Source organism: Cygnus olor, chromosome 1 (genome assembly GCF_009769625.2).
Source record: "Cygnus olor isolate bCygOlo1 chromosome 1, bCygOlo1.pri.v2, whole genome shotgun sequence".
NCBI lineage: Eukaryota > Metazoa > Chordata > Aves > Anseriformes > Anatidae > Cygnus > Cygnus olor.
This window is the reverse complement of record NC_049169.1, coordinates 59,310,925-59,417,998: the sequence shown is the minus strand read 5'-3', so window position 1 is coordinate 59,417,998 and position 107,074 is coordinate 59,310,925. Positions and strand designations below refer to the sequence as shown.

General features: G+C 43.3%; 3 protein-coding genes and 1 long non-coding RNA gene across 6 annotated transcripts; 2 read left to right on the top strand and 2 right to left on the bottom strand.

The window, feature by feature from the left end:
• Window positions 1-5,816: 5,816 nt before the first annotated feature.
• On the bottom strand, window positions 5,817-38,874 carry LOC121071816 (tyrosine 3-monooxygenase-like). The gene is made up of 12 exons (XM_040560582.1): window positions 38,454-38,874; window positions 37,342-37,516; window positions 35,150-35,238; window positions 31,742-31,809; window positions 30,496-30,546; window positions 26,367-26,512; window positions 20,575-20,710; window positions 19,820-19,889; window positions 18,074-18,130; window positions 14,917-15,012; window positions 9,153-9,286; window positions 5,817-7,674 (listed from the first exon to the last, which is right to left on the bottom strand). Exons 1-12 carry the CDS (start codon window positions 38,649-38,651, stop codon window positions 7,515-7,517), a joined length of 1,380 nt encoding a protein of 459 aa, XP_040416516.1. The 5' UTR covers window positions 38,652-38,874; the 3' UTR covers window positions 5,817-7,514.
• LOC121071822 lies at window positions 18,340-64,148 on the top strand. 3 transcript variants are annotated; one of them, XR_005820808.1, is made up of 7 exons: window positions 18,346-18,451; window positions 21,705-21,937; window positions 26,580-26,700; window positions 55,372-55,588; window positions 57,235-57,292; window positions 60,469-60,583; window positions 61,631-64,148. It is a non-coding gene; the product is annotated as an uncharacterized LOC121071822 (long non-coding RNA). The 3 variants fall into 3 exon arrangements; XR_005820807.1 differs by lacking the exon at window positions 18,346-18,451 and adding an exon at window positions 21,147-21,302; XR_005820804.1 differs by lacking the exon at window positions 21,705-21,937 and having other exon boundaries at window positions 18,340-18,451.
• On the bottom strand, window positions 40,983-81,251 carry PAH (phenylalanine hydroxylase). Its single transcript, XM_040560571.1, has 13 exons — window positions 81,103-81,251; window positions 76,634-76,741; window positions 66,783-66,966; window positions 60,467-60,555; window positions 58,220-58,287; window positions 55,199-55,395; window positions 54,676-54,811; window positions 53,023-53,092; window positions 50,206-50,262; window positions 49,130-49,225; window positions 48,640-48,773; window positions 45,518-45,633; window positions 40,983-44,896 (listed from the first exon to the last, which is right to left on the bottom strand). The coding sequence occupies exons 1-13, from the start codon at window positions 81,142-81,144 to the stop codon at window positions 44,853-44,855; spliced, it is 1,341 nt and encodes a 446-aa protein (XP_040416505.1). The 5' UTR covers window positions 81,145-81,251; the 3' UTR covers window positions 40,983-44,852.
• Window positions 81,252-89,480: 8,229 nt separating this feature from the next.
• On the top strand, window positions 89,481-91,600 carry ASCL1 (achaete-scute family bHLH transcription factor 1). The gene is made up of 2 exons (XM_040560564.1): window positions 89,481-90,463; window positions 90,595-91,600. The coding sequence occupies exon 1, from the start codon at window positions 89,784-89,786 to the stop codon at window positions 90,426-90,428; it is 645 nt and encodes a 214-aa protein (XP_040416498.1). The 5' UTR covers window positions 89,481-89,783; the 3' UTR covers window positions 90,429-90,463; window positions 90,595-91,600.
• Window positions 91,601-107,074: the final 15,474 nt, after the last annotated feature.

Sequence of the window (107,074 nt, the reverse complement as noted above, 5' to 3'; positions counted from 1 at the left end):
CAGCTCTATGAGTATTGTCTGTTATTTCAGAATTAGATCCCGTTCCTCTCATTCTGCCTCAAGCACAGCAAAATTGTTGCACAAATGTACTATGAGTATAGGACTCTCTCCTGTTTAGGCCTCTCCTGTTTTTCCTTTTCTCCTCTCTTCCACTGAGAATGTCAGCTAGCTTAAAGTGCAGCAGGACAGACCAATAATGTGAAATGGCACAGGTGTCATGGAGAAATGGGTAATGTACCAAAGACCTTGCTCTTAAATACGTATTAATTTCATCTACTGAAATCTTGCTAGAGATAGATTTTCATGTTGTGCTGAAAATAAGTCTTTTACAGAGGGTTGAAGTCTGGTAATGTGATAAATGCTGAACCTGCTTTTCTCTGGAGACAAAATCATAGCAGAACACTCTGATGATGTTGGAAGAAGAATTCTGAGTTCCTGTTGGTCTTTGTTGGTGTCCCCAGCCATGGAACTACATTCTTGCTCACTTCTACAAGCTGGATTCCTATTGTAAAGAATAGTCTCCTTGCTTCATTTTTCTTAAATGACATAATTTATTTTCCCATCTTGCACACAAATATAAACAGGATTCCATTATTTCAAAATTGATATATTAGTGCAAAACCTGAGCTTTCTTTCATGAGTTATACTCAGCATACTGGACCATGATACTCCCTGTAGTATAGCCTAAGATAGCTCTACTGAAACTAGTGGAGTGATCCCATTTTATTTTATCTTATGATAGGGAACTAAACCATCAGGGAGAATCGTACTGGGCCAAGTCCTGTGAAATAACTTTAATTTTCTTCAGCTGTTAGTCAACACCTAAAGGCTTTAGTAGACTAGTGGAATGTGAAGAACTATTTGCAGAAATTAAACAAGAAGGTTTTCTTGTAGCCTGTCATTGTCATGTAAGCACTAAACAGTGAGGTGCTGTGTAGTTTTCTGTGTAATTAAATAATTGCTTCTTTGCTTCATGTTTTCAGTCTGGTTCCTGGACAAATGGAGATGTCAAGGCAATAGGAAAGTCAATTTTCTTCACACATTTTTTTTTACTTTTTATTTTTTATTCTTTCTTAAACACCATTAAGCCAAGCAAGACAGCATTGCAAAAACTAATGACATATCATAAATTACTGAGAAAATGTGCTTGGATGGTTTGCCCACAACCCAAGCAAGCTATACCATAAATCCATTACCACATCAGTGATGGGGTGAAATTGTTACCAAATTGTGTATGCACTTGATAGCCATATTAGATGATAGCTATCTAAATCAAAGCCCATTCTAGTAACTTTTGGCTTGCTTCTTGCTCACAGATGAAGACTGGTAATTGGAAAAAAGTTACAACAAACAATATTGACTAGCGAGTTTCTTTTAGGAAACTTCTTCCTCCTCAAGCTCCCTGCAGCTAACACAGTGTTGCATAGAGCTAAAATTCAGAATCGGTTACAAAGCTTGCCTTTGTAGGACACCAGAGACACAAGAGTTGAGTGAAATCATTTTGTTTACTGAGATTTAAACTGAGAAGTATGAACTAATGCAAGAGTCAGAACAAAATTGAAATATCTGAAGTGCAAGACTTAAACACTGTACAAAATTTGTATCATCATCCAACACACATTCCATTTCTAACCCATCAGTTTTGGGATTCATTCAGGAAATATTTAAAAACAGGCTTTTTTTTTTTTTTTTTTATGGGTTCTGTTGAGAATGTTTCTAGCACTTGTACAAAACCTAATGATGATCATCTGTGTCATCTTGTGAGGCATTCTTGAAACACAGCATTTGTTAATTAACAAATTAATAGGTATTTTCCTTCTGTGAGTTCATTTTAATTGGCTATTTATGGCAGAGTATTTAAGTGTGCCACTCTACCACTTCAAGGAATATTTCTATAGTGTTGATTTTTTTTTTTCCCCTCTGTCGGTAAATATAAGTGTATGAAATGCAACACAGCAATACAACTGTAAATTGATCCTTTATTTTTACTTCCGCATTAACTACTACTTTATTCAATAGGAATTTTGCTGTTTATTCAGAATTTATAACTGCCTTCACCAAAGTGAAAATCATATCCTATTTTATGGCATGCCAGCTTCAAACTCCATGACAGCAGAAGTAGGCCCAGTAGTTGAAAATGGTACCCAAAAATGCTACAACACAGATAATTCAGATATTGAAGTTCCAGACTGAAGGATTTTTCCAGTTACTTTACCTGACAGGTATTATGTGCACCATGTTTTATCGTTAGCAGTTTATGTTCGAAACTACCATGAGTAATTTTGTGAAAGATGTACTTTGAAGACAAACAGTATTAGTTGTAGGTGGAAGTAGAGATTTGTTTTGGATACGTTGGGTGACAGCTGTCACTCTTTTACCCAAATGTAACCATTTTGCCAGGTTAATTGTCTTCAGCAAGGGCCAAGTTGATGCTTAGGAGGGCCCATTTTTTCCTCAAGTTCTACCCAAAACCCAGGGAAAATAATAGTAAACTTTCTTGTGTTTGGTGGCATAATTTTCCCTGTTGGCAAGTGCAAGAAAAAGGGATTAGCAAACAGCATTTTAAATAAAGGGAGAAAAGAAAACTCATGAGAAAATAGTTAAGTGGACTGGAAGATAGTACTATATAGCTCTAGCAATAACAAATTTGCAGTCTTCTGCTGGGGAGGCACTGCTTTGCCAGCTGCTTTTTTTCCCCTTCTAAGGTAGCCTTCACTCAAAGTTTAGGATTCTTGAGTCTTGCAGGGCAGCAAGGCCAGGGCAACTTTGGCTTTCCCATGCACCATAGAAAAATACTCTTTTCCAAGACCCCTTTTCTACTTGCTAACCTTTGTACCCCATGCTGAAAGCAAACGCCTTAGATAAGGCTAACACTCCTCAGGCACAGTTAAAAAGGCATAACTGGCTTTGATTTCTCTATACTCTTGCAGCTACAAACTTTCCTCCTTTATGCTAAAACTCCCTTTATTTTTTTTTCTCAAACATTGAAACAACATATGCAAAACAAACATGTTTTGGGCCTGTCTACGAGTCCTTTCCATTTATTGCTCCTTTGCTCTCCCAGTTGTCAGCCAGACTCCTCTTCTAGTTTGGCTTTCTTTCCCCTGAGGAATTCTTGTGGTGGGAGAGAGTGCCAGAGATTTGCTTTCACTTTGGGCCTCAGCCACCAGTGTTACCCAAAGTTAATGTATATTTAATACGAGACAGACAGTAACCCTTTCTGCCAGCCTCTGACCATGCACCAGCTGGAGAATGCTGCAAAGTAATGTCCTCTAACTAAATCTAAAAGCCCATGTATCAACTCCTGATTAGGGGTAGGGTGAGATTACTAGGGATGTATGTCTATACCCCTCTGTTTCTTTGCCAGTTGGAATTTCTCCATGCTGTTGGATATCTACAGAAGCAGACTCCAGAGAACCTTCTGTTTTTGCAGTAAGGCAAAGCTACTGGAGGTTTTTTCCCAGTAGCTTTATTTCCTGCTTCAAACAGTCATGTAACACTTCTGTCTGTGATTAATTGATGGTCACGATTTACTGCGTATGAAGTTGTAGCTTTTCCTCAGTGGCTGTAAGATGATCTTCAGGTGTGTAGCCGTACATCGAATGATTTTGTGCTTTAAGTTTCTTTAGGAATACACCATCATTTTCATGGAAGTTTGATTTTTTATATTTCTTTATTTGTTTATTTGCTTCTTCCTTCATGGGTCAGCAGAGACCCGATGCAATATAGTGCTTTCTTTCTGGGAAGGTCTTTTGTGTTTTTTTTTGATTGATTTTGGGATTTCTTTAATCGGTTAAATACGGTTTTATGTTCATCAGGTAGTAAAAAGGTTGAAATACTAAAGGAGCCAGAGAGAAGTGATTGAGAAGGTCTTTTTGAGGATGACATTTCTGCCTTGTAACACAATACTGTTTCTCATGGGAGTGGGTGGGAGGCCTGCCTAAATTTCCTCTTCCTGTCCTGCCAAATTCCCCAAATTGCATAACTATGTATTCTCCTTACGCAGTGGTACCCTTGGCATCCCTAGTAAATCTGCAGGGAAGCAGGGAAGCAGCTGGAGGCTTGAGGGTGGACCAAAATTGGTAGAGGACAGACTTGGTTAGCCAAAGAACAAAACAAACCCAAACCCACGAACCGAATTTACTAACTCTCCCATGTATAACAGAACAACACAATACAGATTTAATAACATACACTATTTTGCTCTAAATGCACTCCATCTAGGAAAAATAAGTTTATCGGGATAAGGAAAGGACCCATGGGGAGTTCATCAGTTCAGTTTCAAGTCACAGGATGTGTTTTACTTGGCTTTGGAGCCTTCTTGTGCAAGATTAATGTGAAACTGCTGAAATGCAAACTGACAAAAAGACATATTTTTACTGGTTGGTGCTTTTTCCTTTGTGCCTTTATTTTCATTGGGAGGCCCGATCAGTGCCTTCCCATCACCCATGTCTTAGACCAACAAGAGTATGAGGTACTTCTTGGCTTCTGTGAGGAAATGAAAGAATGGCTGTTGGAAGAGCAGCCTGACCAGTGTACCTCATAAAGATGTAACCCTGTAGTCTTTTGCTTTGTAATATCACTGATTAAGAAGAGAAGAATTTGGACCTCATTAAAGAGGAGTGTCAGTCATAACTATCCAGGGGTAAGGTTTGCTTGAGTAAGAAAGGAAAGATTTGCCTCCTTTGGAAAAATATTTCTGGCTCTTAACAGTTCAAGTAGTGAAATTCATTACTTTTGAAGCTTTGCTAAGCTGTACTGGAGCCTACCCTAGCCATGTATGCAGACCGAATATCATTAAGACAATAAAAAAGCAAGTACACCCACAGAGGTTTTGATAATCCTGCTCTGACTTTCTGTATACAGCACCTTAATAGGCTCAGTACTGTCACTGGGATTATTCAAGAGATCAGGTACTACTCAGCATGTGTAATGGTTGGAGAATCTGGCTCCAAATGGTTTCTTTTTCTCTCATTGCTACAGGAACTGGAAAAGACAAGGGTGCGTGGGCGGGCCTGGAGTCCCTCCAAGGAAAGTGTGAGGCCTTGGGCAAAACAAATCCATCAGGTCTCTCATTTCTTCCAAATATAGGTCTGTTCTGAGCAATAGCCAAACTCAAGTATAAACTCCACATTCAACCATTTCAGAGGGAATACATGAAAAAGAACCTATGGCCTACAGAATCCATCTATAGAAAATATTTTGATAGCTCTTCCGCTCTGGCATTATCTTCCACTTAAAAAGAAAGAAAAAGAAAACACACAAAACTGGAGCACATGGTTCAATTTTCAGTGTAAAATAACTGGTTGATGAAAATAATATTTCTGAAAACAATCTGTTGTGAGCTATCAAGCATTTTTGCCTATGTACCATTTGGCAGGAAGTACACAGATAAATTATTACAATATGTAACAAAACAAATTGCTCTGAAGAGAAACAGTATTTGTGTGTGTGTATAAGTGGGATAAGTAGAATTAAATCCATAAAAGTATGTTGAGAGATCATCATCCATCACAGCAGAAATACCCTGGCAGCAAAAGGACTCACTTCAGCTCTGTTCCTGTCTGAATCTCTAGCAAAACAGGTTTTACAATATGCAAAATTTTTCCTGAAGTAAAACAGAAAAATCCTGTATTTCAATGAAAAAGAAAGAGCTCAGGATGTTTTTGCTGCTGAGAGAAAAGGGTCTCATAGCTATTTTGCCAAGATAGTTCCAAATTTGTCAGGCATCACCACATTTTAATAAAATGGAGCCATTGCAGCAGCTCCCCAGATCTTGAATACTCTATTAGTGCCCATGGGAGAATTTTCTGAAGTGCTTATGGACATGAAGATTTAAGAAACAAAATCCCATTAACTTCCAATAAGACAGTTTCTTTAGAGCCTGGCACATGTACAAATTACAGTGAGATAAGCTCTGTATGAAATAACAGCATGCAAATTGCTCTGTTGTGACTTTCTGTGTACAAGCTCTTATCCCACAGTGACCAGTTAAGGCAGAGTTGATGACTCCTTTTCCATCAAGAGCCAAACCACCTCACATTTACATCAGAGTTCAGGCCACGTATGCTGGCAGTTAGTGGATAGCAGTGGACAAGCTGCAAGCTTGCTCTCTGCCTTATCTTAAATACACTTTTGAAAATATGAGTAGGGTTTCTTAGCTGCACAGGATAAATCTACACTGACATCTGTGGATTACTGTCACCCAACTTCAGCCATGAGATCCACATTGCCCCTGCTTATGTCATACCCACAGCTTGCTTCAATGTTGTCTGTTTGTGCTGCTGCTAAGCAGAGAGGGAATCCTTCCAGGCATGAGCCTCCTTTTCTTTTCCCAGACTAGTTTCTATTTGTAGATAGTGGAGGAAGGAAGGATTCTAAATGAGCGTGAAAGTCTGGAAAAGGCAATTAAAGGATTGTTTCTGTAAAACATTACCTACAGTGTGGAGATAAATTTCAGGCATATCTGAGAAAGGGACTAGAGCAGGAAGCAAGATGAGTTGGATTACGTGACTGGTATTGTATCCATAGCAAGGCTATATGGGTACTTGTGTTTGATTTTAGGATTTGCTCCATCAATATTAAATATACTTGGATTTTTGGTTATTACTAAAAGTCATCATAATGCCAATGAAAAACAAAAATCTTTAAATGTGTTTAGGACTATCTACATCACATGATCTACATCTACATCTATATCAATGGGACTCTATTTCTTATAGGCTTCTTTGAAAATATTTCAATACATTCACCTTTTCTCTCTCCAGAATCCAAAATTCTTTTTTCAAATCAAGCAGGTATGCCACAGAGCCACAGCATCACAGACATCAGATTTTCTGCCCTTTTTGCCTTTTTTTTTTAATCCAAGAATACATATTCTGTGTTCTCAAATATGACAGGAAAATATTTTGCCACATTTGAAGGCTACTGAAAAAGAAGACTGTCTAAAAAATGAATAGCAAGCCGAAGTAAAAGGTCCCTCTTACAAACTCTTGCATTTGTACATTGTAAAGGAATCATTCATAGTTTGTGAACACAATAGCTGATAGTAATTGCTAGCAGAAATGAGCTAGCTGCAAGGACTGTAGGCAGCTGGCCAGCCTTAAAGATTGTGATCTTGTCATTTAAGCAAGAAGTAAAAAACTTTGTGACAGAAGAGTTACTGTGGTATTTTGTGACCAATAACTTCAAAAGGCAGCAGGTAAACAAAAAAACTGTAAAGGTCCAATAATAACAGATAAGTACACACCAAACAGCTGCAGCTTATATCACCTACCAAAAATTGGAGTAATTTGAGATTTTTTGTCATTGAAATATACTCAGTAGGAATGCATTAATGTGGCTAAGTCAGCAGCCTAAATTAGAGTGAAAAGATTAGCTTGACAGAGCTGTTTGTGGGTTAAAGATGCATGCAGCTGCATGTTTGCATGCATCTACAACTTCATCACTAAATCTTCAAGTGCTGCAACTGTCTACATATATATCAGTTCCAGGTGAGATGTACTGCTGCAGTTTTAAGAGAGATTTTCAAGGGCCAGGCAGAGATTTTTCAGGTCCTCTTTCATTTGACTGAGTACCCTCTTGACTTTCTGTGGTGTGTTCAGAACCTCTACGCTGCTGGTGAATGGATCGTAGTGCAAAGAAAAGGGCTTCTTGATCTTCATTGAGTAGTTTCTGTGGGGGAAGGAGACAGATCTGCTAGTTCAGAAGCCACTTCCCCACGTATAAAACCTGCAGGACCTAATTTATCCATACACAGGCATGGATTTATCAGGGTAGCCCTGGCTACTGTGACACCCTCATCACTGTCACTCCATAAGGTTTTCTGGCGAATTATATCCTTCCCACAGCTGAACTACTTGCAGCCCAAAAGATCTGCAGTGCCTGCCTCTCTGCATGGCTGGCTCAGATCCGTCTGTGCTCTTACAGCTCTACGTTAACACAATTCAGAGTTATTACAACCACAAGCTAGAGGAATGCAGAAACACAGCATGTCTGCTGCCTTCACTTCCAAGAAATAACCTGGAGTAGTTCTTTCTGCATAAAATCCTAAAAACCTATCCATACTAGGCATCCTGGACTATTTTGCCATCTCTCTTGAAAGGAAAAAAAAAAATTGCTTGCCATTTTTGACAATGTTTCCATTAAGTACATGCTGGTAGGAACCCCCTGTACTGATGTTGCTTTATGTTTTCCATTCTGACAGATTCTTGTGCCTTCAGTTATTTTGAGCAGCTTTGGCTGAGCAACTATCCTGAAAAAATGTACAAAAAAGCTTTAAGTTTGAGAATGGTGTATTCCTTGTCCTTTTAAGTTCTTTTCAGGTCTGCCTGAGTCAAAAGCTCTTGAAAGTCTCTCTTCTGCCAGTGAGTTCTCAGCTGCATTTTAGCACAGTGCCAAGATAATAGCTAAATCTGAACCCACAGATTTAAGATGAGGAGCCTAATTTGCTATTGTTATAACCCCAGCAGACAGTGTTTTGGGGCAGGAGGTGGGGGAGGTTGGGAAGAAATCTGGCCCAAGTTCTCCTCTTCTAATAAATTTCTCATTTCAGCTCCTGCATGCTCCCCAGTAGCTCCAGCTAGAATTGGTCTTGTTATTCTAACTGTTGGAGATTGAGGCCCAGAATTTTAAACCCTTTTTTAAAAACAACAACTTACTACATAACAGCCACAGAAATGCATTTAGAAACACCTCAAGCTAATTTGAAATAATATTATTTAGATTGCAGTCAACTACTTGGTAGAAATCAGTCTGCCTGTGAATGCTGATTCTGCATTCTTGTGCAGATATAATCAGAGGAGAAAGGCAATCTTGTTTTTAAGACCCCTGTTAATCCATGTTAATTCCCGAGTCTGCTATAAAATTTCTATGTGACCTTGGGTAAGTCAGTTCTTCACGACCTCCCATTTGTCTGGAACAGCACATAGGCACCCTATTTGTGGGATCGCACTGTTCAGTTACAGAATTTACCTCAGAAGTTGATAAGATGAAGTATTGCTGAGATGAAGCATTGGACAGGGTGTAGAAATACTTAGCTATGTTTTTTTATGAAGTTTTTCTCAGAGAAACAATCTCACATCTAAAAAAGCCACTGTGCAGCAGAAGTGTGGGTTCAAGCTGGTGTGCCCCCCCTCAGTGAAATTACTTACTGGAGCTTGGCCTTGGCGTCTTCAAAATTTTCTGCTATGAAATAGACAGGCTGGAAGGCTTGATCCTGATATGGGTGAACTGCAGTCACTTCTGGATCAAAAGGCTTGTACTCTGGCTTGTTTGATAAAGCGTACTTTGTAACAGGAACAACAAAGGTTAGAATAGGTAAATGAACATAGCAAGAATTAGTGTCTACTGGGCCATGAAATACTCATGGAATAGTTAAAGGCAGTATCAATTCCTGTTCTTTTACAGGTGAAAGCTGTTTTTCATAAATAGTAGTTAATATTAATAAGTTAAAAAAAAAAAAAAGAAAGAAAGAAGAAGAAGAAGAAGAGAGATTTCCTATATTACAGTGACGTATTATTGGGTTCCATAGACAATTCACAAACAGGAAGGGGGAAGTCTACGCTATGCCTCAAAATACAAATATCTATCAGAAAAAATAGTCTCAGCATCATGCTGCTTTCTCAGCCAATAGCACAGAAGAGTCATCGTGCTGCACAACACTATTTTGAAGTACCCAGACCATGTTACAAAGCTCACATTTCCTGCTGCACTGAAGAGCAAACAGAACGCTCTTGGTATTTTCTGCACAGCTCCCATGACATTTAAGCAGCATTAAAGTGTCCCTGAAAGCCAAGCTATAAATGTACACTATACTCTGCATGTGTATGTTTGTGATTTGGGCCCATGGAGTTTCTTCTATAAGTTCTGCTCAGGTTCTTCTAAATTTTACCCTCAGGCAGATGGGAGGATCATAGAAGCCAATTCTGTCCACACTGCAGTCTGCAGGCACCTTTGCCATTTATATAGACATACTGGAAATCCCTTTAAACCAGCCAGCAGCAGAGATGGTGGCAGTGTGATTTCATAGGTATTAGTATCGGTTGTTTAGTACCTGCGCAGGGTCCTAGGAAGGCAGCACAGCTCAGTTTCAGAGTAAGTTCCTGCCCAGTTTGTCTGCCTCTGCAACCTGAGTCAGATAGGTTAATGCTAGCTCAGTTCCAGTGCCATTTGAACTGCACTGTAGATGTGCCTAAAAGCTGGTCTGGCCTCCAGTTAGCCATGATGGTGAGTTATATGGCCACCGCAGTGAAATGTCCCGGATATAAACAAAACGGAAAAAGGCAACTCCTCTCAGGCAAAATCAAGTACAGTGTGCCCCCATCCACCTGCAGACGTCTGATATATCTTATAGTACCAGCCCATTTTTGTTATCTGCCTGTTTGTCTTTCTCTCTTCTTCCCCAGTCTTCAGAAGGCTCCTTTCACTAGTTCACAATGCAAATGCCAACTCTCATGGTATTTGTAAAGAGCTGGTAAAATTGGGTGACACTTTCCAAGACTTTGTTCAGACAGTACCCTTAAGCATATTTTTAGATGTTTTACTGAACTGAGCCTGAACTCTCCATCATTGGAGGCCTGCCTTAACCAGTAGGTCAATTTGCTGCAGAACTGGTGCAGAAATACATATACACTTTAAAATATATGTATATATATAAAATGCTAAAAGATGGTGTTTTCCCTGTTCTTCATTTGCAGTGTGTAGTTGAAGAATAAACCTTGGAGAGCACTCATACAGTCTAAGATGGATGGTATACACAAACATAAGGCTGCTCTTATAATCTAAGAAGCTCAGGGGACTAATGGGAAAAGATTTTAGAAACTTAAAACCTGACAGGGGTCCCGCTATGCTGTCAGTGCTGAAGCAGAGCTGAAATCCCATTGATTTTAGTGGAAGTTCTGCTTGAAACCGGATGGCCTGAAAGGCCTCTACAAGTTAAGTACTTGTTGTGCTGCAAGAAAAGCATATGTAGCACTGACTGCTGCCAGACGTGTGGTATGAGCCATAAGATTTTACAGTATGTAGGACAGAGTCCAGCTGAGTGTTAACAGGAGAAGCATTTTGGATAATGCAGAACAGCTGACAGAATATAGCGAAATAAACAGTGCAATACCAAGAGCTATTGGGGAGGAATTCTTACAGTTCAGAAGAGGCAAGGTTGGCCAGCAGTCAGACCCATTACAACTGTTCAGTTTAGACTTGGGTATGGTTATCCTGTCCTTTCCAATACCTAGTTGCTGTCTTTAAATGATTTTTTAGGCAACATGGATTCAAGTGCAAGTACCATGCAGAGGGTGTTTCATCTCTACCTCTCGTTATCTGTCTTTCCCTATGTTGTTCTCCAGGTTTGGGCAAGATCAGCTCATACACAGAAAATAACTACCCGAAGTTGACTTCAAACTGGTCAGAGGGGGTGCTGTGGAGAAAAGGAAAACATTTTGAAGACTTTGTAGTCAGGATGTGGTTCCTTGGGTTACAGTCATACACTCACCGACAGCCAGTCCAGGCTGCAGTTCAGGGATGTTCCTAGACTCCGTGCTGATTCTAAATTCTCAATAATATTAGCTTTATGTTACACCACTCACCCTTTCCAGCTGGTTAGATGTTATCTTCTTGCAGCCAACCATCTGGCCTTAATAACTCATGCCTTTATTGCCTCCCTAGTGCCCAAATCACCCTGCTATAACTGATCTGGAAGCCTCCAGTGATGAGGAAGACCCTCCTTTGCCCAGGTTACTGCAGTGTGTCTCCCTGATCACACAACCTGCAGTGAGCCTGCCTGTGCCACTTTTGCTGAGCCTCTAGATGATTAGAATTAAGTCTGGGGACTCCACCCATAAGCCCATGTCTGGTCTGATACTGAGAAGGCTGGCAGATAATTATCAGGAAGGACAATGGCTTTCTCCCAAGCAAGAGTGAAGCTTATCCAGAGCTTTCTCAAGAGCCAGTCTAAGACTGCAAAATGAGCTCTTTAAGGAACTAAAGGCTGTCATGAGCCTCACTGTCTTCCAGTTCAAGTTCAAGGAACATTTTGTATTTCATCTCTAACAAAACTGCCTAACCACTGTTGTATTTCTAAAACAAACAAACAAACAAAAAACAAACAACAACAACAAAAACCAAACCCAAACAAACAAACAACAACAACAAAGAAAACCACCCTTCTACTGAAATAGACACTGCATTACACATATTTCCTCTCTTCAGGTGTGAAAGAAACAGTTGCTATATTTTTTCAAGTTGCTAAAGAATAGGACCTCAGCACTTCACTGACACTGCCATGGATTCTATACTGAAGTTAGAATTAAACGCTTATAAAGACTAGAATGATTAAATGGAACCATTTCTGGTTTTCATTTTTGTTCCTAATAAAAATTCTTGAGGTGAATCAGCCAGCCCTCAAAGGAAACTTCAGCACTTAAGGCCATAGATACAAATAATTTGTGTGCATGAAGTTTCAGGTGCTCAAGGTGAATTGCACAGAAACTACTAATCTGCTGTCCAAAAAGGTACACAGATAAACTTCCAGAGCTCACATAAGGATTGTACATGGCACATAGCATTATTGCTGATCAGCTACTTGCCCATCTTAGGTGTTACATGAAAAGTGGATACACTTTTGGAAGGGGTTAGGAGGGAATCCTTCTTCATTACCTATTAAGTATAAATGCCATCACATCTGTATATAATTTCAGAAATAAGATGGATGAAGACCCAGGTGAACCCAGCTGTATCAAAAGCTTATCTTGCAGCATTACCCTTCAACTACTGATAATAAAAGTAAAGACAAGAATCAGACATTTATCAACTCAAGGACAATTATCACTCCTATACTCAGCCTTACAGGCAGGGAATCTGAGATGCAGTTCTACTTTTGTGTTATATGGCACAGTTTTGTGAACAAGCAATGCTTGCCTACTACTTTAATCCGAAGTAGAACAGCTTGGTGTCTGTTAAAGAAAAGGGCAGAAAGAGAGGAGGGAGAGCACAAGTCTGGTACATGCAATTCCAGACACCAAAGGTGAGTGTTTCTGACATGACTTTTACCTTCAATTGTGTCAAAAGAAAACAGAAAAGAAGGTCACTTGATGCAGATAGATTCTGTGGGCATATTACTATGAAAGCTGTGTAAATATAGGAGACATGATTACCAATGCCATTTAGTATCCTGTTTAACAAGTAAATGCATATGATTTAAAGCTATGATTTAAGGTATTCAGGCAGACAGACTAGAATAAATGTTGCCTTTACCTGTGCTTTGATATTGGACCTTCTTGGTCAAGATAAATAAAAGCAAATCTAGGTATCCTGCTTACTGGCTGTAAATGCAGTAAATACCAAGGGAGTCTCAGAAAAATAGTAGCTTCAGCCTTATCCTAGAACAGACAGATGCTCAAACTAAATGCTTTGCTCTGGAGCCTAATTTGTAGGTGAGCTGATTGATCAGTTTCAAGATAATATACATTCCACTATTTTACAGATGAGTGCTGCAATAGCGTTAGCATAGTTTTGCTAACATTCATGAACAGTCAGGCACAAGATCAGGTTGCTGTGCAGAAAGAAGGCATACTCACTTTTCTATAGGGGTAATGAGCATGCAGATCTCAGTTTTCCAATCCATAAAGCTCTGCAAATCTTATACAACTGAGTTTGCAAACAAAACTCTCCAAATTGCAAGTGTTGGAAGAAAACTGATGCTAAACTCACTGGTGGTAAAATGAGGCATGATGTCTGTGAGGGTTTCCCTTTCCATAGGTAGCTCTCAGCTGCACCTCTGTGACTCCTATTATAAATGCATTGAGATACACTAGTGGGTGGTTTCATCCTATTTCCTCCACTTGACTGAGAGCAGAACTGACCTGTATAGCTTTAGGAGAGTTTTATTATCTTTTTTTTAGTGTTATAACAATCTGTCTCCAGTCATGGAAGTCCAAGGTGTGCTAATCCAAAGCCATGGTTTCATATGAATATATCATGTAGCTGGGTGGTAGGCTGATGCATCAATATGTACATACACATGTCTATAGTCTGTGTGTATATATCTCCCATGAAAATTGTGATACCTAGTTTATAAATAGGCTTGAAAAGAGCACCGTCCACACCCCCACCTTTAGTCCTTACTACTACCAAAAATCATCCAGTATTTGCATAACTTGAAGCAATTGAGACCTAATGATATCAGTTCAGGGCTTTTGCACTTAGAAACTGATCATCTGCTTCAGTGTTCTGAAAAACTGAGGAGAAAAAATGTCCCTCCCACCAACGGTTTGTCTGAAGGAGGTGAAACCCATGAGCTTTCTGTAAAAGAGTACACTCTTTCCACAGTTTGTCTCTCCAGGCAGTACAGTATTCAACCCACATACAGATTTTCATCTATATAAAATTCAAGCTAGAATTAGTTTTGAAACGTATTTATGAATGTAAAATTCTAAAACATTTTCTTTTTGCCACTGTCAATCCTATTTATTGGTTTGGGGTTTTTTTGGTACTTAATTTGGTACAGTCAGTCAGTGCTTTTTGATGTATATGTGCATAAAGGTCAATGGTGTGGAGGAAGTTAGCAGTTCATAATAGGCATAATATTGCCCTCTAGTGAGTAATTCAGAAAAGTACAGAAAAGTTTTATGTTGAAGTCAACTGCATCACTACTGGATAGGAGCAGTAAGAAACAAATCTAATACTTTATAGGTTGAGTGCTTCATCAGATTTCATCTCTCTAGGTTGAAGACAGGTACAGTCCTACAGTATTTTGTACCCTACTCAGTAGCTTCCTGAGAGGAAGAACGAATTTCTTTGCAAAAGAAAAATCAGTATTTTAAATCACATTGCTTTATGTGAGGAAATATTTTGCTTTTACCAGAGAATTTAGAAAACTGGATTAAAGAAGTATTTTGATACCAAATACATGACACATACCATAAGCTCCCCATAAGATGAAAGCAGTCCTGCCCCATAAGCTCTGATGGATCCATTTTGCTTGCAGAGACCAAACTCCACAGTAAACCAATAAAGCTGATAACAAGAACAATTTGTGAAAATCACAGTCTCAATAGGCAATTCATTTTAAGCTTTTCCTTTTTCCTTCCTTCTAATTTATTTTATTCCTAGTCCTTAAGGTCTTTGTATCTTCAAATTTTACAGCTATATATTTTAAGTAAATTATCTTTTCTCTTCAACATATAACACACACAAAAAGCATAATACATATTTTTTCAAAACTTGCCATCCTTTCCATTCTCACTCTCCTCAAAAAGAAAAACAAAAACAAAAGCAAACAACAACTGCTAATGATAATATCTGTTTTTAAACAAATTAGCCTTGAGCTGCCTTATAGTCAGTGAAAGCTAACAGTTTTCAATACATACTCCCCAAAAGCACAGGTAGACACCCACAGAGGGTTCCAGACCCTTAGAAAGGTCTTTGAAAAGGCAGTTCCCTTCCTCCTTTCTCTATATGATAGTATTCATCAGAACAGAGGAATGACTTATTCCTTAACAGCAATGTACCTTTTAAGATTATACCAATTCCATTTTCATCTTGCTGCAATAGAAAATAAAGATGCATCTTTCTGTTTGTTTTTTGTTTGTTTGTTTGTTTGTTTGTTTTCTTGCAATAAAGCATGATTGGGACCATACTTCCTTTACCTGCTGGACAGTGATGGGATAAAAGCAATTCTTGGCTCTGGTAACCTGATAGCCCTTCCTTTATTATACTGTCTAAGGAAATGAACAGTGGAGGAACAATTCTGGACACAGCTTGACCCCTAAGCTGCTGGATAGGTGTTGTGCAAAACATGGAAAACAAAAGACATTTCAGGAATATGGCTTTGTGCTGCAACTCTTCAAGATTACTTCAGGGACATGTAGCTCTTTGCTGCCTCATTCGCAGGGTTCAATTTAGCATTCTCAGCACCCTTCTCAAAGAATTGCAAGCACTTCACAAAATAATGTGAAACTATATGTTATTCTGTCTATGTTGTCACTCTCTTTCTCTTTCTTTCCCCAACCTTCTTTGATATGCATCTTCTGATTTTGATGATTTTTGGGTTTAGCCTACAAATTTACAACTAAAGAAACAGCATGCCAAGATGTTTCTTTCTGCAAAACTCAGAGCTGCTTTCTCTTCCGTTCCAGTGATAATTCCCCATTATTCTTGTGTTAATAATCTTGATTCTTGCTATTTCCAGTGAAAAGCCTTTCAAGTATCTCATCATTTTGCAGAAAGTGACAGTGAGACATAGGACAATGCTCTAGGAGAAGGATTTTTTTATATATATATCAGTGGTTCCTTAGATATCACTTATTTGGTTCTTAGTGAGGTTCTTTTGGTTCTCAGTGTCTTAACAGGGTATGAGACATGGTACTAGTGGCCCACTGTGGAGAACATGACCACTGGTAACTTTCCATCTCTTGTGTATGGATTCACCTGCTTAGAAAACTCCTGGAGATAAAGGAAATAATGTCATTTCAACGTTTGCTGTGCATATGTTATAGACCATAACAACAAGTCAAGATTCTCTTAAGAAACTCTTAGGTAGCTTAGGTATTGCCATATTACCTAGGCTAGTTACCTCTTCATAATGAATGGAGAGAAACAAGAATTTATGGTAGACTTCTATGTCATGGTAGAGAAAGCATTAAAGGTTCTCTATCTTCACTTTCTGGTGAAGAAACATAAAAAATAAGCCTAGATTAGATGTCTGAACTTTTAAAAAAATTGAAGATTGAGTGGTTAATTCAGAATATGTTTACTGTTCTGAATACATGAATGGTACTTAGTAAATTGTATTCTCACAAATCCTGAACTGCAGGTAGCTCTTTAAAAAAGGTTCCCTCGTTCTACCTCACCAAACCCTAGATGACACTGTGAAAATTTCAGATCTAGCACCCATTGTTTTGCTAACAATGTTTTGCTAACAATTATTTTGCTTAACCCTATCTCTAATCTAGTCTTAAACAATCTGGAGTAAGGGAGAGGTCCTTGCAAAGGAATGCTGTGTAAACCACTGTCCTTCACCCAATCTCACCAAGACCTGGAAAATTACACAAAATGGCTTCCTAGGACCCATCACTCTTTTAACCTTAACCAAAACATAAATCTTAAAATTACTCTAGCCTCTTCAGACCCAGAGAAGGGTAAATGCAGAGGAACTGCGGACACGTCACTGCCTCTTCCCATACAGTCCCTTTACTTAATGAGACCAGGACCTGGATGGTGCTACAAACAATTCAGTAGTGGGACCTTTTATATTTAAAAATGCTGCTAGTGTTACCTAATCCTGACTCATAGACAGATGCATGCAGATAGATTTTAGTTGAGCTGTAATCTCTTTCAAATAGTGCCTCATTCCACTTCACCAAGAGTGGGCCTGTGAGCTGGGTGAGGAATTTCAGGAGTGACAGTCTCCTCCCATCCACACCCTTTCCTGAATGAGCCTCACCTTAGTGGGTGAGAGTAAGACTCCTTTCTTCCCGTGAAAAAATAATCATGACAGGGAAATAGCTGCCATTATCAGAAAAAAATAAATAAAATAAAAATAAAAAATCTGGCCTCCGGCGTATTTTCAGACCAAGATGGCAGTTACAGGTTGCATGAGTTGTTCTCACAGATTGTATACAGCCTAGAGATTCAGAACCAAGTGAGAGTACCTGCTGCCAAAGAGCTCACCTATTTCGTGAGATTAGCAAATAAAGGGCACCCTGAATTCTGATGGTCCCCTGAACTATCGAGTATACATATAATCACATCGAGTATACAGTCAATTAGCTGCATCTATAAAGTGAGGTGGAACCCTCCCGTTACTGAAACTATAGAGGCTCAGCTTCAGGAACATACTCTTATGGCAGCAAAAAGTATAAGTATTTCCTCAAAGTGGAATCACGTGCTTCTGGGACTCCAGCTCCTGCTCTGACACCTCCCTAACCTGTGGATGGGGAGAAGACAATTCTGCTGCTGCTCCTATTTTTGTGTAGCTAATCCGAGACACTAAAGAAGAGCCTTCCCTGAACAGTGAGGGATATGAAGTGAGTTCTTTGGTTTTTGCCTCTGATACTAAACTGCCGTCTGTACTTACTGTGGCTAGTTTCTCAATCTCTGTTTCAGATGATCCAAGAGAAGCCAGTCCAATATCCTAAAGCAAGTAAGCAAGCAGTCAGTGTTACACTAGTGTGATTATTCAGCCCAAGGGACAGAAAGAGGGGAATGGGGAGGACCACATCATTTCTAGCATGAATAGCATGAACTATTCATTGTTTTTGTCACCCAAAATGACCTTCCATGGCTTCCAGGATGCCTACCTCTCCCTGGCCCCCAGCTACATACCACTGGGAGCCACATTAGATGAGTGTTTAATCCTCAGAATTCTCTGTGTAAAGTTAACCATCTCTTGGCTTAATGCTGGACTATCTCAGGCACAGATTTGAAGGGAGGAATGAGAACTAAGGACTGGAAGGTGGGTTTTATTTTTTCCATACCTTTTAGTCTCTCATTCTCTTTCTGACAGCCCTTACTGGTATGTCAGATACATGCAGGGAGGATGCTGTTTACTCACAACTATGCTCTCTGTTAATTACTATTCTCACAATAATTTTCTGTAGGTGTCTCCTCTTAACTATCCTGGGAGCTGTATTGTGCAGAAAACAAAGCTATTCCCTATTCCCCATTCATCTTTTCACGTTGAATGGAATAAAAATGAATTTTTATGGGGTGAATTTCAGCTGTGAAAATACTTTTTGAAAATGTGAAATGCAAATTGTGAAAATTAATTTAATGTTATTCCATTTTGTATAGTCTGTGTTACAGGCAGAGAAAGAGTAAAGCTGAAAGTTTTGAAATTGCTATAATGTCATTTCTAAGGTGTCTTCAGTTCCGGTGTTGAACTGAACTGAAGAGAGTTCTTCCAAAGACAATTACAGACCATAAGGATACTTTAAGAATTACTAAATTGAGTCTGATAATAGCCCATATTTATGACCAGAATGGAAACTGGCATGTATCCAAGTTGATAAAATTGTAAACCACATACTGTGAGGTGAAGTGGCTTTCTTGTTCAGACATTCTATCAAGGATCAACATCATATAACCCCTCTGCACTTACTGTCAGTTTCCACACTGGCCACCAATTGATAAGCCCAGAATATGAGTTATCTTTATCCCTCTGCTATGGTTTTGAGGCACATCCATATTTCTGAAGTCTATAGTTACACAAGGTCATTGAGTTCACTTGGGTCTGACACTGACTGCTCATACCGAATGGTCTCTTTTGTACAAAGAAGCTCTGTTTGCTTTTTGGAGCCTCTTCACCAGTGTGAGCAATGTTGTGAGAGTCTGGTGAGTTGTAAAAGGAAAGACATCTCAAATGAATGACATGGTGATGGACACAATTGAAGTATCATGTGAGACAAAAAATGTACATCCACAGGCAGAGCCAGCCTAGGGGCTTGATGGCTGTTGGTGGTTGGGTTGGTGTGGCGTCAGACAGGAAGCCAGGGGAATAATGTAGTCTATACAGCTCAGACAAGCAGCACTGCAGAGGCTCCACCGGCATCCTGCTGCAGGCTGACTTGGCTCTCCCACAGAGATGACCCACAACCACTGCTTGCCCTTCCTTTTACAAAATGTCCACAGGGAGCAGTGCTATCACTCCCTTGGAGTATTTATCTCCTCGGGCACTGCTAGCCCACTACTGCTGGAGGTTGTGAGTCAGACACACCCAAGGCTTAAAATAACATTTCAAGCACGGTGAGCTGTGTGCCTTTGAGGCATGTCTGGCCTGCTACCCAGAGCAATTGGTTAACAGCTAGCAGTACAATCCTCTTACCTGTGAGAACTGGGCAAACTCCTTATTGGCTAGCATGGGAACATGACCCAGCAACTCATGGCAGCAGTCTCTGGAAAACAAGTGACCTTCACATTTAATTAAAGTGGTTTGTTTGTTTGTTTGTTTGTTGTCCCTGCTCTAAGTGAACATCCTGTGAAAGATTTTAGCCAACAGACCCCCCAAGGGAGCTAGTGTGAGGGTTGCAACTCTTTTAGTTACTCTGCAGTAGGTGCCTCCATACCTGGCCTAACTTTGCAGAGAGTTTGACAAAGCATTCCCTTCTGCCATGGGGATCCAGCTGCCCCCCACTACACTGGCTATTGTCTCACTTGGGATGGCATGGGCAATAGTCTCCTATGTCACAACATCTTTGAAAAGACCCTGTTTTGTCCCAGCATACAACAAAAACGTCTGTGTGAACTTGTAATTTCTCATGAAATGTAATTGCTGCTGTCTGGCCAGCACTTACTGGGACAGTTTCACAGCAGGGAATCAAACCCCAGCAGATGGTAAATGAAGACAGGATGAAAAGATTAAACCAGATATTCTCCAGTCTTTTCCTTCTCCAGACAACTTTGTAAGAGAAACAGAGACCCACACCCTTGCATGCATTACTTCCCCCTCTAAAACTCCAGCTATCAGTTTCTCAGATTATTTCATTCTGTGGAATACTGGATAGAGATCCAGAGTTGCTCCCAAGAGAATTATTTCCAACACATTCAAAGGATGGGATTGTGCCATGGTATCATACTTACGGTTCTGGGGAATGCATAGGAGAAGAGAAATGTCTTATATACTGTGTGCACTGGAAGACACGGAATGCCAGGCTGGCCAGGAAGTCACGAGCAGACAGCAGCCCTGCTGCTGGTCTCAGCTGGAAACCTGTTCTGTCTGCAAAGGAAAGTGAGACAGAATTTAAGACTTCCTACGCTTACTTGCTTTATACACTCACTGCAGGTAAGCAGTTTCAGTGGGCCTTCAGGTCCTGTTGCAGTAGCTCCTTCCACCGAAGGATAGTAGGAACATCCTGGCTTATCGTTATCAACATGTGCCTTTTGTCATTAGGGGTCCAGTTAGGGTAACATCAAAACACCCAACTGCTCATCCTATGCTTAGTCACACAGCGATGATGTGAGGTACAGAAGTCCTACTAACCCCAGTTTACATTTCTAACACGTTAACACACATTTGTCATGTCAATGATGTGTCTGAGGTCACACATGATCCCTATGATCAAGCAGGGAATAGAACCTGCATTTTCAGTCCCTGGCTAGTTTACTAGTCCTTGGATTCTCTCTCATTTCCTCCACAGCACATTTAAAAGATGATAAACAGGAGTTTGGCAAAGGAAACCTCCCAACCCTACCCTTGTCTGAGAGCACCTGGCTCCTCTGTGATGCTTGGTTACTGTTTAAGCCTGATCTATGGAATTTCTTATTCCCTACTATGAAATCTCTGGTACCTCACACACTTGAAGATAAGGGTAGGTAAACAATGAGTCTGACCCAGTCTAGGCAATTCTTCTATTTGTCAATGCACCTAGTTCAAAATAGCCCAGCAGTAGAATTGGAGCATACTATTAAACTTCTTCTCAATTTGTCAGTGCATGCTGATATAAACTGCATAAACTATCTCAACCCTGACAAGCCTCCCTGTCAATTTTAGCTTTCAATCTGAACTTCATTAGAACAGGAACACTCAGGAGAAAGAGCAAACGGGTCCTTGTTAGAGATAATGCTGGAATTTGGCCCTTAGCCATCTAATGTCAGAATTTTTATTAGCTATTCTCAGCTATTTTTCCCCTCTGATTTTTTCACCATTATATTTGCCTAGAACAGACTACATACCCTTCCAGTGATGTGATCATACACGTTTTGCTCCGCAGGTGTCCATAGAAGAGGTCAGAAGAACGCAACATTTTTCAATTGGATTTTACCTTGTGCTATCAATATTATCCCCGAACATCCTGCATTACTGTGAAAGGTCTTTGAGAGATGACTAGCAAAATAAACTGTCCTATGGTCAACTGAATGCATAATCTTCATTTCCATGGGAAACATGTTGGTGGTCTGCAAAGCTAAGAAAATTGAAAATCACTGCTTTTAAAGAGAGCCAATGGTAATCTTTTTGAAGTCCTATATTCGAAATCTGTGTTGTATTCTCAGCTCCCATAAATGACATTTCATCTGCTTTAAAGCATAAAACTGTATTTTAAAAAATTCAGAAATGTCTTTTTTCTCCCTTCCCTATCCATATCCTATTGTGTCATGAAGCCTGGAACCTAATTTATTTTATGTAAACAAACAAAAAAATCCCACCCAGAAACCAAGCCATTTACAAGATTTGTTTTGTTTAGTTTTTTAATGTTTCTTCCAACATTTCTTGTCTTGCTCTGTCTGGCTATTAGCACTTTTCTCAGAAAGAAAGAGACAGAGAGGGAGGGAGGGAGGGAGGGAGGGGAATAAAGACAGAAAGAAAGTGAGAGAGAAAGAGAGAGAAAGATAAAGAAAAGGAAAGAGAAGGAGAGGGAAAGAGGAAGAAAGAAAGAAAAGAGGGAAGGGAAGGGAAGGGAAGGGAAGGGAAGGGAAGGGAAGGGAAGGGAAGGGAAGGGAAGGGAAGGGAAGGGAAGGGAAGGGAAGGGAAGGGAAGGGAAGGGAAGGGAAGGGAAGGGAAGGGAAGGGAAGGGAAGGGAAGGGAAGGGAAGGGAAGGGAAGGGAAGGGAAGGGAAGGGAAGGGAAGGGAAGGGAAGGGAAGGGAAGGGAAGGGAAGGGAAGGGAAGGGAGCTAAAAAGGCCTTACTCGAAGATATAGAAGTGACAAAACATCTCAAACTATTCAGGACAAAAAAAAAAAAAAGAGTGGACAGTAAGGAATTTTTTCTACCTGAGAGTGTGAAGGACTAGGTGGTTAGTGTTTACCATGCTTATCTTCTATTGCTTGAAGGTACTGGGTACAAAACTGACAAAAAAGATGAACAGCAAATAAACCTATGGAGATTATGTCTTTTTCTATATGCTGACCAAAAGCATCAGAGTTAACCAGGGAACTGAAAGTGTTTGCAAAGATGCTTCCTGTTCTCCTCCCTCCCCAGTTAGGAAAGCAATGTGCTATGGGGAATAGAAGACCATCAAATAGGTCTCTATGTGGACTGTCCAGGAGCTAGAACAAAAAGGGTACTTCCTTACTGCTGAAAACATACTAAGCCAATCAGAAAGAACATGAAAAGCTCATAATCTGATAATCTTTGGGCTACATTCTGAGTCTGAGTGAAGTGATAACTACACCATCTGAAAAATACATCAAAACACTACCAAGCCTTGAAGTAACTCAGTTTTAAAAGGACTATGAGAAAGTCTAGGGAAATTTGTATTGTTTTAGCATCTATGTTCGAGGAGCAGAAAAGAAATGAAAATTACAGCTTATGTTCCCTGAGATGCCCTTTTAAATACAGGCCAGTGAATCAGACAGTCTGCTGATGGAAGAAGCTTGGCAATTGCCTTCAGAAGCCATAGAAAAAAAAAGTTATCTGCTGAAGGTATTATCTGCAAAATATGAACTTCTATTTCATTAGTGTACTATAAAACCAGAAATCAGCAGCGAACTGGGGGTGTGGCTGCTTGGACCCACTGCCCAAAGGTCTCTGAAACCAGAAAGAGTTGAAGAGAAGGTCTCCAGCAGTTGACCTAAAGTGATCTGTAAGGCTTAATTCTTGGCCTAGAAAAACTTGTGCATGCAGGCCTGCGTGTTGTAGTGTGAGCTTGCCTGAGTTCACTGGCTGTAATTTCTTCCAGCTGTGGAGGACAATGAATGTCTAAATCCAAACTTCTTTCCTAGAAAGAAAGAAGTGCTTAGGTTCCTCTAGTTAACACTTTAAGAAAAACTCTTGCCCTGTTAAACTGTCAAGTGCTTAACCTTTTAAATTCCCTTTAGGTAATTGCGGAATACTTATGATGTAGAGTTCATTTCTGTTTAAACCAACCTCACTACCAGACCAGTTAACACTTGACAGATCTTGTAATTCAACTTACATTAAATTGAAAGGGGATCGCTAAGCAGAGTTCACAGACACTGCTGCGTAAAAGAAAATGGAAGTTCATTTGGCTGTCTGGGCTGTCTATAGCATGATAATTCTCCCTGGAGTATATTCCTCTCTCTCTCTGCATTTCCATTTATTATATAGCTTATTATACAAGGGCTTATCATCTCTTATACTAAAGAATGGTCCAGTCCTTAGAGGCAGTGTTCAGTAAAGATGCATGCTGGGATTTACATCCTAACTGGGAGTGGGACAGTTCAGGGCTCATCCACAGCTAACCAGTGAAAGGACAAATTGCACAATGCATCTCCACACATGGAGATGGGGTGAAATTCATCCACTGTATGCCATGGTAGTAGGTGAAATTCATCCACTGAATGCCAAGGAACTTTGGGAGACCTCACAGCCTAGAGGTTGGTTGAAGTTTGGTTGGGTGAACACTGCACACCCATAGCACAGGAATAAGACTAAGCACACTGTTGATTCATGAGCTGTAGGTATAAAAATTCTGGCCTTGCTGAAGATCGTGGTAAAAGCCACCCAAATTAATAATAAATGATCTTATTAGAGGGAATCATCGAAGATAAGGAGGATATCAATTCCAAGCACCATATAATGGGTCTAAAATAGCTTACCAACTCTTAAATGTGTCTATCTTTAACATAGTTCTTTTGAACCAACTTTGTTCTGTCTATGCTTCATAAAGCCTCCATGCTGAACTACATATCATCTTGGTTTTATCTAAATTTTAAGGAGGGTAGGACTGGCACTTTAGGGAGTCATTCTATCCATTTCCTTGGACACTCATGCCAGGATGGAATAAAATGCCTCCGACATGCCTGATTCTCATTCCCAGTCAGAGAAGTAATTTGGACAATTAGCTTACAGTAGTCATGCCATGTTTGAAATAGTCGAGCTGAAACTCACTGTGAACATTTTCCCAACCACTGCTAGTGGAATTTTCAGAATGACTATTTTTACTGCTGCCTTTTTTTTTTTTTCCCTTAGGAAAATTTGTATAGCATAGAGAAAATTTAGAACCAGAGCCTACAAAAGAAGCAAGAAAACCCAGACTCAGGGTAATCAAATACTGTCAACCAACATGAGCAATAGGAATAATACTATGAGAGGATATTCTTACATTGTCCTAAACTTTCCCACTTTGAAATCATCTGATTCAGTCAAAGAGTATGAATATCTGTGGTAATCAGACCAGTATCATGTGATTTCTGGAGCTCCCTGCTGTCAGCTGCTGTGTAAATGAGATAAGATGAGATAAGCTACTTAATGAGAAAAATATTTATAAGCCCAAGTACTACAGGAGGGATGGCTGAATGGATAGGAAAATACATGAGAAAATACAGAAGAAAATACATAACACACATAGAAATTCCTGCAACTGGTTGGTGCTGGCATCTTCATGAGAGTCACATTTCATATTCCACCCCTCCATTCCCTCACACTAAAATATTTGTCATCAGTTTAATTTTCCCTAAAATTGGCAGTGTCTTGGAAACCTATTCAGCAATAGAAAGCTCAGTCAAGCTAACTAGCATCACGTACTGATATATGGAGCAGGTCATTTGATTTCCTGAATACTCTATTTAAATTGAATTTATTTAAAGTTAAGCCATAGTTTTTATTTATTTATTTTGGCATAGTGAGCAATTATTCTTCACTCTCTGGAATATTTCATTGTCACTCAAGAAGAGCAAGGAGGTTTCAAAGACAGACTTTCTTTAGTTATTCCTTATAGAGTGGCAAATCTGCTGGTTGACACAAAGTGTCTGGCCTTGAGAATGTGTTCAGCCTGTGGCTTCATAATAATAATAATTCAGGCTCTGTTTCTCTCCAGCCCTACACTAGCCTGCCCCCAACAGTGGGCCTTGCAATCTTATAGGTTCTTCTACCTGAGGCCAAATCTTCATGCATTTATAGACTAGCACCATGACTTTTCTGCTCTCCTACACACTAGGTGCCAAACAGTTTAGACTGGTATGTGGGGCCATAGGGACAGAAAGAAGCAGTGGTGTTGCAAGGAAGCTGTGTTTGTATTGACTAGTAGGACCTCCTGGAAATCGTGTTCCTCTAGCACACATTGGTATCCTGTCTCAAGCAACAGAAAACAAAAAAAGTGGACCTGAGAGGTATTTACCTGTACTTGTGTTTGGGTCTTACTGATAGCTTAGTTGTAGAAGTGTAAAATACAGCAAAACCCACAGAAAAACTATATGCTCAAGTCGTGCTAAGAAGTGTGCTACTATGGTATTGGAATTAGCTGTTTAGTGCTACACCAACTGTAGCCACTGACAGAACAAACAAACTCAGTCACACCTTGGTCCCTAGATATGCCTTGTATTAATGTCTTACTAACAGTCACCTTGCATGAAGGAAGTTCAACAGCTAACCAGCTCTGCTTGCCAGCTTATGTCCTATAACACAGCTTGTGTACATGTGGTGTACATAAATATCCAGGAAATCGTACAATAAGCCATAGTTCAAAATGACTGGCCTTTTAAAAATCTGGAGACATCCTGAAGTTGAGGTATGTTGTCCTCTTGGTAGCCACAGTATTTCTCCAGCTGCTGGAAAGCATCTAGGTATTGTGTGCAAGCATGAGTAGGGTAGAGGCTGCTCAGCTTCCTGTAGACTTCTCTCCTGAAAAGCAAGAGCCATATAGCGTGACCCACCTCAGTAAAGAAGTACTTTTCTGCTCTACCTACAGATCCAGAGAGACATAGACCCCCAGCATAAGCATGAGTCTTGGGACACCTGGTGCTTGGAAGCTGAAGTATGGACAGATGTAACAATGCCTGGGGCATTTTGTTTCATTTTTCCTTCATAAGGTGGGTTCTGTTCCACAAATCTGCTTTATCCCTTAATGTACCCTAATTCTAATTAGGGTTCTAATACTGGTTTGGAAACATTGATTAGGAATAAGGGTATCAGAGGCACAGAGAGAGAGCCAGGCACAGAGGAAGCCACAGAGAGAAAACTGAAGCTGTGGCCTTCTGCGTTATACTATTTAGGGGTGGAATAAGTCAGGTATTCTTTGCTCTCTAAATGGAAGTACAGCTTAAAATGCTGGTCCCTCCACCTCCATGTCCAGCCTGACTGCTAGCCCTAAAAAATCACATTTTCTGATACTGAAGAGTACATCTGTACAGGCAAGGGGGTTCATACTTTTGCAGTTCAAAATGCCTGGCGTGAGCTACGTATTCGAAAGACATGCCAACTTCTTGAAGCATTTAGCCCACCATAAGAAAGGAGACCAGCTGAAAAAAAAAAATAGATGTAACCAGATTTTGTCACAGGCTTCAAGCCTCTTTCAGACTTGATGGTGCTTGGTCCTAGAGCTGTGTTTTGGAATATATTTAGCTGTTGCAAAATAAAGAAGTAGTAATAGGATGGCCAGAAACTTATAGAAATGGCTATTTTTGTTCAGACATAGCCCTAGGGTGTTAAAAATTTTATAAACATTGTTTTATGAAAATTGAGATCATTCTTGGAAGTGCTGGCTATGGAAAATGACCTTTTGTTGTTTTTGTTTTTGTTTTTATTTTTATTTTATTATTTTTATTTTTTTTGTGATGCTATTGTTGCTATGGATGTGATAGCCAGTCCCTATAATGGCTCTCTCCATTTGTACAAATGACTTACACAGTGTGGGAGTAATGAACCAGAATGAAAGGAAACAAAACAAAACAAAACTTAGGAGAAATAAAAATAAAAGATCAGAGGAAAACAGTGGCTGCTGTCACTATTGCAAAAGCCGCAGGAGACTGGGCCATTTCCATGGAAGAATTAGGAAAAAATTAGGATGACTAGAGTTCAAATGTTGCCCTGGCTTATTCCCCATAGAATACTACTGACTTCAGTGGGATTGCATAGGATCTGAACCAGTACACAGTTCAGCCCCAGACTGGAGTCTAAAGAGGGCAGGCTTGTTTACACTTCTGCACATATGGTCTCTTTTATCAAAGTATCACTCTACTGTTTGTCCAAACATTGTCTACCACAGAAACATAGTCTCAGAGAGTAGTGATGAATTATCCAAAGTCAAGCATCTGTCCTTTCTAAGTAGCTCTAAGGCAATCATGTAAGTTTACTCCAAAGTCAGTAGAGAGTAGCAGATATTTCCAGAGGACAGTTTAGCTTGCCCTAATATAGTGTCGATGTCTTACCATGTGGAAGTGCTAGTCTGATTGTAATGGATCTTAGCTCACTGGCCATCTTTCAGAAAACTGAAGTAGAATAAAAAGATGACTACAGTAGGTCTTTCATATTTATTAAAAACAACAGCAACAACAAACAAACAAACAAACAAACAATAATAGAGCCCAGGAATATATCTTCAGTAGGTGTTTGGGGCAAACCACTACCAACAACAAAAGGAAAAACAAACAAACAACAACAACAAACTTCACATGCTTGAGTAGTAGTGATTCTGACCCTGTCTGGGGATTTGGTTCTTTATCATCATATTGTTTTCAACATCCCTTGTCTCCACAATCAAAAGACCATTAAGCTGCTATTTGAGGGTCATCCAGTCCAGAGAGGGGAAGAGAAAGTTTTGGAAGTGTGGGCTATGCAACACTCCAGAAAGAAGCTTTATATTGAAGGATGGAGCCAGTCACATGAAAGACTTTAAAGTCAATGCTTGTATTTTGCATAAATACCCTAATTCTTTTAGATAAAAAGTGGTACTACTCAGCTTTTTTATGAAGATGTGACAGGTGCATCCCCATAATTTTGTTGAAGATTCTCACTTTTTCTTGTGATAGCTTTTACCCACAAGACATATTCTATGACTACTTAGTTTCACAGCCTTCCAAGAGTGCTGCTTAAAAACACAAACTCAGCTCATCTGAACCCTCTGTTTTCTGGAAGTCATATTTCTGCAGTTGATTAGTTTTCATTTTTATAACCATGTTGCTACAAACTGAAGTCATCCAACAACTCTTCAGAGTGAACACCAAGGGAATTTAGTCTGTGCTACAAATTTCCCTTTCAATTGCACTGAGCTCAATTAAGTTGTGCTGTAATGCAGCTGACCTCAGGGCACAGCCCCAGGGAGCTGTGATAAACATTGAGAGTTCTAATTTTGGAAACAGCTTCACAACCTGGGTTGCTGTGGCTGGTTGTTTGGGGAAATAGGCAGATACTGCTTTAAAGGTCTGTTCTGTTACCACAGTGGGACTAATTCTAGGTGGAGAAGGGCAGGAATGACGGAGGTTGGCAACAAAAGGGAAAAACAGGAAAGAACACAAAATTAAATTTTCTTAAATATGACTTTTCCACACACCATCCCATGCCAAGATTGCTGGCTGGTGGTAGAATCATGAGCATGACACTGACTATCAATCTTTGACAATTGAAAGATGCTATAAAAACTTATTTGAGCTTAATAAAAATGTGATTGCCTGGGTGAGTTGGATGCAAGGTTTCTATGATTGTGGGCAACACCCCTCAAGCTTTCTATGGCACAATAAATTTTATTTAAAGTAAAATAATCATTGAAAAGGATAGGATGACCCTGTGGTTGAGGTCCTGGTATGAGAGATCTAGAATATGGATTTAATTTCCAGCATTGACATTAACTTCCTGTATAATTTGGGGCAAATCAGTTAAGTGCTCACTTTTTCAGTTCCTTAGTTAAAAATGTGGCTATCATTGCCCCCTTTTCCCACCTTTAGGCTGACTTTCCATTTACGTTGTAAACTTATCTGAACAAAGACTCTATTATGCATACATACGGTACCTTGCACAATCCTGGGGGCCTCCTCTTAGTTTGGGGCATTTGGATATATTTCTGTTTGTATTATCACACAAATGTGTAATTATTGGTACTTACTGAGAGTTATTAAAGAGTGGGAGAAAGTGGAAACAGGTATATGAGATAAGAACTCCCCTTTCTTTCAGCTCTACCACTTATTTCATGTAAAGTCTGCAAACATACTGTGAATTGAATGAATGTTTGGCATTTTTTTAAGTGGCAAATCTTCAGGAGAAGCAAAGACATAATGAAGACACGCTGCACCCACGTAAAAGTAACTTGCCCATCATTTCATATGACCTCAAAGACAGCGCAAATAATGTATCCTGGAAGGACACCCCAAAGTTTCCTTCACCGTAAGTTCAAGAGAACGATGCTTATTCATGTTAACAGCAAAGAATATTTGCAGAATAACAGGCACGTGGATTAGCCACATCCTGTGAGTGAGCTGCTATCCCATGAGTGGGCACTTTATCTTGGTAACAGATCTGGAGAGGCAATAGTTCCGTCACCACCAGAGGCATGATTAATTAGAAGTCAATTAGAAGAAATCCAAGGAGGAATCAAGGTTGCTCTTGAAGGTTAAGATATTCTACTATAGGCTCCAGGTGTTTTGTAGCTTCTGATATCTTGATGTGATTGGCGGGCAGGGTCAAGAATACATGTTTTGCTCTATAAAGTGAATAGTTAGGGCCAGCCTAGAGAATGAGTTTCTGCAAAACAAATGACCAAAAGGGAACACTTTATCATGAAGTAAAATTTGTGGTTTCTAAATGTGTCTTCAAAATAATTGTCTCATATCGCCTGTCCTTCCTGACATTGCAATGGAATGGCCCAGGATTCAGTGTATAAGTAACAAACTCACCAAGTTGCAGTCTCCTGTGCTGTGTACTCAATGCGAGGCAACGGGTCCCCTCTGTAACGAAGAGGAGGAAATAATGCATGTTTCTAAAGCAGATTTCAAATTCAGTCATACAAAGATCACTTCTTTGTCCTGGTAGACTCTAATGTGTGTATTTTCTCCCCTGTTCAGTGTGGGGAGGAAACAGAAGAACATGGTAAGAAAGGGAGCTGTGTTCTGCTTGATAGAAGAAAAAAACAGGCCTTCAGGCTTAACCTTATCTCTGTTGAAGGCAATCAAGCAACCACCATACACTGTGTGTCTGGATGATCCATCCATGAGGACGTGATCAGCACAGTATTATCATCAAACTCATCAGCAGAGATCTGTCCAGGCATACACTGCATGCTTATCATTAAGTTCGCTGATGAACAGTCTTATCTCCAATTCTTCACTATTACTTCTCCAATAGTTCAGTCAGTTCAGTCTGTGCTTTTGTGATGTTTTGTGCTGGACTAGCTGTGATATATAGCGGCAATGAGAAAATTATAGTCAAATAGAATTCTTTTCAGATCTCATGACTTGGAAGTTTTTACCATTTCTTGGACACCATGAGGCTGATAATCCACAACCAGTTCTAACAATTTAGTTAACTCTTCCAGACAACAGTGTGATTCTGGTGAAGTTTTACACAGAAAGATGGGAACACTTTCAATCATGCACATGGGAGATTAGAGGTTTTTAGGCTTTTCCCTCTTTCAGTTAGAAAAGACAATTGCCCTGTAGCCCTGATAGCATTTCTTCAGTCAGGGAGATTTTGGTTGGGAACGGTAATCTACATGGACTTGGCCATTTTGTCAAACAAATAAAGTAGTAAATTTATTTTCTTTGTCAAAAATATGTACTAAAAATTTGCCAAGGAATGTCCTAAAAATTGTTCCTCATAGTTCCTTGAAAAAGATTAGCCTCATCTTAGGAGCTTGTCCTAGAAGGAATTGCAAGGTTGAAATGAAAGACCTATATGAAGAAATTACCCCTGCTAAGACACTGAATGAGATGTGAATACAACCCTACGACTTTTAAGATGTATTTGCTGTGTTGTGAGAAAAGTCTGCATTGTATGGAGGTAAAGTTTCTATATCTAAATTCTCTTTTCTAATAGATAGCCCGACAGATACATCACTAAAAGATTAAGGTTTCCCTTGCACATGAGTATGTCTGAAAGTGCATAGTGATTGTTTAAGTGTCTCTTCAACAGTCTTGTACTTACGCTCTGTAATTATAGGCAAGGTCAGCAAAGAATGCCCTCCGTTTCCTGTACTCCAGGTCAGTGTATCCCTGAGTTAGAACATAATTCAAAAAAAAAAAAAAAAGTTTCACATTAAGAGAGATTTCTGGGCACGAATAAATATGCTGGCAGAAGCATTCAAAATAACTAGGCCTCAGTTAGGCTGTTTTCTCTGAGGCAATGAATCTTGATCCTTATGAACAGGGCAAGCCAAAGTCTGCACTCAGTTACATCCATGACATTTTGCTGAAAATGTTGGGCCTGTGACCAGAAAGGAAAGTAACATGGCTTGGTATGAAGGTTTTGGAGTTGTTCATAAACACTGCATCACTTACCACTAAACTTAAAGTCAAATTTAAATGAAAATCACATTAAAAAAAGTAATTGAATTGGAGGTGTCTCTTCTGCTGGAAGGGAATTGAGTCTCTGAGTCATTGCTCTCCTGTGCTAAGCACGAAGGTTGCAGTACTGGAGTGTGATGGGCATAATGGTACCAAGCCCAGTATCACCTCACAAGAGAAAGTACACTGCACCTGCACGATGCTCTGCACTTTGGGAAAAGAAGGGGTATTCACTGACTAGAAATCACTGGAGCCACCAGTGAATCTACGGAAAGTATATGTATTCATCTGAATCTCCTCTTGCCCATTTATTGCCGTGTTATAATAAAGGCAGATTCAGTGGTGTCTGTTCAAAAGAGCAGTTTACTTATTAAAAGCAAGAATTCCCTCCCCTCCCCCCTGCCCCACCTCCCCTGCAATGTTTACTAGAAGTGGAGTTTCAAGCAGGGGTCTCCAGCTATTAAATATGAATAGACATGTGGAATCAAATCCCTTTGAATTTTACATCATTCATAATAGGAATAAAATCTGAAATCTGGCACTGTGTTACTAATATAACTCATAAAGCAGCGTTGATCAGCATCACTGTACAAATATTTATTATTCTAAAATATTCAGAACTTACTGGAACCACTTTGCATTCTACAAGCCAACTTTCTCCCTTAAGCTTATTCACATAATTTTCAGTGTAGCGATAATACCAGTAATACTGCAGTTAATGAGTACTGGGTGCGTGAATCTGAGGAAAGAACTGGATCCCAAGAGCAAGTTTATTTTTTGTCATGTGTTATGAAAAACACGGTCATTCAAATGCCACCCTTGCTTGTCAGTAGCTATAATGTGTCCATGCAAAACACATGAAAAAGCCATTTGGCCAGAGTCTTGGTGCTATGACCTCTCAGCTTTGTCCCTGCAGGAGGAGCCTCCCCAAGGCAGCACCATACAGGTGTCAGGGTGCCCCTGCAACTGGTGTCATGGCTTTTCCAGCCATTAAAGAGACAGTAAAGAACAAAGCAGAACTGTTGAGATGGATAGCCCAAACTGCCTATTCAACAGTTAAATGTATATGCAAAATCTCTGCTGAGCCAGCTGTGGACATTAACATTTGGTACTTTCCATTAGCCTGTCCACATTGAGCCATGGTCTGCAGCACAGTAAGTGAGGCTGACTTGTGCCCCTGCCTGGCATAGATGAATGATTTCCAGTGCCTGAGCTAACTTGTTTCAAGTTTAGGTATTTCTACATTGCATTGCAATCTGCAGTGTTGACTGATCCCCGCTCAGCACTCCAGTAACTGTACACCACTCATGCTTTCTCTCACCCTCTTCAGTGCTCACACCTTGTTTTTGGCAAAGTAAAAGCAGAACATAGTCGGATTCAAGTAATTCCCAACGTGCATTCATTAATCTCATGGGAAACAACCTCAGAGATAGCTCAGGAAAAACATAGGCAAATACTTGGAATATTTCTACCAGAAAGATGCAAGGAAGAAAGAAAGATAGAATCACAGAATCATAGAATATCCTGAGTTGGAAGGCACCCACATGGATCATTGAGTCTAACTCCTGGCTGATGTCCTGGTTGAGCATGATATGAAGATCCCCTAGAGATTTCTAGTTTAATAAGTCAAAAATAGAAAATAGACCAGATTTATTTTATTTTATTATTTTTTTTTTAAGCTACCACACAGGGCTGTACATAGGTAACACTATAAAGATTGTGCAGGTTAATAAAATAGTCTAAATAGAATTCAGATATTTAAAGAAGAGAAGGATGAAATCACATAGATTCCATTAGCACCCATCTAAATCTTCTTTGCACATTTCAGCGCAAAGCCTGTTTTTTCCTTTTCATGCTTCACTTCTACATGATGTTTTGCAGAACACTTCACAGCAGTTCCAAGACCTGCCTTGGCAATCAGCAAAAGGTCCTTCAGATCCCCTTATCTGCCTGTACCTAACTCTTATATCTCATCTATGCTAAAGCTGCAAACCATTGATACTTGTTCTCAGTACTTTGTCTTAGAATTATCTTCACTGGAGCAATACTCTCCAGTGCATTTTTTCTCTTCCTTTTCTATATTTTCTGCATATGGCAGGGCTAAGATTACATAGATGTAACTGTTATGAGTAAAGCCCTTTCTGTGGCCCACTCTTAACCAAAACCTACTGCCTGAATCCAAGGGAAAGCCCATCACAAACATTCTAACAATGTTTTGCAAACAGAGCAGTATCCATAAATACTGCCAAAATCCTGGTTTCAAAAACCTTGGGAAAAGTCAGATATAAATAAGGGTTTTACTCTTTGAAACTTGCTTCCAATTTAAACTTCAGGTGCTTATCTCAGTAGGAATCACTAGACATTTTGAGCTTCTTCAGTCACATTTAAATCTCAGTTCCAGTATTATGTCCATGAATCAGTGCTGCCATGTATTTATCTTATTTTCTGTCTAGACAATGTTTGCAAGTTTAAGCATCTTACTTCTCTCTGCGGGATCTGAGGATCTGGTATTTATTAGTGACTAGCTCTTTGCTGCTTGTCCTCATTACCATCCACTGTACATCTGCACTTGAATGAGATTCCTGGCATTTGCAAAATTGAAAAGGCAGATATAAAGTGTTTGAAAGGTTGAGGCATAGAAAACACAAAACACGGAAAGGTGGGGAACTTGACTGTTAAGTGGACCAGCTAATACAAAGTGGGCATAATTCAAATATAACGGGTGAAATAATAAACGAGATATTTTTTTAAAACTAAACAATGAAAGCTAAACACATGCTAAAGACTATATTGCATAGAAATGACTGTATCATATGCCTATTGTTAATCCTATTTACCCTGGTGAATCAGGGCCCATAAGCTTTTCTCATTAGATTATTCATTCTGCAATTCTAGACTCCACTGAAAATCAATCTTTATCTGGGCCTTTTTTGCTGTCCTTTCCTGGGTATTTCTTTACTCCTAAAATTCTCCTCAAACAAACAAACAAACAAAAAAACTACACAGAGTTTCTTTTTGAAAAACAAACCAACAGTAACCTCAAACTTACAGGGTGACAATGCTCCAAACTAGGATCGTATGTGGTGATCAGATGGTGACACTTGTCCAGATCTTGGATTTTTCTGGGAAACCAGGGCACTTGAAAGAAAGTAGCAATAATTAAATGAGATAGGATCAAATAATTTAAAAGAGACACAGAAAATAGAAGTTATGATGAAGATTGCAAACTTTATTTTCATCAATAAATATCTAAATACTCATATGTATATCAGTTATTGAGTTCCATTTTGCTGGCTAAGCTGGCAGACTGGATGAAAAATGATTCAAAACTAACTTGCTATGATAATACGTCAGTTTTAATTAACAGAGACAATATTTAAAGACAAAAATATTTCATCTTAGACCTAATGAGATGGTCTGTTTGACACAGCACAAGAAATTTCTTTCTGTTTTTGGTTTCAAAAAATATTTTGACCTAAAAAGTATCCTTAAATTTTCATACTTCTAAAAGTGAAAACAGTATTTTAAAAGGAAAATGTGAACTTTCTAGAAACAAAATAAGCCAAGAAGTATCTTGACTTCATTTTTTTCCGCTCTCTCATTTTTTTTTCTCCCAGCAAAAATTAATCAAGCATTAGCTGAATTTCCGAACAGTTTACTTCTCCTGAAGAGGGGACCTTTTCTGGTGACTAAAAGCATATTTGTACAGTACCCATTTTAATTTAAGTCCAAGCATTTATAACCAATTAATTAAAAATCAGCAACAGAGGAAAGGCAAAGTTAATGCTGCTTTCTGAGATCAGACTGGTGTTGAGATCAGACTCTGTTGTTACACTTGAGAAAAGGTCCTTTGGGGATCACCTGAACCTGATACTTGACAAGAGGACACCAGGCATCTCTGTACTGAATGGAATATTTAACTTTAGTCCTACTAAATTACATCCAAGCACTGCAAGTGCACAAACGTACAAGGCTACAAAAGTACACAGATGCTGGGAAATGCCAGCTCTATCATGCTGTTATAGTCAATGCTGCAATAAGAAGAAAGAAATACAAGTCAGACAGATTTCTTACATCACGCTTTATTTATTTTTATTTTTTGAGTCTTTGTCTTTGGCTCTGCTAATGGTTCTATATGCAAGTCCCTTGTCATTCCATTTGTGACCATGTCTCCTCAAAACCTATACCTGATCATGAGTCATCCAGTGTATATCCCCATATGCATCTTGCCTATCCTCTACTAAGTCCTGGGAGAGGGCAGACAGGCTAAATGAGAGGGGAGAAAGGACTGTAGCAGAATCCTTGACCTTGTTACAGAAGTGCATGCAGCCAGTAAAACAGGGATGGTGCTGACAGATACCAGTTTGACTGTCTCTGTCTTTGCTTCATAGAAGCAGAGGTAACCGCTGCTTTTCTCCACTTCTTTTGGTTGGTACCAAGTTCTTTTGCATTAAAGCCATCAAAGCAGGGCATTGTCCCATCATTTTCCTTAAGCAAACTCCCTGGGAGGACCTGGCTGGCTCATCTAAAAACTCCAAAGAAAAGAATAGAGGGTCCATGTGGGAAAAAATAGATGCACCCAGGAGCTGGAGCCTTAGGTCTGTTCACTACAAGAAGCTCATCTCCTTCTTCTACCAGTCTGCCTGGTGCCTGCAGGCTCTCTGCTGACCCCCTTTCCTTTTTGCACACTGGATGCTCCTTCCTAATGGTTGCATTTAGCTCTTTTCAATGAAGGAGAAGTCTACCTCCAGAGAGTCAGACGGCAGCAGACAGGACACCATAAACAGAGAGCTATAGCTTGTTTTAACAAAACCAACACAACACACTACAAGCAAATGAAACATTCAGACTATCTACCATATTATTGCATCCCCATCAAGTGTCTGTGGTCACTCCGAAGAGCCTCGTAGCTGTCAATTCTCTGTACAGGTCTCAGCCCACAGTCCTCCTGTCATTGAGGAGTTTCCAGTTTCACCTGAGCTTCATGTTTTGCTGCTCTATCCTTCTCAGCTCCCTACTTAATGGAACACTTTTCTCACCTCAGTTCCACTAGCCATGTCAAAATGCCTCCCTTTCTACACCATTGGGAACGGTCCCAAGGTAAACAGTCACATGCTGAAGAAAAGTGAATGTATGCTCACCTGTTTTCCAGACTGATTAAATTAATACTATTAAGAGAAAGCTAAAAAACCTACTCCAAATAGAAACAAAACAGCACTAACATACGCATATGTTTCTTACCTTTGTCTTCTCTGCCAGTTTTCACATCCTCTGCTGCTCTCTTTAAGGATGTGATAATGATATTAGCATCAGCACTATGAACTTCACATTCAACAAAAATGTCAAGATCATCAGCAGAGTTCTTGGGCTTTTTGGCTTGCCTGGTTTCGAAGTGATGGATCTGAGTTTCAAACATCTGCAAGAGCCAGATGTTGATATGATGAGGCTTGTCAAAAGACTGAAAAGCCAAATAAATCTAGAAACACTTATACAATATCTTTAAAAGGTGACTAAAAGAGGTATTAACAAGAAGTACGTGTTAAACAATGAAGCCTAGTAATGCCCAGTTTAGAAGGAGCTAAAATACATGCAGGGCTAAACAGTAAACACAGTAGAATTACGTAGAGAGAGATGGAGATGAAAGATAAGATACTGTTGATTGTGGCATTTCATCTGTGTAGAAATAGCAAATGAGTGACTGGGTAACTCTTGAGAGCCTGGCAAAATGAAAGCAGATCTATTGATGTATAATAACACCATAATCATTAAATAATTGCAAACAATTAAAAATAAGTAACAAATACAATACTTTTCTTTTGAGATATTCATTTTCACAGATGAGAGTGAGCACCTGGTAGGGGTACTTCATGTGCCCAGAATATATAATGCGTGAATGGTTTACAGCTCTTGTGTTCTCTATATCTCCTGCCAAATATGCAGGAAAAATCACTGGCTTCTAACAACACCACAGTCTGAGTACTTGAAATGCTGGCCTGTTTTTTAGTCATGGCTGGCCACCACAATTGCTAGAAACAGACAATAGACTGGTATCTGCTATGAACAGTTCTTGCATAAAATGATGATTCTTCTAAATGATTGTGTCTAGCTGCTTCCTCCCTCCAGAACACTATCCTCCATCTAGAGAGGCCAGTCAAGATCTCTAAGACTCTGAAGCACAATAGGGACAAGAAGGAAGGGAGAAAGCAGGAGGAGGCATAACTTGGGGGCACAGGCAAGCAGAAGGAGAGCAGTAAGAGACGGGGAGATGCAGAGTAGGAGAGGTGAAGGCAATAGGGGCAGAAGAGGTGGGTCAGTGGAGAAAGGGAATGGAAGGTGAGTGGCAGGGTCTGTACCTCAAAGACTTTGGCTGCCCTGGAGAACTCAGTCTTCCTCACATTGCAGAGGGTGAGGGTCAGGATGAGAGTGGCTCCACCATCCTCCTTGTTGGAGTCAAGGCTGCCTTGCCTGTTCAAGGATTGTATGCTGCGCATCACCTTGTCCTTGCTGGCCTCTTCCCTTTGACCTGAGATCACCCCAAAGTCAGTCTTCATTGGGAGCCAGAGCAGAAGACTGCAACTGCAAAATGTTCAGTGAAAACTTCCTGAGGATGTGTGTACTTCTACCAGAGTAATGGCTGGGGATTGTGATGGGACTGGAGATGCAGTGGGACTATGTGGGTGGTGAGACCAGAGCTGACAGATGGCAGTGATGCAAGCTGGTTCCTACTGTGTTGGATGTAGAACCATTTATGTCAGCCATGCCAGACACATCAAGGGAAACCGCCTGCGTATGATCTGCGTAAGAGCCCAAGATAACCCCCCTCTTCTGGGTAACTTCAAAGCAGGGTCCTCCCGCTCTGTTTGAAGGTGTCTGCAAGCCATTCACCCCCGGAGATGGGCTCCTTTGAGGAGAGGCAATTACCCTGAGTACCATTTACATCTCCCAATCTGGACCACCCTGCACCATTTCTCAGATAGCGCTTCCTTCCCATTCTCTCTTATCTCAATGGGGGCCCATCTGCATTGGCCATGCCCCCAGAGAATCAAACAGGCTCTTGCCCCACTTCCTAGCCCAATGCAAGCGGTGTCCCCTTTGCACTGACACAATTGTGGGAGTGCCAGAAAGATCTATCTGAGTCAAAATCAAATCTCATTGCCTGCTTCTGAGCTCTTCCTGCCCACAGGCTGACCTGTCCTTCTCTAGCCCCACATAGGCTGACTGCAGCCTCCCTGTTAAGTTCCTCTTAGCTGGCTCCCCAAGTTATAGTGTGCCCCTGTGAAAGTCATCTTGTAGGCCCAAAAGGAAGGCCACTGTTTTGTCCACCCTTCACAGATGGAGCCATTTTCTGTGTGATCCTTAGCTGATCCTGGATGGGTCTCACACCTCAGTGATGAATTTTTCTTAGCTCCTCCCTGGCCTGGGAAGTTAAATACGACCCGGAGACCATGGCTACACTGCATTTCTCCTTAGCCCATGAGGCCAGGGAAGGCCTCAGTTCTCCTAGTTATTCCCTGGCCAAGACAGACAAACCCAGGGCAAATTTCAGAGCACTGCGCCTGGAAGGCAGGTCTCAGCGTCCTGAGGAACATCCGTCCACCCAGACCTGGGGCACCCCAGGCTCTGTAGGGTGGATGAGTGCCAGCCTGGGAAGCGTGGTCCTCGCAGCTGTGCACAGCCCAAGCCCCAGTGCCACAGGGCCTGGCACTGCCCACGGGCCGGGCAGGGCTGGCCACTGACTGCGATCCTGAACCCAGCCAGGCTTCGGGATCTGGCAACTTCATCTGCCATGGGCTGCCCCCAACCCTACACCCCTGGCCCTGCTTATGTCACAAGAAGGCATGTCAGAGAGGTCTGTGCAGAGCCCAAGGGAGCACCGGGCTTAACTGCATCTGTAAACCAAATAGGATAGGGAAGGTGGGGTGAAGAAAGTAGGCTTTGAGGGGGAAAAAATGCTGTTCCCACACCCGTGTTACCATAGCAGAGGTGGCAAGGCTGGGCATGAAGGAGCTGAGACAAGTCTGACTGTCTGAGTCCAGACTGGGCCTTCCCCATGGAAAGTGGGTTCATGTGTCCCCAGATTCAGGTCACAGGCATGGCACAAACAACAAGTGCCACAAGCTCTATTTTTCCAGCCTATTCTCTCCTGAGTCCTTGCACTGCAGGTGAAAGCCCTAGGTCTTGAGATGTATGTCTATGGCACTGGTCACAAGTATTAAGAGGGCAGAACCATCAGGCTCTTATGGTTGCCTTAACAACCTAGTGTCAGAGTCCCATATCTCCGTACTTGTACAACATGAAGCAGAATGGTCCTGTGTATATGAATTGAGGTTTCTCAGTAGACCCAGACTGGATTCATGAGCCACCTTTGACAGTTAGAGCACAATAAACAAAGCTTGCAGTGCAGCTTTGTAGCCCATTGCAGATCCAGCACAGAGAGTTGTGGCTCCCAGGTGGTAACGTGTCCTTCCCCAGCCAGTGGATGCTCTACCGCCACCTTGGATCCATACTTGGGACAGGCCCAGGAAGGCTCCATACATGGTTTCATGGTGTAAGTCAGCTTTCCTAGGGCATCCCACTGCCAGAGTGTTGGTTTCAGCACTTTTGGGGACCCCTAGGAGTACAGTAGGAGAGGTTTCAGGCTGAATGTTGCAGTTTAAAGGGGTATGCAAGGACAGAACACAGTGTGTCCCACAGGGACAGGCAGCTTCTCCTTGCAGAAAGTGTGTCTCTCCAACCGCAAAAGCCAGTAGGCTTACCCTCTCCTGTTCCCTGAGAGGGAGGCCATGGCTGATCACCACAGACAAGCTGCCCATTTTTGAACTGTTCCCATTGTGGATATATCTACCATGTATGAACACAATGATATTCATATGAGTTGGATGTGGCATTAAAATTTCTTTTTATTTAGGTTAATTTAAATGGTTACATTTCAACATTAAAAAAGTTTTCTCTGCCAATTGCCAGCATGGTTTGAAGCAACAAAGAGACAGGCTTTAAAAGAATGAACTCCTGTGTGCTCTTCCTGTGCTTAACCTCTCTTTCAAGATTTTCTGCATCCTTTGAGGAATAAAACATCCCTACTGCAAGGCTGCTGTCAGATCTAGGCATCTTAAGATGCCCAGACGAGACCACATCCCTATGTAACTTCATGCTGATGACTTCCTGCCTCCAACACCATCACTGGCTTTGGCCAAAGTCACTGCAAAGGAAGAGGGCCTCATGAGAGGGCTTCTTCGGTCACCTGAAACAAAGCTTGGAGACAAGGACATTAAGAAATGTGAGCATGGTAGGACAGAACTGAGGAAGTTTACCTAAAAGGTAAGATTGGGATAGGTTAGTCAGTGTAGCATACAAAGATGTACAGAGTATGCAAAGGCAAAGTAATCAATATTGTATATTTCTAGGTAATTACACACATCAAGTGACTTTTTTTCAAATCTCAGCTTCCTGTTAAAGCTCCATGATCTTGTCAAGATGAGAGAAACTCAGTCACTGCAGGTTAGCCATTTTTTTAATTGGAGCCCACCTCAGTTGGTTTTTCCCCCTTCCCTGTGTATTAACTTCTGATCAATTCGTGTGTTTAACTTACATATAAGATTTATATTGTCCAGATAAATCAAAGAGCATTTTGCTACACAGTTTTAATTTTCTTTAGCATGGAAATAAGAAGTGGTCTGTAAAGAAGTATCATTTTAAATTAAATTTACTTTGTATTATTTAAAGCACATTAAAGCTGTTATTTTTCTTCAAGAAAATCTATTTTCAGTATATGTCCTCTACTTTTTAAATACTGAGCATTTAACTTTTTCTCATCTCTGAGTCTTGCTGAACAGCTATGTGATGATGCTTTGGCTGAGCTATTGTTCATTTACACCTGCCTTAATGGACACAGAATCAGACTTGTGTCATCAATGTTCTTTAGCCATTCCACTTGCACATAAAAGACAATCATGAATCCTGGGTTCTTAATATTTCTACAGATTTACCACTGCTGTCATGCATAACAGAAATCAAAAGCAGAGGATTAGTTTGAAAGACTTCACCCTTGGGATGAAATTGTCTTTTTTGGTACAGAGTTACCTTATGGGTCCTATTATATGAAGATAGAAAAATATGGATTATTTTCACACTGAAAATACATGCCAAGAAGAACTGAAAGATCTACACAGACCTTGTCATGAGAAAAAAAAAAAAAAAAAGAAAAAAAAAAAAGAAAAAAAGAAAGTAAGGAAAAGAAGAAGAAGAAAGATACAGAGATAAAAAAGCTTACTTCAAAGCACCAAAATGATTCCATTTTGCATAAGTGTACTTCTACAGAAAAGGTTTCCAGCTGGTATCCATAGATTAATGTTATTAGCCACCATAAATATAATGGAAACAGCTGTACTTTCTATCTTCCTAGAGGATGATGCTTACACTGAAGCTCCACTGATTTTCGATCTATAAATACAAGAGTAGTACAATAGTAGGTACTGAACTTATGAATTTTCAAATCCCCCTTCATCTTTGGATCTTCTAACAGAAATATGACTCTTGAATCATGTTGGTATCATAATGCAGTACTGTTTCAAGCTGGAAATACTGTTCTGCATTGCTTTGGTCGATTCAGTTCCAATATACAAGTGCTGATCTCCTTTCTTCAACTGGGGAGCTACAGGGAGGTATTATACAATGTGGACCAGTCCAAGAGAGCGTTTAGCTGTCTTGAGTGAAAGTTATTGGAGAAAATACAGAAATAGGCTTTGAACATCAAAGCTCTTCTATCTCTATGGCTCATCTGGGTTAAACTAGAAACACTCTTGTTTCCATTTTCTGCCTCAGTCAAGCTATACTCCAGGCAGAACAAAAGTGCTTTAACAAAAGAAGGAGATTAAAGCTCAGGTGGGGGCAGGGAGGAGACATCAAAAAGCATAATGATTGAAGATTTGTCTTGAATTATTCTGTCTGTGAATTTGAATGCATTCAGATTGGGGACACAGGCTAATCCATGTCTCCTATAGCGTTGGTGGGGATTCTAGCCACAGATATGGTGAATTAGGAATCAGAAGGCTCTGATATCTTTAGCTGCATTAAAAGACACAATTCTCCTTCATTTCCAACAGGAAGGGTATTGTTATCCACCTGGATTATGAGCCCAAAAAGTTTGGAGATACCTTGCAGCAGTGCTAAATAAAGCACCCACTCTCAGAGGACACATACTATACAAGGTAACCTTCACACCTCAGCTTTCCTCAGTGAGTAGCTGAGTAAGTCAATTTAGAGAGCTCTCCCCTTTCTGTCAGCTTGTTGAATCAGCTCTAAGACAATGATGTTACACAATATTACAGCCATCACAGCTCTAAGATTGGGCTAATAAGGCCTTGATGACATGCTAAAACTCTGCATGTTTTCTTACTTGCACAGAGTATTGGCAAAGTGACCTAGCATCCAACAGCAAAAAGCCACACAGATGTGTCTTTAGGTAACTCTTCTCTGAAAAGGCCTTTTTGTGGGTACTGTACTGAGGCATGGACCCCATGCTCTGGATAATCAGTCTCAGTGCCTTGCTTAGGGACTCCATTCTGCAAATCAATAACAGAACACAGCATAAAGTATTCCTGACTTGCACAAACCTTTTTGGGATTAATCACTGTGCAAATACAGTATATTAGTGTGTGGCAATACATCTTTGTTAATGAGGCTGCAGCATATTTGCTGTCTTTTCTACTAACATCTATGCTTTTGATCAATGGCAACATCACACTTTTAGAAAAAAAAATATTTCATGATAGAGGTGCTCATGTGTAAAAGCAGTACAGTTTCACCAAGGGAAGGTCATACTCTACAGGGCCAAACAGCGTGTGTATATTCCCTGAAACATGCAGAGTTTAGGATTTCATGGGGAATATGCACAAATGTGAGGGACTGAGGGAAAAATGAATGTGAGAGAAAAAAAGGTGGATTAGTCTGTGTTATATATTACCATCCAGTCACTCTGCCAAGTGTGGTAATGCAACCCCATGTCTGCAGCAGATTGTAGTTCTGCATGGTGGAGATCTCCTCCTTCTGCCAAGCTTTGGCACAAGAGATACAGAGGGTTTCCCTAGATTCCCAGAACTAAGTTGATGTTTATGCTTTAGTCAGAAAAAAAAAAAAAAAAGGATTAGCGTCTGAAGGCCAAAAGAGGCAAGGGTCTCCTCCAAGTGTCTCTTTCTCCTTTGAAGACAGGATGAAGGAGTTGGGGTTGTTCAGCCTGGAGAAGAGAAGTCTCTGGGGAGACCTCACAGCAGCCTTCCAGTGCCTAAAGGGGGCCTTCAGGAAAGCTGGGGAGGGACTCTTTGTCAGGGAGTGTAGTGATAGGACAGGAGGTAATGGCTTTAAACTAAAAGAGGGTAGGTTTTGATTAGATATAAAGAAGAACTGCTTAACTACGAGCATGGTGAGGCACTGGAACAGGTGGCCCAGAGAAGCTGTGGATGCTCCATCCCTGGAAGTGTTCAAGGACAGGTTGGATGAGGGTTTGAGCAACCTGGTCTAGTGGGAGGTGTCCCTGCCCATGGCAGGGGGATTGGAAATAGATGGTCTTTAAGGTCCATTCCAACCCAAACCATTCTCTGATTCTTTGTCTGATAATCATTGATAATTAAGATATATGACATAAGCATTCATGCAGTACACAGGAAGATAATAGACTGAGGCTAAGTGAAGACTGGTATTTGCATATGGCAGCTTCTAGACTGTAGCTGATGATTAGTACGAGTTACAGACAATCTTCATTTTATCTTCTGAAGAGCATTGCAAAGGATCCCCATCTCACCTGCAAAGGAAATAACCATAGTAATTAATCCTACAGTTATCCCGTTTCTAAAACCCCTGTATATATTTACCATTTATATTCATTCCCTGAAAAAAAATAATAAATAGTTGAGCAAATAAGTGCTGGATTGGACACATTTATGAGGGTCATAATGAAGTACAGGTTTTAAAGTCAGTCCTTCACCTTCATCAGCCATACAAGGTTGGCTTACAGGAATAGGAATGCTGGCTTTAGCAGGCCAGTCAATATTAAAAATATTCCACATCAGGGAAAAAGCTAGAATGACAAAAGAGAATATGACTTAGCCAAGCTTTCCCTTTACTTCCTTGCTGAAAACAACTAGAGCCTCAGGTCAGAATCCATCACCAGACCCTCTGGCCTTTCCTAGCACCTCCAGTAAAACTGGATATTTCAGATGTAACAAACTATAGTCAAGTGGAAGTGCTGTTTGGAAGTTTAGCTAGATTTAGGAAGGAATTTTTGCACCATAAAGGAGATGTCTGATGATTGAACTTGGTCAAGCTCAAAGCACAAAAGGCGACCAGACAAAATCTGCTTTGTGGTTACTATTTCTGATTCAAGCTCTGAGGAATTCAAGCTAACAAATGTGTAGTTCCTTACTATTGATGGTGTCAGCTAAATTCTTCAGCTGCTTTGCATTGTCCAGGACTTCGATTCTCTGGGTGTAGGGATTGTACCGAACAGAGAAAGGACGAGGGATCGTCTGAGCAAATTTCCTGACGGAAAAATACAAAAACACATGCAAACCTGAAAAGCTCCTATTTTCATTCTTGGTCGGTATGTGCATTTGTTGGTGAGGGTAATAAGAAAATCTGTGAAAGGAAATAACTGAAATTCCTGCTGAGTGAGCTGAGATCTACAGCATTCTGTAACATGCTTGAATGTTCATTTATCCTTACCACCTTTATTTTTTCCAAGCAGGCATAATTATGCTATTGGCATGTCAACACTGCTCCTGACATAGTCCAACTACGTAGCTATCAGGATTTGCCAAACTTTAAAACTTCATTTTCCTTTCAGTAATGCAAAAGATAGGAATCCTGATCCATGTTTGCAGTTTCTGGGAAAGCAAGGACAAGTATCTATGCCATCCTGGCATATCATGGAGCAAGCAGACTTAATTTCTGGCATTGTTAGTAGAGGCACCCAGGTCATTGCAAATACAGGAGATAGTCAGTGGAGTGAAGCTGCAGTCTTGCCACTCCTTATTCTCAGCTGCAAAATAGTTAATTCCATGGCAAAAGCAGTAAGAATTCAGTATCTTGGGAAAATACTAATTTGCATAACCACAGAACTGTAGAAAGGAAGACTCTGAGTGGGAAGAGATGGTCAGAGCTATTGTTCCAGACTCCTTGCAGACCCCAGCAGGATACTGGCTTATATATCTGCTTCAAATTACTGAAGTTATTGCTGAAAGAGGAAGGAAAGCATGCAGGAATTGATTATGGAACCCCACTATACAGACTGTGACTCGTCATGTTAAATCCCATAGGCCCAGAATAGTGGAATATGCTGGATGCCACCTCCACATTGCTCCTTCAGTTTAGTCCTAATTATTATCAGCTAAAACTCTTGTTTCAAACAGATTTCAGTGTGAACAGGCCACAAGGTGTGACAGTAAAAAAAAATTAGGTTGGCTATGATGAAAGTGTTTAGCGGTGTTTTTCTAAGGGGACAGATCCACTTTAGAAGACAGTCTTCCTAAATCTCAGCTGAAAGTAAGATTCTTATTAGGAGATGCATATCTCAATATGAAATTTCCAGGTCTGCCTCAGAAGAATTTCTCAGGAAGGTTTTCTGTTACACACACACACAAATGTGCACCCAAGCATAACCCGCCAACACAGGCATTGGACCAACCTGGTCACGTCTTTCAGTTTAACCAGTTCTCCAATTTCATCTTTGAAACAAATTAAAGAAGCCCCAAGATCCTTTTTATAGAGCAATGCAACATCTTACACTTTTTTTAAGGAGCTTGCTTATCAGTTCTTATCAGTTCATTTCAGTGAGAAGTACACAGAGAAGATAGAAAATGTGTGCAGGATATTAATAGCATAAACCAGAAGAGAAAGCTGTCTTTCTCAAGTATTGCCCCAGAGCAAATGGTAGGAGTAGAGGCTGTAGGTTTATGATGACTGAGGAAAAAGCAGGGGAGGTAGCTAGGAAGACCTAGAAGCTGAGGAGCCTAGGACAGCAAAATGTTTTGGGTCTTGGTATGTGTTCATCTGTGAGAGAGAGAGAAAGAAAGAAAAGATGGCAGGTCTGAGGCAAGTCCCTGTATGGCATCTCATGTGAAAGATTTGTTGAGTGCGAACAAGGCTAACCCCCAGTGGCTTGGCTAACATCCAGAAAGAATGTTGTTGTTGTTGTTTTTAAACAAAAATAGAAATATTGCTGTGAGGTGGAACCCAAGCTGAACCACAAATGCAGTCCGAACCAGTCCTGTCTAAAGAACCAGAACTGAACCTGGGCCATTACTTCAAAGTCTTGTTGAATTGGAACTGAATTTATATTTGAGTCACAGATGACTGAAACATTTACTGTGTAGCCCTGTAGGCTCGTAAACACACTGCTGGTTAACAAGCTGGAGGCTCTGTATTAAGCTAACAACAGAGGTCTCAGGATGAAGGTTATTAGACTTGCTTGGACATTTGTTTAGCTGTAATAGCAATTGTCTAATGACCATGTAGCTATTACCTAATTTGTTTTAGTTTAGCTCAATTCTGAATAATTGTGTGCTATAATGCCTACTGTTAATAATTTCCGTATAGGCAGGAATATCACGCAGTTGTGCTGTACAGAGTGAACTAAATCTGGCCCTAAAGTAATAATGGAACATAAAGAACTACTGGCATGGGCTGATAACAGGTCTTAAAGGCATGAGCATAGGATGATGCTGTGGTCCCTGGGCTATCAGGCTATTAACAACTCTCCAACTCCCCACTGGTCAGTCACTCATAGTAATTTAGGAGCTGAGAAAAAAAAAATAAAGACCTAAAATAATATTTAACATATATTTGTAAAGTCAGAAGTAAAACATATTTTCAGAACAATGTAGAAAAAGTAAGCTATAAAGAATGTGAGAGAGCATAAAAATGGCCCTGAGCACACCTTGGACTCAAGAGGGAGAAACAAAGCATCAAGAACATCAACACCTTTCTCCTCCTCACAAAAGAGAGAAAGAAACTCTATTCATTAGTATCACAGCTCTGCCCTGAAGACCTCAACAGATGCTGATTACTTGACAACTCCACCCACCACCACCAGACTGAAACCATTGACGTTAGGACACAAAAGAAAATGTAAGGGTGGGCAGAACTTCAGTAGAAAAGGAGAATATACTAGGAGATAATTTTTATAACAAATTTTAACCATAGCAATGTTGAAGAGACTTGTTCTCCATTAATTAGCTAGCTTTGAACCTATGTGTTACTATCAGTGCAATTGGACTTACAAGGATTTTTTCGGATGTATTTTGGTTATACTGATGAAACTCGATTAGGATAAGCAGAAATTCTTGGCTTCATATAAAAGGTATGTTCCCCTCATTCCCCATAACAAAATTTTTAGCGTAACAACTGCTAAGTCTCTTTGAGCACTGAAGAACTTATTATAAAGCCTCTCAAAACAATACCTGTCAACCCAATACCTGTTATGGCAATGAGTTCCATTGTGTTTGCAGAGGTCGAGAAATTGCATCATATATGGAATGACTGGATTACCTTAGCTTTTCTTTTGCATCTTTAAAACTTTCAGCAACAAAGTAGACAGGCTGGAACTCAGTAACAGGGTACTTCTGCACAGCAGTCTTCTCCAGGACAAGAGGCTGAATCTCAGGTTTACTTGATAAACAGTACTATGAGCAAAAGGGTAAGAAATTTGTTTCAGTTTAAAAGTGCTTTAAGTTGCTGTGAAAGAAAGATAGAGCTACTGAATACCACCCAGTTTCTCAGAGGGAAGACTTGCTGCTGTGGAATACCAATGACACAGTGACTTACTAGGAAAGAAGCAGCTATGAGCCCTTTGTCTATAAATACACTGACACATCTATTAGGTAGAGCACTTCAATGAACTATGACATTATATGCTACTTGTGTGCACAAAGTATGAAGGAAAATAAGGGTCTGAACGTATCTGGAAGAGAAATTTGAGCAATTATAAAAACCCAGGTATGAACAACGTCTCATCTTCGAAATGTTTTATAGAACACACCTGTAGCTCCCCAAATGAAGACAGCAGCCCTGCACCATATGCCTTTAGTGAATCGCCTTCCTTACATAGTCCAAACTCCACCGTAAACCAATAAACCTAGAAAGAAATTTAGAGAGAAGCATATGATTCCGTGATCAAAATGGGCAGGGACACATCATTGATTTGAATGTGTTTAGAATTTGCATTTCTATTTAAAATATTACAGTGTGTCAAATATCAACTGCATAAATACAATAAACATCCTCACAGACTGAAATTCTTCTCCTGGAAGGGCCACAGTGCAAATTCATTTTCCTGACAAATGCAGTTGTGTTTTACTGTGCTTACATTTGTCAACAGAGCAGAGACGATGAAACTATAGCAATAAAATTTCACTTTGTCTGGCCAACTCAATTGAAGTTTGAACCTTTGATGATAGCAGTTTGTTTCGTGTTTTACACAGAGGGCATCTAGCTGCAGCAGCACAGAGGGAAACGAGCCGTTAGCGCAATAGAAGACATTAGTGTGTGGCCTAGCTTGACTTTTTGGTTCGCTACTATGTGTTTGAAGGGATACATGCCCCGCCTCGCCTCAGGAAAACTACTTCATCTATCAGAAACAGCAAAGATGCTGCAGTACTCTGCCAGGTGAGCTGGCACTGGTGACACTAATCTCATAGGCGTGTCCTGATTTTCATTTGGAGTCGCATTTCTCTCAGAGCAGGATTCAGGTAAAGCATTACCTTATCTGCCTGTCAGGGCAGAAGAAAAGGAACACTAGCAGGTAGAACAGCTAATGAAGCTGTCTCCTGAAATTCACTGGGGGCATGTAGTAACATGTAATCTCCTCTTGCCCAATATGTTTGTGCTGGAGGAAGTCTTGTCTGTCCCTCTGTGTTTAATCACAGCTGTCACTTCAAGTAAGTGGTGCCAAAATTATTTTTCTTTAATGTAACTGTTTCAGGGTGGGGTTTTCCAATTATGGACTTCACTCTGTTCCCATTCAACTCTATGGGAGTTCTATCAGTGACTTCAGTGGCAGCAGAATCAAACAACACAGGGTGCTTTGGAAAATTGGGCCCTCATTTATTAAATTACCGTAGCAAGTTTCTCGATGAAATCATCTGGAGCTCCCAGAGATGCCAGTCCAATTTCCTGTAACAATAAACCATTATTCTTCAAGCCATTTATTGCAAACATTCTTCCTGTCTTATGTAATTTCTCACATTTTAAATGTTACCATCACTTACTACCACACACAAATGTTTACAGGACATGTTCCTATCGTGCAACATCAATTTTAAACCAGAAATCTCTCCAGAAATGAACAAAAGGGTCCTGTCTAAATGTCATTTACAAGGCATAGTTCTTTGTGCTTGGTACAAAAGCCATTGAAGTCAAACAAAATTCTCCCCTTGCTTTGACAGACTTTTGATCAAGCCCAAAATGCACACCCAAGAGAATGATACAGTCAAAAGGAGATAAATCAATCACATCCATACAGCTTAAATATTTATTTTTGCTTTGATGGGTCCGGATTGCAGGAGGTTTCTTGCAGCCTTGAAAGATGTGTGTTTTTTTCCTGAATGACAGGGCATGATTTGAAAGAGCTCATTCATACCTTGGGAGGTAATAGAAACTTTCCCAGGAGGCGTGCTATAGCTGGATTCAGAGGACAGCTACATGAGACTGTATATAACCAGGTATCTTTCTCAGTTTGCTCCAGTGAGGACTACACAATGTAAAATCAGAGCCCCCACCCCCATTACCCTTTCCCAAACCAAAAGCATTAGTGCAGCTATTGTCAAATATGTCAAATATGTCAAATCCCAATAAGCCAAAGTGCAGTAGGGCCTATTTTGAAGGAATCCCTGGCCATGGGGAAGCACAGAGCCTGAGGTCAATACTGAGTGCTAATAGCTAAAGCAGGTTAACTTCTGTCTTGTGAGCAGGTTGTTACATAAAAGCTATGTCCCCTTCTTTCCCTTCTTCCATACTTCCATCTTTCTGTCCTTCTTGACCTCCCATCCTTCCATCCTCAATCATTCTTTCTGTCTTTATTTCTGTCTCTCTTGTGTTTCTCTTCTTGTCTTTCTTTCTTTCTGTCTGTCTGTCTTTTCTTGTTTTCTGGTAAGATGTAGCCTAAATTTACTCCTTCCCTGAGGTTTGGCTTCTTTTCCAGAGACATTAACACCAGCAAAGAGAAAGCTCTTCTCCAGCCTTCTCACACATTTGCAAATGGGACAGTTCCTCACTTGACATCCTCTGTGATAGACTTCTCTGTAGCTTCAACAGAAAAATAAATAAATAAATAAATAAAAATTCTTCACTTTCCCTATCGTTTGGGCTACAAGATGGAGCAATAACTCATTTGAATCACGAGCCATTTAACTTTCCCCAGACAGATCAACATCTACAAAGAAGGTTTTAGATGAATTCTTCACAAAGGATTTGCCTGTAAAAAACAACCCACACAAGACAAACATTTGGCGCATGGGTACATAAGTTCACACATGTGACTTTTGTCTAGATTTCAAGCAGTAAATAAACCCTGATTCACAGCCTGCGTGACATCAGCTGTTGTCAGGAATGCAGCAATGCTCTCCCCTATGTTCTGGGTTGTTTCTTCACTACTCTTATGAAGCTACCAACTGCAAACATTCATCATTTCAATAGAATAGAATCACAGAATCAGTAAGGTTGGAAAAGACCTCCAAGATCATCTGGTCCAACCATCCTCCTACTACCAATGTCACCCACTAAATCATGTCCCTAAGCACCACATCCAACCTTTCCTTAAACACGCCCTGGGACAATGACACCACCACTTCCCTGGGTAACCCGTTCCAATGCTTGACTGCTCTTCTGAGAAGAAATGTCTCCTCATTTCCAACCTAAACCTCCTCTAGTGCAACTTGAGGCCATTCCCTCTAGTCCTATCACTAGTTATCTGCAAGAAGAGGCTGACCCCCAGCTCCCCACAACTTCCTTTCAGGTAATTGTAGAGAGCAATAAGGTCTCCCCTGAGCCTCCTCTTCTCCAGACTAAACAACCTCAGGTCCCTCAGCCACTCCTCACAGGACTTGTGTTCCAGGCCCTTCACCAGCTTTGTAGCCCTTCTCTGGACATGCTCCAGGGCCTCGATGTCCTTCTTGTACTGAGGGGCCCAAAGCTGAACACAGTACCTGAGGTGCGGCCTCACCAGAGCCAAGTACAGGGGGACGATCACCTCCAGGTGCACTATTCCTGATACAAGCCAGGATGCCATTGGCCTTCTTGGCCACCTGGGCACACTGCTGGCTCATGTTCAGGCAAGCATCGACCAACGCCCCCAGATCCTTTTCCTCTACACAGCTTTCCAGCCTCTCTGCCCAAAGCCTGTAGTGCTGCATAGGGTTGTTGTGGCCAAAGTGCAGGACCCAGCACCTAGCCATGTTGAACCTCATCCCACTGGCCTCTGCCCATCAACCCATCCTGTCCAGGTCCCTCTGCAGGGCCTTCCTACCCTCCAGCAGATCCCCCCAGCTTGGTGTTGTCTGCAAATTTATTGAGGGTGCACTCAATTCCTTCATCCAAATCAACAATAAAGACATTAAAGAGGATGGGCCCCAACACTGACTCCTGGGGAACACCAATGGTGACTGGTCGCCAGCTGGATTTAACTCCATTCACCACCACTCTCTGGAATACCTATCCATGACAATCTCAGATGACCAAAGAGAAAGGAAAATAGTTAATACCACCTGTTATTTGGAAAAGGAGACTCAGCTGACCTCAGTCACTCTTAAACAATAAGCTTAAAGGTGAATTTCCCGCCACACCATCCCATCCCTCATAGCTCTTAGTTCATCCTCTGAATTGCTTCAGCTCTGGTGTGTTCAGTTATAAAAATAGCATAACTGATGAATAACTTACCTGGGAAAACTGAGCAAAACTGGGATCAGCAAAAAGAGGCACATGTCCTAGCAGCTCATGGCAAATATCACTGCAGGAAAACATGACATCTGAATAATTTAGGCAAAGTCCAGCCCTAGAGTCCACATATAGTCAGGAGTGCAGTGCATGCACTCCTATCAGCAAATAATGCTCAGGACTTATGGGCAAACATTTTTGCTCTAACTTGACTCTTGTGAGGTCAAGGTTTGCACTCTTAAGGCTTTTTAGTGGTTTTATCCTCACAGATGCCTCAGAGGAAGGATGGTGTATCATTTGTTTTCCTTTTGGAAGAAAACTGTCCTTTCAACTGTTCACTTCCCCAGCTCACAAAAGACCAGGAAGATATCACCCCACCAAAGGAAACGTGCTTTTCAATCTCAAGGGCAGGAAATAGCTCTAAATGTAGCTCAAGCAACTAAGACAACTCATTGTAGTGTCAACATGCACCTCAGGAGCTCAACCCCAGCCCCTGTTCAGGCCCAGAGCCTCATACTAGGAGTTGGGGACTCATTCTTCCTTAGGTGGGACTCCTTTCACTACAAGTTGAAGTTGGCAGCTGAACAGATGTGTTTGGGGAAGAGCTCACCTAGGGACTGCTAGAGTTTTCAAAGACCCAGAAGCAGTTTAGTGAGACAGAAAGGCAAGAGGGATGAGATGCTCCCAGGAAAGCAAGGTCTGTGGAAGACTTCTATAGGGCAGATACTTGAAGAGCAGATATTCAAGGAGATGCATGCCCAGGAGAACAGCCCAGTCAACAAGAATTAAACTGGAGATTTGAGAGGCAAGGGACTCAGAGGGAAAGATGTAAGCCACGCTGTGAAAGATGGCATTCACTGGACCCTTCAGGAGACAGCGCAAGACTTGCAGGCACTGCATAACAGCAGGGGCTGTGGTAAGGCTTTCCACTCTACAGTCAGTCCCTATTTGCCTGGGCATTTTGTGAGGAGATGAGAGCGAGGCAGATTTCAGTATGGCTTTGTGCAGTATGGGAACAGGGTAAAGAGACACAAGCAGAAAAAACAGAAGAATAAGGAGTGGAAAAATGAAGGGGAAAGGGAGGCTGTGGGAAGAAGTAGAGAGAAAAGAAATATTATGGAAAGGGAGGAAGAATTGCAATAATACAAAGCAGAGGAAGAAGGTAACCTTTTTTTTTCTTTTTTTTTTCTTTTTTAATAGCAAGTGGAAAAGGACAGGAACAGACAGAAATATTACAATATAAAACTGAAAAAGAGAAGGGGTCACTGATCTGGGCTTCTTCTATGTTGCTGCCAGAAGCTTGCTTGCAACATGTTGAGTCATTCCTGCACTAGATTTCACACCACTGCTTTGGGTGTTAATAGCTAAGTTAAATGCTTTTGTATGCTGCTCTGCTTCCTCCCAGCCACCACACAAGCATGTCTTCAGTTAGTAGAACTGTCTGATCAATCCCAGAAGAACTTGCAGAAGAGGATACAGCTTACTAAAAAGACTAGAAATCTTCCAAAAATGTTTTCAGAAGAGAGCAGTCGCTTGGCTGCTTTCCATTAACTGTTCCCAGGAGTGCTCTGGAGTCCCACATGGTTATTATCAGTTGGCCCGACCCTATTGCTAGTCTCCTATGACTTTATGTACTTTCTGTGCCAAAGTACTTACGGCTCTGGTGTGTACATAGGTTTGGACGCATGGCGAATATACTGTGTAGAGTGAAATACTCGGAATGCCAACCCAGCCAAGAAATCCCGAGAGGAGAGCAAGCCTGCAACAGGACGCAGGCGAAATCCAGTGCAGGCTGAAGAGACAGAAAGATGGCATGTTAAAAGCACCCAGTGTACTTGATTTATCCTTATCTGGACTCCTCACAGTAGAATAAAGTTGTTAATTGTTTTCTTTGCCCTCACTATATTAAACAGAGTTTAGTTGTGAAAGAGCAGGGAATTTTCTACCCATGTGTACCACCATCATAGTATCTGAACGTCAATACCAATGTACTTTCGAAAGTTTTTGAGAGGGACCTGAGGCACAGGCTAAAGAATGCGCCCAAGTGCTCGCAGGAAGCCTACAATTGAGCAGATACTGCTTGTCTGTCTGTGAAAACACCACCCCAACTGACAGAAGAGGTATGTTTATATATATATATATATATATGTTATTCTTTTTTCATGTGCTTCAAACTTACTCTGCAAGAATTTTGAAATATCTTCAAGCTGGGGAATGTTATCCTCCCGGTAGCCACAGTACTTCTCTAGCAGTGGGAACACATGGTTATGTTCATAACAAGCATGAGTTGGATAGAGACTCTTGAGCTCCCTGAAGACGGTGCCCCATGTTTTCTTTTCTTCTTCTGTGTAGGTGACTCGAGGAATAGGTTGGCCACTGAAAACAAATATGGATATTCTCCATAGGAGTGACAGAGAAAGTGTCCTATGCCACCAGCATCATACTCAGGAGCTCTACATGGGCTGGTCAGGAGCTGCTGGTGCAGGAAGGGAGATGCCTTTTCTCTGACATGGAGGTGCAAAAGGACTTGCCCCTAGGCACTGACTGAGAAGAACTCTACTGACCTCAGGTGAGATACTGGCCTCTAGCCAACCCCTTGCATTACTGTGATACAAATAAATTAGTGCTTATTTGTCTTATCAAGACATTCTTCTAAAAATATTCTCTGGCTGATGGTTTCAATTTCTTTCAATTTCTAACCATGGAACAGCTGTTGTATTTCTTGCTCTAATGCACACTATATTAATTGTCTTTGTTACAACAGGGAAACCACCAGCTCCAGAAAAGTCTGTTTCATGGCAGTCAGAGAAATTCTGAGCTGTGCTTTATGCTACAACAGATGCAGACTTCAGCCAGTTTGACTCTTTTTTTTTTTTTTTAATTGTAATGAGTAATTTTGTGTCAAATCTCACCCTCAGGCCTCCATGTACTTAGCTCATGTTGAAGCTAGCACGAATTAGACAATCCCAAGCAATGTGTTTTGGCCTCCTGTGAATAGTCAATTTCTTAGCCATAATGATAGGGCCATAGGTGAATCCAACAGCTTTGAAAAATCAAAGGGTTTTAAGTAACTTAATAGGGTTAACATCACTGCTGGAATAATGCCGGAGCTTTCCAAGCCCCAGAGATCCATTGTTAAACTATCGATGACACCCTACCCTCTCCCACCCCCTCATTTTCCCCTTGAGCCTCAGGGCAGCTCCTCTGGAGTACCATAATTTTCTGCATCTCTGTATCAGTCCTTCTTTGATTTGTGGAGCTTTAAACATCACATTGAATTACGAGGATTGCTTGGGGATTTTTGTTCCTGTAACACTCCTAAGTAATCCTCAGCCACCTTCCAGGGCTACAGGGGAAAATTATTGGCTTAAAACTTTTCAAATTTCAATTAAAAAATTGCAAGAATGAACAGGGCCAGAAGCTAATGAAGGCAGAAGGAAGAGGCAAGCTAAAGGCAAAGAAGAGACAACTCAGGGAAATGAGGCATTCAACAAAAATGACAGGTAAATGTACCGAGAAAGAAGGCAAAAGAGCAAAGGCAGAGAGGAGCAAAGAAGGCAGAGAGACACAAACAGGAGGACAAAAGAAGTGCAAAAGAGGGGGGGCACAGAAGAAGATTAAATTGATAAGGAGGAGTATGAAAAAACTGACCACAGACCTACCTCACCTTTGTAGCTGACTTCACAAGCTAAGCATTTTGCTTTTTCAGATACTTCCCACAATGCCTCATAGTTTTGGTTGTCCCTCTCTTCCTGCCCAGTTCTCTGTGCCCCTGTCCCTACCATGCAAGAGACACTCCCTTGGCCTCTGCTCTCCTGCTGCAGACCCTGTAAGTCATCTGCCATGTGTAGCACCCAGGGCAAGAACGTTACCCATTTGGTTCTCCCTGAATCAGCATCCAAAGTCACTAAATACATGTACTTTCTTTCCACAAGACCCAGAAGCCCAAATGTGGGCTTTCACACTCTGTTCATTACTCTATTACTGAAAGACCTTATTGAAAAGTCCTAGAATTTCACAGAGGTCCAAGCCTGTGTAGCCTTCAATGTGTCTGAGGATCTGGATAACAGACAAAATATTAAGTAGTTGTATCTTGGAATGTAATGGTTTCATCTTCCTAAACTGGTTTGCTGGTTTCAGGTTGAATACTGGAGGGGTGGTGGTGGGGTGGGGGGAGGATATGAGTATTATCTTATTTTTGTTTTATTTTTCTAGGATTTAACGAAAGCCTACAAACTAGAGACCAGAATTTGCTATCTGTTAAGCAGGAAAGGTAAATCTTCTATGGGATATGTATAAGTGGAAACTAGATCCATTCATATTTGGCCACAAAGCCTTATCCAATTCTTCCAGCCACAAAATGGGCTTCTGACTTTTTTCACCTGACTTTTTTCACTTTACATCAATCACACCAATTTTGTCTCATTTTATGAGCATTATGAGCTTTTTGGCTCAGAGACTATCTTTTCATCACAGTCCTGTGCGAAGTGGATCCCTAAATGTACAACATATGTTACCTTATCCTTTGCAATCACAATTTTTACCAGTCTCAGCAAGAATCAGGCCCAGTATTACTGATGTAAATGTGTGAGTGGCTCTGGGAGCAGAATTTTATCTCCTCCAGATTTGATCACTGAAAGCAATCAAGCAAGCCTGTTCTAAATGAATTTATCATCTCTATTCATTTATTTTTCTTGGGAAATGAGAGCCCAAATTGCTGATTGCAGCTGGGTCAGACATGATAAAAGTAGAGTATCAGGCACTGGATTAGCATCAGAACCATAAGTTATTCATTATTTTAATAGTGTATGCAGCTCCTGCTTTAATGTAAATGATAGGCACTCCTCCCCCAGTCCCGGTTTAATGGGGAGGATACCAGAAGCAGCTTTATTCAATGCTCAGGTCTTTGTAGTAGCAACTGAGTCTGCTGCTCAATTAGACAACAAAGCCAGGGGAAGAGGGGTGTTGTGGGGAAAGAGAGGAGGCAATGTTCTCATCTGAACGTGTGCCTACAACAATTTACTTTTGTTTTACTGCTATTTGGGGATAAATACATGAACTGGAAGATTTAAACACATGCCAGAGAAAAGCCAGCAGCAGGAGGATGCTTGTGGAAAAACAGGGACTGCCAACAGGACGAGAGCCCCAGGAGAGGGCAGGAGATACAGGCTAGCTTTCTGCCCACACACTGAGCACTCACTGTCTGTAGTTGTAGGCGATATCTGCAAACTCCTTCCTCCGGGCCCGGTACACAGGATCTTTGAACCCCTAAAGAGAAACAGTGACAGTCAGTCCCTGTGTAAGTGCAGGTGGTGAACAGCCTTCCTCCTGCTGAACACCCTCAGGCATGGCTGGCCCAAGGGAGCAGCAAGCTGCCTGGGGAGCGACATAAGTGTAGGAGGAGGTGTGGGAAGCTGCCTCCATCCTGCCTGGCTCCACTACACCCCGCTTGCAAAGGGCACTGCTCCTTCCCTGTCTGCGGGGCAGCTGTTCAGCTGCAGCCTCCCAGCCCTTCTCACCCTCAAGCCCTTTTGTTTTGTCACTTCTACTTGCTACGAAAAAGGGAAACATTCTCCTTTACAACATAGGCAGGGTGCTACCGCAAGAGCAATGCACCATATAAACAACCCTCAGATAAAGATGCCCTTCTGGTTTGTCATGAAACTTGTCACAGTTGCCAGCACAGCTTGGCTGGTCTAGAGAAGCAGAGCTAAACGATATTAGAAACACACTCATCCGCTCAGGCAGACCTTTTAGGCATTTTTTCAGCATGAACAATGTTTCAAGGTGCTTGTTTTCAAAATGTTAGAAGAATGGTAAGCACCTAGCTAACCAAAAAGCCCTATTTGTGCTACAAAATCAATCATTTGAAGGGGATTAATTACTATAGAGAATGTGTAATAGACCTTGTGGTTGTCAGTTTGACCTTTGCAACTAATTACCTGTATTACCAGAGATAAGAAATATAATCTGTAAATCTTCTCCTGGAATAACCATTCTCCTGTCCCAATTTGCAATTTATTATTGGTTCCTCAGGGCTAGGAGTGTCTTCACCACCTAAAGCAGAAAAATGTCCTTCCCAGATAGAAGACACTTCTGCAAGGCAAATGGCTACAACTCCGTGGGCACTGCTTCAGTTCATGAATGCACCTCAGAGGTGCATGGCACAACAGGACTGATTGGCCATGAAACACAACCAGGTACAGGAGATAGCTAAAGCACAGTGCAGATCAAAGAGTGCTAGGCAAACAAAGGCAGCCAATAGCCTAAAAAATGCACTGTCCTGGATTAACCTGGTATTTGTGGTTAAATCCCAACACAAGCTCTTTTAATTTCTTTCTTTCTGCACCCTATGTGCTGTCTTGCCTATTTACCCCAGCAGTTGGGCTTCTTTTTAAGGTAACCTGGATAAAACTGCTCACAGAATAATTCTAGAAACTGAAGCAGAGATGCTTCATTCCTTTTAATACCTATATTTTTGTTTCTTTTTTTTTTTTTTTTTTTTCCAAATACAGTCTTGGTCTATTCCCACATGACACACAAGGGGGCCATTGACTCAGTGTATCTCCTTTCATTCTGCCTTTCATATGACTGCACTGAATATCATGAATCATTGTACATGATACATAACACATCTTGAATTAAGCAATAGGTAGTGAATGACTAATCACCTCATCTCAATTAAACTAATAGCAGCAATTTTTGTTGCGCTGCATGTAATTTATTTATAATCATCCTATCTCAATTAAACTAATAGCAGCAATTTCTGTTGCTCTGTGTGGAACTCGGTGTGTTTTGACAAATGAAAATAAGTTGTTGTTTGCTTGGAGAAGGAGTAGAAGCAGCAAGTATTCTTGTATTTGGAAGAGCTGAAAAACCACTGATGTAATTTTTTTTTTTTTTATCAGCTAGGCCAGTGAACAAAACTATCTGACACTACCATTTAAACCACAAACTTTTTGAAATGGGGACTTTTCCTTTTGTTATTTCTCACCATACAAAAATCACGACAGATTTAACAACCACATAACAATGCACTAAGCTCAATCATGTATGTGACCAACCATGAAAAAGCACTCTTCCCATCTCCAGAATATGATATGCTGCTCCTGAAGTTTTTGTTGCCAGTGATTCACAAACTGAGTCTGAAGTCACCATATCAGAGCCACGTGGGAAAATCAGAAGTGTTCCTGTGGTGGCCTTTTGCTCTGATGATATCTGTGACTATTCAGGTCTACTAGTATTTGTTTAAACTAAAGCAACTTTTGGTCTGCTCGACTTCATAGCGAGGATTGGCTGATTCTAACCCTAGAAATGTACCTTTCTTGTCAAAAAGCCTGAGACTTAGTCTGCTATATTTGTCTTAAATAAGAGCAAATGTAAATGAGGAAAAAAAATCAATCCCCAAACTAAAAACATGTTAAAAACACAAAGCTCTGTTTCTTACAGGATGGTCAGCATCCAGTTCCGCTCCATAGCTTAGAATCTGATTGGCAAATCTGTCTAGCTCCTGGATACTTCTTGGGAACCATGGTACTGCAAAACAGAAAAGAAATAGAGACTGGTATGCTTCTTTGTTACTTGGTTTGGGACCTTTTGGTCTTTCCATTTCTTCATCATAAATATAAATATGTAGGGGTCTAACTTCTGACAGCATTGGCCTTTCCTTGTAGTAGGAGGCAAGAGCAAACCCTGCAAATTGTCTTGAATTTGTGGCTGTTTTGTACTGTTGGAATAATACAGAGCATCAGGAATGTCTAGCCCTTGGCGCAGAGCTGGTTTGTAATGTTTATGATTTTCTGTTTATTATTCTGGTTTCTTGACTTACCCAAACAGTATTTTTTTCTAGATTATCCTTGCTTTCACAGTAGCTAGAATCAGACATTTCAAAGGAATGGCAAGAAATCCCACAATAAGATGGATACAAGACTATTTGACCCCCTGAAAATCTTTTTCTAAGACTTACTTGGTGGCCTCACTTAGGCTAGGATGATGAAATAAAATGATAAATGTCAGCCTGATAACTCAGACTAGCATTGTATTATTGCGTTTAAAACTTGATTATTTCATTTGATGTTAACTAATTCCTGCACACAAACTTAATTTGTCCTTACCTCCTACAGGACACCTAGGATTTTATAGCTCCCTGTCATCTCCTCCATCTACCATCCTTCATCCTGGTTGACACCTTGCCTGAGTATTTCTAGCACAGAAACCACAGCCTGTTCTTGAGCATTCCCATCACTTTTCTACGTACTGTTTCCAGTTCTACCATACTTTTTCTGAGGAACAGGGACAACAGGCCTGATTAAAGTTCCACCCCATGCTCAGGCTCTGTAATCATGTTCCATGTGCTCTCTACACCACATACAAGTCAGCTCTATGGACCATGAGGCTAATATCACCCAAAGCTCTGTTGCTTTAAGCCCAGGGTCTCTCAGAAGTCTATAAATAAAATGTTGGCAGTTCATTTAGTGACTTTCTTGCATGAACAGGGGTCACTTGCTCAGACAGAGCTAGCAAAACAGTTCAATGCTCTGTGTGGCTCTGTTCAGCTGGGAGCACTGCCACTCAGCCATACCTCCCCGTTTTATTTTGCATTTTGTCCCAGGTGAACCTGATCCCCAGGAAAAGCTTCCCTCTGAGGATGGAGCCTCTGAGCAGTCTGCCGGCAGCTGCTACATGAGCTCCCCACAGTGCCTCGCTGACATGGCTCATCCTGGACCCCAACAGACCACCTAGGGGATAAGAGGATAACTCTGCCTCCTGGACTATTCAGCCTTGCTCTTTCTGCTGCACTTCACAGCACAGAGGGCACTTGTGGTTCTGCGTTTCTGTGAAGCACCTGCATCGAGGGGCTGGAGCAGCACAGGGAGCTCCTTGGGTGGCCACAGCTCAGCCCCACACAGACGGCTTGCTCCCCTGACCAGCTGTCCCACCTCCAGCCTGGATCCAGCCAGCCTGGCTCCATCCAACGCTTCTGCTGCGAGCCCTAAGTCTCATTTCCAGCAGGCCGGGCAACACAGGCGGCTCTCCTGGCTCCGTAGCCCTTTCCTCTGTGCCTCCCCTTCTTCCTCCCAGCAAAAGTGGGCTTTGGTACCCCCTTTCAAGCTGCACAGCCTCCTGTTTTGCCCTAACAGACGGACCAGCACAAGTCACTAGATGGCAGCAGCAGTCCGAGGAAAATCTTTCTCAAGTGACTGATGGGTTTATTGCTAGCTCTCTAGTTTCCCCAGAAATGCTCTCTCACCTTGCTGTTAGTAACCTTCCTGCACCTCCAGCCCCTCGAGTTAAAACAGTGGTGAGGGCGATTAGAAAAAGGGGTGTCTGAGTCCTAGAGAGGAGTCAGTAGAGACATACCTCATGAATGATGAACCCACCCAACCCTCCTGCCCCTATTTTCTGTATACACAGCAGGGCACGGAGTTCATCTCCCAGCTCTGGCAGTGGCCTTTACATGAAGGTAGGGGGATCGCTTCACTGCTTTGTGCTTCAGACTCACCACTGTCAGGGAAGCTGACAACCACTATCATCAGTGAAGCATCCTGATAAATGTTTTGGGCACCAGAAAAAAAGCTGTCTGAGAGCCCACAGCAAAGCACTTGTCAGTGTTCAAGCGAGGAACCACTATTCTCAGGGAAGCATCATGATCTGAAGGGTCCAGACAAACCAGTGGAGGCTGAGGCCTGCAGTGGATTTCAGCAATGATAACTAGGGATTTGCTGCCCTGGGTCAAAAAGATCTAGATGGGCAGAGATTGAATCATTCCAGCTTCAAGAAGCCATAGAATAGATGTATAAGAATGAATTGTTTTCATTAAACATATTTTATTCTTAAGCTTCCCAAAGCACTTGGTGCAGAGGTTGTGATAAACTGGGGGACAGACTGATGCCCAGGCTGATGCAGTGTCAGTCTCAGGCATGGAGATGGGTGGCTTGCTTTTCCTCTACATAGGTGCAGCATCTTATCTTTTAGGTGCAGAGCCTGTATAGGTACTGGACCTATTTTCAGCAGATCTCTGCCCACCTCCCAGCCCCCCCAGACACTTGTGATAGCTCAGGGAGTGCTGCTCTGAGCTCTGAGACCTGCTCTGGGTGAAACGGTGCAAGCTGTAAAAGGATCGTGAAGATGCTTTGTGCTATTTGCACCAGCATAGCTGGACTTAAGTCCTGAACATTCTCAGCTCTTGTGGCAACAAGAATCAAAGATGCTGAGCACAGCCCTGGCCCAGCCACCAAGTCCATACAACCCTGGCAACAGGCACCAGGGTGCAAAAGAGCTACTGCGTCCTCTGCGTAGCTGTGGTGTGCCAGGAGGCTGACCCCAGCCCCCACAGCAACTATTGAAAAGATCAAATCAAATTATCCCCTGGCTGAATCTCTCCCATATTTTGTTTGCGACATCCTCCTCCAGCCCCGTTCGCCAGACTTGCTGTCTGTCTGCACGGCCATTAATGAATTGCCAGAGCAAGCTGTTGCAACACTGGGCCTCTGTGAAGGTCCGAGGAGCAAAAGTGGGCTGATCAGTAATAAATATTGATTTGTCTGTAACTGAAATGGTAGCATTTATGGGATTGTGCTGGACACCCAAGTGGTGACCAAATTACCATGGGGTCAAATGCTTAGCAGAATGCTAATAAGCCATTTATATGAGGGGCAGCAAAACAGGGGCAGTGAGGACTTCTGTAGAGCTCCTCCATTTGGACCATTGTGAGGAGGGTCAAAGACAGGTCTATGCAATTTATAGCAGTTCAAGGCCCAGGTTTAGCCCTTTTTTAAACAGTCCCAAATGCTTTGGCCAGCCTCAGGGTTTAGCAAACAAGGACCCTACAGAACGTCAGCCTCCAGTCTGTCTCAGAAATGCAATAAATTGTCTGCATTTGCCTAATGCTGCAACAGAATAATATTTAATTATTTTTATTCATGGGCTCCAAGAGGTCTGCAGATATCTAGCTTGTTTCCAAAAAGAGCCATGAAGAGATGCACTGTGTTTTCAGAACAAATCTTTCCATCTCTACAAAAGGTTTTTGGCCCAGTGACTGCTAGACCACCTCAACTTGAGTTCTGAAATTACCTTTGGATTTATGGCATTTTGCTGGCCTGCTCATAGCTAAAATTACACTGTCAATCCAAGCCTCCTATTTGTAACTCTTTGGGCGTGTAAAAGGGAAACCAAATCTACATTTAGCTTTTGAGAGAGTAAAGACAAAAAAAAAAAAAAAAAGTGTTCAGATTATAAAAGAAGGGGGGGAGGGGGAAGTTTTCATTAACACTTTGGCCAAAAAAGAACACACATTTGTTTAATGCTAAGCTGTTCAGAAGGGGAAAGGCCAGTAATTTCCTTTGACTTTCCACAAAGCGCTGCTCCAAGAATGGCACTGTGTGCTTCCTATGGGAAACTGATTAAAAGAAGGGTTTTTGTTCAAACCATGAGTGTGAGCTAAGTGAATCCCTAACAAGGAAGGACTGAGAGCATCTTTAGGCAGTGGTGAGAGAATTGGTCACATGGGACCCCAGACTGGCTCCAGGAGAAAACGTTCCCAGCTTTACCTGCTAACCTAGCAGAGCGTGAAGATATCCCCATGAACCAACTGCCTGAGATTTTTCTCCCTGGAGGTGTATTGCTCTCATTCTGTGCTTTGGGAATAATATTTCACAAAAGCATGTCTGTAGATTACAACCAGATTTGCCAGGAGGATACATATGAAAGTCAGGCTGACCTAAAAGGCACCATGAGGCCTATTAATTGTTAATGCCATCACAGATAAAGGACAACATCTTACCACTCTTCCTACAGTTCAGTCTGCTCCCATTTCAGTCTGCCCTTGTAGCTGCCTTAGCCCGGAATTTGCCACCCACAGTTCATCCCCTACGCAGTGCTTCTTTGACCTTTCAAATATGGCTCTTTGGGGATTTCAGTTTGACTGGACCCTTACTACTCATGAGAAAAGCTGAAATTGAAAGAAAAAAAGAAAAAGGGAAAGGGCAAGAAGAAATATCAATCTTCCTCTCTTTCCTTGGCAATAAGTTGCTCCCACTTTATGCTATTTCTGAGTTATTGGAACTAACAAACAAACACAAGTTATCCTCTCAGACGGAAGGGAATCAAGTCCCTTTCTGCAGCACTGACAGGATAATCTAACTCAAAAAAATGCTTTGATCAACACAGTAACATGCAGTGAAACTTAATCCTACAGCAGACCATGGGAGTTCTGACTTCTGTGAGGTCAGAATTTCAGTCACAAAACCTTCCTGGCTGATATTTAGAGCCGCATCTCTTTCTGACTGGCTTCTGTTTATATATAACTTTAACATCTTCTTAACAGTAACTAGAAAAACAACATAATGGCAAATCCTGCTAGGCCCTATAGATTTCTCCTGGAAATAAAAAATCCCCAAAGAGAAAACGTCTTTGATTTGACATGATCATAAATCAGCTAATCAACCCTTTGTCCCCCTATCTCATGAATGGAGAGAACTGACTCCAAAGAGTATTTGCCTTCTTCTTTTTCATCTTCAAATGTAATGTCATGGGGAAGACACAAAGGAGATGGTAAAAGGATTACCAGCACTGATCTCACAAAGGTATTAATGTTCTTTCATGTTGTTCCTAGGAAGGAAGAGGAAGATCCAGACCTAAAGTATTTAAAGTCCGAAATCCTATTAAAATCACATCTGTTATCTGAAGAGGCATTTAAGTATGTCTCAGACTGGGTGCTGGGCAGCCACCTCTGTACCAAGCAGCCTCAACTCCATCAAAAATTAGGAGTGCGGACAACTCAGAAAATCTTATTTCCCTCCAAAGGCAGGATTACTACTGGCCTCCCCTGGATTTCTTCCAGTAATGAAGAGTTATTCCTGGTCCCACTGAAGTGGGTGGCAGAGCCTCCCTAATTTCTATAGCAGGAGTGAGGAGGATCCCCAAGCACAAGTAGTGGAGAAGCAGACAGTCCATGTTGGACTCACATATAACTGTGCAAAGGAGAGAAGGGGAAGCTGGGGAGGGCCACTGCTGGGGACTTTTCCTCCCCTCCTCTCAACTCAGCCCAGAGGTTCATGGGCCCCAAAAGGAAGGGGCTTCAAAGGCCTGCTGACAGAGCTCATGAGATTGAAATTGGAAAGTAAATCCAGGTGTTCAAAGGGGTGTACCAGCCCCAGGGAGCACAGGAGGGTAAGCCCTCCCCCTGCCCCCGAGGATGCATGGGGCTGGGCTCTTGTCACCTACACTACACCACAAGGTTTGTGCCATGGTGATTTGTGAGGTCCCAGAGATATTTGTCAAGGGGGGAGGCACTACAACAGTCAGAGCTTTTGCTGTCATTTTTCTTTTTTTGTTATGCTACCCTTGGTCAGCAGATCCTACCTGAATAAGGAGAATTTGGAAGGTGGCTGGACTTTGAAGGATGCATTGAATAAACAGTTTGTAAAGAGTCAGCAAATGAGCAACAACTGGTGTATCAACCCACTGCAATAAGGCAGTCTTTAAGGGACTGGGAGTGGTGTCAACCAAACACATAGATGAAAATATAATAGTGTAACAACAGTTGCCAAGAGACCTAGTCAAAATCATGGCCAAAAATGGAGAATGGCATATATTGACAGAAAACCTCCATATGAAAAAGCTAACAATATGGACAAAATAGGCAGTGGGAGGGAAACAGCCACACAGGTCCAAGAGTAACTCCTTTGCTAGAAGAAAAAGAAGTAATTTAAGTATGCGACAAATATTCCTTCTCAATATTATCCTTGCCAGTATATCCTTACCGGTGTCCTTCTTCTTTGTTCGTGAAAGCTCATGCACTGTTGCACCAATATCATTTCTCAAGGACTTGATGATCTTGTCCAGTGCTGGGACATTCTTGCCTTCTAAGTTAATGAAGAATTCATACTCATCTTTGTTGAGACGGGAAGGTCGAGACTCAATGTGTGTCAGGTTTATACCTTTTTCCTATGAGGAGAGATCTTGGTTACACAGGGTTTGGGGGAAGAAATATGACATAAAGACTAGCTAAAATTCGTGTCAGTCAACAACCCATACTGCACAGTACAAATAACTCAAAAGCAGAGACTTACCTCTCGTAGCCACTAGACTGAGGATTTTCGGAACAGGGAGAGAGATGAAAAGGAAAACTGAGAAGTATGTGTGACTCACCCTTGCACATAGCATCAGCATAAAGACCATTTCTACACAAACCTTTGAAAAAGGTGACAGCAGGATACAAGTTGCAAATAGGATTTCTATTGTAAATGGTGACACCAGTACTGAGAGTACATGCTGGGAACTTGTCTGTGTGGACAAGAACATTTCCACAGGATCAACACAAGAAATAGGAGTTTCACCCTCCTATGAGAAAGTGATTGCTGTATTTATGAGCATCTTTAAAGAAGTTTGGAAAAGCAAGGAATGAACCATCCTGTGAGCTAAGCTTCTGCCAAGCCACTGTACAGTCACCTGCAAAGCCCTCTGCACAGCTTCCAGGGCTGTGAGCAAGTGTTGGGCAGAGATGAAACAGAAAACAGGGATCTGCACCAAAAAGGTAGCCCATGGTTATGGGAATACAAATATGGGTGTTTTAGGATCACAGAATCACAAAATTGCATAGTCACTGATGGTGGAAGGGTCCTCTGGAGATCATCTAGTCCAAACCTCCACTCAAGCAGGCTCCATGAAAGCCAGTTGTTCAGGACTAGTTGGGTTTTTAATGTCTCCACGGTTAGAGACTTCACAGCCTTCCTGGGCATCCTGCTCCAGAATCTGATCACTCTTACAGCACACACACAAATTAAACAAATAAATAAATAAATAAATATTTTCTTTATCACAGAAAGTCAAATTCTGTCTCAACAAAGACCTTCACTGACAAGAAGCAGTGCCTCCTTGCTCTCAAGAAAGGAACTGTTGGCAACCATAGCCATGACAACTATGGCCTGTTGGTACCTGACTTCAGTTGCTGCCATGACAATATGAGTAAAGCAATAGGTAACTAAAAATCATATTAACCCAGTCATTTAAGTGCAAGCCCAGGAAAATATAGCTCAGTTTAGCTAAACTCTGAGGTTTTCCTGAGCACTGTAATTCGAATATAAAAATATTATTATTTTTTTCTTTTGAGAAAAACCTTTTAAACAGATTTCAGTCAGTGCTGACCTTTCTTCAGGCTCCCAGTGCAGCTGCAACCTTGGCTGGGTCAGTCCTTCTGTCGCTCGCAAGGAACAGAGTTAACCCTAAGAGGAAATTTTGGCCTGAAGAGCAACCCCAGAAGTGTCAGAGGAGCTGACACATGGTGCTCAGCAGCCCTGGAGAAGCTTCTGTTTTGCTGCTTTCAGGCTTGGGAAGACCCTAACCTACATGGCGTGAACTGACGGTCCCCACTGGTGTCAGTGTCAAACCCCTACAGTGGGGTCAGGATTTCATCCATGAAAAAACGCTGCAAGGATCTATTTGTGACCTGCAGGGAATAAAAAGGGTGCGTATTTTTCTCCCTCTAGCTTGAGCTTCTCAAGCACTTTAAGGTTTTCTTTGCTGCTCTCAGTGCTTGCACAGTGCAGGGGGGCATCTGGCTATCAGCAGCAAAGGCCTTATTCACTCCACCACAAAAGGCAGTTTATTACTTAGTAGGAAACAGCATGCATGTCATTCCTCTGTTTCCTGAGTGTCGCACGCTACAGATGAACTTAAATTGTTTGGCTAGATACCAATACAATAAGTTGAAAAGGTCAAAAGCGCATTCACCACCAACTGCTGCTCTTCAGAGATGCTGTCCTCGTGGGGCTGTCTGCAGGCAGAGAATGGCTGTCACTGTGCTGGGCCCCGAGGACAATTTGTTTTAGGCCTCCAAAGCCCCATTTCACAAAAGGACTGTGCATTGTACCCTCGTCTTGGTAAGGCACTGGGTGGTGGAGCGGCCGGGAGCTGGAAGTTCAAATGACTCCAAGCTGGAAAGCTTTGGGCAGAGGGCAGACAAGGAGGGGGTCCCAGCCCCTTCAGCACAGCCATGCTGCAGAGATGGGTGCAGCACCACGGGGCTGGCACCCATCCAGCAGAGCCATCCACAGAGGTGGAGAGTGGGCACAAAACACCCCCCTGAGCAAAGGTTGGGCCAGGCACACCTAAGGGGGGGGGATTAAAAAAGAACTACAAACAAACAAACAAACAGGGAAGAAGGAATTATGTAGAGAGTCACCTCTTTTTTTAAACCTGGGATGAGCACGATAGCTTTCCTGCAGGGTGAAGCCATTTCAGCTGGTTATTCAAGGGGTGCTTGCAGCTCAGCAACATGGAAAACCCATTATCTCCTTGTGACAAGGCTTCAGGACATAGCAGCAGAGCAGCTGAAGGGAGAACCCTTCTGGTGACTGTTTTTAAAGCGGAAATTCAGTAGCATACATCCCTGAACTGGTGCTCGCACAGAAGCACGCTCTCATACGCTGCGTATTGCTAATAAGCAATACCCAATTTCAAAATATTTATAGTGGCTCTGTTACTAGAGTTGCTTTACAAATCTCAGTTTCATTCTAGTCCAACTACTCCATCTAGTGTTTAATCTTCATAGCTTCACATTATTCAAAATTTTTGTATCCTCAGTATTGCCAAATCCTGCAATTGCATCATATTTCTCAGAACAGTCAATGTTTTATTTGAAGCTCCAACTTCTGGAGCCAAATGGTTACTATAGAAAGGTAGTGGGGGATTTTTTTAGTTTATTTGTTTATTTTGACCAGTTTTCAATCTCTCTGTGTTTTTAGTAGAGTTTGAAATCTTGACAATATATGTCCTCAAAAGACAGATAATAAGAAATTTGAATTTATTTATTTGATGAGACTTCATGATTTCTGAGTTAATTTTTGTTGATGAAACCTAACTCCAGGTGTTGGAAGATCTGGCCTGTCACATATTTGGGCTTTGATTTACATCCAAACTGTTAACACTTCTGCCTTTCCTATTTTAGAACTGGTAGAAATCAGCTGAGCCCAAGGCTTGAGTTTAAACATGCCTTTGCTGAATCTGACCTATTTTGTTCATTACACCTGCAAAGAATTTGAAGCAGGTTGGTACTTCCCTGTTTCTGCTTAGATTTATGGACTGCATGAAGGTTGAGTCTCTTGTATCCTGTGGTACAGCCTCATACCTTCTGCAGTGCTTCTGTGTAGGTAGAAGGGTAGCTAGCTGCTCAACTTGTATTTAATTAATAGTGTGAACGTCACAGAACAGATTCTGCTTTGAGAACTGAGGGATCATTTAGGAGTAACACTTAACCAAGATCACAAGGGTACAGTATTGGCAGACCCCTTGAAGTTATCAGAAGTCACTCCAAATTTCTTGCTTTTTTTTTCTTAAAACCTGCACTCCTGAGGGTAACAATTCTCAGCTTCCATTATTTGAATATCCACATTCACTGTGTCTTTTGTCACTCCCTGTTAGAAAAAAGTCTCAAGACATGCTCTCAGAGCTCAAAAAAACCCCAAGTTGAAACTAAGCCTGTTTTGTGCAAGTCATGATTTTTCAATGAAAGGGTTTAACCATAGGGATGTTGATTCACAGCAGAGGTAATAGAAGACCTGGGAGGAGATTTCCCATTTCCCTGCCTACCGTTCCCCACAGCTGGATCTCAGCCTTGGCTGTCTGTCAGAGACCATGAAGCAACTCCAGCTTCTTCCCCAAATTACGAAGGAAGTGTCTTGCATGCAGCAACAGCCACACAACGGCAGTAGATCCCCACACTAAGGATATTATGCTACATCAGCAATCTTGTGCAGGTCACTGGCAACAAAAATTGGTTCCTCCCTCAAAAAGCTTAATGGCCTGATTGCTGGACAAGTTGTGTTTTCACAGCTATACTGGGAAACTTTGAGTGGGGACAGGTACTTCCTAAAAATGTTGTGGGCTACTGCTTCCCATGGCATTTGTATGTCCTTTTGTTTATGCATTACTAAATGCTCCTGTACATGGTTGCTGAAACTAAGCAGAGCTGTGAAATCCATCCACACACTGTTCATTTGAGTATTGTAATTGAGTAAGTTTGGCTTCATCAGGATACCCAAATTATTACCAGATGAATATCAGCAACAGTGCTACAGTGCTGTTAATGAACATTCAGTGAAAACTTGAATGAAATCTCCCAGAACAAGGATTTACTCGCATTTCCTGTTACAAGAAATTGATGTCTTCTTTTAACCCTTACCACAGGCTAGTTCAGTGCTTCCCGAACAAGACTTTCAGAAGCACTGGTAGAAACTCAGTGCCTAATTTTCATAGATCAAAGAAGTTAGGAAGTCACAGAGGTGCCTTCAGCCACGGTTTCCCAAAGTAAAGACCAAGACACCCATCATGTTCAGCTTTACTCTCCAAGGAACAGCTTCTCAGCTGAAGACAAAGTTTCCCCATCTTCTCCCTCACACCTGCCATGGTCTTCACTTCATGAACAAGCTTCAGGAGGCAAAGGGACCCAGAGGGGACCCTGCTAACAAATGGCTCCAGTGGGCAGCTGGCCCTTAGTATCCATCACTTCTCACTTCTTCTCCAGCCCTAAAGTTTGCTGTAAGATGTTCAGCACAATATAGCCACAAAACACCTGGAGTGGGACAAACAAAAAAGCAAACAAGAACATGTGGCACTCCACAACCACCTAGCAAAAGGGCACTCCTTTCTTTAAAATCATATCGTATCAATCACTATATCCAGGAGCCCTGCTCCTCTGGCCTAGGAAACAGGAGAGCACAGTGTGAAAACATTGATTTGAAGCACTGAGTTCAGGTGTAGTAAAGACAATCATAGCTGTGCTTACGCATACTGTGGTGAAGAGGCATGCCTGGCGTGTTCACCTATCAGTGCAGACACCTCCAACACACCCCCTGGCCAAAGTGACTGCCTGCCTCTCCTGATTTGGAAATAAAACACTGCTGAGCCAATACCTACCCAAGGGATGAAGGGATATCTGTCACTTTGGACTTTCTGTTGAATAAAGTAAGCTACTAAACAGAAAAAAGAGCACAGTCATCTTTGCTGGCTCTGAAAGCTCAGGGTCTTATTCAGTGCAGGCTGTTACTCCCAGCCAGTCCTCCCATGGTGTAGCAATTTACTCTGGGAGTAGGAGTTCTACCTGATGCAAATCAATGGGGCAGCTTGTGAGCTAGAGCCCTACTGACTGGTAGTAGCACTGGTGAAGGCTGGACGTTGTACTGAAGTCCTACTCTGTTCTTGGGAAGGCCATGTCAGTGAAGAGGAGGTGGAAGGCTCCAGTGTGATGATGGGTTGAGCAAATATTTAATATTTTCCTACATAATGTTTGACACGTACTACAGCTGAGATGTCTGCTACTACTTGTAAATTAATCAGAAAAAAGACCTCAGAGGAATATAATGCATCTATAAATTCATGTGGAAAAAAAAAATCAGCTCAAACTAAGGGCAATCCTTTTTATATATTGAAATGCTTAGTTCTATAATAAATTTAGATTTGGAAATGCCGATCTTTTGGGGGAAGACTTTTTACTTTTTTTTCTTTCAAAATGGACTTTTTCTTAAAAAAATCAAAAAAAAAATCTCAATTTCAATAAGCTTTTATCACTAGAGAAAATAAACATTTGCATCAATTGTAATCTTATCTTTCAATTTCGATAAGAACCCTGGAAGATTTCTGTCTGTTTCTGACCTGGACTTACACTCTGTAGCTTTCTTACTTGTCCAGTGAATCAAAAAACATAACTCCACAATGGCTATGATTTGTCTCCCTGATTTTAAGCATGATATTTTGTTTATATGTTATGTTCTGTTTCAGACAGATGTTAATTCCAGTTTTGGCTTCCTAGATACCATCTTCTATAATACCATAACTCAGACAAACAGTGTATGGCTGCACCAAGCAGTGCCTTGGTTTACAGCGGGTCCTATTAAAATTAAGTCAGTGTAAAGACTCTGCTGATGGATTTATGCTGTCTCTACAGCCACCCTCAAGCCCACAAAGAGGACAGATTTTCCCAAACAGAACCCATAGGGAAGCCACATCCACACTGTGATGGATAAAGATTACGTGTAAAAAGGCTTTTCAAGTGAAAATAATTGGGTTTGATTTAACCAAAAAGCAAATCTTTACCACATGCCAATATATATACAGAATAGCTAGTGTGAAAGGAAAGTCAACTCAGTATTAATGATTTGTTTATTGCTAGACATGACTGAGCTGCTATTACATCTGCTTGTTCTTTTCAGAGGTTATGCATTAGTCCAACACTGAAACACAGTAGAGAAAATGAATAAAGAATAAGAGAAACATAGACATAATAAAAAAGATTTTGGACATAAAGCCAGCAGACATAAGGAGCTCAGTACATGGAGGAGATTCACCAGGAAAAATAAAAATAATAAAAAAAAAAATCCTTCAATCTACATAGTCCTCACTTTAGCCACAATCTTGAGTGTAACTGGGACCTCAACAGAAAGCAAGAGTTTGGGTCTCTGAGCAAAAAGCAGATGTGAGAACAAGTGGCACTCTGTCAGCTGCATGAGCAACATTGAGGGATGTTTGTGCAGGACAAATAACAGATTATTCATCAAAACACAGTGAAATTCCCTTAAGGATGTCACAGTTGTAATTCTGGATGTAAGTCTGTGCCAGGTGCATGTGCTCCGTAGCAACTGGCCTTGTGCCTTCACCTGCCTGCATAGGCGGCTCCCCTACCTTCAGTCCACCCAAAACAGGGGCTTACCCAGTTCATCCGGGCTGTGTTTGGACACCACTTCTTTCTCTGGGAGTTTTGCCTCCTGATTGAACATGGATTACATCTAGACTGGGGAGCGGCCATGGTGCTTGATGTGCCACTGGTCCTGGGCCTCGTTACCGAGGCCTCCAGGCCCAATTGCGGGGCCAGGCTGGGGCATAGCATAGCTCCCCTCGGGTTCTTGCTCCAGTGGACACCGGGATAGGAGGTGATGCCTGGCCTAGTGCAACCTCAGCATGGAAATGGGGCATGGGCAGGCTGTGAGCCTGGTGGTGAGGAGGTACTCCTGCGTCCTGGGCAGGAACACAAGAGTGACAAGTTCTCCCAGAACAGCAGAAACTTTGCTCCAGCTGGCAAACCAAGGTGAGGATGAACCTCCCCATGTCCACATGAAGACTTGCTTTACAGAAAGGCAGCCTGGCTGCTGCTAGCACCATGAGGTCTCTGCTTCTTTGGGTGTCTTCTCAAGCCCTCATGTTGCAGTCTGGACCTTGCTTCTGTGCCTTCTTTGCTCTCTTCAGAGAGGATTTCTTTTCAACACTTGCATATTTAAAGTTCTTTTAATTCTCTGCCTTCCCCCCTCATGGCCCAGAGTAGTTCTGTAGGCTGTCTAGAAAAAAGGCAAAATCCTCAAAGAGGAATCCTCAAAGAGCTGGAGGCACGGCCCTTTAATAACTCCTAAGTGCCAGCTGGGAGGAAGAAAGGGCAGAGCCCTGCTCTCTGCCTACATTCCCACGCCAGAGTGCCTAGAGACACCCTGACAGCCTGGGCAGCCCCAGCCGTGGTCAGGACCAGGGAGGGTCCAAATTCAGCGTGTGCAGCCGGCCCTCAGCCTCAGCACAAATAGCTGTGGAGGTACGGCCCTCAGCAGGGACCAGCATCTGTGGTGCTGCTGCCACTCTGGGGAACAGTCTGATTGTATTTTGTGGCTTTTGTGTTTTCTTTTTTTCCTACTTCATGTGGCTGTGTGAGGCAGCAAGAGCCAGAAGAGCCACATCTCCTCCCTGTGCCACCCCTCTCAGACCTACTCGCCGCATTTCCTCAGGCCAGCGCCAACGCAGTGGCTGTAACCCTGGGGACAAGGCAGGGGTCTCCTTCTCCAAACAAGCCTACCAACAGCAGGTCTGGACCAGCTCCTGTAGCTAACCTTGTTCTCACAGATGATTTTGTCAAGCAGGGAAGGGATACAAGAAGAAAAATCTTCTGGAAGTCTTCTGCCTTGTCCCCATTCGTATCTTCCTTTCAGAGCAGAGAGGGCATCACCTGCATATCACCACCTTCCCCGGCTCTGCTGTAGGTGCCTCAGATCACAAAGTCTGTCCCTCTGAGACACCATGGTCATTGCCCAGGCGGGAAAGGGTGGAGGTTGTCTCAGCCATGTAGGCCCATCACTTACACACATGACAAGGTCCATCCATTTCCTGACAAGATTGCCAACAGAATTCAAATCTTGCCCAAGAGCACCTGTGCCAGGCCTTTTGAAACCTTTGTGCTGGGGGAGGCTGCAAGTTTGCCCAGGAAGAATTGGCCTCATTGGGTTGGGAATCCACCTGCCCAACAATGCAGAGCTCCTAAAACTGAGCTTCCACCCCCACTGTTGCCATCAGAGTTGCAGGGGAAAACAGCTTGCCTAGTTTGGGTACCTGCTTTGGGGCAAGAAGAGTTACATCCTAGATGCAGCTACTTCTCTCCCTCCTACACCAAATCCCATACAGAATTTTCCTTTAGAGCTGGTAATAATTTGCTTAGTAGATGGCAATCCATGTAACAAGAAATATCAACAGCCTTCCTTAGTTCATTTACACCTACTGCCAACATACAGACATTTTGCAGAACTGTGTTACAGTAGTCAGTTCACAGATTTAGACCAGCTCTGCTGTCATTAGCATGAAATCTCCTTTATCTTAATGATTCAAATATGGCCTATAGCTCATAATTATTTTTCATTTGTACTAATAGTGCACAAATCTTTCATTTCCCAGTCAGTTCAGTTTATGAATGGAAAGTATGCAGACCACAACTTATTACACTGTAGTGTAGACAGAACTGCTTTCAGGCACAACTATCACGTGATGATGGGTTTTTTTAAAAAAAGTTGCAAAACCAATATAACAGAGTGTGGGAGCACAGAGTATACAGCTGTATGTGTTGCAGTACAAGCATGCTGAATTACAAGGATTTCATGCTTTTTAAACAGCATTCATGACATCTGGGAAATATTTCTTCAAGAATAAATAGGCACACAATGTCCTGAAAGGTCAATGTCTCCTTTTTTCCCCTAAAGCTTTCCAACTCAGCCAGTTCATGAGTTCCTTGGAAGTGAATAAACTGCAAAATGCTGTCATTTTGGTGCTGTTTCAGAGGTACCCTCTGCCCCCTCTATAGAAATACCAATAGTGGGAGGTGGTGAGTTTGTTTATATCAGATGCACTGAGGTGGACAAGAGCTACGAGGACAGTTGCTCCCTCCAGTAGAAATGCTTCATGCCCCACCGCTCATGTTCGGGTTATATTTGCCTTTCTATACTATATATATACCTACTCAAATGTCAACCCCAGGTTATGAACTGATTCACTTCTGCATCTTATTCTGGCAGTTACAGTGGAATACTTCCTTATTAAATGTAGAAAAATGCAATTTTTTTTTCATCCTTGTGTCGGTTAAAGGTGGAGGTTTTAAATTAAAAGCTTGAAATCTAACTTTTCACTTAAAAAGGCAACTCGAGCTCCAGGACTTTAAGTAATTTTAACTTCAGAAAAGATACAGTTCCTATTTACCCCATTATGGCAATGAAACGGAATTAGCAACGTGATGATAAACACCCTGAGCAAATGTTGCTGCAAAGGAAAAAATTAAAGACATGGTCGGGTCTCCTGAAAAAAAAAAAAAAACATTTACCTCAAACGTGCGCAGAACTTTAGCCAGTGCCCCAACTTCTTCTTTCAAAGAGAAGATCAAAGAAATCACGCCATTTTTATTTGAGGCCTCTTCAATGTACATAGATTCCTGAAAGAAAAGTACAAGAAAATCTTTAAGTTCACCCCAGGGGCCAGGTTTGCCTTTCTCCACTGTCATTTTGCACTGTATCAGTGATGTAGAGGGGACATACAGATGCTTTCAGTAGGAATCAAGACAATTGTTGCTTCCAGGGACAGCTCTGGGGCTGCTCTTATGTATCGTGGTAGAGGCACAAAACCCATTCTTGGAAACTATGTTCCAAGTGTGAGGAAGGTATTCAAAAATGGCGGAAAAATAGCCTAACTCCATTTCAGCCCTGCTTCACTTCTCAGGTGTATCAAGCTCAGGGAAAACTGGAAACATTACTGTACTTTGGTTTCAGCTATGGTGAAAGATCTTCAAGCTTCCTTCTCATTAATGCTCAGGATTAAGAAGAGCAAGGTAGATGAGCTCTGTGCAGAGATACAGGCCATGATATGCATTTCCCTTCAGTTCTGTTTGCATCTTCCAGGTAACATCAGAAGAGGTGGTATTCATAAGAGGGATATGGAAATTGGTTTAAAAACAAAATAAGATACCACCACCGCCCCAAAAAAAGGAGCGGGGAGGAAATGCTGTCACAAATTTTAAATCTTCTGTAAATCCCGCAGTGATTAAAGATTCAGTTAGAGCAAGACGTGTTTTCATTTATGTTTGTTCCTGACTCTTACTGATTTTCTGCTCTGCAAATTCCGAAACACAATTTCCAGTACTCCCGAGCAGGAGGAATGTTTATTTTAATTGTTTTCATGGTTCTCATTACCATAATGTCTTAATATGTCTCCGTACACGTGTTTCACAAAACCTTGGTTACGTAGGGAAGAGCTATTTCACCACTTTAGGAACAGGAAACTCAGTCATGGAGTGGGGCCAGTTTTTCAAAATTACCTGGGTACCTGACATGGAAGGTAACGGCCTGCTGATTTCCAGAATTGTTTAACTTTTCCAATGTCAGCATAAATGGGCTAAAGTTGTACCAGGGGAGGTTTAGGTTGGATATTAGGAAAAACTTCTTTACCAAAAGGGTTGTTAAGGATTGGAATGGGCTTCCTAGGGAAGTGGTTGAGTCACCATCCCTGGAGCTCTTTAAAAGACATTTAGATGTAGAGCTTAGTGATATGGTTTAGTGGAGGACTCGTTAGTGTTAGGTCAGAGGTTGGACTAGGTGATCTTGGAGGTCTCTTCCAACCTAGATGATCCTGTGATTCTGTAAATCTTAAGCACAACCACCACAAACTTTTGGAAGTCACAGTAAGATCTTATTTGTGTGTTGTTTGTGGCCTTGGGCAAATCACCCCTGGATGGCATTTCAAAGATCGCACCAGACATCAGCAACACAGAGGGTTGTAACAGAGGCTGATGCAACAAGTCCTAGGTCAAGGCCTGACTCAAGGTATCCACCCTGTCAATTTTTCTTTATTAAGACCTACATTTTCAGTCAGAGTCCATCCCTGTTTTAGCTATTGCTAAATTTAACATATAAATCAGAACATAAAGAGTCTCAGTTCCCAAATATTGTCCTTAGAAATAGCAAAAGCAGTCTTTGTAGCAGACAGATTAATAATGAAATCCAGCTGCCCAAAAGCCATAAAACTCTTGATGGGACTACATTTTCTGAGGCAATGTTATAATGAACTGCCTTTTTTTTTTTTTTTTGGTAAAATAAATAATTCCTGATTCTTCAGGCTGTCTTTTAGGCTGCTGCTAATGTGAACATTCATTGCTGGAGTCTGACAACAGATTTTTCTACCTAGCTTTATTTCTAGTGGTCACACAGATTATCTAAATGATTTCCATCCTTGCAGAGAAACTCTGGTGGGAACTGTAGTAGAAATACTGGTATGGACCAGAGAGAAGATTGTCACCTACTCAACTGTGCTATGTCTTGGAGCATCTCCCTATTCTCTGGTTTCTCAGCCAACCAGGGAGCTGGCCTCACTCTTAGCTGGTAGGGACCAAGAGGAAAAGCAGTCAGGAATGGTGTGGCAGCTGGCTAATGAAAGCCATTTGACATCTGAAGCAACCACAAGGGAAACCAGTGACAGGAGTGTCAAAAATTAAACAAAATGTCAGTAGCCTGGAAATTTTATGATAGTGTAACCAAAACTGTCATCTGAAATTGTGGTCCTGCATGGCTTTGCTGTTACGATTTCTCCATCTCAACAAGTTAAATTCACCCTAAGGACAGAACTGAGTTACGCCAGTGTCTGCTCAGTGGACCAAGAACTTGGTTTTCATGGTCTGCTCTAGAAATGTTTTAAAAGACTTGTAGTTACATTTTTTTAAATGTTCTTGCCAAGGCATGCCTCATGGACCAGCTTCTGTTGCAGGTTGTCTTGACTCTGTGTGACAAAGGAAGAATTTGTGTTTTGAACATCAGCAGAGGATATAATACAAGGCTCAAGTCCTACAAGGTAATTTTGATATTAATTAATCTCTTTATACAGTGATAGATTCTCATTGGTCACTAGCCTTGATATGCTGAGATTGGCCACTTTTAGGCCATTCTCACTCATTTTCCCAGTCTTGCAAATTGGCTTATATTGTGCTAAAAAGTTGCAGAAGGCAGTAGGCACTAATCCTGCAAACATGATGACAGTTGCTTAACTTTTTGCACATCTGCATGTGAATGTAGATCACTGGGATGGTCTTTGTACAAAATTCAGTGCATGCCTAAGTCTGTCTACAGAGGTGGAGGCTTTCAGTGCAAGAGGAAAGAAGACTAAAACCATTATTTTCCTGACAGGTACCCAGATCTTATCAATATGTATGGAGGCAATATACATTAATAGACACTGGAACCAACACATCAACACAAACGCAGGCACGTCTGTTGCTGAGTTTTTTGTCATATATATGCATATTTTTTAACTGCTGATCAAGGCTAATCCATTTCAGTCCGAATTCTAATTTCTTGTCTCTCAATCTCTTATATAGAGATGAAATGCAGCTTTGGGACAATTCTACTCTTTTACTGCTGTGATTGTGATTAAGAGTTGAACAAATTGTTTCATTGTCATTGAAACACTGTCTATATGATATGCATATGTGACCTATAAGTGTATAAGAACCAGTTGACAAATACAGACAACCATTTCTGGACCTAGCACAGTCTCTTACATCAGTGATGTGTAGATGCAGGGACAGTTTGCCTGAGTGCAATGCAAATTTATGTTCTTAATTAACTACTTCACACAGAGATTGATGTTGTCTTTCTGACACGTGGCAGTTTGGGAGGTCAATAATACAGACCTGTCAGCCTTCAAACTCATTTCTGAGTTGTTTAAACCTTCAGAGTGAATTCCAACACTGCTGAAGCCAGAGGAAGTTTTTTCTGTAGTTTCAGAGAAAGTAAAATATACAAATAATATAGAAAAAGTATAGAAAAAAATGGAAGAAATATTTCAATGGAAATAAGATTCCGAAGTTACTCCTAAAAATTAAACTAGTTTCCAAGCCATTTAGAGTCAGTTTCTTAAGGTAGCTAGATGCTCAGCTCCCACAGATCTCACCGGGACCAAGCAATTAGACAACTTGGAGAAACAGCAAGGTGGAACAGTAGTGTATCCCTAGGGGAGTTCAGCCTCAGCACACGAAGCAGTAGGAAACCAGGCTTCCTTGGCTGCTCTGTACCTAAAAAGATTTGTAGGAAACGAAGCAAGTTTTTTCACATCTTCCACAGCTTGTCCCCAGCTTCAGAGGCATTGCGCAGGACAGAATTCAGTCCTAATAATTAACCATGCTGGCCTCGAATTACGTCACTTTGCTCCTACAGTATCTATAGTGCCTGTAATCGAAAGTCATGGGTTTCAGTACTTTCCTGTATTTTCCAAAACAAAGAGTTCAAAGTACGTCAGTAAACATAAAAAAAAAAAGGGGGGGGGGGGGGGGGGGGGGGGGGCGGAATATATGTCAGAGTGCTAAAAGTTAACAAATAGCTCCACCAGAAGAGTGCATAATTTCAGCAGCTTTCCCTAAACAGAAGAAGATAGCTTGCTCTCATCACACAGGTTTAAGAGACCTCTAATTATCTGCTGCTCTTTTCCGCTGCTTCTTCTATTTGCCATATATGCAAGGATACATTTACAGAGGTCCCCTGACCCTGATCTGTTGCCTCTCTTTCCTTTCCCCTGTTGAAATGTTTTCATTTTTGCTCTCACTGCACATCTGTGAGCACAATTAACTCCAGACAAGCACGCCGGCTGCTAAAGGGGACAACGGTGGCAACCAAGCACCACAAACGGTTGAGACAGACGCGTTGTTTCCTCCCATCTTGGACATCTTAGAGAACGGGAAACAAGATTTGCAAGCATGGGGGGGCACGGAGGGACTCCCTGCAAACAGCAGGCACACAGGCCCCACAAGCTTACCTGGAAAGGGTCACCGTTCATCTTGCAGTGCTGCACGTCCATGTTGCAGAGGCGGCAATGCCCACACAGGGAGGTTGCGGGTGAAGCCTTCTGACCTTACCGTGGTGGCCAGAGCTCCGTGCAAAGGTATTTAAAGTAGAGGAAGCGAGGCAAAGCCATCCCCTCCTCCAGCTCCCTCCCCCCAGATGCTGTGCCAAGAGGGCGTTCTCCCTCCACGCCCACCACCCACCCAGCCCTGGCACACGGACAAGCCAGCCCCTTCGGTTCCCCCCCAGTGTGCAGCGGCACTCCAGCATGTTGTTTCTATCTGTGCCCAACATGGATGAGCAGCATGCTTTGAATTAGCAGCCTGTCTTCCCCAGATCAATGTCAGCCGCTGCCTTCATTCCTGCACGTCAACGCTTTGACTTGGGTTCAGCCTTCCCCCTCGTCTGTTCCTGTGGCTGTGTGTGTGTTTAGCGACCGGTGGGTTTCCCTTCCACGTGATCGGAGATCAGATGTTCTCCAGGAACCTCTCTTTGCGTGCCAGACATGGGGCACAACTCAGCAGCAGCTGGACTGTTTGCCTTTTAGTGAGGCCCTTTGGGCTGCATCCAAGAGGTCAGAGAGCAGGGGACAGCTCCGCACACCAGGCACTGGAGACAACAGAGGCCCAGTATAAAGCATTAAACAGGTGTTAACTTTGTGAACCTTGCTCTGGGATATGGATCTCAACATGGAGAAAGGGAAGGAGGTAAAGGAAGAAAAGGAGCAAGGAGGAGGCAGAAGAAATGCAGAAGGTGCGCATGTGTTTTTAGGTATGTCAGCCATGGAGAGCTACAAGGGGAAGAGGCGGAACATGAATGAATTCGGAAATGGTTAGTAAAGGGTTGGTACAAACCAGCCAACACTTGGTTTGGAAAGAGTCACCAGAGAGATTGAAGGAATGAAGGAAAGTTATAGCCTGATACTAGAGGACAGGTGAAAAGGAAAAAAGAGAATGGTCAAGGTCTATTTTGTTATTTGGAAGGTTGAAGTCTACACCAAGACAGGCTATGTCACGGCAAGTAATCTTGCTGCATTTTTCTGATGAAGATAAGTTCTGTGGAACAGAAGAATCAGCCCTTCACAGTTATTTGAGCCTTGAGGGAAACTACTGCATGCTCCAGAACAAATTCAGACTGGTGAATTTTAACCAAGACTTACCATGAATTATTTGTAATTATGAAATCCAGTAGCTGGAAATCTGATCAGTAGGGAACCACTTGCAAGAATCTTAGTCCAAACCCATGTTCAACCCCATGACCATCAAGTCAGAATCCAGCCCAGTGAAATTATGTACTGTATGATGTACATGTGCAGTAACTCAGAGCTTTGGACAAAAAACATACATTTTTCAGAGAAACTTCTTGTTTGTTCATCCTATGGCCATATGCACAGGTAGAAAGTGACTTTCTGAGATGAACTGCAATCCTATGTTATGGGCTAGCAGCCAAGGTAGGCAGCCAAATATGATATACACGTGCCACCCTGGACATTGCTGGCACCAAAGCATCAGGTTGGGGCAAGGAGAGATGGTGCAGTAGGTGAAAGGCAGGTTGACCTTGTTACCTGCCAGCAGTATTAAAACTACTGTTTTTTGAACTGTTCAGCCAGCAGGTTCACTATGGGAGGCAGCGTTTTGTGTCCTGTGTTTGTACAGCACCCAGCACAGTTCTGTCGATGATAGGGGCATTGAAGGCCACCTCGAAGAAAAAAAAAACAAAAAAAAAAACAACAGTGAGATGAGGATGGTGATAACACTGATTATAGTAGTCCCTGTGTAGGGCAGGACAGCTTCCAGTAACTGTTCTTGTTTGCTTTTTGCTTTGCCCACATGCCGTGCCTCTCTACATGGTATGTTTTTCAATTAGATTTTAAAACACTTAGATACATGTCCTAAGTCTGACCAAAATAGCTATGTCATTCAAAGTCATAATCTATTTTTTCAATCATTTGTGCCTTCCTTTTTCTTTGTTTTTCTCTTTCTACTAACATTTGTTCTTTTTTTCCTTCTCTGAGGCTTTCACATGCACTAAGTCTTTTTCCTTTCTTCCATCCCTCTCCTCCCCTTTTCATATGTTTTGCACGCTCTGTTCACTCTACCTTGACAATAAAGACAAGGTAAAGTGAAATACTAGATACACTAAATATTGCTTATGCCAAATCCTTGTAATTGGTTTTTGGTTTTTTTTGACTCCTCCCACACTATTTTTTTCTATTTATATTGCAAGCTTATCTCGTATTCTTATTGCTACATAATCATAATGATATCACTAGTGTGTAGCCACTGGTTCACTGTTTAATCAGCTTGGACCTTCAGAAATTGCCTGCTAGCAAAAGGCACTGGCTGAGGGAAGCAAAGCTCCTTCTTGCTAGGAGGAATTGCCAAATTCTCTTGTTCTGGAGCAAAGTAGTGTGTGAGTTTGTGTGTGCATGCATGCACAAGCTAGCATTCACTCCAATGCCATTGCAGCATGAACACGATTGCATCAGTTCTGGTTACTTTGGACCGTTTCTGAATCCAAATTGCCTGAGCTCTCTTTGAAGATGTAGTTCAGCCTACCAAGTGCAGGTTCTTTGCCCCGCCGTGACATTGCTAACTGGGATTTCCCACCTGCATTTCAAGTTGCCCCACAGCTCTGGTTCCTCAGCCCCTGGGTGAGCACCTGAGCCTTGGGCTCTGCTGGTCCTGCTCTGGGCTCTTGCTGCAGTACCATGCAACCCCACTCCTTCCCTTCCAACCATGTGCAGGTAGGCACCGATGTCCCGCATTGCCTCCATCTGAAAACAACTTCCATCCCCCAGAAATGCATACCCCACACACAGCCATTCCTGGCTGTGCTGCTCAGCCACAACTAAAAGGGCTCTTTGCACTGAAACTTGGCTGGTTCCCTGGACGGCATGCTGCAAGTTCAAAGGGCCACAGACTTTGGCTGCTTTTCAGACTGCTTTCTCCCCCTTCTGCCTTTAGGCAGCGTTTGGAGAGCAGCGGAGCTGTGTGTTTTCTGGCTTGGGCAAGGATGCAAGGACACCAGGACTATCCTCGACCTTCGGCTCCCTGCGGGTTTGGGATGTCCCCATCGGGCTGAGAGAGCAGTGAGCGATGGAGAGAGGCTTTTCTAGAAGCTGCTGAAAAATTCCCAAATGAGGATTGAATGAGGATGTGTGAATAAGGCAGAGGGGTGTCCCCGGTCGATGTTCCCTATGGATTTCCCAGAGGTCTCCCGGTGCTGTAGCTCCCCTTAGGCACCAACCGAGACACCTATCCTCCCACCTCCGGCTGCAAAACCTCCGGGCCATGTTCCCCGCTCCTGGCAGAGCCGGGCTCGCCACCCGCTCCCGCAAATGCCTCGGGCTGCCCCCTGCCCAGCCCCGCTACCCCCGCGGGTGGCCGGGAGGTGGCACTGTGCCCCTGCGACCGCGGCCGACGGGTGGGGGACAGGGACGGGGACCGGGATGGGGACTGGGATGGGGACGGGGAGGCGGCTGCACCCCCGTGCCGCCGGGGGTTCCGCCTCCCAGGCTGCAGCACGCATGACCCCAACCCCTCTCCATCCCGCGGACTGTCACCTCGGAGGGGACAGCCAGGGGAACCCACCCCTACCGCCCTCCGCTCCTCCGTCCAAAATTTTCCTGTCCAAAAAGTGTGTGTTGGCGGGGTTGGGCGGCGGGGGGGCGGGGAAGGGGGGGGGGGGGGGGGGTTGTGATTTATCCCGGCCGTGATGGACGCGGGACGCGTGGCCGCACAATGGGGCCACCGGCGGGCCACGGGCAGCGCTCGGCGGGCGTGGGGCCGGGGGCGGCAGCACCCTGCGGGACCCGCGGAGGGGACATCGGGGACGGGGACGGGCTGGGGTGGGCGGCTGGGGTGGCTGCTGCTTTTTTTTTCCCCTTTTTCCCCCCTCCTCCATTTTTTTTTTTTTTTTTTTCCTTGCAGCCCTATATGCAAACTGTCACTTCAGGTTAGCACAAGACCTGATGTAGCTCATTAGCATGAGCTGTATCTAATATGCTTAAAACCTCTAATTATTTATTATGCCCTAATTGGCAGCCCAAGAAATGTCTCCAAAGTGATGAGGGTTCATCCCAAGGCGCCTTTTCGAGAAGAATTCAGCAGTGTCCCTGATCAAACGTCATTTTTAATTCTTCATCGGTGCCACAGGCTTTATTCCTCTGGTAGACGATACAACACCAGAAAACTCCTGCAACTTGCTGTCCCAGGAAGTAGCTTCCATCCACCCTGGGCAGGACGGGCAATAATTAGTCACCAACATGTTTTAATGCTCAAAGTCCTTCTTTCTTTAAAGGCATGCTTAGAAAGAGACATTTAAGTCTATCAAGTATGCAAAAGTGTAGGCAAATGCTCCTTGAAAATGACTTACCCAAAGGAATAGTCACTGGCAAAAATTGCTTTCCTGCCTCCTAAAAGTAGGAAAGTTTTGAAAATTATATTCACATAGACACTGTTTCAAAATAAGTTCTCCACTCTGGGGTCCCCCGCCCCCTCCCCTGCCTCCTAATTGCCTTTTTTTTTTTTTCCTTCCAAGTCTGTATTATGTTTCTTTGGGTTGCGCCAACTATTTATTTATCTTTATTCTTTCCCTCTTTCTTTTCATTCATTATTCTCTCTCCCCCTCTTTTTTTTTTCCTTGTGTGTGTGGCTTCTCGGTCTGATCTGTAGCTTGTTACCACCCACTGCACGCTCTCTCCTGCAGCCGAGGTGTTTCTATACAAACTTCAGCGTCCAGTTGTCATATTAATTATTACACTGAGTAATGACTGAAATAGTCAAAATAAGGGGAGACTCAAGAGAGCTTTTTCTTGCTGCTCAAAGATTCAGCAAAGAAGCCTTGCAACAAAGCACTAATTGGTCCCCAGAAATACTCTGACAAGGCATGGAAGATAGGTTTCATAAAGCCCAGCAATTGTGAAGGGGAAAAGATCCTTGAATAGACCCCACGCTTCTTTTCTAAACTCTCTTGCTGAGCAAAAAATGGACTGCTTCTTGAATACTGGACTGATCTTGAATGCTATACCCAGCAGAGAAAAAAATGCACCATTTATTGTAAGTTTTTTTCCAGCTATTCATGTGTTCTATGTGGAGAATAAGCTGGTTTTGTTTACCATGAAAGACCTTTTACTTTATTTTCACTCTTGGGGGGGAAGCTGGAAGGGGGGGGGGGGGGGGGGGGCGAGGGGAGGGAGAGAAACACATGTGCCCAAATCCAGACGAGCTGCCTACTGTAACAAAATGGAGTGTAACAAATCCTACAGAAGTCCCGAATGTATCGATTCTTTGAAGATCTATATAGATTAACGACTTTCATTCTGCCTTTCCAAGACGGCATTTAATCATAAAGTAAATGGCTTTTAAAAAAGAAAAGGGGTGAAAAAAAAGCATACCAAAGTGTGTGTGTGTTTTTTTTTTTTTAAAAAAAAAAAAAAAAAGGCAAGGACTTCAAAAGACCTCATGAGTGTGGCACACAAAATTTAGGCACATAAAAAAGACACTATAAAGTACTGACAATTCAAGATTAAAAAAAAAAGAAGAAGAAAAAAAGAAAAAAAAAAAAGAAGAAGGAAAAGGGGAAAGCCCAATAAGACCAATGAAAAGGGCAAGAGCTATTTATCATTATGTTAGAATTAAGAATTTCAAGGTGCAGGTGCAGGACTGTGCATACAAGTGGGTGGAGGCTGGGGACCCTGAAACAATCTTTATCATCTACAAACCTGGCAGCCCCAGGCCCCTTACTCTGCGAAGTGAGCAGATCAGAGAGATGCCAAGATTGGCATTACCTTAGACAACATGAAGGATGAGCTTGTTCCTCTGTGGCAGCGGCTGGAGAGGGGCATGCTCAGTAAAGGGAGGAAAAGGCTCTTCCCCCCATTGCCCCCCAGGCCCAGGGAGCCAGGGGAGAATGGAGCTTTGGAGGTGAAATGACATGCAAGTTATACGTGGTGACCTCTGGGACGCACGTCTTTTGCCTTTTTAAGAGCTCTTGTTCAGAGCCCTCTGAGACTCAAGAAAGGGGGACCCAGAAATTCTGGTCCCATTTTGCCATTTGGGGAAAAGGGCAGGAATTTCCATGCCACAGTCTTTTCACACTAGTTCTGGCAGTGGACTACTCTGTAAGTATTACTCTACATACATATATAGTCTACACGGCTGCAATCAATTTGGTACTTTATTTTCTGATCTCTGTTGCCACTTTCTAATGCCACTGGTGCATTGCTGTTCTCTCGCTCCGGTAACATCACAGCATGAAGCTGATGATGCAACTGCTACTTCCAGTGCAGTGAGGTCAGACAAGGGATGTCCCTGACCGAATCATCCAGAAGACTTGGAACTGAGAAGGGAGAGCTCCCTATGCAGAGAGCAGTACCGAATGCTGCATGCCGGTTGTCCTGCCCAAAAGAAGATAAAAATCATTTGGTAAATTTGGTGTTTGATGAGACAGCAAGCTAAAAATTAGAAAGATACTCGGTGACCATTGAGGAGAACCCTGAAATAAACAGCATGACAGAGGTTAGAGCAGACACACTGTCTTTTTCATCATGCGTCTGCATTAAATGGTGCCACGCTAAAAACTGCTAAGTTGGCAGGTGCATATTAATGTTCTGCCACACACAGTTGCTGCTTATTGCTGTTAAAGCCACGTGTCCAGCAAGGGTCAGGGCTCCACGGGCAGAGGGGGTGATCTCTGCAGCCTCAGCTGCTGTAATTGAGGCCAGCAGCAGACCAGGGCTTGTTTTTGCACTCATTTCCACTGACACCTGAACAGCTCAGGCTGTGCAGGTCCCCACCTGCCACGTTTCTGAGGCTGGTGTGAGCATTGGGCACAACAACCACTTGCCAGGGACTCCCTAGAGCCATATTTCCACCAGTGGCAAGGTGGTCAGGCAATGGTCCTGCTTCTTTTGACAGTTAGCTAGCACACACCTCTGAGTTTTCAGAGTGGAGAGGTGCTAAGAAAAAGGTGGAGATCATACAAGAAAAAGGAGTAACAAGCTTGAACAAACAGGTGGGTATGTGCAAGGCAGGAGGGTGGAGAGAGAAGGACGTGCAGGACTCCTCGCTGCTGCACGTACCAAGATCAGGGCCACCAGCCTGGCGGTGTCACCCAGGCCACCTATGTTCCCACAGCCGCAAGGGGCGGTGTGACCCCCAGGTCATGCCAGCCTCAACCTCTCAGCCTCGGTGCTGCTTTTGCACAGTTGGACCAAAGCCTCATGCAAGACTTTGCCTGGCAGCAGGGGGAATTTCCCCTTCATTGGGCAGGTCCATCCCGACTCCCCAGTTGCAAACAAATGCCGCTTGCGTCGAGCAGCGAGCACAGTGTGGCCTGGGGAATGGGCTGTGCGGCCAGGGGAGAGCTGTGTCTGCACATCCACCTGCTCGCTGCGCTTAGCACACCCCGACTTCATGGTGCCCCACAAAAGAAACCTCCTGCTGCCGCGCTGACAGCCATAGGACGTCCACTTTGGACTCGTCCAAGTGCATGCACTTCCTTCTTTCCCTCCAGCCACGCTCACCCCATGGCCCCCCCACCTTCCAGAGGCCCACCTCGGGTCGTCCCCCCCAACTCCACGCACACTCCTTCTTCTACCAGCGACGGCTCAGCTCCCCTCCTCCCAGCCCACAACCGCGCACCTCCCTACTCTCTCTTCCCGCACCCCTCTTCCCCGCACCCCCTCCCCAAATCCCCCTCACCCCCCAGACGGACCCGGTCCCCCCGGGGCTCCCCTTCCCCGCGCATCCCCGTGCGCGCCGCCTCCCGCCCCGTCGGGCCGCGCCCGCCGCCGCCGCCTCCTCCGCGGCCGCCGCCGCCGCCCGCCGGCGCCCCGGCGCGGGTGTTTGCTCAGGGCCGGGAGCGCGGCACGCGCCGGGCGCACGCACTTGCAACAACAAAACCCGCCGGGGGTGGGGGCGGCGGGGCGGGGGGAGGCGGGGGGAGACGGGCACCGAGGGGGGGGGGGGGGGGGGGAGAAAAAGGGGGGGAAAAAGGGGGAGAGGCGGGGCCGAGCCGGCGGCCAGCGCGTGTGCGGCAGGGCCCGAGGGCTGCGGGGGGGGATATGGGGGGGGGGGGGTTAGCGTGTGTGTGTGTATGTGAGTGTGTGCGCCCCCCCCCCCCCATCCCCCCCCCACCCGCGCTGCAAAGGCGGCGGCGCTCGGCAAAGCCCGGGGAGCGTGGAAGGCGCAAGGTGCAGAGCGGGCGTGTGTGCGAGGGGGAGGGCGGGGGGGCAGCGAGTGTGTGTGTGTGTAGGAAGGGGGGGGGGGGGGCGAGCCCCGTCCGCCCCTTATAAGAGACACAATCCCCAGCCACTTTTTTGCAAAAGGGGCTTTGCAAAGCAGCCTGCGCACACGCGAGCGCCACGAGTCTCCCCGCGGCCGCCGCACGGAGGGCGAGAGGGAGGGGGGCGGGCAGAGCCGCCCGCGCTCCCCGGCCGCCCGCCCGGCACCGCCGCCCGCTCCCCTTTGTCGCCGCGGCCCCTCTCCCCTTGCCCGCCTTCTCCCATCTCCTTCGCTAAGCGAACGCCGCCGGCTTCCCGCCCCCCCCCCCCGGCTCTTCTCCTTTTTATTATTTTTTTTTTCATATTTTTGCCGCCGGGGGGCACGGGGAGCGGCCGCCCCCCGCCTCGCACGACGCCCCCCCTCGCCCATGGCCAGCGGTAGCCCCGCCGGGATGGCGAGCGGCGCCGGGCAGCCTCCCTTCCTGCAGCCTGCCTGCTTCTTCGCCGCCGCCGTGGCCGCCGCCGCCGCCGCCGCCCCGCCGGGGGCGCCGCCGCCGCAGCTGAGCCCCGCGGGCGGGCAGCCGTCCCCGGGCGGCAAGCCGTCGGCGCCGCGGGCCGCCAAGCGGCAGCGCTCGGCCTCGCCGGAGCTGATGCGCTGCAAGCGGCGGCTCAACTTCAGCGGCTTCGGGTACAGCCTGCCGCAGCAGCAGCCGGCCGCCGTGGCGCGGCGCAACGAGCGGGAGCGCAACCGCGTGAAGCTGGTGAACCTGGGCTTCGCCACGCTGCGGGAGCACGTCCCCAACGGCGCGGCCAACAAGAAGATGAGCAAAGTGGAGACGCTGCGCTCCGCCGTCGAGTACATCCGCGCCCTGCAGCAGCTGCTCGACGAGCACGACGCCGTCAGTGCCGCCTTCCAGGCCGGCGTCCTGTCGCCCACCATCTCGCCTGGCTACTCGCACGACATGAACTCCATGGCGGGCTCCCCCGTCTCCTCCTACTCCTCCGACGAGGGCTCTTACGACCCGCTCAGCCCCGAGGAGCAGGAGCTGCTCGACTTCACCAGCTGGTTCTGAGCGCCCCCCGACGTCCCCCGCGCCTCCCGCGGCAGGTGGGTGCGCGCCCGCGGCCGGCCAGGGGGTGCGGGGGGCGCAGCCGTCGGGGCCGGGGGGGGCGCGCAGCCGTCGGGGTCTCGCCTGGTCCCCGCGCGGCTCTGACCTCATCTCTCTTTTCTCCTTACAGGCCGGTTGCAAAAAGGGAAAAATATCACGCACGCGGGCGCGAAAAGCCGCCGCAAAGCCAGGACCTGTTGCGTTTCGCTCTCCCCCGCCGTCGGAGGGCGGTGCGGGCACGTCTCCCGGCGGGACGCTGCGCCCCCCGCGCACAGCGCTGAGCGCCGCGGGGGCTCCTCGGGGCGGCCGGAGCCCGGCCGGCCCCTGCGCACCGTTCCCGGCCTCGCCAGCACCGAGCGAGACCGGCGGAGCCGCTGCCCCCCCGGGAACGGCGACCCCGGTCCCCCACGGCCGGGCGCTGCGCTCCTCGGGGCTCTTCCTCCTGATGCTTCCCCCCCGCCAGACGGGAGCCCCCCTTCCGCACCCCATCCCGGCCTCCTCGAGCCCCGCACAGCCCAGCCTTCCCTGCTCTGTGGACGAAGTTAGTTTGCTGGTGTTCGTGGAGATTTTGAAACTAAGCTATGCTGTATTCAAAGACACCCCCCCCACCCTCAAATCCCGGCTCCCCCCCCCATCTCCGAGCTTTTCCTCTCGTTTCCATCATAGGATGCTTCCAATGTTTTTCTTTTCTTTGTGAATTTTTTTATTATAAGAAAATCTATTTGTATCCACCCTAACCAGTTTGGGGATATATTAAGCTATTTTTGTACATAAGAGAGAGATTTATAGAGGTTTTGTACAAATGGTTTAAAATGTGTATATCTTGATACTTTTTTTAATATGTAATGCTTATTACCTCTTCATGTTTAGACGTGTAGTCGACATTACCTTACAACTGCCATTTTTGTATGTGGTTTTGTAAAGGACTTGGATTTCCTCCAGATGTACTTTAGCACCAACGTGTCTTACTTTATAGAAACTTTGTTAATGTATTAATAATGTTATTAAACAATGTTCAAAGTGAACAAAGTTTATGCAGCTATTGTCCAAACGCAAAATGGTAGCCATTTGTTTTTATATGCTGCCTTTTGAAAAAAAAAAAAAAAAGCAAAAAGCAAACAAAAAAAAATCCCTTATGCCACTGCCTTTTCTTACTGTTTTATTACAAACTTACAAAGGTCCTGTATAACCCTGTTTTATACAAACTAGTTTCGTAATAAAACTTTTTTTTAATTAAAATGATCAGCTGCCTGCTGCATGTAATTTTTTTTTCTTTCTGCCATTGACAACAATGAATGTAAGGACAAAATGTTAAATGATGTTATGCCAGAGCTGAGTTGCATATGAAGTGTTTGTATCTGATGGATGTAACATATATATCTTTATCTATCTCTATATAAATATGCAAAGATCTCGCGGTATCACCATTGTTTTCTTGCCCTTCTGGGTTACAAACGTGTATCCAAATCAAAAGGCGAGGGGGTGATTAATGATTGCATTGTCCTTCCCGAAATCACTGCACATTAGAGAATTCCCCCAAAAGACCGGGTCCTAAAGAGAGGGCGCCCTGACCCCGTCCTCCGCAGCTCTCCCCCGGCGGGGCACGAAAACACGGGGGAAGGCGCAGCCGCCGCCGCCAATAACACGGGCGACTTTGTTGCCTCCGCGAAGATAGCGGCTGGATAAATAAAACCGTCGGGGGAAGACGGGAAGCGAGCGGCGAGGGGGGAGATGAAATGAAATAAATAAATAAAGTAGTAGAAATGGGTGGCAGCTCGGAGACACTGGTCTTTCTAAGCTTGTTATTCTACCCAAATAGCGTGATCTGCGTGTAAAAGTACCCAATTACCAAGATTCAAAAAGAAATTGGACCCCCCCCCCCCCTTTTTTTTTTTTTTTGGCTAGCCTGCTTGTTGTCAGTTAGCAAGGACGTGACCAGAATTCGCCTCCTCCTTTGCGCCTGGCTCCTGCATCACTTGCAAATTCAGTTTGCGTGCACCAAGCCAAGCGGAAAGCGAAGCGCAAAATGCATCTTACAAAAAAAAAAAAAAAAAAAAAAAGAACGAGGAGAGCCGCTGTGCCGTACAGAGTTACGTGCCTCTGAGCTGCAAGGGATGCGCTGGTTTGGAAAAGAGGAGGGAAAAACTTCGGGGCACCACCCGGGTTTTGGGACTGTACGCCTGTAAATCAGTTTGCACACACGCACGTCGTGCGGGCACAGATCCACAAACATCCTCGCACATATCAGTGTACAGGCCTCTCCGCATCACCCCAAAACTGTATTCCCTTTGCCTCCTTGTCTCCTTCCCCCCCGCCCTCCCCCCCGGCCCGAAATGATCCGTATGGGATTTAACCGGGGGAACTGGGGACGGGGACTGGGGTCACGGATTCCCTCCTTGGTGCAGCACAAACACTCGTTTTAACCGCTCGTGGAAGTAATGTTTAGTTATGAAAATAATAACCGTTATATGCCTCCATCCGCTCTCCCTTTACAGCATCTCCTTTTTATTTACCCACTTTTGCAAGTGTGCAGATAAGGTATGCAAAGAAAGTGCAGCGAGTAATTTATAGCTATGAATATAACATTAGGATAATGTTTCATTCTGTTACAAAGGCGAAATTTCTCTTCCTTGTGTAGACAGGTGTTCTTTTTTGCTCACTTCTGAATAGTAAATATCCAGACTCATTAAACTAAAGGCAAAGTTACGCTGTTGTTCGCTACAATGTATAAGGCAGGCTCAGAAATTCACCACCTCCTCCCTCCCTTTTCCCCTCAGCCCCCTCCCCAAAAGAAAGAAAGAAAGAAAACACACACACACAATTTTACTGAAGATAGGGAAAGGGCAAAGCAGGATTGGGGTAAATCTCATTACATCTGCTCTAATCGCTTAGCAACACAAAGCCTTTTCTTGTATTAGTGCGGAGAGCCTTTCAGCGCTGCCTGACAGACAGTATTCAGTTAGCATTAGGAAACTCCATAAATCAGGGACTTCTTTGGGCGCACTATAAGTTTTAGAGCTACGCGGAGCGGGGAGGGGGGGGGTCAGGGGAAAGCGAGGAGGGGGGGCTGCAGATGGAGGTTGCGGAGCCGCCTATTTATTGATGCACCTATCTATTGATTTATCCCAATGCCGGAGCGGTGTCCCGTTAACAACCACCTCTCTCCCCCGAGGGGTTTTCTGTCCCCTCCCCAAACCAGCCCTCCCCCGGCTGCCCCCTAGCCCCACTCCCAATTTTGGGGGTCCCCCCGCAGCCCCGCGGAGCACATGCGCCCTAAGGAGCTCCCGGCGCTCAGGTAGGACCCGGGGGGAGCCACGCCCGGACCTACGACCCCCTCCTCGACCCTTGGGAGGCCTTTTATAAAACTTTATTTTCCCTTTTTTGTTGTTTTTCCCCCCGGTAAGCGGGCACCTGCCCAAGGGCAGGCGGGCGCTGCAGCGCCGAGGGGACTGGGGCTGGCTCCATAACGCAGCGCCTGTTACTCAGTGCATTCAGGGATTAGCTCGCCTTGAAGGGCAGGGGGCATTCTCTGGATTCCCCCCCCCCCCCCCCCCAACACCTCCGCCCCTTGCAAAAGGGAGCGGGGAGAGCCCCCCGCCCCCGGCCGCCAACCCGCTCCGTCCCAGCGCGCAGCAACTTCTTGCTCCCAAGCGGGCTCGCTTTTAGCGTGTCAGCCCGCACAATGCACAGCTAATTCCCGCTGCAAAAGGCAAGTGGTGAGGAATCAATCGCAGGCTTTATAAAAGGGATGATAGGTTTGGGGTTGGGATTTTTTTTGTTGTTTCTTCTTCCCCCAAGTTCCCTGCCTCAGACTGAATTTTTCCTGCTCCTTACCCGCGTCCTATTAATAATCCCATGCAGGCGATTGCAGACCGAGGTAAACCTATCATTTGTATGCGCCTGAAGATTAATTTCCCCCATGTACCAACTCAACGGCATAGTTATCTCTTTAACAGGGAAAACAGTTTGGCTCCATTGTCGGGTTGCCAAGACTGCCTTTTGAGAAAGGGAGCCCAGCTAGCCTCTGATCAAACTCAAAGGTTAGTTAAAAGACAAAAACAGCTGAAAATCTTCATGAATAATGCTGTTTCCCCGAGCCCAGTGTAGTGCAAGCGCACATTTCAATGCCAGAGCATTTTGTTATGCTGCTCGCCTAAGTCAGAATTTCACAGAAAAGGCAGAGAAGAAAAGCTCCAACAATTAGAGGGGGCCTGTCAGAAAACATTAACGCCTTCCTCGCCCAGCCTGTCAAGCATGCTGGAAATAAAAAACTGGCATAGCGAATCGCACCTCCACCCTCCGGAGCTGCGGGAGGGGAGAGGGAGGGGGGTTAGGGACAGAGAAGCAGGGGTGAGACAAATGGACGGGCCCAGGCTCTTAGTAGACTCCCTCTGCTTTGCAGTTCAGCCGAAAGCTGGAAAAAGAAGGGAAAAGAACCTGCAGCCGAATGCTCCCTTCAGATATTTCTCCCTGTTCGTGCACCCAAATGACATTTCAGGACCATAACAGACACTCACATCGTCCCTCGGCATCTTCAGCCCTTCCCCGCATTGCTCCTGCAAAGCACAAGTGAGGTGTCCAGTGAGACAGCACCACCGCAGAGCTCTCAGCCCCCTTTGCGTTCTGCTGCCCCCACAGTCCCACATTCAAGCTTCCACACTTGTGGCGATGAAGATGCCAGGTGTGGCTGATTCTCAGCTGGACAGCACCAGAGGTATCTTTCCCTTTTTTAGGAAAATAGATTAAAAATGCACACCAGAACCACTACCCACATGCTCAAATCTTTTTTTCCCTAGTGCAATACCTACTGAGTTATTTACAATCCCGCCCCCCGCCCCCCCACACTGCCTGTAAGTGGACATCTAGGCTTTGACTTTCCTGGCCAAAGCCTGGATTTTCCCCAGAATATAAACTACAAGAGAGCTCTATGCCTTTTCTTTCTGTAAGCAAATTTCCAGGCCACCGTTTGAATCTGTTTTTTGCCCTTGTTGCCTTTGTTGTCCCATTGCACATACGTGTGTATAACCAGTCGTTATACCCGATAATGACTAGGTCAGTATCGTGCAGCTTCTATAGGCAGCCCTTTTGCTGAGGGATGGAGGGCAGGGAAGAGTACTGTTGTGTAGTGTAGGCATTGTGTCACCTGTGGGTTGAAAAAAAATACAGCAAAATATTAAGTGACTGAAGAATAGAGTATCTCCACACCCCTTCTGAGATGTTCTTGGAGGTTATAACTGTAAAGTGACACTGCACAGCTCAGACAATATGCTAAAATAGACAGGTCAGACTTTGTCCACGGTCAGAGTGCTTTGTGGTTCTTACTTATCCCATAGGGAAGGAGCTCTGGCTTTGCGGATGGAAGCCCTCCATCCCACACACATCCTGGAGCAGTACAATTTATCTGAGTAGTATGGAGCTTGCTGTCCCTTTCAGCATTTCCTGCTGCTTGGAGCCAGATGTATCCATAGAAGGATGTAAGAAAAGGCAGAGCACCCCCCAAGCACCAGTACTTTCACTGGCTTTCACACTTTTGTCCTGGGCAAACCCAGGCAGCCAGTAGGAGAGGAGGAGAAGTTTCATGGGGTCCCTTTTCTCCCTCTACCCTGATACCTGGCTCTTATTATACTAATTGAAGAGGGAGGGGGTGATTTAAAATGCAGGGAAGGAAGCAACTAAATAAGGGAAAGCTGCTTTTTTGTGACAAGATATTGGTCCTGGGTTGAAAATACCTAGATTCATTGACAGACATGATTTGGTCCTGTCTCAATCTATTTTAGCCCGAGAACCACAAATGCAAGACAGAGGCCATGAGCAGCTCCTCACAAGTGCCTTCTGATATGCTGCAATAGGAGAACATGAGAAAGCTAGCGAGAGAGGGGATCACTGAAATCTGTACTCTGCTCTTGTGCAGGGCTATGGGAAGAGCCAGCACACATTAATACCCTGGCAAACTTTCTGGGGGACAGATAATCCATTTTTCCTTTTGGCCCATTCTGAGCAGGATTCAATCCTGTTCGTGCTCTTCACCTAACCTCCAAGAAAGGAACAAACACAGAATTTTTTCCAGAAGAGCTTCACTTCCCCTAAAACTTCGCAGCAACAAGTTGCTTTCTGCTTTCATAAACTCTTAATGCGGGATTACCAATGGCACTGCGGAAGGACAGATAAGAATTGCAAAAATTCTTATAGCCAGCCCCTCTAAGGCATAGGCCTTAGTGGTAGGGGTGGTGACAGTCTTCTGAAGCAGACCCCAAGCTCACTTGGTCCAGTTTCACCAAAGCCGTTCACAGAAGGAGCCCACATTTGCCTTTTGGGATGGGGCCATCCTCCCTTCCCCACAGCCACACCACTTACACTCTCTCCCCTCCTGCTGTTGGTTGGAGCTGGGAGCTATTTTAATTTACACTTGCTGAACATGCAGGGCTGTATTACTCCTGAACAGGAAAGGAAAGGCCCTATATTAGTAAAGTGTGAAATGCGGTTTTGACTGAAAAGGGAAGCCATTTCAACAGGATTATACCATGACAGTGCAGATTAAACCTCTGCCATATGGCCTAAGATAGGCTTGCTTTTACTTTCAGGTAACAATGCATTGCTAATTAAGTGGTGATGACATTTCTAAATGGAAAAAAAAAAAAGAAGAAAAAAGAAAAAAAAAAAAAGAAAAAAAAAGCCACCTGTACATGAAATAAAGACAGTCAAGTGAAGGGAAGACATTCATCAGCGCTAATAATACTGGAAATCAGCCCTCTTTTATCATTGCGGTTTGCTTTGAAAAGGAGATGGAATTTGTTTGATTTGTTATTGAGTAAACAATAATTCACGTGTGCACTCCAAGAAGCAAATACGGCGCTCCTGAAAGGCACCCGAGGGACAGTGTGGGAGAGCAAAGTCCTGTGTCACATCCAGGACAAACACAGCCCAGGCAGCAGTGCCATGGGGCTCCCCTCCCTGCCCTGCCAAGGGCCTGCAAGAGGGAGATGGAAGGTTTCTCCCCAAGCCAGGCAATGTCAATAATATCTAAGCACGTTCTTCAAAGTCTCACTGTGCTGGAGAGCTTCTCGTTTGCACCTCCAGGGGTGTCCCAGAGAAGGGTTGACACAAAGCCCACAGTCCTTGCCATGTGCACTGCTGTTCGGCCATTGGATGGCAATAGTTTTCAGGCAGTACATGAGATAATGTCAGACTGTTGGTCTACAAGCAAAAGGACAATTTTTATTGATAACCTTTTCAGCCTTTCAGATAGTGTTCTTCAAAGACACGGGACTTACTTGAAGTTTCTAAGCAATATCTGTGCATATTCCTCCACAAGGCAGAAACTGCATCTGGAATTGCTGACCCAAGAGGTTCAGGAACAGGCAGTGGCAGACATTTTGCTTCATCCTGTTTTAACTTTCAGAGCAAGCCATGGTTTTAGGTTACTGTAATGTGTATCAAGCTGTTTTGCCCATCTGAGGGCCCTGATACAGCAAGGAGACTTGGAGTGTCTCCTATCTTGTCAAACTTGCAGCACTGCCAAAACCAGAAGCCTAGCTTTCTCTTTCACGTCTTTCACTGGCAGAACTGCCACTCAGATGAACCCAAAAGTTTCATGTGATCCTCACAGATATTTCATGCTCAATGACTTGAAGTTGGACCTGAGCTTCCAAGTAATGTTCCAGACAGATGCACACCCATGGATGAGCCTGACAGCATTTTAAGCTTTCTGCTGACAAATTTTTAGCTTCATTCTCCTCCACCTCTTTGTCATCCTCGGGGGATGGTGGCCAACTTCTCCTGCCTCTGAGGTCAGCAAATCTGTAGAAGATGGTTAGAAATGCTGGCAATCACTCCAAGCATTGGAGAAAGGGGGAAGGAGTGGACCTGCAGTACCACAGGATGCAGCACAAGATGCAGTGGCAGAAAGTCACAGAAATCATGAAAGGGAGGCAGGCTCCCAGCCAAAGAGCCACGCTGTGCACTGCTGGGCAGGGCATCAGCATAGAGCAAACTGCTGATGAGCACAGCACGAGCACAGAGAAATGGCATCAGTAGGCAGACACCTCCAACACCCAGGTAGGGCCAGCCCCAGGAGATCATCTCCTAGCAGCAAGCAGGACCCTGGGGCTCCTCCCTCCCGCGGTGTCCACACATACATCAGAAGAGAAATGTGGAAGTGGTTGGGGGGAGTGTGAGCCACAAGCACACAAGGAGTAAGTCCCCTGCAGGCTGCACAGCTTCCCACAGCCCAGCACGGGGCTAGAGACTGCACTTGCCCATCTTTATACCCACTGATGGCTCTATCCTCCATTAACCTACCTGGTCCCTTTTCTAACCCAGATATATCTTCACCACCTACAACACTCTATGGTAATCGCCATGAAAGGATTATGATGTAGGGACAAAGAGAAATAAAATAGCTGCTGGCAGAAGCAGTGAGTGAACCTCCTCCCTCCTCCCCCACTCCCAAGTTTCTTGTCAGAAGACCACCGTGGCAGCAGGAGCAGGTGATGAGGACAATGACAGGTCCACAAGGGGCACTCTGCTTAGTCTGACTTGTCCCTTGGCTTCTCTGCATGGCCAAATCCTGTCTTCTTGGCACATCACTTTTAGTTACCACTGCTCCTTCTCGCTCTCTGTGTGTGGAACTGCTACTGACCAATAGAGCATTTATAAATAGAACAATGTTTAATTAACACAACAGTAGGACAGACTTGTTGAAATACTTCCCAGACAGCAGGCAAGAGTCCTGACAAGGAGACTATTATGGGAATTTTAATGAATCCTTCCAGAGTGGGACAGCTTCCATACACCTACATTGCAATGACTAATTTTGTTTGTGAAAATTGTATTGGTAAATGATGCAGGGTGACAATAACACTGGGGACCAGTGAACTGAATAAAGTCACTGGGTGACTATGTGAAATACTGCCTACAGGACAGAGCAGAGTGCTTACTAAATGCACTGCAGTCATGGGTCCGAGTGCCCAAAAGCCCACGTCAGACCCAGCTACAAATGTAGTTTGCATAAGGCAGGCAAAGAAGCAATTAAATAACCCAAACAAGGATCTAGCTGTGCCAGATGCCACCACAGCATGAAAAGAAGCAAGGGCTGCATGACTGCACAGCTACTTCTGTGAGACACGACCAGGAGGAGCATGTGCCTTATTAACACCGCTGTTAAATGCATGCCTGCTAGCTGCTGCTGCTGTAATTGAGACAATGCATGTGCATCCTTGCGATTTCATCACCTAAGAAAACAGGAAATTAAAATTTTCTCCCTCAGTGGTGGGCCTGTGTAAGGTTCCCACCTAGTGCACTATAGCCCACTTCTCTCAGTGATATGTGAGCTGTGAATCAAGGGACACTGGAAGGACAAGGTTTACAGTGCAGTGCGTTCCCTCAAGTCCACCTCCTCCCAGCTCTGTAAACTCTTCTTCACTCTCTGGCAGAGACACTGCACACCATCAGTAACCTGGAGGCCACAACCAGTAAATACAGATGATCTCAGAAGTTCAGAGAAGGCCTCTTATCCTTCAGGATTTTAAGTAACAAAGCACCCAGGAAGACCAACTACAATGACAAATTGGTTATTCTTGACTTAGCCAATTCAGCTGTCCAATGCTGATACGGACAGCAGTCAGACTCACTGCTCTAATTCTTCTGTTTTCATCATTATGCATTTGAGGTGGTTTTACCAAAAGACCTTGCTATTAACAAACAGATTCATGATACACCTTGTTTAGCCAGAAAGCCTGGGCACAGCAAGTTTCCTTCTCCAGTTTTGCCATTTCATCTCCTTTACAGGCACGTGATTTTTATTTATTTTTTTTTCTCGAGTATTGTACATTAACTATTGAAATATGCTGCACTGCACTCCAAACAAAATGGTGTTGCAAGGTAAGTTTTCATGGAAGCATTGGCAGGAATACTAATAAGCATAGTCAAATACAGGTTTTGGTGTATTACTTCATGCATTCAGGAACAAAATTAGCTCTGTTTTATTGGACTAGACAATGGCACACACTGAGCTGACTAAGAAAGCCAACAAAATTGTTAATGAGTATTTTAGTAACACAGAAAGATTTCACTGAAGTGGAGTGAAACTTTGCAAACTGCTTGCTATAAGCCTGGGTTCACTGAAGAAAAGAGATGAGGAAGGAGAAGATGTGTCTTTTCAGCTGCTCCAGATGCTGCTGCCTTCAGAGGTGCAGGTTGCGAAAGCATTGATTTTTATCCACATGCAACTGTTTCCTGTTGAATTCTTCCTTTTGCATAATGTGGAGTCTTGCCTGACAGATTAATGCAGTGCTTCACCCCCAAACAAAAGTGCTGGCCACTGGTAAATCCATCTCCAGCACACCTAGCTCCATCAGTAGGCATATTATCAAAGGTAATGAGCTTGACACTCCCCTTAGCTCCAGCTGCTGTAGCAGCGTGTAATGAGCCCGGCTTTATGGACTCTGGCTCTCATGCTAAAACGCCATTGAGAAGTGAGACAGCATGTCCCTGAATGTAATTTACTGCTTAGCATCAGCTGGCCCCAGATGATGGAAAGTCATCTGGATGGAGGGTCAAGTGGTATAAACAGTTCCAAATCTTCCTTCTCCCCAAGGGTTTGGACCTGGTAAGCCCCGGGGCAAGCAGGAGCAGACCCGATGGGGGCACATCAGATGAGCAGGCTCTACAGGCAGATTCCTTTGAGGCTTCTGCTCTTCCAGATGAGGAACCCTTGTATTGACTATACCCCATCAATATTTTCACAGCAATTTAAAGCAGATACCATGCAATAGGTCAGGTTTCCTGAAGGAGTTAATCTGCCATTGTAGTTACTTCTTTTCTGGTGGAGTAACTCTCCCAGCTCCTTAATGACATCACACTCTATTTCTCTTGTAAGGTGTCAAGGATGTTTACATCACATAGTAGCATCATTGTGTTTCAAGAAAGAGAAGCTGAGGGAAGGGGTTTGAGTAGTCCAGAAAGAGCCAATACCTGAGGCCAAGGGGAAAAAAAGAAGAGAAAGGAGAGCATATGATGCTATCTTGAAGATAGTCCTTTAAGAACATGCCAGCCAAAGGCAGTGCCATTGTATTTAATAGCTCCCAGAAAATTTTCCTCTTCCATGGACCTCTGTAAACATGCTGTATGCAGCATTAACCTGTGGATGCTCTTAAAATATGCCTGGCCAATGCAAAATCTTACAAGATTCGTTTGTTATGTTCAGCCTAAAGGTCTGACCAGGGTCTGCCACACTGATAAAGACTAATTGTGATCCTGTGCTCCAGAGGGTTATGATCCTGGGAGAGCAGGATGGAGACACACCAGCCTGGCTGGGAGTGTGTGTACTGTTTCCCGTTGGGAAGGTTGGTAATGTCATTTAGGGATCCCAGCCTTAAACTGAGAGATGTGATAGTTCAGTGAGAACCAGCATGGTCATAGCCATGCCTCTGAAAAATTCAAGGCTGCTAGCAGGGATGAGGGCCTGTGGACATGATGTACTTCAGGCTATTTCTGCAGCTGCTCTATAAAAGCAATACAGACTCGGCCATTCAATCCGGTGAGACCACCTGAGGAGCAGGAAGCCTTCCCAGGCAAGTAACATAGACAGAATGAGACTCCCAGGATGTGAAATATGGGTCTTTAAAATTAACCTTACGGTGTGGTGGCAGGTTTCTAGCTGTTTTTGCACCTGATGTTTGCTTATATGTCTCTACAGCACAGTGCGTGTGCTTGGCTCGGTGAAGCCCATGCATGTGCATGTTCCTTCCCCGCTTACTACACGTGAGGAGCCTGGTACAGGCTGTAGACACATGGGTGGGATTACAGGGGCCCAAAGACAGAGATGCACAGCCACATCCACATGGGCAGACTGTGCAGCAAGAAGTCAGGTGCCATTGCTCTTCCTCATACTAGGATTTACTGTATGATCCAAGCAGGCATTTATGCCACTGATGTTTCTCAACGTTTCTCTTTCTTTAGATATTGCCACCTCTTCCAACATGGACAAAGGTCTGTTTGTGAGGCTGCACTCCTTTTCTGCAGGGATGACAGGTGGGAATGGAGGTCTGATATAAATAAAACTTGATTTGAGGCGGGTTGTGAGTGGAATCTGGTCTAATTTTCCACCCTGAATAAACAATTTTACTTAGCCCGAAACTTTCTTTAAAGAGAATGAGCTCAATTAAGAAAACCACAACAACACAACTTTTAAAAAATACCTTTGTTATGGTCCGTGTGGGTTTTGGGTGGGCTGTGGAAATTGATTTACGAGTCAACCACTTTTCTCTTTTCTTGCCATCTCTCGCTTGAGTGGTTTGTAGGCCTTGGCCCTTTCTTTCACTCAAGGAGAATAAGGTTGTCTATGGAAGAGGTCAGCATTTCAAATTGGTGGAGTTCAACTGCACAAATGACATAGAACTGACAAGAAAAGACAGGGGGTTTGGAGGTCATAGACTGCATAGGTCCTGGTTGGGGTTTTTGCTTTGTGATGGGACCTGGCACCAAAATGAATTAAATAACAGGCTTAAGGACTATTGAGGGAGGGCTGAATGCAAATCAAAGATAAGTAGAAGTTTTCTTTCCTAAAAGGGGAATGATTTTTTTTCCTTACCTCCCCCTTTCCATATCTGCACAGGCAAGGTCTGCATGTTAAACATGATTTAGCAGGCATTATTCTGGAGCCTTTTCATCAGGTTTCTGCAGTGATTGCCTATCTTGGCCTATGATTAATGATCTGCTGTGCAATTTGGAGGCTATAATGACTCAACAATCCACACACAAACTATATAGTCACATTCCTTTTGCAGATTTGCCAAGCTGTTACCAAGGGGCCCACAACCAAGCAGGATTGTTAGAGAGATAGCTAAGCATTTCTGCAAATGCCATTCTGTCCTTATCTTGCTGAGAAGTGCGTTGGGCAGCAGGCTCATTTACAAAATTCAAAGCCTAGATTTCAGTGGTTCCTTTAAAAAAAAAAAATCTGGACTGAAATAATCATTAAAAAGGCCAGTAAGAAAAGATCTTACTATATGGCCTCCCAGTGATTATACAGACAAAATACTTTCTTTGTTTCCGAATTTTGAATCTGATTAATTGAGGCCTATTGCTATTAATGCAGTCTGAAAGAGAAAAGTTAATCTTTGGAAACCCAGGGCATAAATGAAATCTGAAAATCTAAGCAGATTTTGAAGTGAAAGCTTTGTCTTCGTTCCAGTTTCCATGTAGGAATAGGTTATGAGTATTTCTTTATAGATTTCAATTGGCTCTGCATCCAGTTAAAAACTGTCTGTAGAACAGCTCCCTTATAAATTTTTTCATTCAAAACGTGGGTCCTGATGAGAATCCTTTTGGAAAATTCATGGTTGCTGTTTATGAAGTTGTTTTTAATAAAAATAAATGTGAAAAGGAAAAGTGTGGACAGAGCTACAGATAGAGTCCAGCTTTCAGAAGGTCTTTAGTTATCTTAAAGAAAAATATTACAGGATAATCTATATATGTTCCTGCTTCCATTATTAATTATTAAATGCAGCCCAAATAAATCAGTCAACTAAAAGTGTTCTGGTATTAGTTCATTGCAGTCACATTCATTTTAATGATCCATTCAGTTTTAGTTTCCTTTTTGTCTGGCTTGAGGAGAGGGGAACTGGAAGGGCGTATAGCAGATCCATCCTGTACATTGTATCATCATCATCATCATCATCATCACTGTTATTGTGGAAGTTCCTGGAAGTTTTAATCAAGGCTGGAGCTCCACTGTGCTTGATATCGAACCCTCAAAACAACACTGTATCCTCATAATGAAAGGTACCTCTTAGACCTACAGGTAACACTTTGAGGCACTGATTTGGGAACAGCTTCATGGTTTCAGATCCCATTGCAGTCAACAGTAACCTCTTTCTGCTCTGACTTCAGAGCCCAACACGTTCGAGAGTGCTTGTTAAGCATTTTCAATGCTAAATACAAAAATGAAGTGCACAATATGTAAATTGAAGGCTCAGACCTATCACAGTTTCCTGCTGATGGGGAGGAAGGAATCAGAAACCCCCATGTATGAGCATGAAGAATTCACCCTCCCCTCTCTGTGCAGGAGCTTTCACCCTTATGCTGAGAGTTAACCTAGAGCAACGCACCATGGAGATCCTACTTTTGCAGGTTTTTACTAATCTTTTCCCCCAATACATACATAAATAGATAAAATCAGCTGCAAGCACACTGCTGTACAGCAATGATAGTGCTGCGGTGCACTTAAGTCCATTAATCTATGAATGGTTGCATAACTGACACTGCCTTCAGGGCAAGGGATGGAGTAGATTGGGGTCAACAGCCTTTAAACAGTGCTATGCTAGCTTGTGGTTATCATCCCCGCAGCAGAGCACAGGACATCAAGAACTCATCAGTAGCTGAAAGACACTGCCTCTGAAAGAGGCAAAACCCACTGCTGAGATCAGCCGGATCACTGGCATCTGTGAAACAACCTCTCCTGCTGACTCAGGGCAACAGCAGGGAACCTTTAAACCTCTCAGGTTTCAATCTCAGGATGCCATGGCCTCTGTTTCCCAGCCTTGCCGTGTCCCTCTGAAGACCAGTACCTGTCCTCTCAAATGGATGGCATCTCCAAACCTGCTTAGGACTCTTCTTCTTTGACTTCATCAAAGTCAGTACACAGCAAAAGTTTGCACTTTCCTCACAACAAAAAAGGAACAGAGCAGGTCTGTTCAGATGAAATATTTTGTCTGGGAGCCCACAAATGATCCTGAAAAGGATGAGGAAGCTGACAGACAATTAATGCTAATTTAAAGCATCCTTAGTTGCTTTCTATGTGAGTGAAGCTCCCTCTGTTCCTCCCAAACCACACTGACAGTAACTTGGATGTCATCAAGACAAGGATTCCCACTGACATCAGCACTCAACCACCATCTGTGAAAGGCTCAGTGCTGAGAGGGACACAGTCTCTACAACAGTTATGTCCTTGATTTTTCTACTGGAACCAGCTGTTTCAAATGTGGGATGTGTTTTCTGAGAGACAGCTGACTGCCAGCTAGGCAGCATGAAGAGGTCAGCCTTATTTCACACTGGTCATCAGCTCATGCTTCCTTGTGTTTACTGACCTCAGTCTGAACTGTTGCTTAAGGGTGACTTGGACTGCGCTTTTCAGAGGTCATAAGTGAGTGTGAAGACCTCCGTGTCTGAATATGCAAGAGGGAACATTTCAGACATTTCATTTTCTTGAAGGAAGTTTTTGACACTTTCTGCAAATGAAGTTCTTTCAAGATATCTTGCCCTGAACACTCGTAATTACTAGTCAGTTTTTGAAAAGCTTTTCTTGCAAATTCAGTCATATTCCCAGTTATCTGAGTGAGTCAGCTTCACACTTGACAAGAACCATGTATGTCTACAAATTGAACAGGAGTATGGGTGAGAAAATTAGCTATCCATCAGATTTCTTAGCACACCATCTTGGACCTAGCCAGACCAGAAGCTTGTTAGAATCAGGCCTTTTGAAGTGTTTTGGCATTTCCCTTTCTGACCCAGGAAAAAAAGAGCACAAACAGGAACATGTGGTAGAGAAGGGGAAGTTGCTTAAAACATTTCAACCTTCAGAAAAATTCAGCTGAGGTGTGGCTCAAATATTACCATTGATTATTGACAGGAATAGGGCAGGGTTTCTTTCCTCCAAATTCTCATCCCAAGGCATTTCATAAACTGCAAGTTCCCAGGTGGTGCTTGTGTAGGTATGTGTGTGCATACTGCTTGGCGTGAAACATTCATAAGGATGGAAAACAGAGAAAATATATAGAGAAGTAGCCATTCTCTTTGAAACCGGGTGACTTGGTAGTATGAAAGAGACAAAGCCTAAGTCTATAGGGACATGTCATACCGAGGTCACCGTCAGTTCGCATACATATTAAATGTAACTGGAAGACAGAGTTTACCTTCCGAAATGACCTGCATTTGAACACAGGAGGAATAAGAACTGCTCCAACTTCGCTCTCAGCAAATTTTTATAGTCCAGGTGTCCCAGGAGGAAAGATGCTGGTCTTCAGTGATGGCTCAGCACTCTTGTAGAGCCAGGGCTCAAGAGCTGGGATTCATATTTTAAGGAAGTCAGAGACTTTTAAACATGGCTGCAAGGCATGTGCTAATAATGTATTTTGGAATCTGAGAGCGACTTAAGCCAGCCCTCTCCTTTGATGAGAGAGAAAGTAAGCTCAGGTATAAGTAAAGTAGCTTCAAGAATTTGAACAAATGTGTGATTTTCCATAATGCATTGAGAAAAGTATGAATTTCATCAGAAGCCAAAAAATCTGTCCCAGAATTACCTTACTTCAAGCATTGTTACATATATTGATGTTGTCATGCCAAGATGAAAATTTGCCATGCTACCACACAGGCAATATATGAACTGGTAGATCATTTCTTTGAAATAAGGGTAACAATTATGCTGGTTCTTGGCAAACTGTGCCTGATAGGTGTAAACAGCATTTTCATGAGTTATTTTGGAAGTCATGAGTGCACAATTTGAGACAGACAAACGAGGCTGATCAGAGCTATTTCTAAGGAAACCTGTACATAGAACAGCTTGTCCAGAGTGGTATATCTCTTCACCTGGGAACCACCATTTCTGCAGTTTA

Excerpts from the sequence above, each read along its gene's own strand:
- LOC121071816 (XM_040560582.1), bottom strand. The coding sequence starts at position 38,651 with ATGAAGACTGACTTTGGGGTGATCTCAGGTCAAAGGGAAGAGGCCAGC. Across the intron at positions 26,513-30,495 it reads GCACAGGAGACTGCAACTTG|GAGAGAAGTCTACAGGAAGC; the intron begins GTGAGTTTGTTA and ends CTTGCTTTTCAG. Across the intron at positions 15,013-18,073 it reads AGATTGAGAAACTAGCCACA|CTTTATTGGTTTACTGTGGA; the intron begins GTAAGTACAGAC and ends TCTTGTTATCAG.
- PAH (XM_040560571.1), bottom strand. The coding sequence starts at position 81,144 with ATGGACGTGCAGCACTGCAAGATGAACGGTGACCCTTTCCAG. Across the intron at positions 76,742-81,102 it reads TGAACGGTGACCCTTTCCAG|GAATCTATGTACATTGAAGA; the intron begins GTAAGCTTGTGG and ends CTTTTCTTTCAG. Across the intron at positions 50,263-53,022 it reads GTTTTGCTCAGTTTTCCCAG|GAAATTGGACTGGCATCTCT; the intron begins GTAAGTTATTCA and ends TTATTGTTACAG.
- ASCL1 (XM_040560564.1), top strand. The coding sequence starts at position 89,784 with ATGGCCAGCGGTAGCCCCGCCGGGATGGCGAGCGGCGCCGGGCAGCCT.